The sequence below is a fragment of the Trachypithecus francoisi genome, unplaced genomic scaffold (genome assembly GCF_009764315.1).
Source record: "Trachypithecus francoisi isolate TF-2019V2 unplaced genomic scaffold, Tfra_2.0 Lachesis_group14, whole genome shotgun sequence".
Classification (NCBI taxonomy): domain Eukaryota; kingdom Metazoa; phylum Chordata; class Mammalia; order Primates; family Cercopithecidae; genus Trachypithecus; species Trachypithecus francoisi.
The window spans coordinates 39,434,370-39,540,565 of NW_022681459.1; the positions used below are offsets into that span (position 1 = coordinate 39,434,370).

Consider the following 106,196-nt stretch of genomic DNA (forward strand, 5'->3'; position numbering starts at 1 on the left):
TACTCAGGAGGCAGAGATAGGAGGATCGATTGAGCCTGGGAGGTAGAGGTGGCAGGGAGCAGTGATCATGCCACTGCACTCTAGCCTGGGCGACAGAGTGAGCCCGGCTCAAAAAAAAGAGTGAAGTGAGGGGCCATAGACTCACAGGATAATCAGGCCCACCTGATTATAATGAGGCCCTCCTCACGAAGTGAAATTGGTAAGGACCTGTTAGGGTGGTGACTTGTGGCCCACGGGGGTTGTGGGGGCAGCAACAGGGGTGTGTCTTAGCCAAGTGGTTCACTGTTACCCACTCACTCAGCATTCGTGTCTGGAGGGTCCACTCTGTGCCAGGCCCGGGCTGGAGCTGAAATGGCCTGGTCTGCAAGGAGCTCCCAGTCTGGTACACACAAGGACAGTCATCCAGCGACACAGGAAGATGTAGGAGAAACCCGCGGCAATGTGTGGAGCCACAGGGGGGTTTCTGAACCTGGCCAGCACAGGGTGGGGAATGCTCTCTGGAAGTGACTTCCTTCCCAGGGCCTCAGTTATGGCCTCTGCACGGTGGCCCTTTCCACTCTGATCCTCTGAGGCCTCCAGGGTTCCCTAGGAACCGTCAGTGAACAAGAACACATTCCAATAATCTGGGAAATGGCCACTTACCAGGCATGGCCTGGGCCAAGCACTGCACTGGGAGCAATGGTACCCTTAGCTCCCCTCTGTTCCGGGTTGGTGCCCTTCCCCCGTGCCATACCCAGGAAGCAGGGAGAGGACGAAGAGCTGGGCAGGACAGGGTGGGAAATGCTGAGAGCAGCTCTGGCTTCTTTCAGGGCTGGGTCAGATGGCACCAAATGAAAGGAGCAGCAGCAAGGGGCAGCAGGTGACAGAAGTCAGGCTGCGGCAGGTACAGGAGTGATGAAATGGATTATTTCAAGCTGAACAATTAATAGTGAACAAGGCCAAAACTGGTGGCTGGTGGCTGCAGGAAAGAAGTTTACAGAGGGACTTAAATGTCTCTGGCTTTGGGGAAGGGGGTAACTGTCTGTTTCTGGGCTCAGAGGGACCCTGTGGGAGGAAACGTGCCAAGTGGTGGAATACAACAGGCTCTGCAGTCAGAATGTGAACAAAAACAGGCCAGGGGTCTTGGTTGTCTTTAAAAGCAGGGATACGGATGCCACACGGCTCTCCTGAGACTTAGAGGGTAAAGTGCTAGGTATGTTAAAGGCTAGTAAAATGATACCCCAGGAAGCTTCCTTCCCCAAGACCTGCAGATCCAGCTGACAGTGCAGGCCTGGTCTCAGCAGGTGTCAAATTCCAGGCAGGGAAGGCCTGGCCAAAAAAGTCCCGGGCCTGGCTGAACCCTTGCTGAGTCAGCACCACTGCTGCAGCGCCCCAGCAGCGGGCTATACTGGGGGATTCAAATAGTGTTTCTGGCTGGCACCATTCATGGACATGGTCCAGCTCTACCCTCAGGCACACCTTTATTTATTCTGTGACCTCTTGGGACCCCAGGTTTGCCTCTTCAAAACACGGATCGTAACACTCCCAGGGGGCTCCAGGATGACTCCCACATGTAAGTGATACACCCACACTTTAGTCCCTGTCCCCTCACAAGACACCCAAGAGCGCCCTCTGCAGGCCCCGACTGTCTGGAGTCTGGCTTTCTCGTTGATTATACCTCATCTCCTTCCCTCTAGGGAGGCAGGAACACCTACCTCTATGTACCTCTTTTGGAGAGGCTGGGAATGGGGAGAGAGATCAGAAGCCCCAGGACCTGGGCCCCAGCCAGCCCTCCCATCTCCAAGAGCACAGGCCCCTTGCACTGCCCGCTCCCAGGAAGGAAGAAACTCACACGACTAACCAGTGTCTGAGAGCATTTTTATTAAGGGCAGCAGAACGGGATCGCAGCATCTTAGAAAGCCTATTCTCTGCCGTGGTGGGGAGTAGGGAGCAGAGGGAACGACCCGGCACACTTCAAGAAACCAGGCGGGTGTGAATTCCTGAGTGAGCTAGGGGCAGCAGTGGGTGGCTGCTCCACAGCTCGCCCCTCCTCCAGAGGACCCAGCTTTTTGGTTTTGGAGCAGCCAAGGCTGTTCACCAGCTTGCTCAGAGCCTACCCTGAGGGCATGGCTGGTAGGAGCAAGTCACCCAGGCCCGAAGGAGAGACACCCACTGGCTCGAAAGCCAGGCCTCTGCTGACGGGGCCAACCCTGGGGTGCCAGTGCCAGGGCTAAGAGTCCCTGAGGGGCTGCTGGCACACAGGTATCCTCCCGTGGTGAGCAGAGCGCAGTGAGGGGGTGACAGGCAGGCAGAGCTACGTTGGCAGAAATATGAAGCAATGGGACAGTTTCCAAGAATGGCAACATTTCTGGATCCAGAGAAGCAACAAGAACAAATGGTGGCTTGTTTGGATAGTTTCTGACAGAATTTGGCATTTTATTACAAATTGGAGTGTGAGTGAAATAAAAATCATCATCATTTTTCTGCTAATGAAGAGACAGATATGGAAACGCCAGCCCGGTGCCCTTGCCATCCTGGGCACATGAGTCTCCAGAAACCTGCCTTGGCGTACCTAGGACAAAAGAAGCTGAGTTCATGTACACACCACAGGGGCCACGCGCCTGAATGATGTTAGGCTGCCTAACCTGCCCATCACTCCCCACTTCTGCACAGATCAGACCCCGGAAAGATCTAGAATTAAAATTAAAACAAAAAGCAAAGTTTAAGTCATCTTCTCCACAGGATCTAGTCCCCCTAAGAGCCAAGAAGGGAAGCCGCCAGTGGCAGAAGCGGGGTTGGTGACACACGGCATTTGGATCGTTGGCTTCCTTGGGGTGTCAGAGCGACACGGATTCTCTACTAGTTCGGAGACAATCCCATTTGCCTTGAAAAGACATTAATATTCAAATCTTTACAAGTTTATCTGATGATAAATTCTAAGGTCAATTTTTATTTCTACAAAAAAAGGCAGTCAAAACAATATAAAACACATTGAAAGGATATTACTGAGTGAGCTTCAAGTGGAGCTTGACTCTGCAAAGGCTGTGAGTCCAAAGGGAGAGGAAGTCCGTCTTGTTCCCGGGCTGGGCCAGCTGCTCTGGAGGAAGGGGTCAGCAGGGGCCCAGGAGACCCCAGACTGGTGCTTTAAATAGCCGAGTCCTGCTACTTCCAATCCTACAAAGGGTCAAAGTGTGCCGAGGGAGGGCTGTGGCGGGGCTGCTGCACAGAGGAAGTGGAGAGCAAGCTCCGTGGCACATTCAGATGAAACTCGGTGACAGATGAGCTGGGAATTTCAAACGGACATTCTGGCTGTAGCTTTGCCTGCAAGGACCAGCAGATCTTCTACAATGGCTGCAGGAAGAAGTGCCAACCTGGGACATCAGAAGCCTTTCTGGCGAGATTCATCACACACAGTGTGCACAGCATCCTCCTGACTAGCAGGCCCCCCATTTCGGGGCCACCACAGACCTGTGATTATAGGGTTTGTCTGCGCAAGCCAGGCCAGAGGTCAGTTACACACACTGACATCAGGGCTTGCCCAATTAACTGATGTTACTGTGGTAACATCAGCTGGAGATTCGCACAAGAACTGAGGAGAAGGACTGGAGGAGGGGTGTGGCTGTTTGTTTTTAAATTTTTTAAAAGGATGTTATGAACTGGAGTCAGGAGAATTTAAACCAACTCCCACACTGGGCAACAGTCCCACACGTGCTAAGAAAAGCCACCAGGACCACCAGGGCAGTCTCTTCTCCTTTGCGTAGGCAGGCTCCGGGTCTGGGGAAGTAAGTGAAAAATAAACTCGGTGCCAGAAAGTGGGAGTGGCAAGGGTAGGGAAGAAAGGGAACCACAACCTTTTTTTTCCTTCTTTTTAAACATTATGGGCTAAATGCAACTTGAAGATTTTGGATAAAATTGGACAAGAAAAGAAACACCATTCTTTTGGAATAGATTGAAGCAGTGATTTTTAAAACAAAGAGAGCAGAACTAGAACATCTTAAATTTTTAATCCTTTCTTTACAGGTTACCTAGACCACTTTTGATTAAGAAAACTGTAGAAAGTTAGTAACTGCCACAAGCGAACGCCAGGCGGTGGCACGTGTCAATTTCCACAGAGTCCTGCTTTGCGGGGTGTCTGAATGCACTGCACGGGGCCTCTGCTCACACTTGCTGGAACCAATCGTGGCAGATTTTAGTCCACAGGTCGCTTTTCCCCATATTTCTTTGTAAACTCTTCAGCATTCTTACAGAATTTTTTACGGTCCTTAGAGTATTCTTCAGCTAGGTCAGCCCGAAGCGGGTGCTCGGGTTGGGGGTCATTCACCAGTGCTATGAGGGACTGGATTACTGCCAAGAGAAGGACAAGGCATGGGGGGTTAACACAGTCTCAGAAATGGCACAGGCAAGAGGCAGCTAATCCCGGGAACAAAACTCTGGCTTTACCACTGGTTTATCGCTAATGTGCTTTTAAGCCAAAGCAGCCTATCTATCCAAAATTCTGACCACCAGAAAACTCATCTTTCCTCTGTGATTAGGAGACATTAAAAAAAAAAAAAAAAAAAGATTAGGAGACATTGATGGACAACAAATAGCTAACACTACGGTGCATAATGTTCACAGTGATGTGCTTCCGCCTCCAAGAAGCCTTCCTGACCTGACACCTGGTGAGGTCTTAGCCCTCAGTCATTCCCAGTCCTTTTTTCTTGGCAGGGCGTTGGGGATGAGGGACAGGGTCTCATTCTGTCACCCAGGCTGGAGTGCAGTGGCACCATCTTGGCTCACTGCAGCGTCAACCTCCTGGGTTGACCTCAAGCAATCCTCCAGCCTCAGTCCCCCGAGTAGCTGGGACTACAGTCGCGCACTACCATGCCTGGCTAATCCAGTCCTCTTGTGTGCTCTGGAGATAGGAGGCCTAGCATTGAATTGCTCACTCTCACACATGCACACAGGGTCACTTTCTTCGGGGCAGGACCGAGTAGAACTTCCCTGCATCAGCCCAGCACACAGCACCATGCTCGGCTCAGGGAAGTTTTGGTTAAGGTGACTGAGTGGGCACTAGAAAGAAGGGTATGTGGCAGCACTGCACTTATCAATGCGCAACGACCCAACTCTGGAAGACCCTTAGGAGTTTCTGCACCCTCCAGAAAGGATAATTGGGGCCAGCCAATGGGAAGCTGACAACTGCCATCGCATCACACTGTCAAGACCACAGGCAGATGTCACACTGATGGCTCTGATGGGTGCCACAGTACTCCCCCTAGGTGCCATAGCCCAGATGTGCCCCAGGGTGGAAGGATAGTGGGGAATCAGAAGCAGCTGCTACCCACACCTCCTCACATACTTTGCCACAGCTGACCCCAACCCTGTCAGGATCAGCACCCTCAGAATGTTTCTTCCCATTGTAAAATGGTGCCCCTCTTCTCCGAACTGCTGATGCCACAATTCCCTTATTGAGGGCTCATATCGTTCACTCAGCATTACAAGAAATGGATTAAAATGCTGATGCTAGCCAGGCAGATCACCTGAGGTTAGGAGCTCAAGACCAGCCTGGCCAACTGAAACACTGTCTCTACTAAAAATACAAAAAATTAGCCAGGCATGGTGGCCCATGTCTATAGTCCCTGATACTCGGGAGGCTGAGGCAGGAGAATCGTCTGAACCCAGGAGATCGCGGTTGCAGTGAGCCGAGATCGTGCCACTGCACTCTAGCTTGGGTGACAGAGCAAGACTCTATCTCAAAAATAAATAAATAATAAATAAATAAATAAATAAAACAAAATGCTGATGCTGGCTGAGTTATATGCAAAGGCACAATCATTCAACAGCACACAGTGAGGGCCACAGCACAAAGTACTCCTGGCCTGGTGTCCAAAGCCCACCTGCCTAACCTCTGCTTCTTACCATGCAGAGAAGGGGAAAGAGAGGGCTCCCGTGACCACAGCGGGTAGAGATGAAGCAGTGGGGCAGAGGTGAGGAGGGCATGGCGCATGCAAGGCTGACAGGTTCCACATTTGTTGGGGCTAGGGGATGGTTGGGCAAGGAGGGTGGACTGTCAACAGCAAGTGGGGGCAAGGGGTTTGGAAAGCTCTCTGCAGGCCAGGGTGGCCTCTAATTCAGTCTCCAAGCCTCCTCAGGGGTAGATGGTATCACCTCCCGTACAAGCCACCTGTACCTCTAGAGGCAGCAGGCCCTGGAGGTATTTTTTTTTTTTTTTTTTTTTTTTTGAGACGGAGTCTCACTCTGTCGCCGGGGCTGGAGTGCAGTGGCCGGATCTCAGCTCACTGCAAGCTCCGCCTCCCGGGTTCACGCCATTCTCCTGCCTCAGCCTCCCGAGTAGCTGGGACTACAGGCGCCCGCCACCTCGCCCGGCTAGTTTTTTTTGTATTTTTTAGTAGAGACGGGGTTTCACAGTGTTAGCCAGGATGGTCTCGATCTCCTGACCTCGTGATCCACGCGTCTCGGCCTCCCAAAGTGCTGGGATTACAGGCTTGAGCCACCGCGCCCAGCCCCTGGAGGTATATTTTGATTTAATAAACATTTATTTAATTAATTAATAAACGAAGCCCACCCTTGGCTCACTGGCCACAGTGTATTCAGTGCACACCACCCTCGGTGTGAGACTGCTCCCTTTTCCTGGCTGTTCTTGACTTCAGGGTTGGAAACTGAACCACAGTCACCTAAGAGCACAAACAGGTGGCTCCCTTTCTTTTCCCATGATTAGAAATGGCTCTGTAACAGGAGAATTACCACTGTATTAGCATTTTAGAAACCCTGCTGGGCTAAGGACAGGGTGAGTACTTTGTTAGGGGCACGATCAGGAGTTTTCACCTCACTCTCTGATATGAACACTTGGGCTCTCTACTTCTCACTATCATCACCTTGGTAACTAATGCAGAGGTTGGTGGCTCATACCTGTATTCCCAGCACTTTGGGAGGCCAAGGAGGAAGGATCGTTTGAGACCAGCCTGGGCAACATAGCAAGACCTGGCCTCTACAAAATTAAAAAATAAAATTAGCTGGGCATGGTGGTACATGCCTGTACTCCCAGCTCCTTGGGAGGCTGAGGTGGGATGATTGCTTGAGCCCGCAATATTGAGGCTGTAGTGAGCTGTGATTGTGCAACTATACTCAGCCTGAGCAAGAGCGAGACCCTATAGCAAAAAAATAAATAAAAATTAAAAATAAAAGACCTATTTCTCAAAAGATGCCATTTGTCTATTTCATTATTTTCTAAAGTTTCACTTTCACTAATTTGATCAAGTCTTAATTTTTTTTTTTTTTTAATTGAGAAGCAGAGATGGAGTCTCCCTCTGTCGCCCAGGCTGGAGTGTAGACAATCTCAACTCATTGCTACCTCCCCCTCCCGGGTTCAAGTGATTCTCCTGCCTCAGCCTCCCGAGTAGCTGGGACTACAGGCATCCACCACCATACCTGGCTAATTTTTTGTATTTTTAGTAAAGATGGGGTTTCATTGTGTTACCCAGGATGGTCTTGATCTGCCTGCCTCGTCCTCCCAAAGCACTGGGTTTACAGGCATGAGCCACCATGCCCAGCCTCAAGTCTGAATATTTTTAAATTTACTTAGTAGTTCTGGTAAGTATTTCATTCTTTCTCTGTTCCTTTGGGTGCATTTCTGGTTCCTTAGCTAAACTATAATAAACTTCAGCTGAGCTGAACTTGTTTTGCTAGTAAGAACACTGACAGGTATGTCCGCTTTACAAACTACAACTGTGGCCCTATATCAACATTTTTCATATACAGCACAGCACATTAAATTATATTTTATAAACCATCCAGCCCTGGGTTCTTGGTCTCTTCCGTAACCCAAATGCTCCTCAGAAGTATTTTTTCTTCTGCAAAATGTAGGGGCTTAAAAACATACAACAGGCCGGGCGCAGCAGCTCACACTTGTAATCCTAACACTTTGGAAAGCCGAAATGTGATCCACCCACCTCGGCCTCCCAAAGTGCTGGGATTACAGGCGTGACCCACTGCGCCCAGCCTGGAACATTTTCAGCACCCCAAAAAGAAAACCCACTTTCAGTGGTCACTTCCTATTCTCCTCCTCCTAGACCCTGACAATCACTAATCTACTTTGTCTCAATGGATCCACCCTAGTCTGAGCATCCCATATACAGCTGAATTTTATCTGTAGTGTTTGTGTTCTATAAACTTGCCATGAACATTGAATTAATGACACTGAATCATTGCTCCTAAGGGAAACAGAGGTTTAGGTTCAAACAAGCTTCTGCTCACATTTTTGCCAACTGATTAATATATAACTTTGTTTTATGTGTGTTTAAAGACACCTTATTTAATAGGTAATATTGACTCAACAGCACTATAACTCATGCCCAAATGAAGCTTATCTCACACATGTAATTTCTCCAAAAGGCATATCATGACCTTCCTGTGCTCAGGAATGCCAGACAGCACTTCAGCACCACGTTTGAGGCCAAAGCAAAATCACCTACAAAAAGCACAAAATCCAAGAAGTGTGGCATTAGAGAGCCCACTTGCTTCAGTTGAGAACTGAAATAAGAAGGCAGGGCATTCCTATGCCAGCTGAGGTTGTGTGGCTGAACTACACAACCTCAGCTGGAACACGTGCACGGAGTACTTCAAATTTTTTGCTGCTCTACACATGCGCACGTCTGTGATAGACCAGAAGTGCTGAGAATATTGATTCTGGGGCCACAAAAAACTTTAGTGAGTAGGCAAATTCACAAACACAGACTCTACGAACAATGAGGCTCAACCACAAATGGAATCATACAATATGTGGCCTTCCATGGATGGTTCTTTCATTTAGCATATTTTCAAGGTTTATGTACCATAAGACAGTACTTCATTGCTTTTTATGGCTAAATAATATTTCATTGTAGAGATACACTACTTTTTTGTTGTTGTTTGGTTTTGTTTTGAGACGGAGTTTGGCTCTTGTTGCCCGGGCTGGAGTGCAGTGGCACAATCTTGGCTCACTGCAACCTCCGCCTCCCAGGTTCAAGCGATTCTCCTGTTTTAGCCTCCCAAGTAGCTAGGATTACAGGCGCTCACCACCACGCCCAGCTAATTTTTTGTATTTTTAGTAGAGACAGGGTTTCACCATGTTGGCCAGGCTGGTCTTGAACTCCTGACCTCAGGTGATCCGCCCACCTCAGCCTCCCAAAGTGCTGGGATTACAGGCCTGAGCCACCGCTCCCGGCTCACATTTTGTTTATTCACTCACCAACTGATGGACATTTGCGCTCTTTCCACTTCCTGTCCATTGTGAATAATGGTGCTACAAACATCTGTGTACAAGTTTTTACTGAGCATATGTTTTCACTTCTCTTGGGTAGATACAGCTAAGAGTGGAATTGCTGGGTCATATAAGCATCTTTTCATATTACTATTTCTTCCATTATGCTTACTTTTCTGTACTTGTAGATGGCTAAAGTTAGCTAGAGGCTGTGAATTGAGGATGTCAAAGAACTTCAAGGCTGGATCTGGGAGGATCTGGGAGAAGCCATAATTGGGAATGCCGAAGTTTCTAAGGACAAGGGCAGGAGACAAAAATCATGAGCAGGTGCTCTGGGGACAAAGGAAGAGCACTGGAAGATTACAGCAGGAGGGTGGCACAAGTGGCTTTCTCTTTCTTTCCTTTTTTTTTTTTTTTTTTTTTTTTTTTTTGGTACAGACAGGGTTTCACTGTGTTGCTCAGGCTGGTCTCAAACTCCTTGGCTCAAGCAATCTGCCTGCATCAGTCTCCCAAAATGCTGGAATTACAGGCATGAGGCACTGTGCCCAGCCTCAAGTGGCACTTTCACTTCTCATATTTAGGACGCAAATGAAGGAATGGTGAAGCATTTGAAAGGGCCAGGTTTGCAGGGCAGTGGCAGCTCAACAGCAGTCAGGAAACAGCACCAGAAAAACAGGGACACCCAACATATGAAGAATCAGGCAGGTGGGAGAAGGAATGGCATGTCCAGAAGAGCTGCCATTTGGGAAAAGCAGGCCCAAGTGGGTCTGAGGAGGCAGCAAGGGAACTCGGCATCCTTGCCTGCCTGTCCCACCTCTGCCATCATGTCTCCCATCCTGCATGCTCCTCCCATCAAGAGCTGAAGTCTATTTTCCCTCTCATTAAATCTGGACTTGCCTGACCAAAAGAATCTGCAGAAGCGACACTGTACCAGTTCTGTGCCTTCACCCTGGAACCCTGACACCACCATGCTATGAAGGGGTTCAATCTAACCTTGTGGAAAATAAGAGAACACAAAGAGAACCAAAGTGCCTTAGCTAATGCCATTTCCACACATGTGCAAGATGCCTACCAGCACTTCCCAGCTAAGTTGAGTTCTCAGCTGAATACAGCTGCATGAGTGACCCCAGGAACGAATGGTCAGCTGTAGAACCATGCAGCTGAGCCCAGCCAACCTCCAGAGTAAAAACTAATAAACTGGTGTTACTTTAAGCCACAGTTTTGATAGGGGTTATAATGCAGTAATAGATAACAAACATGGGAATGTGGCCATCAAGTGCCAGGAACATTCTTGATGCATGTGAGGATGAATCAAGGCCATGCCACAAACAATCTACATAATAATGTTCTAGGAAGGAATCCTCAACTGTCCCAAATTACAAAATAGCAATTCTGGCTCTGTCCATCGTGGCACACAGAAAAGCTCCTGTACCAAAATTTTTACCTTAAAAATCCCAAGTCAACAGTACTTTTCACAAAAAAATTAAAAGCTGCCCCTAAGTTATTTGGCTCTTTGGGGGGGGGGGGGGCGGGGAAAGCAGCCACAGTCTGAAAAAGCACAGCATTTTGGCAATGCACCTGGAGAGGAAGGTAAAAAGTGAATAATCCTGCCACGGCCTTCTACACAGCAGCCCCATGAGAGGCGGCAAAGCATGTGCATCCATCTCCTGAGAGCCTCCCTGGCCCTAGCCCCACCCTCTCAGTCTACAGGTAAGGGAGGAGTCCCAGAACTCTTTGTGGCCAGAACTTGAGGTGCAGGGCTTTCCTAGGCAGCCTGGCCTAGAAGGACTGCCACTCCCCAGGCATGGTGGTTTAACAGACATGACTCAGCAAGGACTCCAGGAATTATTGAACACTCTTGATCAAATGCAGCTAAAGGATTTCAATAGTGCTAGAAATCTGTATAGAAAAAAAACAGGTCGGCCGGACGTGGTGGCTCATGCCTGTAATCCCAGCACTTTGGGAGGCCGAGGCCGGATGATCACCTAAGGTCAGGAGTTCAAGACCAGCCTGGCCAACATGATGAAACCCTGTCTGTACTACAAATACAAAAATTAGCCGGGCATGGTGGCGGGCGCCTGTAATCCCAGCTACTTGGGAGCCTCAGGCAGGAGAATCACTTGAACCCAGGAGGCGGAGGTTGCAGTGAGCTGGGATAGCACCACTACACTCCAGCCTAGGTGACACTGTCTCAAAAAAAGACACAGGACACGACACGACATGACACGACAAGACCAGACCAGGCCATGTGCACTGAGAGGAACTGTGTCAAGCTTTTATAAACATCAACTTGTACACAAACAAGGACCGAGCCCACTAGAGACTGTTCTGCCCTGACTGTTTAGCACCCAATCCTTTCTTCTACTCAGTGTGGGAGTCTAATGGGCACCTTTCATGGTGATTATTTCCAACAAGTGAGGCTCGATTTTTCTTGTGAAAGGCTTTCCACGCCATCTTCTAGGGCTTTTCTCAGTCACTGAAACACAGGACCTCCTCAATCCCTGCGCAGGTCAAAAGTTCAGCTGAGTTATTCCCACGAGACTGGTGGGACCTCAGCCATACTTTGCATGCACCTGGCAAGGCAGGAGTTCTCTGCACTCTGTCGGAGCTGGCATCAGAAAGGACCCATGAGCCCCCACCCAAGAGCAGCACCCCTCAAAGAAACCTTTCACTTGCAGCCTCTCAGGTGCCAGCTTCACCCACTCTAATCTAAACAGACTTTAGACTAAAAGAAAGCTACCACAATATGAGATGAGGGCTTCCGAAGAAAGTCTGGAATTAAATGAAAACTAGACACAGTCCATAACAAACTCTAGTCACTTCTAGGGGACAAAAGTGAGGACAACCACAATACTGACTCGAATACTCTTCCCAGAAGAATGAGCATGTGTATGTTCACACACCACACACAGACACATGCACCACGCACAGCCACATCCAACTCCAGGGAATCCCAGGCCCACTAAAGCCAACCATGTGCCTTCATCTGGGAATACTGCCCTTACATCTGCCTCTGTCCCTCCGCTCACATCACCCCTTAAGCCACTAGGCTCTAGCTCACCCCCTTCCTATAGCCTGGAAGGCCCTCTCCAACCTCCTTTCCTCCTTGGAGTCTGAGTTCAGGCACTAACTACTGCGTGAGGCTACCTTAAATCCCACTCTCCCTTCCCCTTGTAGGCAGCCCCACAGTCCTTCATCCCTTCCAGAAACCAGGGCCTGAACCCCTCTGCACCGGCGGCAAGCCGAGGGGCTTGTCTGTCCATGTGTGTTCCCACTGTGGACAGCAGCCCAGGGTTGAGCACTGGAAGGGCCTCCTCAATCCCTGTACAGGTCAAAAGTTCAGCTGAGATGAGCCATTCCCACAAGGCCTGACAGGACTTCAGCTACATTTTGCGTGTACCTGGTAAGGTAGGAAAGATTCTCTGGATTCTGTCTGATCTGGTATCAGAAACCCCCACCCCAGAGCAGCACCCCCAAAGACCGCCTCCGAGGAAGACACAGGCACATGTCTTACCTTGGTCGGTTTTGGTTGCTGGCTTCCAGTTTTCAGCGCTAATTACTGGCAGACAGACCTGCCCCTTTTCGTCGATGTTCGGGTGATAGATCTTTGTTTTAAATGTGATCTTCGGTGGTTTGAATGGGTACTCTGCTGGAAAGTTGATTTCGATTCTGAAGGCCCCCTTATCATATGGAGGGTTGTCCTGGAAGGAATGAGAGATCAGAATGAACACACCATGGTTCATAAACCTATGGCCAAGACAGGAATGTTTCAATTGTTTATCTGAAAAATCAATTTATTTCAAGGGATTCAAGTATCAACTGAAACCCTGCCACCTTCAGGACAACCCAGCCACCCATTAGTATTTCTAGAGCAAGGTATCTGCTAAACTGAGAAAAGTCTTGAGATTGATGTCCTGGTCTCTTTAGATTTTTTTAAAAAACAGACTTTAGGCCGGGCGCGGTGGCTCAAGCCTGTAATCCCAGCACTTTGGGAGGCCGAGACGGGCGGATCACAAGGTCAGGAGATCGAGACCATCCTGGCTAACACGGTGAAACCCCGTCTCTACTAAAAAATACAAAAAATTAGCCGGGTGAGGTGGCGGGCGCCTGTAGTCCCAGCTACCCGGGAGGCTGAGGCAGGAGAATGGCGTGAACCGGGAGACGGAGCTTGCAGTGAGCCAGGATCCGGCCACTGCACTCCAGTCCGGGCGACAGAGCGAGACTCCGTCTCAAAAAGAAAAAACAGACTTTACTTTTTAGAACACCTTTAGGTATACAGCAAAACTGAGAGGAAAGGACAGAGTTCCTATATAACCCCTGCCCCTAAATACACACAGCCTTCCCCACTATCAGCATCTCTCGCCAGAGGGGCAAATTTGTTACCATCAGTGAACCTTTTACCTTAACACATCATGACCTCTCAGATTCCCTAGTTTATGTTAGGGCTCACACTTGGTGTTGCATATTCTATAGGTTTTATGTGGTTAACAGACAAGCTGGAATCATGCAATATGTAGCTGCTATGTCTGAATGTATCTCCCCAAAAATCTTATGTTGAAATCTAATCACCAATGTGATGGTATTAGGAGTTGGGGCCATTGGGAAGTGATTAGGTGATGATGGGATTGGTGTCCTTATCAAAGAGGACCCCGAGAACTGCCTTGCCCTTTCCATCATACAAAGACACAGTGAGAAGGCACCATCTATAAACCACAAAGCAGGCCCTCAGTTGCCACTGAATCTGCTGGAGCCTCGATCTTCAGACTTCCCAGCCTCAATAACTGAGAAATAAATTTGTTGTTAGAAGCTCTCTGTTCTTTTTATTTATTTATTTTGAGAGTCTGTTGCCCAGGCTGGAGTGCAGTGGCACAATCTCAGCTCACTACAACCTCCACCTCCTGGGTTCAAGCAATTCTCCTGCCTCAGCCTCCCAAGTCGCTGGGATTACAGGCACCCACCTCAATGCCCAGCTAATTTTTGTATCTTTAGTAGAGATGGGGTTTCACCATGTTGGCCAGGTTGGTCTTCAACTTCTGACCTCAAGTGATTTGCCAGCCTCGGACTCCCAAAGTGCAGGGTTTATAGGCATGAGCCACTGTGCCCAGCTGTTACTTGTTTTTCTCCCCTTCATACTTACTTACTTATTTATTTTTAACAGGGTCTTGCTCTGTTGCCCACTGTAGTGGCATGATCTTGGCTCATTGCAACCTTGACTTCACAGGCTCAAGCAATCCTCCCACCTCAACCTCCCAAGTAGCTGAGACTACAGATAGGCACCACCACGCCCAGCTAATTTTTTGTACTTTTGTAGAGACTGGGTTTTGCTATGTTGTTCAGGCTGGTCTCAAACTCCTGGGCTCAAGAGATCTGCCTGTCTCGGCCTCCCAAAGTGCTAGGATTACAGTTGTGAGCCACTGCACCCAGTCTCATTTCTTCTTAGTGTAATATCATTTGTCTAGATGTACTACAATTTATCCATTAACCCACTGAAGGACATCTGGGTTGCTTTCAAACCTTAGCAATTAATGAACAAAGCTGTTATAAGCATCTGTGTGCAGGTTCTATGTGGTTACAAGTTTTCTTTTTTCTTTTTTTTTTTTTTTGAGGCGGAGTCTCGCTCTGTCGCCCGGACTGGAGTGCAGTGGCCAGATCTCAGCTCACTGCAAGCTCCACCTCCCGGGTTTACGCCATTCTCCTGCCTCAGCCTCCCCAGTAGCTGGGACTACAGGCGCCCGCCACCTCGCCCGGCTAGTTTTTTGTATTTTTTTTTTTTTTTTTGAGACGGAGTCTTGCTCTGCCGCCCAGGCTGGAGTGCAGTGGCCGGCTCTCAGCTCACTGCAAGCTCCGCCTCCCGGGTTCACGCCATTCTCCTGTCTCAGCCTCCCGAGTAGCTGGGACTACAGGCGCCCGCCTCGTCGCCTGGCTAGTTTTTTGTATTTTTTAGTAGAGATGGGGTTTCACCATATTAGCCAGGATGGTCTCGATCTCCTGACCTCGTGATCCGCCCGTCTCGGCCTCCCAAAGTGCTGGGATTACAGGCTTGAGCCACCGCGCCCGGCCAGTTTTTGTAATTTTAGTAGAGACGGGGTTTCACCGTGTTAGCCAGGATGGTCTCAATCTCCTGACCTCGTGATCCGCCCATCTCGGCCTCCCAAAGTGCTGGAATTACAGGCTTGAGCCACCGCGCCCGGCCTGGATACAAGTTTTCAATTCATTTGGCTAAATACTAAGGAATGTAATTGCAAGACTGAATGGTAAGAGGTATGTTTAGTTTTTGTAAGAAACTGCCAAACTGGGCCAGGAGCAATGACTCGTGTCTGTAATCCAAGCACTTTGGGAGGCCAGGGAGGGAGGATCACTTGAGGTCGGGAGTTCAAGACCAGTTTGTGCAACATAACAAGACCCCATCTCTACAAAAAATAAAATAAAAATAAAACATATTAGCCTGGGCCAGGCTCAGTGGCTCACATCTGTAATCCCAGCACTTTGGGAGGCTAAGCTGGGTAGATCACTTGAGGTCAGGAGTTCAAGACCAGAATGGCCAACATGGTGAAACCCTGTCTCTACTAAAAATACAAAAAAATTAGCAGAGCGCAGTGGTGCCCGCCTGTAGTCCAGCTACTTAAGAGGCTGAGGTAGGAGAATCGCTGAAACCCTGGAGGCAGAGGTTGCAGTGAACTGAGATTGCGCCACTACACTCCAGCCTGGGTGACAGAGCGAGATTCCACCTCAAAAAAAAATAATAAAATAAATACATTAGCCTGGCATGGTGGCATGTGCCTGTAGTCTCAGCTACTTGAGAGGTTAAGAAGGGTGGACTTCTTAGGACCAGGAGTTTGAGAATGCAGTGAGCTGTGATCACGCTTCTGCACTCCATTTTGGGCAAGAGTGAGACTCAATTTCTTTGTTAAAAATATTTTATGAATAAATAAATGAAAGAAACTGCCTAACTTGTTTTCCAAAGTGGCTACACCATTTTGCATTCCCACCAGCAAAGAGCGAGAGTTCCTGTTGCTCTACATCCTCAGGAGCATTTGGCAGTGTTCTGGATTTTGGTCATTGTAAGAGGTGCACAGTATTATTTATTGTTTTCTTATTACAGATTTTTCAGTGTTCTTTGTCCTTTCGACAGTCCTTTATCAGATAATGTTTTTGCAAATATCTCTTGATCTTCTCTGAAGATACAAGTAGAGTTGTACCAGAGGTAAGTTACAACCCAACCAGAATATAATGTGAGTACTAGAAGTCCAAATAATGGCCTTGATGCCAAGTCCTGGCCAGTTCAATCTTCCCAGGGTGGAAGCAGTAGTCAGCTCAATGGCTGGACCCTGGGGACCTGAGCTGATCACTCCACAGGTGATCACCAGGCAGGGCCAGCACCATGCTCCTTGCCCCTGGAACCACCGGAAAACTACCTTTGGGGCCTGGACACTCTGATGTCCAGAAGCCTGAGAGATGACCCAGCAAAGAACCTTCTGGCCTCTCCCCAACCCTACCTATCTCCAGAGCTGAGGAAGCCCTTCCCATTGTACTCCCTTTTCCCTCCCCAGGTCTGCCATGGCACACCTAACCCAAAGAAAGCCAAGCTTCACAGAGGGCCCAAGAACAATCTTTTTTTTTTTTTTTTTTTAGACAGAGTCTTGCTCTGTCGCCCAGGCTGGAGTGCAGTGGCACGATCTCAGCTCACTGCAACCTCCACCTCCCTGGTTCATGCAATTCTCCCGCCTCAGCCTCCTAAGTAGCTGGGATTATAGGTACCCACTATCCTGCCCGACTAATTTTTTTTATTTTTATTTTTAGTAGAGATGGGATTTCACCATGCTGGCCAGCCTGGTCTTGAAATCCTGACCTCAGGTGATCTAACCGCCTTGGCCTCCCAAAGTGTTGGGATTACAGGAGTGAATTTACTGCACCTGGCCCCAAGAACAATCTTGACAGCCCTACACCCCAGCCCCATGTCTTCAAGCCCTCGCCTAAGTAGGCACTCCAGTAAACAGAGCTCCTCTGCTGGGGAGCAAGGCTGGCTGCACCAGTTCTCCACATTCTCCTACCTTCAAGCCCTACCCTGGGAGGGAAGGCATGGAGCAAGAGCCTTAAAGGATGGATAAGATGACGTAAGGCTGAGGAGCGGGACAGACCTCCCAAGCAGAGGGGACTAAAGCCTAGATGGCAGGGACTAGGAAGGAATAGCATAGAGTAAGACAGGAGGCTGCGGGCAGACAGTGGGGCCCCAGGGCTACTGAAGCCACGCATCCAAGTCTGAACCACCCCTGAGCAGCTGAAACCACTGTTAGCATATCCATCTGTGGGGAGTCACCCAGGCTGGAGTGCAGAGGTGCAATCAAAGTTCACTGCAGTCTTGACTTGCCAGGCTCTAGCAATCCTCCCACCTCGGCCTCCCAAGTAGCTGGGACTACAGGCATATGCCACCACACTCAGCTAATTTTTTATTTCTTGTAGTGATGGGGTCTCACTATGTTGTCCAGGCTGGCCTCAAACTCCTGAGCTCAAGTGATCCTCCCGCCTCAGCCTCCCAAAGTGCTGGAGTGCTGCGATTATAGGAATGATGCACCATGCCCAGCCAGTTTTTAGTTTTCAAGAGGAGAATTAAATGGTAGTGGTGGTGGGGGGTGGGGAATAAGTAAACATCATTGTCATTTACACTGCTTGAGCCATGTAAAAATAGCTTTCCCTAGCTGGGTGTGGTGGCACACCTGTAGCACAAACTACTTAGGAGGCTGAGCCAGGAGAATCACTTGAACCTGGGAGGCAGAGGTTGCAGTGAGCCAAGATTGTGCCACTGCACTCCAGCCTGGGCAACAGAGTAAGACCCTGAGACAGACAGACAAGCAGACACAGACACAGATACACACACACATGCTTTCCTGCATGAATTTTGGTTGGTGAAATCTGCTAAAGGTCTTCACTGATTGTCCAGGACTGACCAACCTCCCTTGTTCCCCACTGTGGGCCAGGTCCTGTCCAAGGAGCTGGGGTCAAGCATGAACGAGGCCATCTGGCCCCAAGTTAGCAGGTCTAGCCTCAGGCTCTGCCTCTTCCTAGCTTAAAGAGTCTGAGAATGTTCCTGTACATCTGTAAAATGGGAGTAGCAGCAGCCTGCACCCAGAGTTCATGATGAGAGATAAAGACTATAAAGTCCTACATGCCTCACACATGGGCAAAGCTCTAGAGAAGCAGATTTGGCTGGGTGCAGTGGCTCATGCCTGTAATCCCGACACTTTGGGAGGCTGAGGCAGGAGGATCACAAGAGCCCAGGAGGTTGAGGCTGCAGTGAGCCATGATCGCACCTCTACACTCTAGCCTGGGTGACACAATGAGACCCTGTCTCAAAAAAGCCAAAAACAGATTGGGCGAAGTGACTCAGGTCTGTAATCCTAGCACCCTGGGAGGCTGAGGTGGGCAGATTACTTGAGGCCAGAAGTTTGAGATAAGCCTGGCCAACATGTGACACCCCGTCTCTATTAAAAATACAAAAATTAGCTAGGCGTGGTGGTGCATGCCTGTAATCCCAGCTACTTGGGAGGCTGAGGCAGAAGAATCACTTGAACCTGGGAGGTGGAGGTTGTGGTGAGCTGAGATTGCGCCACTGCACTCCAGTCTGGGCAACAAAAGTGAAAATCCACTTCAAAAAAAAAAAAAAGAAAACAAGAAAAAAAAAAAAGAAACCCCATCTCTACTAAAAAAAAGGCTGAGGTGGGTGGATCCTGAGGTCAGGAGATTGAGACCATCCTGGCTAACACGGTGAAACCCCATCTCTACTAAAAATACAAAAAATTAGCCAGGAGTGGTGGCACGCACCTGTAATCCCATCTACTTGGGAGGCTGAGGCATGAGAACTGGTTGAACCCAGGAGGCACCAGCTGCAGTGAGCCAAGATTGCACCACTGCACTCCTGCCTAGGCGACACAGCAAGGCGTTGTCTCAAAAAAAAAAAAAAAAACGAAACAAAACAAAAACAAATCCTTTTGTAAAGACAGGATCTCACTTTGTTGCTAAATTTTTTTTTTTTTTTTGAGGCGGAGTCTCGCTGTCGCCCGGGCTGGAGTGCAGTGGCCGGATCTCAGCTCACTGCAAGCTCCGCCTCCCGGGTTCCCGCCATTCTCCTGCCTCAGCCTCCCGAGTACCTGGGACTACAGGCGCCGCCACCTCGCCCGGCTAGTTTTTTGTAGTTTTTAGTAGAGATGGGGTTTCACCGTGTGAGCCAGGATGGTCTCGATCTCCTGACCTCGTGATCCGCCCGTCTCGGCCTCCCAAAGTGCTAGGATTACAGGCTTGAGCCACCGCGCCTGGCCTTTTTTTTTTTTTGAGACGGAGTCTCGCTCTGTCCCAGGCTGGAGTGCAGTGGCTGGATCTCAGCTCACTGCAAGCTCCGCCTCCTGGGTTCACGCCATTCTCCTGCCTCAGCCTCCCAAGTAGCTGGGACTACAGGCGCCCGCCACCGCGCCCGGCTAATTTTTTTTTTTGTATTTTTAGTAGAGACGGGGTTTCACCGTGTTAGCCAGGATGGTCTCGATCTCCTGACCTCGTGATCCGCCCGTCTCGGCCTCCCAAAGTGCTGGGATTACAGACTTGAGCCACCGCGCCCGGCCTGTTGCTAAAAGTTTTTAAAAATTAGCTGTGCGTGCTGCTGGTGCACACCTGTAGCCCCAGCCACTCAGGAGGCTGAGGTAGAAAGACTGCTTGAGTCTGTAGTGTTGTTAGGTCCAGCCTAGGCAACAGAGTGAGATCCTACCTCTTTTTTGTTCCAAAAAGAGGAAGAAAAAAAAGAAGCAGTTCTGTTGCTACGTGAGGCAGGCCAGGCCTCTCACCACCCAGGGAACTTGGTCAAACTCATCTGAACTTCTCTGGGCCTCTTTCCTAGTCTGGGGCTCTGTGGATGGTCAAAGGAGTGGCTCAGGTGTGCACAAGTCACACAAATTATGTGCCTGTCCCAGAGATTTTTGGTGAAAGAGGCGTGCAAAAATTAAAACATAAGCTATACCTTCTGGGTAAAGGTCTAAAGCTCTACAAGTGAATTTCAACATTAGAGCTAAATTTGCCCTTTGGGAAGGCCGCTCAGAAATAATAAGGGATGTTAATGAAGAATCATGGTTTTGTTGTAAAAAATATAAATATCACACAACATTGCAGAAAATTTGCCTCCAACTTAAGCTGCAACATTTCAGTGTCAAATAAACCAAAAGATTTCAGCATTATCTATTTATTTATTTATTTACAGATGGAGTCTCACTCTTTGCCCAGGCTGGAGTGCAACGGTGGGATCTCGGCTCACTGCAACCTCCACCTCCCGGGTTCAAATGATTCTCCTGTCTCAGTCTCCCAAGTAGCTGGGATTATAGGGGCAGGCTGCCACACCCGGCTAATTTTTTTGTAGTTTAGTAGAGACGGGGTTTTACCGTATTGCCCAGGCTGGTCTCAAACTCCTGAGCTCAGAAAATCCACCCATGTCAGCCTCCCAATTTAACTCCTGCTAAAATTACAGGAGTGAGCCACCACGCCTGGCTAATTTCAGCATTATCTTCACTGAACATGGCTAGTGTTTTTCTGTTATGCCTGCCTTTATGTGAATATCTTGTGCTCCCTAAGCTCATACTGCTGTATTGAGGAAATCATTTGAGAAGTAAATTAATTCCTTATGATAATTTTACACACTCTGAACTAGTTCACAAACTGAAGCTCCAGCACTTTGGAAGGCCGGGGATCACCTGAGCCCAGGAGCTGGAGGCTGCAGTGAGCTATGATTGTACCACTGCACTCCAGCCTAGTCAAGAGTGAGACCCTGTCTCAAAAACCAAACAAACAAAAAGACACCTTTTCAATCCATGTCTAAATTCTAGGACAGACTTTGCAGACTTTTTATCCACTTGTCTTTTTTTTTTTTTTTTTTGGAGACAGAGTCTCCCTCTGTCACCTGGGCTGGAGTACAGTGGCCAGATCTCAGCTCACTGCAAGCTCCGCCTCCCGGGTTCACGCCATTCTCCTGCCTCAGCCTCCCAAGTAGCTGGGACTACAGGCACCCGCCACCTCCCCCGGCTAGTTTTTTTTATATTTTTAGTAGAGACGGGGTTTCACCGTGTTAGCCAGGATGGTCTTGATCTCCTGACCTCATGATCCGCCCGTCTCGGCCTCCCAAAGTGCTGGGATTACAGGCTTGAGCCACCGCGCCCGGCAACTTGTCTTTTTTTTTGAGACAGAGTCTTGCTCTGTCGCCCAGGCTAGAGTGCAGTTGTGCGATGTCAGCTCACCGCAAGCTCCGCCTCTCACGCCATTTTCCTGCCTCAGCCTCCCCAGTAGTTGGGACGACAGGCGCCCGCCACCACGCCCAGCTAATTTTTTGTATTTTTACTAGAGACGGGGGTTTCACTATGTTAGCCAGGATGGTCTTGATCTCCTGACCTCGTGATCCACCCGCCTCGGCCTCCCAAAGTGCTAGGATTATAGGTGTGAGCCACCGCAACGGGCCCACCTTTTTTTTTTTTTTTTTGAGATGGAGTCTCGCTCTGTCACCCAGGCTGGAGTGCAGTGGCACAATCTCAGCTCACTGCAGCCTCCACCTCCTGAGTTCAAGCGATTCTCCTGCCTCACTCTCCCAAACAGCTGGGACTACAGGCCCGCACCACAACTCCCTGCTAATTTTTTGTATTTTTACTAGAGACAGGGTTTCACCATGTTGGCCAGCCTGGTCTCGAACTCCTGACCTCAGGTGATCCGCCTGCCTCAGCCTCCCAAAGTGCTGGGATTACAGGTGTGAGCCACCGTGCCTGGCCCACTTGCTATTTATAAAGACAGAAAGATACTGGTTTTAAAGTGGATTTTCTTCTATATACAGCATGGCTAACAATTTCCTGTATTTGCTTCTAGTCATTATATGCATGCATGTAAATAAGAGTTGATCATTTCAACCTGGGAAAGCCAATTTTTAAAAATCTGACCAAAGTTTCTCAAGTACTTGGATGCCAGGTGCTTTTCCATCCCATCTCCAGTCCATATTCCACCCGTCCTGGTCCCCTAACACTAGCCCTGGGAAGCCAGTGCTGCCATCACTCACATTTGGAAATGGAGCAAGTGAAGTACAATTGAGTGATTGGCCTGAGACCTCTCCTAAACTCAGCCTTCCTGTTCCGGAACCCACCCCCCATATCTGCAGGTATCCATCTGGGCCCATCCTCACCACCTTTGTGGGACGCAGGGACGAGGGGAACTGGCCTTTTTCTCAAGTCTTCTACCAACATCCAATAAATTGGCAGGCCACCTTTTTAGGCTGCAAGTAAGGTAAAAATCACAGATCCTTCACAGCTCTTGACATCAACCTCCCATGGCACAAAGCCATTTTGTGGCAGCTAAGACTAAGAGGAAGCTCTTTGCCATATGGCACAGAACCATCTGGGGTCTTTCACCCACCTGTCCTAGCTCTAACCCTGTGGTCAAATCCAATCTTCTTTTCCTATGGCAACCCTTCAAGAATCCTAAACCCCATTCCACTTCATGTTTTCCCTTCCCAAGTAAAGACTCAGAGTCCTTCATCCCACAGAAGTTACAGTTTCATGTCACTGCTGTGAAGCAGTGAAGACAACTATATAGCTCTCTGGCAGCCACAGAGGAAGTCAAGGTGTCTTCTGGTTGTCTGACTTGGACTGCTGCTACATGGCACGTCCCTGTGATGTGTTCCTAGCTGGCTGTAGGACACCACAGACAGGACTCATGGCTGACTTGAAGAGCTGGATCTTAGTTTGGATCTAACTAGCATGTTCCCTCTTCATGCCAGGCTTCAGATGGACTGAAGGGTCCTGTGCACTGCTGTCACTTCTGTCTAGCTTGGTGGTGACTCCACAGCAGCGTCCTTTCCCTGTGACTAACCTTTTTCATCCAATGAACTAACAAAGCCCAAGCTTTCCCTGCCATAGGGATATCTACTCACACCAGCCCTGTGGGCTGCCTATCCCCACACAGTCCAGTCCACTGTTAAGAGAGAACGAGGGGACGTGGCCTGGCCTGCTCCGAGTGCCCCAGGCTGGTTTCTATGCTCTCAAGCTTTCGTGATCCACTCTGGAACCTTGTCAATAACTGAGTTAGGCCAGGCATGGTGGCTCACACCTATAATCCCAGCACTTTGGGATGCTGAGGTGAGTGGATCACTTGAAGTCAGGAGTTTGAGACCAGCCTGACCAACATGGTGAAACCCCATATCTACTAAAAATACAAAAAAATTAGCCAGGCATAGTGGTACACGCCTGTAGTCCCAGCTACTTAGGAGGCTGAGGCAGGAGAATCGCTTGAACATGGGAGACGGAGGTTGCAGTGAGCTGAGATCACACCACTGCACTCCAGCCTGGGGTACAAGAGAGACTCTGTCTCAAACAAACAAACAAAAACAATCCAAAGAGTTAAGTTTAGCAGGTTAAGTTCTTGTGACTTCTAAACATGGAATATGTCCTTACGCCACATTCGAAAGTCACAAGAACTTAACTTTGTAAATTGCCTTTAAGTATTTATTTATTTATTTTTCTTTGAAAGAGTCTCGCTCTGTCACCCAGGCTGGACTGCAATGACGCAATCTCGGCTCACTGCAACCTCCACCTCCTGGGTTCAAGCAATTCTCCTGCCTCAGCCTCCCAAGTAGCTGGGATTACAGGCACCTGCCACCACACCCAGCTAATTTTTTGTATTTTTAGTAGAGATGGGGTTTCGTCGTGTTGGCCAGGCTGGTCGCAAACTCCTGGCCTCAGGTCATCCACCGTCCTCGGCACCACAAAGTGTTGGGATTACAGGCCTGAGCCATCGCACTCCACCTTGTCTTTAAGTATTTATTGCCTCTTCTGAAAACAGGCTTTTTGGTTATTTGAATCACAAAATCTGCTACATAAGATTCCTCTTGTTCTAATATTGGTTTCTGAAGATGACTTCTTTGTACTGTTTTCAACAATTTGGTTTTGGGGATTTTCATAAAATAGTTCTTCGGCAACCAACGTTTCTTTTTTTTTTTTTTGAGACGGAGTCTCACTCTGTCGCCCAGGCTGGAGTGCAGTGGTGTGATCTCAGCCCAGTGCGGCCTCCGTCTCCCAGGTTCAAGAGATTCTCCTGCCTCAGCCTCTCTAGTAACTGGGATTACAGGTGCCTACCACCACATCCAGCTAATTTTTATATTTTTAGTAGAGATGGGGTTTTGCCATGTTGGCCAGGCTGGTCTTGAACTCCTGACCTCAAGTGATCTGCCTCCCCTGGCCTCCCAAAGTGCTGGGATTACAGGCATGAGCCACCACCGCACCCGGCCAGGAATAAGTATTTTAGAACTGGTTTTCCAATCTTTCATGACTTCATAATGTTCATAAACTACCTTCTGAATTATATCTAAAATTAAAATCACAATCTCCATTAACGGAATTTGACAAAGACCTTTCCTTCCTTTGAACTCAAATAGCCATGAGTACTTCTCATACATAATTCACTTGTCTTCCAAGAATGGAAAAAATACAGCCCTCACACCAAAAACAGAAGTGAAAAAACCAAACAAACGAACAAAAACCCACCAGACATCCCATTCCCCAGGATGCTGTCAGGCCCCTGCTGCCCAGCCCGAGAATGTTCTCTGTCCATACACAGTGCTCTCAAAGGCCTTAATTTCTGTACACCCATGCAAACTACTCATATGTCCTCACACTGACTATATTTTTCCATAGTTTTTGCTCACACTGCCTTCCACTATGCAGTCCAGATGTTGTCATCCTCCCACCCACCGCTGCCCCTCTTCTGTTCAGTCTTAAGTGCCTTGCAGGTGGTCCCACTCAGTGCTTAAGAGACCATGGATTCCAGGAGGGCAGCTTCTCTGCAGCCTCTGTCCACAGAGCCTTGTGTCTGGCTGTGATAGGAGCTCAACAGCCCATAAACCTAGGGGGATACTCTTCCTCCCAAAAACAACTCCAGTGTGTCCTGCAGTTGACGGCAAAATTATTTTTTATGTGTGACTCTTTGTCAGAAAACAGGGCTGCCCTCATTAGGTCTCAACCATTACAGCTACAGGGCCAGGCACAGTGGCTCACGCCTGTAATCCCAGCACTCTGGGAGGCCGAGGCGGGTGGATCACAAGGTCAGGAGATCAAGACCATCCTGGCTAACATGGTGAAACCCCATCTCTACTAAAAATACAAAAAAATTAGCTGGGCGTGGTGGCGGGCACCTGCAGTCCCAGCTACGGGGGGTCTGAGGCAGAATGGCATGAACCCAGGAGGCGGAGTTTGCAGTGAGCCGAGATCGCGCCACTGCACTCCAGCCTGGGTGACAGAGCGAGACTACATCTCAAAAAGAAACAAAAAACAAAAAAAACCCATTACAGCTACAGGAGATGGAAGTAGCGGAGGGAGAAGGCAGAGTAGCACAATTAGTAGGAAGCAGAAAAGAACTGACAATTACAGGCAAGAGGTGAGCCCAGGGAGACAGGATGCAGCTCCCAACAAAGGCCAGAGGGGCAGTGCAGAAAGGAGGAATGAGGCATCTGGAGGGCGTGGATTTTAGGAGCAATGTGCTATGCAAATAAGCCTGCAGAAAGAAGGTGAGAGGTGTAACTACAAATAAAACTGCAAAAAGGTGAAAGAAGCCAGGAGTTCAAGACCAGCCTGGGCAACATGGCAAAACCCCATCTCTACTAAAAATACAAAAAAATCAGCCGGGCATGGTTGTGCATGGTTGTGCATGCCTGTAGCCCCAGCTGCCAAGGAGGCTGAGGCACAAGATTGCTTAAACCCAGGAGGCAGAGGCTGTAGTGAGCCGAGATCACACCACTGCACTCCAGCCTGGGAGACAGAGTGATTCTGCCTCCAAAAAAAAAAAGGAAATGGAACTAGGCGGGGCACGGTGGCTCATGCCTGTAATCCCAGCACTTTGGGAGGCCGAGGTGGGAGGACTGCTTGAGCCCAGGAGTTTGAGACCAGCCTGGGTAACATAGGGAGAACCCATTTATTATTTTTTAATAAAATAGAGATGGGGTCCCGCTATATTGACCGAACTGGTTTTGAACTCCTAGGCTCAAGCGATCCTCTCACCCCAGCCTCCCAACATGCTGGGAATATAGGTGTGAGCCACTGCACCCAGTCCCCATCTCTATTTAAAAAAAAAAAGGAAAGGGAAAGGGAGAAAGAAAGGGAACTAGAAATCAATAACAGAACTGGAAAACTCACAATTATGGGGAAATTAAACGTACTCTCTAACAAGCAATGGGTCAAAGAATAAATCACAAGGGAAATTATAAAATATCCTGAGAAACAAAAATGACATACCAAAACTGAAGTTATGCAGCAAAAGTAGTGCTCAAAGGGAATCTACAGCTTTAAATACCTACATTGAAAAAGCAGGTCTGAAGTCAATAATCTAACTAGACACTTGAAGGAACAAAGAGGAAGAACACAATCCGAGGATACAGAAGTAAACAGTGAGCACAGAGGAGACAAATCAAAGTAGGACACACACAAACACACACACACATTAATGAAACCTTCCTTGAATAGATCAACAAAACTGAAAAAACTTTAGCCAGACTGATGAAAGGAAAAAGAGAAAAGACTCATATTATTACAATAAAAAATGAGGCCGGGCATGGTGGCTCATGCCTATAATCGCAGCACTTTGGGAGGCTGAGGCAGGCAGATCGCTTGAATCTATGAGTTCAAGACCAGCCTGTGCAATATGCCAAAACCCCATCTCTACAAAAAAATATAAAAATAAGCTGGGCGTGGTGGCTCATGCCTTCAGTCCCACCTACTCCGGAGGCTGAGGTGGGAGGATCGCTTGAGCCTGGGAGGTTGAGGCTGTGGTGAGCCGTGATCATGCCACTGTACTCCAGCCTGGGCAACAGAACGAGACCCTGTATCAAAAAAAAAAAAAAAAAAAATCTATATACAAATGGATCAAAGATCCAAATTTAAGAGCTAAAACTAGAAAACTCTTAGAAGAAAACTCAGGAAAATCTGCATGACCTTGGATTTGGCAAGTGTCTTAAAAATCAAACCAAAGCACGGGCAACAAAATTAAAAATAGGTAAGTTGGACTTCTTTATTAAAAATTTAAGGCCAGGTGTGACGGATCACATCTGTTAAGTCCCAGAGTTTTCAGAAGCCAACCCAGAAGGACCACCTGAGCCCAGGAGTTCAAGACTAGCCTGAGCAACACAGCAAGACTCTGTCTCTACAGAAAAAAAAAAAATTAAAATTAGCTGGGTGTTGCAGCATGTGCCTGTAGTGCCAGCAACTTGGGAACACTGCTTGAACTCAGGAGTTTGGGGCTGCAGTGAGCCATTACTGAGCCACTGCATTCCAGCCTGGATGACAGAGCAAGACCCCATCTCTAAAAATAAAAATTAAATTAAAAAATTTAAAACATTAGTGCATCAGGCCAGGCACGGTGGCTCACGCCTGTAATCCCAGCACTTTGGGAGGCTGAGGTGGGTGGATCACTTGAGGTCGGGAGTTCGAGACCAGCCTGGCCAATATGGTAAAACCCTGTCTCGGCCGGGCACGGTGGTTCAAGCCTGTAATCCCAGCACTTTGGGAGGCCGAGACGGGCAGATCACGAGGTCAGGAGTTCGAGACCATCCTGGCTAACATGGTGAAACCCCGTCTCTACTAAAAAATACAAAAAGCTAGCTGGGCGAGGTGGCGGGCACCTGTAGTCCCAGCTACTTGGGAGGCTGAGGCAGGAGAATGGCGTAAACCTGGGAGGCGGAGCTTGCAGTGAGCTGAGATCCGGCCACTGCACTCCAGCCCGGGCGACAGAGCGAGACTCCGTCTCAAAAAAAAAAAACAAAAAAAACCTGTCTCTACCAAAAAATACAAAAATTAGCCACCTCTGGTGGTACACACTTGTAGTCCCAGCTAATCGGGAGGCTGAGGTGGGAGAATCACTTGAACCCAGAAGGCAGAGGTTGCAGTGAGATGAGACCGTGCCACTGCACTCTGGCCTCGGCAACAAAGCGAGACCCTGTCTCAAAACAAACAAAAAACAAAAAACAAACAAAACCTACACATCCTTAGTATGAAGAAAATGGAAAGCAAAATCACAATGAGACAGCACTACATACCAACTAGAATGGCTGTAACGTAAAAAGAAAAAAGCAAAATAACAAATGTTAGGAAGGATGTGGACAAACTGGAACCTTTGCAGTGGGAATTTAAGATGTTATAGAATGGCGATGGCTTATGCCTGTAATCCCAGCACTTTTGGGAGGCTGAGGCAGGTGGATCACTTGAGGTCGGGAGTTCAAGCCCAGCCTGGCCAACATGGAGAAACCCAGTCACGAAAGTACAAAAATTAGCCAAAATTGCTTGAACCCAGAAGACGGAGGTGGCAGAGAACCGAGATCGTATCACTGCACTCCCCAGCCTGGGCAACAGAGCAAGACTCTGTCTCAAAAACAAAAATTAGCTGGGCATGGTGGTGCACACCTGCAATCCCAGTTACTCGGGAGGCTGATGTATAAGAATCACTTGAACCCAGGAGGCTGAGGTTGCAGTGAACCAAAATCATACCACTGCACTCCAGCCTGGGCGACAGAGTAAGACTGTCTCAAAAAATAAAATAAAACGGAATAAAATAAAAAGAAATTGGCGGCCAGGTGCAGTGGCTCACGCCTGTAATCCCAGCACTTTGGGAGGCCAAGGCGGACGGATCACGAGGTCAGGAGATCGAGACCATCCTGGCTAACACGGTGAAGCCCTGTCTCTACTAAAAAAATACAAAAAATTAGCCAGGCGTGGGTTGTGGCGGGCGCCTGTAGTCCCAGCTACTTGGGAGGGTGAGGCAGGAGAATGGCGTGAACCCGGGAGGGGGAGCTTGCAGTGAGCCCAGATCATGCCACTGCACTCCAGCCTGGGCAACAGAGCAAGACTCCGTCTCAAAAAACAAAAAAAGAAAAAAGAAAAGAAATTGGCTGGGTGTGGTGGCACACACCTGTATTCCTGGCTACTCAGGAGGATTTCTTGAGCCCAGAAATTCAAGGCTGCAATGGGCCATGATCGCACCACTGCACCCTAGCCTGGGTGATTAGCACAAAACTCTGCCTCAAAATAACAAAACATTATTATGAAGTTATGAAATGGTTTATTAAAAGCTGTATGAAGGCCAGGCGCGGTGGCTCATGCCTGTACAGATCCCAACACTTTGGGAGACCGAGGTGGATGGATCACAAGGTCAAGAGACCAAGACCATCCTGGACAACATGGTGAAACCCTGTCTTTACTAAAAATACAAAAATTAGCTGCGTGTGGTGGCATGCACCTGTGGTTCCAGCTACTTGGGAAGCTGAGGCAGGAGAATCGCTTCAATCCGGGAGGCAGAGGTCACAGTGAGCAGAGATCATGCCACTGCACTCCAGCCTGGCGACAGAGCGAGACTCCATCTCAATAAAAAAAAAAAAAAAACTGCATGAAAAAAGGATGAGAGGAAGTATGCTGAAGGTTAAGAATAAACACGTTCACTGGGCTAGAAGCTTCAAGAAGGTTCACCACCATATCTCTAGTTCCTAAAGGGCAATACCCAAAACGTAACTGAATTTCTTGATGATGTGATTATGGGTAATATTTTCTTCCTTAGACGTTACCTTAGAATATTCAATGAAAAAAATGTACAAAAAAACAAATGTTTAAAGGGAATAGACCTGAGTTGCATTGGCAACAATGAAGTCTCTAGGAAGTACCTCCCCAGCCTCCCTTCCCACCTGCCCTCCTCTGTGCACTACGACCAGGGCAATCACTAAGTGGCTACCCAAGGATAGCACCCTCCACTAAGGACCAGGGCTGGGCTGCCATGCCTTCATCGACGTGGTTCTGCTTTCACCCCAACTGGGCAGACCTCAGGTGAATGTGTATAGTAGATTCCCATGCTGGCCCAGTCCGTCCAATGCAGGAAGACCTAAGGCCCAGGTTGGGGTACAAGTGTGGACCTTGGGGATGTCAGATGTCAAGAATGCCTTAACTGCTCTGGAGAAAGAAGAAGACTTCGTTGAAACACTCCTCATACAAACCTAGGGGCCCTGGAAGACAGCAATGGAGAGGACCAAGAAGAAGTGGTATACACAGGGACAAGAGCAGCCCTGACTGTGACTTAATGTCTCCAAGGCGAAACTTTGGCCTGGATAGCTCCCCAGAGCCTCAGCCCAAGCGCACTGGGATTCTACCAGCCAGCCTCCACCTTTGGCCTAGTAAGATCTTAGCCCACTGCTCCACAGCCCCTGCCAGCATGAAACCAGAAGGAGGCCTTTGCATGAGTTGGGGCAGAACATGCCCAGCAGCAGTCTACCCTTGGAGCCAGCCAGCAGGCTCTCAGGCCACTAAACTCTCAGGGCCAGACTGCCCAAGCCTTAGCACTTAAAACCATTCCATTCATTTTTATTATTTTCCAAAGAGCCACAGATTAACTGTTCACTTCTTTGCTCGGTAGGCTACACAATCTCAATTAGAAAAGGGACAAGATGGCCGGGCGCGGTGGCTCAAGCCTGTAATCCCAGCACTTTGGGAGGCCGAGACGGGCGGATCACGAGGTCAGGAGATCGAGACCATCCTGGCTAACACGGTGAAACCCCGTCTCTACTAAAAAATACAAAAAACTAGCCGGGCGAGGTGGCGGGCACCTGTAGTCCCAGCTACTCGGGAGGCTGAGGCAGGAGAATGGCGTAAACCTGGGAGGCAGAGCTTGCAGTGAGCTGAGATCCGGCCACTGCACTCCAGCCTGGGCGACAGAGAGAGACTCCGTCTCAAAAAAATGAAAAGAAAGAAAGAAAGACAGAAAGAAAGAAAGAAAGAAAGAAAGAAGAAAGAAAGAAAGAAAGAAAGAAAAAAGAAAGAAAGAAAGAAAGAAAGAAAGAAAGAAAGAAAGAAAGAAAGAAAGAAAGAAAGAAAGAAAGAGAAAGAGAGAAAAAGAAAAGGGACAAGATGTCAGATGGTCCTGGCCATTTTCAGGTCCCTAGAGTAGGCAAGGGCTGTACTCACAGGCCAACCACTCCCATGCAGAGGTGTCTCTGCCACCCACACCCTTTGCCCTGAGCCCTAACACCATCAAGCCTAAAGAAATCTAAAGGACTCATCTTCAAAATCAGACTGGAAGCTCCCAGATTTAAACATTCTGAGCATACTAAATCATTACAAAGCATATCTTTCCTTAGTTATCTAAATGATTATGGAAACAAACTACAAATCCAATAACTGCTGATCAAATTCAGAGACTTTAAAAAAAAAAAAAGCATGACCTTATAACCAGCATCAAGAAGAAAGCATCTATAGGAGGAAGCATGTTCCATGCTCTGCTTTGGCCAAGTAGCCAATCCACCCATCAGAAAAAATTATATACAGGACAGGGTTAGGCACAGGGCAAGGGCCTGAGGCTCAGATGTGCAAAGTGGGAAAGAAAAGAAAGAGTGAAGGTGAGTGGATGAGGAAGAACAGGAAAGGAGGGCACTCACACAGGACAAGGCTGTGAGCTGGGGTAGCTGGAAGGCTACACAACGACCAAGTGAGGCTGCCTGGTGGAGAGATGGTGCAGCTTCCAGGGAGAAGGCAGGAATGGAGACAAGTGTGGGAATCCTTCAAGTCCAGCATAATCATCTATGATGCTAAAAGTAGTAGGGGTCCCCAGAGAAAAAACAGAACAGGAGAACAGCAGGAGACTAACAAGAGCCATGTTTAAGAGTGAGGAAGAAGGAGTGGCAAGACGAGAGAGTGGCAGGCTGGTCACAGGACTGGGGCCTGGAATGCTGCCCATGCTCCAAAAGCTCAGAAGGCAAGCAAAGGCCATGACGCCAGTGCTGCCGAGCTAGAGGTGTGACAACAGTGGGGGCAGCCCGTGGGCTGGGTGTGATGTGGTTTCAGGAGAGGAAGGGGGACTGCAAACTGGAGTTAATTATAAGACAAGCCTCTTAAAGGGGAGGGGATGAAAGGATGCAGAAAAGAGTAGACACTAAGAGGGTGCTAAGTTCCAGGGAAGGCCATTGTTAGGAGGGGCTTGAGCCCATCAGAAGGCAGAAGTCTGTAAGATGGGGGAACTGGGCTGTGGGGGCAGACTCTGGAGGCATAAGCCCTGGAAAAAGACATGGGGTGAGGGGAACATGTGGGCAATTAGGAAAAGGGACTTGAGACAAATGGAAGGCACAGGTTGGAGGGGACCAGGAATAAAGCCCAAAATACAGGTATCCAAAGGGTTAGAGACATGAATGCAAAACCAAGAGAGAAAGCAAAATATCTAGAGGGGAATACTTGTCCCCTCCCAAGGAGCTCAGAGAAGAAGGTCCTGCTGATCCATCAGGCCAGGCCAGGGAAGCCAGGAAAAGAGCAGGAGCACAGACACACTCCTTTTCTCTGTGTCCACAGATCTGCAAAGCTCAAGAGCCCCTGAATTTGACAAAACCAGTGCCAAGATGTGACTCTACTCAGGACCCAAGGCTACACTCCCTACCTTATCACCCTAGAGCGACAGCCACTTCTGTGTATCTGCTGGCTGCCTAGACTAAGAGCCTACTAAGGAGCAGAAAAACAAGCCCAACAGCACACACATCACCTTAAAGAATAATCTGGTAGGAAGTGGAAGTGTTCAATACTCACAGGAACAATAAGCCCTTGCCAAGTCAATAAATTAGCTTCATCAACCTGGATGTTACGGAAGTTTTTCATCCCACATTTGCGGATTTCTTCAAGCTCCTGTTGATTGACAAAGCATAAAGGGGTGTCAAATAGGGGAAAGCACCACATATCAAGATCCCTCCTGATGCCCTCAAATTAAACCAAGTGCCAACAATGCCAATGTCAAAATTGGAGAGTGAAGACTAAACTGTGCTTGGAGTGGTTAAGGAGGCATGGAGCTGCCATGGCGGTCCCCTCTGGAAAGTCGTTGCCTCTACCCATGCCCCAGACCAAGACAAATCCCCACCTCAGTGAACCCCCCTGAACACGACAGGGGGAACTGTGCTTCTGCGGATGTACCACCTCCTCTTTGGGTTGGTCATCATGCCTGTTTAAATCCCTCAGCACCCTGCATAGGGCAGACACGTGGCAGGAGCTATACCGAGGTGCTGTACACCTGATACCTTCCAATCAAGATTCATTAAGCACTGATTAGGCATCAGATGCTGAGAACCTAAAGATGAGTAAAACTGGGGACTGGGAACAAACCAGACAAAAACACATATCCAGTTTTCTACCCAATGCTGTAAGTGTGATTTCAGAAGGACTCCACCTCAACATGGGCACACAGCAAAGAGAACCATCCAGTCTGGGACTGGGGAGGGAGTGGGGGTGGGGTGGGGACGGGAAACCTTCACTGAGCCTCAGTTTTCTCAGCTGCAAAACAGACCCAGAATGCAGAAAAGGAAGGGCAACAGGACCCCTTGCAAATATGTGGGGTTATTGGTGTATGAACAGTCAATGCAGCAAGTGCCACTTCACCCAGAAAGCACAACTTTACGACTTCAGGGTTCTGCCTGAGATGTCTTCAGAACTGTCACCTGTTTTTCAACTGTGCACCAGCCTGACATTTCCCATTGCCTCCAACACCTCAATTAATGCCTGGCAGGTGCTATAACCCAAGCCACCCAGCATGCCCACCTGCCATCACACCAGCCTCGCCAACATTCCTCCACTCTGACACACGAGTGCCACTCAACCCGCCTCAGCCCAGCCTCCCATCCAGTGGCACAACAGCTGCCTCCACACGTGTCAGGCACCTTCTCTTCTGCAGCCCGAGCACCATCCAGCTAAGCCCTGCCTCCTTTGTCAGGCTGCTTCCTCTGGCCCAGCTCCAGCATCCTCCAGAACCTCCTTATATGGTGCTTCAACTCACAGTGGCATGGGGGCTCCCTATCAGCCCTCACATCAAGCCCAAAAAGCTCATACTTCTATCACACAGTGGTAGTTTAAAAGGCACCCTGAGGCTACACAGGCAGGGAAGAAAAACAATTTGCAAGGAAGGGGGAACCAGAGTTCAGGTTACTGGTTATGAGTAGGAAGATGTGCTGGGCACCCAGCCCAGAGCAGCAGAGAGGGAGTGCGCGCTGAATGAACACACGGAAGAGGTGGAACACACTGGTGCTTCATAGCAGGCAACAGGCACAAGTTTCTCCCCACAGGGTGCTCCTGCCTGTCACCCTAATCTGCCCACCACAATCACCTGGACTTGGGCCCAGCCCCAGAAATTCTGGTCCAGCAAGGGTGGGTGGATCTTGAACACAGGGATTTCTCACAGGCTGTGCCTGTGGTGAGAAGAGGCACTGCTGGGAGAGATGACGGATCCATTTCTCCCTGAGGTGTTAGCAGCATGGGCTGCAACCTCCTGCAGTGAGGAATGGGGTGGCCTGGCCCCTCTCCACCTGCATGAGGTCCCTCTTTCCCTGCATAAGGAGGTACGGAACCTGAGGGATCACTCCAACCTGCCAGCTGCTACCTGGTACTCATCAGAAATGCTCCCCTTGGGATCATGAAGCCTGGGCAGACTCAGGAAGGGGAAGACATCTCACACCCACACTGCCACCTCCTTCCACTCTCCAAATAGAATGTAAACTCAACGAGGGCAGGGATCAGGAAGCCCCGGTCCCTCCAGGGCCTAGCTCACAGTGGTGCTCAAATATGTGCTTAATGACCAGGTTGGTGGGTGGATGGGAAGCTGGGGCTTTGGCAGGAAAAAAGAATCTGGGGTGGGAAGGATTTTCTATAAATACAATTCCAATGTTTGGCTTTTTTGACCTTGGCTCAAGACACTAGAGTAAGATTCTTGGCTAAGGACAGAATATAACATGCATGTCCCTTAAGGCTGGAGTCCTAGCAAACAAAATGTTTTAAACCAAATACAGATAGGAAAAAAATATGCCAAATAGAACTTTGAAACTAGACAACTAACAAAAGAAGAAACAACAGTGAAGATATCTAACATTTATGGGAGAAAACAAATTTTAACATCTGTAAATATAGTTTATGGTTTCAAAAATCCACACTCCAACAGTATAAAGTATGGGTGATGGCCGGGAGCGCTGGCTCATGCCTGTAATCCCAGCACTTTGGGAGACCGAGGTGCGTGGATCACCCGAGGTCAGGAGTTTGAGACAAGCCTGGCCAACACGGTGAAACCCCATTTCTACTAAAAATACAAAAATTAGCCGGGCGTGGTGGCGGGCACTTGTAATCCCAGCTACTCGGGAGGCTGAGGTAGGAGAATCACTCGAACCCGGGAGGCAGAGGTTGCAGTGAACCAAGATCGTACCACTGCACTCCAGCTTGGGCGACAAGAGCGAAACTGTCTCCAAAAAAAAAAAAAAAAGTATGGGTGATAAACACAAAGTAAATTCCACAAGAATTACAAAAATATGGCAAGATGGAACTCAACTGTAACATGAGAGTGAAAAACTGTATCTTGCTCAAGAAAAAGGAGAGGAAGCAGTCAGTGAAGAGCACTATGGGCAGGGGTGCAGAAAGGACACTTACTGGTGCTTTGGGATCAAGGAAATCCATGGGATCCACAGACAAAGAGAAAAGCAATACTGCCATGGGAGTGAGCCACACACTTGGCCAGAAAGAAGAATGGGTAACCCTGAGGATGCTAATGAGAGCAGGGTTGGGAAGCTCAGAGAATCCAAAGCAGGGTTATCAGACAAACTCCTAACTTACCTTGCCGTCAAGTTAAGCTCTCCAAAGACAGAAGAGGCAATCTCCTTTACATAATTCTAACCAACAAGGAAGAACTGATTATAAGGTAGAAGTGAGAGAAACAGACAAACAAACAAACAAACAAACAGGCCCTGACATCTTCAGAGAAGGATGAGCATCCCATAAAGTTTCTTAACAGGGTGTTGCGGGAATCCAGATACGACTCTGCACTTGAGCCTCCCAGGCCCTTACCTTGAGACAGATGCCAGGCATTGTGACCAACCTACCCCAATTTCCCAACATCCTCTACAGCTTCCACTGAGAACCACAGGCACTATGAATGGCCAGGATGCTAAAAGATCTGCATTGCACAAGATCAGCCCTGTGGACAGAAACTATTTAGCCCAAAATGCCAATCATGCCTCCACTGAGGAAAACAACTTCAAGAAGATAAATTCAGGCCGGGCACAGTGGTTCATGCCTATAATCCCAGCATTTTGGGAGGTCAAGGCGGGTGGACTGCTTGAGCCCAGGAATTCGAGACCAGCCTGGCCAACATGGCAAAACACTGTCTCTAGTAAAAAAAATACAGCCCGGGCGCAGTGGCTCACGCCTGTAATCCCAACACTTAAGTAGGCCAAAGCAGGTAGATCACGAGGGCAGGAGTTCAAGACCAGCCTAGCCAAGATGGTGAAACCCCATCTCTACTAAAAATACAAAAGATTAGCCAGGCATGGTGGCAGGCACCTATAATCCCAGCTACTCGGTAGGCTGATGCAGAGAAATGCTTGAATCCGGGAGGTGGAGGTTGTAGTGAGCCAAGATTGCGCCACTGCACTCCAGCCTGAGTGACAGAGAAAGACTCTGTCTCAAAAATAAATAAATAAAAATAAAAAATAAAAAAAAGTAGCCAGGCATGGTGGTGCACGCCTGTGGTCCCAGCTACCTGGGAAGCTGAGAGGTGAAAAGTGGGAGAATCACCTGAGCCCTGGCAGTCAAGACTACGCAGTGAGCCAAGATTACAACCACTGCACTCCAGCCAAGGCAACTGGAGTGAGACCCTATCTCCAAAAAAAAAAGGAAGAAGAAAGAAGAAAAATTGGAAACATTGAGAGATCAGTTCCATCTGAATATCTGAGACTCCAAAGGCCAGATGACTCAAACCCTCAAGATGGTTGTAAACTCTCAAGCAAAACTGTGCCCCGATAACTGAGAATGGTCCTGATAGTGAAGAATTGGGGAAGGAATGAAGGAAACCAATGTAAACTCCAAGAAGTAGAATTCAAAAGGATGTTACAAATGACAGAAGAAAGGACCTGATAAAAACCACAAGAGCAGCCCAGCTCTAGAACAGAGTTATGAATACCAAAGCCAAGAATGACAGATGCTTACAAATAACACTCCCACAAAGGTTTGTTTCAGTTCTGCTCAGAGCAAGAAGCAGCCCAAATCAGCTGCTCAGGGCTAACGGTGCCGTGCTGATAAACGGAGAGAGAAGAGTTCAAGGGAAAGTGCCAGGCAGCTCACATGTTCCCTCTCTTGATGGGGACAGCAGGCTTCCCAACCAGGGCAGGTGGTGTAGGGCAGGTGGTGCAGGAGAAAGAGAGCAATGCTTCTCAGAATGAGGTCCACTTCTGAGCCCAAGTAGACTTCAGTGTATAGAGGGAAACTGAAAGAGCTCAGGGGGGCCACCCAGCTCCTGAAAATGGAAAACACCCATGCCCCAAACTCAAGTCCAGAGCTCGATGCCCACTCCAGGGCGAAATGTGGAGCATGGCAGAGAGGGATGGTTATTTAACAGCTCCGCAAGCATTAACAGGAGAGATGGGCCCTGGGCCCCAGCAGAAGGCCACCGACCTAAGTCCTGAGAGGAGATGGGAGACTAGGAGACTGCTGTGTACAGCCAGTGCTCAGTCACACGGCTCAGATGTACACATCTGCGTCTTGGCAAAGCAGTTAACAAAGTTTCTCTTTTGCTTCTTTTTGGGGTCTACAATGAATCCTAGAAAACTGTTCAAAATCTCCCCAGGTGATCCTCACACAAAGCCAGGTTTCAGAACCCATCAGGAGACATTCATTAAGAAATCTAGGCCAGGCGCGGGGGTTCACGCCTGTAATTCCAGTACTTTGGGAGGTCAAGGTGGGTGGATCATGAGGTCAGGAGATCAAGACCATCCTGGCCAACAGAGTAAAACCCCGTCTCTACTAAAAATACAAAAATTAGCTGGACATGGTGGCACGTGCCTGCAGTCCCAGCTACTCGGGAGGCTGAGGCAGGAGAAGAGCTTGAACCAGGGAGTCGGAGGTTGCAGTGAGCTGAGATAGCACCACTGCACTTCAGCCCGGTGACAGAGCGAGATTCTGTCTCAAAAAAAAAAAAAAAAAAGACATCTATGCCAGGGCTAGGCGTGGTGGTTCAAGCCTGTAACCCCAGCACTTTGGGAGGCCAAAGCAGGTGGATCACTTAAGGCCAGGAATTTGAGACCAGCCTGGCCAACATGGTGAAACCCCATCTCTACTACAAACACAAAAATTAGCTGGGCATAGGGGCGCATGCCTGTAGTTCCAGCTACTTGGGAGGCTGAGGCATGAGAACCGCTTGAACCAGTGGGGCAGAGGTTGCAGTGAGCCAAGATCGCACACTGTACTCCAACTCCAGCCTGGGCGACGGAGCGAGACCCTATCTAAAAAAAAAAAAAAAAAGGCCAGGCACGGTAGTTCACGCCTGTAACCCCAGCACTTTGGGAGGCTGAGGTGGGTGGATCACGAGGTCAGGAGATGCAGACAATCCTGGCTAACACAGTGAAACCCCATCTCCACTAAAAATACCAAAAATTAGCCAGGTGTGGTGGCAGGCACCTGTAGTCCCAGCTACTCAGGAAGCTGAGGCAGGAAAATCACTCGAACCCAGGAGGCGGCACTTGCAGTGAGCCGAGATGGCACCATTGCAGCCTGGGCGACAGAGTGAGACTCCATCTCAAAAAAAAAAAAAAAAAAAAAGAGGCCAGCGCAGTGGCTCACGCCTGTAATTCCAACACTTTGGGAGGTGAGGCAGGTGGATCACTTGTGGACAGAAGTTCGAGAGCAGCCTGGCCAACATGGTAAAACCCCGTCTCTATTAAAAATACAAAAATTAGCCGGGCATGGTGGCGGGTTCCTGTAGTCCCAGCTACTCAGGAGGCTGAGGCAGGAGAATCGCTTGAACCCAGGAGGTGGAGGTTGCAGTGAGCCGAGATCATGCCACTGCACTCCAGCCTGGGCAAAAGAGTGAGACTCTGTCTCAAAAAAATAAAATAAATAAAATAAATCTAGGCCAGGAGCCAGGGGCGGTAGCTCACATCTGTAATCCCAACACTGGGAGGTCAAGGCAGGAGGATCACTTAAGCTCAGAAGCTCAAGACAAGCCTGGGCAATATAGCAAGACCCTATCTCTACAAAAATTTAAAAATTAGCCAGGTGTGGTGATGTATGCCTGTGGTCCCAGCTACTCAGGAAGCTGACTTGGGATGACCAGTTGAGCCCAAAAGGTTGAGGCTACAATGAGCCATGATGGCACCACTATACTCCAGCCTAGTCAACAGAGCAAGACCCTGTCTCAAAAAAGAAAAAGAAACAAGAACAGAAAAGAAATCCAACAGCACCAGACGACTCTTCCCCCTGCAAAATATGTAGGAATCCTCCCATCCAATATTTCCAACTAAAGCTCTTTGGTGCAACCCAAATGAGCAATGTGCAGAATCCTACCAAGTCAGCCTGGTGATTTTCCCCTCTCTGTCTTTCCCCAGGATGTCTGCTGGAAGGATGTCCCCAACTGTCCTGCCTATCACCGGCCCCACATCCCCAACATGCTCATCACTGAAAGCCTCTCTCAAATGCCCGTTCCTCTAAGGAGCTCCCCAAGCCCTCGCTAAAAGTGATGCTCCTTTCTCTCAACAGCCACTACAATGTTTCTGTACAAAATAAAGAGAGGCTGGATCAAGAAGAGCTGAGGAGAATCGAATGGCTTTAGAACTGGTGGCCCGAAGTCACCCTGGTGGGAAGTGGGCTGAGAGAGATGTAGTCAGGTACCACATATCAGGGAAGGAACGAGTATAGGCTTAAAGACCAAACCTCTAAGGGTCGTTGATAGCAAAACAACACCCCAAGCCACAGAATGAAATATTTTAGAGATCTAGTAAAGACCTGGACTTGGTTCCAAACACTTAATTTTTCACCTAGTATAAGGCATGAACCTTAGCAGCAGTGTGAAAAACTGACTGGTTTAGCTAACCAATTGTTTGTGCTATGTTTAACGTCCAGGCTACCCTAAACTATTCAGAGCCAAATGCTGTGTCCAGTTCTGGACATCGTACTTTAGAAGACCACATCAAATAAGGGCTGCTCAGGATAAGAACAGCAAGGACCGTGTCCTACCAGGAACAATCAAAAAGAACCAGGAACCTATGGCCTAAAGAGATGTGAAGATGATACACATCTGTCTTCAAATGTTAAAAAGTTCACCTGCTGGCTAGATGAAGTGGCTTATGCCAGTTGTTCCACATTTTGTTGTTTTTTGTTTGTTTGAGATGGAGTCTCGCTCTCCAGGCGGGAGTGTAGAGGCGTGATCTCAGCTCACTCCAACCTCCGCCTCCCAGGCTCAAGCGATTCTTATGCCTCAGCCTCCTGAGTAGCTGGGCCTACAGGCATGCACCACCACGCCCAGCTCATTTTTGTACTTTTAGCAGAGATGGGGTTTTGCCATGTTGGCCAGGCTGGTTTCCAACTCCTAACCTCAAATGATCTGCCCACCTTGACCTCCCAAAGTGCTCCCATAATCCCAGCACTTTGGGATGCCGAAGCAGGAAAATCACTTGAGGTCAGGAGTTGAAAATCAGCCTGGGAAACACAGTAAGACCTCATCTCTACAAAAAAATAAAAAATGAAGCAGAAGGACTGCCTGAGCCCAGGATATCCAGGCTGCAGTAAGCCATGATCATGCCACTGCACTCCAGTATGGGTGACAGAGCAAGACCTTGCCTCAAAAAATAAAAATTAAAATTAAAATAAAATAAAATAAAACTTAAAATTTAGGCCAGGGCTGGGCACTGTGGCTCATGCCTGTAATCCCAGCACTTTGGGAGGCCGAGACGGGCGGATCACAAGGTCAGGAAATCAAGACCATCCTGGCTAACATGGTGAAACCCCGTCTCTACTAAAAATACAAAAAAAAAAAAATTAGCTGGGCGTAGTGGCAGGCGCCTGTAGTCCCAGCTATTCGGGAGGCTGAGGCAGGAGAATGGTGTGAACCCAGGAGGTGGAGCTTGCAGTGAGCCGAGATCGCACCACTGCACTCCAGCCTGGGCGACTGAACAAGACACTGTCTCAAAAATAAAATAAAATATTTAGGCCAGGGCCGGGCACTGTGGCTCATGCCTGTAATCCCAGCACTTTCGGAGGCCCAAGTGTGAGGATCACAAGGTCAGGAGTGCAACACCAGCCTGGCCAATACAGTGAAACCCCATCTCTACTAAAAATACAAAAATTAGCCAGGCGTGGTGGCACACGCCTGTAGTCCCAGCTACTCGGGAGGCTAAGGCAGAAGAATCGCTTGAACCCGGGAGGTGGAGGTTGCAGTGAGCTGAGATCACGCCACTGCACTCCAGCCTGGGTGACAGAGCAAGACTCTGTCTCAAAAAAAAAAAATTTAGGCCAGGCACGGTGGCTCATGCCTGTAATCCCAGCACTTTGGGAGGCCGAGGCGGGCGGATCACCTGAGGTCGGGAGTTTGAGACCAGTCTGACCAACATGGAGAAACCCCATCTCTACTAAAAATACAAAATTAGCCTGGCATGGTGGCCCACACTTGTAATTCCAGCTACTCAGGAGGCTGAGGCAGGAGAATCGCTTGAACCCAGTAGGCAGGAGGTTGCGGTGAGCCAAGATCTTACCATTGCACTCCAGCCTGGGCAACAAGAGTGAAACTCCACCTCAAAAGAAAAAAAAATTAATTGAAAAAGTTCCCCTATAAAGGATTCAACTTTCTATAGGAGTAAAAAAAGAAAGAATTGGGGCAAGTATTCACTATCACAGGCAGCTTTTGACTCAGTGCCAAACTCTTTAATGCCACCTCCGCGTGGTCCAACCCCCCTGACTTGGGGCAGCAGTCATCATGTCACCATACTCAAATGGGTGGGGCAGACAGGGCTGCCAGTGGCCGGGGATGTCAGAAAGGAGCCACCTGCACTGGGCAGGACTGTATTATATACCCTCTTGAGTCTCCTCTGAAGTCAGTGCCAGGAGCAGGTGAACAGACGTGCAGAGCAATAACCAGTGGGGCCAGTCAGGGATGCTTCAGATGTCACTGCAGTGCTATGGGCAAAAAGTCTCAATGCAAGGACACTGGTGCAATATAAACAAGCAAATTCCATAACACTGTGTCCTTTTATATCTGTTAAATGGCAAAAGGCCTGTAATATCCCTAAAGGAAAGTAAAGCTTAAGGCAACTTTTCTTGGCTGTTGAGGGTGGGTTAAAAGAACTGAGAAACGCTGCTCTATGAACCTTTAGGTCACAGTGAGGAAGTCTAGCAGACACCAGTGGAGGGAACAGCTTTGTGGAAGACAGGCTCTGAGATGGGCCTTGAAAGACGGGGGAAGACAGAACTGCTAGAGAACAGGTGTCCATGTGTGGGAAATGTGTATGCAGAGACATGGAGGGCAGAAACCAGCAGGGGCGTTAGGGAAGCAGAAAGGAAGCCAGCTTAGCTGGAGTGTTTACCAACTCAGGGCAGTCATCATCAGGGCCAGAACTTTCAGCCAGGGTGCCTGGCCAAGCCCCTGGGGGCTGTTTAAAATCCACATGCAGGCCGGGCGCGGTGGCTCAAGCCTGTAATCCCAGCACTTTGGGAGGCCGAGGCGGGTGGATCACAAGGTCAGGAGATACGAGACCCGCCTGGCTAACATGGTGAAACCCCGTCTCTACTAAAAATACAAAAAACTAGCCGGGTGAGGTGGCGGGCGCCTATAGTCCCAGCTACTCGGAGGCTGAGGCAGGAGAATGGCGGGAACCCAGGAGGCGGAGCTTGCAGTGAGCCGAGATCGCACCACTGCACTCCAGCCCGGGCGACACAGCGAGACTCTGTCTCAAAAAAAAAAAATAAAATAAAATAAAATCCACATGCAGAGAGGTAGCGGAAGGGGTTAGAGGGGTACAGCGGAGAAGGAAGGAGAGCTGACTGTGCCTAGGCACCATCTAGGATCTGCTTATTGCATCATCCCCCAGTATAAGTTGGGTACCTCTGTGTGGGGAGTGCGACTGTGATGTGTAACCCCTGCTCTGCTTAAGAATCACCATATTTAGGGTGGGGTGCAGTGGTTCACACCTGTAATCCCAGCACTTTGGGAGGCTGAGGCAGGTGGAACCCGAGGTCAGGAGTTGGACAGCAGCCTGGCCAACATGGTGAAACCTCGTCTACTAAAAATAAAATTAACTGGGCGTGGTGGCGCGTGCCTGTAATCCCAGCTACTCAGGTGGCTGAGGCAGGAGAATCACTTGAATCCGGGAGGCAGAGGCAGAGGTTGCGGTGAGCCAAGATGGCGCCATTGCACTCCAGGCTGGGCAACAAGAATGAAACTCTGTACAAAAAACCAAAAAACTACAAAAATTAGCCAGGAGTCCTGGTACATGCCTGTAATCCCAGCTACTTGGGAGGATGAGGTAGGAGAATAGCTTGAACCCAGGAAGCAGAGGTTGCAGTGAGCCGAGATCGTACCATTGCACTCCAGCCTGGGTGACACAGTGAGACTCCATCGCAAAAAAAAAAAAAAACCATCACATTCATATCACCCAGTCTCTTGGCAAGGAAAAAGTGGGGCCTTGATGAATGCAGTGTCATTTCTACAGCTAGAAACAAGCTCCTAAAAGGACTAAAACCTCCCACTGAGCTAAACACATGGAAAAAAACCCTCTGACTACAACAAGTCTACAAGCACCGAAACCCAGACATTGTTCTGAACATTTTTTTTTTTTTGAGATGAAGTCTCGCTCCGTCACCCAGGCTGGAGTGCAGTGGTGTGATCTCAGCTCACTGCAACCTCCACCTCCCAGGTTCAAGCGATTCTCCTGCCTCAGACTCCCGAGTAGCTGGGATTACAGGCATGCACCACCACACCCGGCTAATTTTGTACTTTTAGTAGAGTCGGGGTTTCTTCTTGTTGGTCAGGCTGGTCTCGAACTCCCGACCTCAGGTGATCCACCCACCTCGGCCTCCCAAAGTGCTGGGATTACAAGCGTGAGCCACTGCGCCCAGTCCGAATTTTTTTTCCTTTAAGTGAACACTGGCCAGCACGGTGGCTCACGCCTATAATCCCAGCATGTTGGGAAGTCAAGGTAGGAGGAGCGCTTGAGGCCAGGAGTTCAAGACCAGCCTAGGCAACATAGCAAGCTCCCATCTTGCTATGTTGAGAATAACAAAATGGCCAGGCGTGGTGGCTCACACCTATAATCCCAGCACCTTGGGAAGCCAAGGCAGGTGGACTGCTTGAGCCCAGAGGTTTGAGACTAGCCTGGAAAACATGGCAAAACCCCATCTCTACCAAAAAACACAAAAATTAGCTGTGTATGGTAGTGTTCACCTATAGTCTTCAGCTACTTGGGGGATGGAGGTGGGAGAATTGCTTGAATCCGGGAGGCAGAGGTTGCAGTAAGCCAAGATCACATCACTGCACTCCAGCCTGGGTGACAGGGAGACTCCAGCTCAAAAAAAAAAAAAAAAAAAAAAAATTAGCCGGGCATGGTAGCACACACCTGCAGTCCCAGCTACCTAAGAGGCTGAGGCAGGAGGATCCTTTGAGCCCAGGAATTCAAGGTTATAATGAGCTATGATCATGCCACTGCACTCCAGCCTGAGCAACAGTGCAAGACCTTGTCTCTTGAAGAAAAGAGGCCAGGCATGGTGGCTCATGTCTGCAATCCCAGCACTTTGGGAGGCTCAGGCAGGCAGATCATATGAGGTCAGGAGTTCAAGACCAGCCTGGCCAACATGGTGAAACCCCATCTCTACTAAAAATACAAAAACTAGGTCGGATACGATGGCTCACACCTGTAATCCCAGCATTTTGGGAGGCTCAGGTGGGCGGATCACAAGGTCAGGAGATTGAGACCAGCCTGAACAACATTGTGAAACCCGTCTCTACTAATAATACAAAAAAATTTGCCGGGCATGGTGGCGCATGCCTGTAGTCCCAGCCACTCAGGAGGCTGAGGCAGGAGAACTGCTTGAACCCAGGAGGTAGAGGATGCAGTAAGCCAAGATCGCGCCACTGCACTCCAGTCTGGGCAATAGAGAGAGAGTCTATCTCAAAGAAAAGAAAAAGAAAGAGAAGAAAAGAGTAATTCCAACAAAGAACAGAAAACAGAGAGATGCTGGGAAAGGGGCAGCCATGGCATGAGAGGAAGCGGTCAATTATGAGGCCATTCTGCACTGTTTACAGTTAACAGCCCTGAGATAGGCAAGCAGGGCACATTAGCCCCATTTCACAGACGGTAAAGCCAAGGCTCAGAGAGGTCCAAGTCAAAGAACTTGTACAGAGAAGGCCCAGGACTAGAGCCAGCACTGAAACTGCTCTTTTTTGACTATCTCAGCCACCCTAAGCAGTGAGTTAATGCTCCCATTGGAAACTGACAGAGCAGGTGCTCCTGTTTACTCTGTGGGATCCCAGGAGGGTTTAGCTTGCTCTGGAATAGTACTGACCAATATTTACATCAACAAAAACATGAACATATTCAGTATTTTCCCTAGTCTTGCACAGCTAGTCATTATGTGCCTGTGTTGTGCAAGGAATATTTCTAGGCTCCTACTGCCCAGGCAAAACAAAACCTGGCAGATGGAGCTGGACATCTGAGGAGAGTTACATAAACCTGCCTTAAATCTTCCAAATTCCAACATAACTGGTCTATCAAAGTAAATACTTATAACAGAAATGCAAACTTTCCAAGCTTGCATAAGGCAACTGTTGGCAATGACACTAAAATCATGACTTTTTTTTTTCCGAGACAGGGTCTCGCTTTGTTGCCGAGGCTGGAGTGCAGTGGCATGATCATGGCTCACTGCAGTTTCATCCTCCAGAGCGCAAGCGATCCTCCCACCTCAGCCTTCTGAGAAGCTGCGACTACAGGCATGTGTCAATGGGCCCAACTAATCTTTTTATTTTTTTGTAGAGACAGGGTCTCACTACGTTGGGCAGACTGGTCTCAAATTCCTAGGCTCAAGTGATCCTCCTGCCTCAGCCTTCCTAAGTGCTGAGATTATAGGTATGAGCCACCATGTCTGGCCACTAAATCATGACTTAAATGTAATCCAATATACTGAAAATCCAAACATAAGCCTCACGGCCTTCTAATGCAATTCTCTCATTTCAACTAATATTTAGCTAAAGGGGCAGGACCCATGCCAAGACATCATCACCTCCATAGGTCAGCAGTATGATAGCTACCTTACATTTAGTTATCATCATAACTAATTACATTTGGGGCTGGGCGCGGTGGCTCACACCTGTAATCCCAGCACTTTGGGAGGCCGAGGAAGGTGAATCACCTGAGGTCAGAAGTTCGAGACCATCTTGGCCAATATGGTGAAATCCCGTCTCTACTAAAAATACAAAAATAAGCCAGGTGTGGTGGTGGGCACCTGGAATCCCAGGTACTCAGGAGGTTGAGGCAGGAGAATTGCCTGAACCTGGGAGGCAGAAGTTGCAGTGAGCCAAGATCACACCATTGCACTCTAGCCTAGATTACAAGAGTGAAACTCCATCTCAAATAAATAAATAAACAAATAATACACTTGGCTATGATCACAACTTTATGAAGTCATCTCATCATCCGCTGTACAAATCAGGGCACTGAGGCTGAAAGGCACAACACTAAGGAGTCAAAGACAGAAATCTACATCTGAGCTCTGTTACTCTATCATAGCACAGTGCTTCTCAGAGGTTACAGCACACTCCTTCTCAGGTAGTCATTCTAAGAGGACATGACAAAGAAAACACTCAACAGAGGCTTGGAGGAAAGCACTGCCCACAACCTCCACAGTAAGCATGGGGGAAGCGTGGCCAAGGCTCCAACTCAGCAGGCCTTGACACCAGCTTCTGGCTGCCAGGCCTCATTCCTGGAAGGTGTTTCCGTGTCCATCTGTACATGGGTGTGCCTGGCATTCCTGACCTCCATTACATACTCCAGAGTCCAGCACCCCACTACCAGACTGATAGCTCCTTGAGGGCTGGGACACCGACCTCCTCAAGTCTGTCCACAACAGACTCAACCACACAAAGCCTGACACAGGACAAATGGGCACGACGGGAACTGCCTGTGTAAAACTTGAGGAGAATCCTTCAGGAAGCTTAGATTTTCTTATGCTGACTGCTCTTTTTTTTTTTTTTTTTTTTTTTTGAGACAGAGTCTTGCCCAGGCTGGAGTGCAGTGGCATGATCTTGGCTCACTACAAGCTCCACCTCCTGGGTTCACGCCATTCCCCTGCCTCAGCCTCCCAAGTAGCTGGGACTACAGGTGCTCATCACCACGCCTGGCTAATTTTTTTTGTATTTTTAGTAGAGATGGGGTTTCACCGTGTTATCCAGGATGGTCTCGATCTCTTGACCTTGTGATCCGCCCGCCTCAGCCTCCCAAAGTGCTGGGATTACAGGTATGAGCCACCGCGCCCGGCTGCTGACTGTTCTTAATGAGAGGCGTGCTGGTGTGAAACACTTTTTTTTTAAAGCCACCTCAGATGGGTTCAGAGGCTATTCACCATCTGAGTAACACCCTCTCCCTCACCATGAGCAGGTGGGTCCCCTCTTAGAAAGATGGAGCACCACATGAGCCCTGACATTAGCCCATGAGCCCTTTGACATTAGCACCTGCTTTGGTTGCAGATGTGCCTGTTCGGGTAGGGGCTGTCAAAAGAGAATGTTCCCCGCTCCGCCTACCTATGCTAGGAAAGTGGGGGCAAAATCTGACAAGAAAATGAAATAAAGAAAACTATCATCAACAAAGTCCTGGAAGTTTTAAAAACCAAAACAAACAAAACCCAAACAGCCACCAGATCTGAAATGAACCCTCTTCCTCTCCATCTTGTCCCTTCCTCAAAACCAAAAGCAACCATCTAAAAAGCTGGGGTAAGGCCCGCAGAGCAGGGGACCTTGACAGTGGGCCTGGCTCCACCACTCACTTCAGCCTCCTAATCTGTAGGCCACTAGTGTCTGCTTTCCAAGGTCCCTCAAACAGCTCTGGAATTCTAGAGTGTGTGTGCGGCAAGGGTCAGAAGGAGAAACTACACAACCACCAGAAGCAACTTTCTTAACTTTCTGCTTCAAGGTTGAAAGAAAAGACAAGGGCTGGGCACAGTAGCTCACACCTGTAATCCCAGCTATTTGGGAGGCTGAGGCAGGTGGATCACCTGAGGTTAGGAGTTCACGACCAGCTGGGCCAACACAGTGAAACCCACCTCTACTAAAAAATACAAAAATTAGGCTGGGCACGGTGGCTCACGCCTGTAATACCAGCATTTTGGGAGGCCAAGGCGGGAGGATCACAAGGTCAGGAGATCGAGAGCATCCTGGCTAACACGGTGAAACCCCATCTCTACTAAAAATACAAAAGATTAGCCGGGCATGGTGGCCTGTAGTTCCAGCCACTTGAGAGGATGAGGCACGAGAATGGCGTGAACCCAGGAGGTGGAGCTTGCAGTGGGCCAAGATCACGCCACTACACTCCAGCCTGGGCAACAGAGCAAGACTCCATCTCAAAAAAAAAAAAAAAAAATAGCCAGATGTGGTGACACATGCCTGTTAATTCCAGCTACTCTGGAGGCTGAGGCAGGGAGAATTGCTTGAACCCAGAGGTGAAGGTTGCAGTGAGCCAAGATCGTGCCACTGTACTCCAGCCTGGGTGACAGAGTGAAACTGTGTCTCAAAAAAACAAAACAAAAAAAAGGCCGGGCGCCGTGGCTCACGCCTGTAATCCCAGCACTTTGGGAGGCCAAGACGGGTGGATCACGAGGTCAGGAGATCGAGACTATCCTGGCTAACACGGTGAAACCCCATCTCTACTAAAAATACAAAAAAAAATTAGCTAGGCATGGTGGTAGGTGCCTGTGGTTGCAGCTACACGGGAGGCTGAGGCAGGAGAATGGCATGAACCCGGGTGACGGAGCTTGCAGTGAGCCAAGATCGTGCCACTGCACTCCAGCCTGGGTGACAGAGTGAGACTCCGTATCAAAAAAAAAAAAAAAAAAGGAAAAGAAGAGAAGACAAGAAACAACGATATGACATCTGAGACATCAACTTCTCAATCAAGAGTGGCTTTCGGCCAGACGCGGTGGCTCACACCTGTAATACTAGAACTTTAGGAGGCCGAGGTGAGTGGAACATGAGGTCAGGAGTTTGAGACCAGCCTAACCAACATGGTGAAACCCCGTCTCTACCAAAAATACAAAAATTAGCCAGGTGTGGTGGCACGCGCCTGTAATCCCAGCTACTCAGGAGGCTGAAGCAGGAGAATCGCTTGAACCCGGGAGGCGGAGGTTGCAGTGAACTGAGATTACGCATTGTACTCCAGTCTGGGTGAAAGAGCGAGACTCCACCTCAAAAAAAAAAAAAAAGAGTTGCTTTCAAACCTCCAACCCTGCCCCAATTCAGTGCCTGTGGGACCCTTCCATAGCATCTTTGTTCATCTTTGGACACAGTGACTGTCACACTACACTAGATGTATATAATACGCAAGGTAAATTTCTGAGATATTAGGAAGACAAATTTTGAGTTCAAGAGCTATTCAATTTTAAGCCGGGCACAGTGGCTCATGCCTGTAATTCCAGCACTTTGGGAGGCTGAGGTGGATCACCTGAGGGCAGGAGTTCGAGACCAGCCTGGGAAACGGCGAAACCCCGTCTCTACTAAAAATACAAAAATCAGCTGGGTATTGCGAAACCCCGTCTCTACTAAAAATACAAAAATCAGCTGGGTATGGTGGCACATGCTTATAGTTCCAGCTACTTGGGAGGCTGAGGCAAGAGAATTGCTTGAACCTGGGAGGCAGAGATTGCAGTGAGCCGAGATGGCGCCACTGTGCTCCAGTCTGGGTGATAGAGACTCCGTTTCCAAAAAAAAAAAAAAAAAAAATTTCCCAATTTTGTTGGGAAAAGTAAACTTTTCTTACTTTTTTTTTTTTTTTTTTTTTGAGAGTCTCGCTCTATCACCCAGGCTGGAGCGCAGCATCACTATCTCGGCTCACTGCAACCTCCGTCTCCCGGATTCAAGCGATTCTCCTGCCTCAGCCTCCTCAGTCTCTGGAGTAGCTAGGATTACAGGAAGGCACCACCACACTTGGCTGAGTTTTATTTTTTTTATTTTTTTGAGACGGAGTCTCGCTCTGTTGCCCAGGCTGGAGTGCAGTGACCAGATCTCAGCTCACTGCAAGCTCTGCCTCCCAGGTTTAAGCCATTCTCTTGCCTCAGCCTCCCGAGTAGCTGGGACTATAGGCGCCCGCCACCTCGCCCAGCTAGTTTTTTTGTATTTTTTAGTAGAGACCGGGTTTCACCGTGTTAGCCAGGATGCTCTCGATCTCCTGACCTCGTGATCCGCCTGTCTCGGCATCCCAAGAGTTTTATATTTCTTTTCAGCAGAGACGGGGTTTCGCCATGTTTCCCAGGCTGGTCTCCTCAAGTGATCCACCCGCCTTGACCTCCCAAAATGTTGGGATTCAGGTGTAAGCCACCATGCCCAGCCAAGTAAACTTATTTTATTTATTTTTTTAGACGGAGTCTCGCTCTGTTGCCCAGGCTGGAGTGCAGTGGCACAACCTCGGCTCACTGCAAGCTCCGCCTCCCGGGTTCACGCCATTCTCCTGCCTCAGCCTCCCGAGTAGCTGGGACTACAGGCGCCCGCCACAACGCCCGGCTTTTTTTTTGTATTTTAGTAGAGACGGGTTTCACCGTGTTAGCCAGGATGGTCTCGATCTCCTGACCTTGTGATCCGCCCATCTCGGCCTCCCAAAGTGCTGGGATTACAGGCGTGAGCCACCACGCCCGGCCTATTTTTTTTTTTTTTTTTTGATATGGAGTATCGCTCTGTTCCCCCGCCAGAGTGCAATGGCGTGATCTTGGCTCACTGCAACCTCTGCCTTGCAGGTTCAAGCAATTCTCCTGCCTCAGGCTCCCGAGCAGCTGGGATTACAGGCACATGCCACCACACCCAGCTAATTTTTTTGTGATTCTAGTAGAGACCGGGTTTCACCACGTTGACCAAGCTGGTTTCGAACTCCTGACCTCAAGTGATCCACCTGCCTCGGCCTCCCAAAGTGCTGGGATTACAAGTCTGAGCCACGGTAACCTCTGCCTCTCAGGTTCAAGCAATTCTTGTGCCTCCCCCTCCCTAGTAGCTGAGATTACAGGCATGTGCCACCAAACCCGGTTAATTTTTGTATTTTGGGTAGAGATGGGGTTTCACCATGTTGGCCAGGATGGTCTCAATCTCCTGACCTCATGATCCGCCCGCCTTGGCCTCCCAAAGTGCTGGGATTTCAGGCGCAAGCCACCGCGCCTGGCCCCCAGCCAACATTTTTAAACAAACATGCACACAGCTGTCTCAGTAACTCTTTCTCCAAACTACAGAATAAGAGAGTACCACAGGTAAGAGAATGGGCTCTCAGTGATGAGGGTATGTCCAGGCAGGCTGGCCCCAACCTGGCCCGAAACCACTTTTACCATCTCCTATCACTCCTCCAAATCCTCCCCTCCTGACAGGCTGGTCACCTCACTGCCCTGGAACACGTCTTGGTTATTTTCAATAATAATATCTGCAAGTAGCTCACACTTACTATATGCCAGGCACTCTTCTAAGCAGTCGGTATGTATTAACTCATTTAACCTTCACACACAGACGAAGTAACTAAGGCACAGAGAGGTAAAATAAGTAACTTGCCCAGGGTCACTCAGCTAAGATGTGGCAGGCCCAGGATTGAAACTCCAGAACCAGTGCTTTTACCTGCTATCCTATAGTCTTCCTCTAAACAGCTTTGCTCTGAGCAAAGGCCCCTTCCTCCCTTTCTTACATGGGTGGGGGGCTTGGGGAGGTTAGGTTTATCTATGTCCCCCAAGAACTGGCAGGATGAAGCTGGCCACAGGAGATACATGCAAAGCCCTTCTTGAGTGAGTGGCATGCCACTTCTCCTGGATAGCTGTAGCAACCAGGAGATATGTAGATCTGGTCCTTCAATCTAAAGGCTATGGCATCTCTGCCACCTGTCCTTAAATCCATCAGCACTGCCCTCAGTGACCCCTCTATAGAGAGGTAGCTCACCCTCCAAGGCTGGCCTGACAGAGGGAGGGCTCCTAGCTCTGGAGGAACCAGGAGCACTGGACATGCCAATCCGGGGTAAAATCAAGCCAATGCCTCAACACTTCTGGAAAGCATCTCAGGGGCTGGCCTGAGCGGGATGGCACAAGGTCAGAGGCAAGCAGCACTGAAGAGTAGGCAGATGGTCTCTGGGGGCTCCTCAAAGCATTTCCCATAGGCACTGCCCACAGCCCTCCTGAGGGATAAGAGAGATTCAACCTCACTGGTCACCTGGTCCCTCTTCTTCAACTGCTGAAACCCTACTCGTGCTTAAAGGGTCAGGCCAAGTTCGACCTCCTCCTCAGTGTCAGAAGGGGTGTTTCCCTCCCCTGCAAGCCATTATTAAGGTGGCAGGCATCCAACACACAGTGACCAGCCCAGGATTTCTTTGTTCCAGGTACACACCATTTTTCTCCTTTGCTGAGCTCCTCAAGGGCAGAGGAACTGCCCCTTGAGCTGAGTCTCAAAGGTCAAGAAGTTACCACAATACAGAGACAGGGATGCTGATCACGAGATCCAGGGTGTGCAAAGCATGCTGTGTTTAGGGGACTCAACGGGCAAGTGGGGAGAGACAAGGCTGGTGAGACAAGACCTTGAAGGAACAAGGAATGTGCACTTGTAATCCAGAGTCCCAGCCTCATCCTCACCCTACTAAATTCTGCTCTGACCAGGTGGCAGGGCCTGGTCATGTGTATTCTACTGCACAACACACCACACACTACTCTGACGCACTGCTGGTTAGGAATAGTGTGGGACAGAGGGTGTGCTGACCAGTAAAGAGTTCAGACGAACCATTAAGGAACTCGATGCAGGTGTCTACCATAAACAGGGATGGCCTGAACTGCGGCAGTGGCAGTGGGAGTAGGAGTGGGGATGGAGAGAAGACAGGGAGAGAACAGAGACTGAAGGCATAGTTCACCAGAATCTGCCAGGTGACTAGACAAGGGAGGAAGAGCTGAGAAGGGGTCAGCTGGCATTTTTTCCTTGAGCAATTGAGTAGACAAATGAACCATTAACTAAGTAAGGTGGGACAAGAGGAGACGCATGGGGCCAGAGGGAGAGTCACAGGAGGAGCTAAGACTTAAGATGCCTAAAGATCTATGCGCGGTTCCCAGGAAAACTCTGGAAGTGGTTGGAGTCTGGGCTCAGGAGGAACATCTCTGTGGCTCTCTAATGGGCACAGTGTGTGCAATGTGAAGTGTGTGCAGTGTGAAGCTGAAAAGAAATGTGGCTCTCACATTTACTGCTGTAGCAAAGAATATAGAAATATCTTAAACGTAATAAATGTTCCAATAAAATGAGAATACTTTCAAGTGTCCTCTTATAATAAAAATTTAAAGCAAAAAAATTTTAAAGTCTCCTAATTTAGAGTTTTAACAGGATCAGAAAAGGCCCCAGTACCCTGAGACAAGAGTTTCTGTCTCAGGGTGTTTTTTTGTTTTGTTTTTTTCTTTTTGAGACAGAGTCTCGCACTGGAGTGCAATGGCACAATCTTGGCTCACTGCAACCTCCACCTCCTGGGTTCAAGCAATTCTCCTGCCTCAGCCTCCAGAGTAGCTGGGATTACAGGCACCCGCCACCACGCCCAGCTAATTTTTTGTATTTTTTTTTTTTTTTTTTTTTTTTGAGACGGAGTCTTGCTCTGTCGCCCGGGCTGGAGTGCAGTGGCCGGATCTCAGGTCACTGCAAGCTCCGCCTCCCGGGTTTAAGCCATTCTCCTGCCTCAGCCTCCCGAGTAGCTGGGACTACAGGCGCCAGCCACCTCGCCCGGCTAGCTTTTTGTATTTTTTAGTAGAGACGGGGTTTCACCGTGTTAGCCAGGATGGTCTCGAACTCCTGACCTCGTGATCCGCCCGTCTCAGCCTCCCAAAGTGCTGGGATTACAGGCTTGAGCCACCACGCCCGGCCTAATTTTTTGTATTTTTAGTAGAGACGGGGTTTCACTATGTTGGCCAGGCTGGTCTGGAACGCCTGACCTCATGATCCGCCCGCCTGGGCCTCCCAAAAATTGCTGGGATTACAGGCGTGAGCCACCACGCCCGGCCTGTCTCAGAGTTTTCTAGTAAATACCTTAAAAGGCCCCAAATGTTGCAACAATTGAGTATACTCCTTCCCATCACCTGTCCCAAACATTTACAAAGAATATCATTAAGGGAGGCTGAAACAGTCCCAACTTACTGGAATGCATGAATTTAGAGTAAAAGACGCAACTTTTTTCTCAATTCACAAAGCCTCAGTGGATTCAGGACATTTACACTGGCATAACATCACATATAAAACTCCCCTCACATACTGACACGTGACACAACTACTAGACACACTCATTGCTCTATCTTCTTAATTACCCAACCTCAGAATCTAAACCTATACTCAAAAGCAAACTACCTCACTGCCTAACACAAGGAAACCCAAGGAATGAACTTTTTTTTTTTTTTTTTTTTTGAGACAGAGTCTCGCTCTGTCGCCCAGGCTGGAGTGCAGTGGCCGGATCTCAGCTCACTACAAGCTCCGCCTCCCGGGTTTACGCCATTCTCTCGCCTCAACCTCCCGAGTAGCTGGGACTACAGGTGCCCACCATCTCGCCCGGCTAATTTTTTGTATTTTTTTTAGTAGAGACGGGGTTTCACCATGTTAGCCAGGATGGTCTCGATCTCCTGACCTCGTGATCCGCCCGTCTCGGCCTCCCAAAGTGCTGGGATTAAAGGCTTGAGCCACCGTGCCCGGCCAGGAATGAACTTTTAGAGGCTCCTCCTACTATGACTATGGACTGGGAGAAAGAGTAACAATATGAAGTTCTGAGTGAACATTTTTAAATAGCATTAGGCGGGGCACAGTGGCTCACACCTATAATCCCAGCACTTCGGGAGGCCTCGGCAGGCAGATCACCTGAGGTTAGGAGTTCGAGACCAGTCTGGCCAACATGGTGAAACCGCCTCTCTAATACAAAATTAGCAGGAAGTGTTGGTGCACACCTATAGTCCCAGCTACTTGGGAGGCTGAGGCAGGAGAATCGCTTGAACCTGAGAGGCAGAGGTTGTAGTGCACAGAGATCATGCCATTGTACTCCAGCCTGGGTAACAAGAGCGAAACTCCTTAACTCAACAGTTATGTCATGATAAGTAATAAGATGTTACACACACACCCCTCTAAATCCACAGATTTCCCCTCTGAGAAAAGCCCTTCTGGGAAGCTACTCAATGGGCCCTTGGGGGAAGTGTGTGCAGTGTGAAGCTGCAAAGAAATGATCAGATGGCAATCAGTTGCCTAAGCCACACATAAAGGTTTCATTTTTGGCTTTTGTAGCAATTTCCCCATCCTGATTGAAGCAATGGTTACAATCTGGTTGTGGCTAACAATGCTAAATTAGCTGCTTGCAAAATAAAATGTACTTAATGTTTTATTAACACTGTAATTCCTAAAAAAGGGTTCTAAAAGAGGTTAATCCTCTTGGCAAATGTTTTTGAAATAAAAGACTTTATCACACTCACTTTGCCTAAAATAACTTCTCAGTGTAGTATATGTAAATCACTCTACTTTTAATAATGTGTTTTACACTATCTGTAGTCCACTGTTACAAAGAAATCTTTGCTGTGGAGCCGGGCGCGGTGGCTCAAGCCTGTAATCCCAGCACTTTGGGAGGCCGAGACGGGCGGATCACGAGGTCAGGAGATCGAGACCATCCTGGCCAACACGGTGAAACCCCGTCTCTACTAAAAATACAAAAACTAGCCGGGCGAGGTGGTGGGCGCCTGTAGTCCCAGCTACTCGGGAGGCTGAGGCAGGAGAATGGTGTGAACCCGGGAGGCGGAGCTTGCAGTGAGCTGAGATCCGGCCACTGCACTCCAGTCCCGGGCGACAGAGCAAGACTCTGCCTCAAAAAAAAATTAAAAAAAAAAAAAAAAAAAAAGAATCTTTGCTGTGGAATGTCCTAGAAAACATTTTTATTTGTTTTTTGTTTTGTTTTTTGAGACAGTCTCGCTCTGTCGCCAGAGCTGGAATGCAGTGGCCGGATCTCAGCTCACTGCAAGCTCCGCCTCCCGGGTTCACGCCATTCTCCTGCCTCAGCCTCCCGAGTAGCTGGGACTACAGGCGCCCGCCACCTCGCCCGGCTAGTTTTTTGTATTTTTTAGTAGAGACGGGGTTTCACCGTGTTAGCCGGGATGGTCTCCATCCCCTGACCTTGTGATCCACCCGTCTCGGCCTCCCAAAGTGCTGGGATTACAGGCTTGAGCCACCACGCCCGGCCAATTAATTACATCTTAAAGAACTTTAGATTTCTGCTAAAAATGTTTTCTAGGGCCGGGTGCGGTGGCTCAAGCCTGTAATCCCAGCACTTTGGGAGCCCGAGACGGGTGGATCACCAGGTCAGGAGACCGAGACCATCCCGGCTAACACGGTGAAACCCCGTCTCTACTAAAAAATACAAAAATATTAGCCGGGCGAGGTGGCGGCGCCTGTAGTCCCAGCTACTGGGGAGGCTGAGGCAGGAGAATGGCGTGAACCCGGGAGGCGGAGCTTGCAGTGAGCTGAGATCCGGCCACTGCACTCCAGCCCGGGCCACAGAGCCAGACTCCGTCTCAAAAAAAAAAGATGTAATTAATTTGATCATTCAACATTTGCTAGATTGCTATGCCTAAGGCACTGTTCTATGCACTAAGTCCCAATTTTTCACCAACGAAAATCACTTTATTTCCACCCCATGTACTGAAAAGACTCTGTTGATCAACTTGTATCAGTAATTTTTCTTCTTTAAAAAAAAAAAAAAACTAACCAGTCTTAAACATTGACTTTCACAGCCAATGATCAGCATTACATAACTGGTGTTCCCCTAGTGAACTGAAAGCCTTTCCATCCTCAACTTAAGAAACAACACATCGCTCCATGCAGCCTTTGAGTAAGAAAGACAGCCTGACAAGAGGCATGGAATTTGGGTCCTGGAGACAGGAAGAGTCAGTGTCTTCTCTCTCCCCACCATGCTCTACGATTCTACCTTAGGTAACTCCCTTAACCTAGTTAACCTCACAATGTCCTCATTTGTAAAAAAATAAAAATGACAATACACTAACTTTGAGTGTTGAAAAGATAACTTATGTAAATAACCTAATATTTAATAAATACTCAGTTAATGTTACAAATTCTTTTCCAAGGTCTATTTTTTTAGAAACAGAGTAATAATTTTAAACCCGTAATAAGTCCCCTCTTAGACCCCTGAGAGCCTGGGGATTCCAAACTGGGTCAACTGGGATAGGCCAGGGGGCTTCCAGGATGAATTAGGTCAAGATCCCTGCCCTTCGGGATCTCAGAACCCAGTATAGGAAAGACAAGTCTGTAACACAGAGATTGTGACAAGTGCTCAAAGAGAAACATAAAGAAAGTGCTGTGGTCACACAGAGGAGGAAACAACTCATTCTGAAGGGGGATGTGGGAGCGGGGGCTCACAGAGTAGTTGGCACTGGGAGTTGAACCTGGGACTTCTCTGGAAGGGAGAAGTGAGGAGAAGGTAACTTTTCTTGGGTAGAGCAAACGACACGTGCCAAGGGACACCAGACAGCAAGTAAGAGCAGGAGACTGCTTTGGAGAAAGAACCCAGTTCCATCACAGCTCACTCTCCCTAGCTAGGTAACCCAGGGCAAGCCAAAGAATCTTTTCTCATCAACAAAATGGAAATCACAATGTCTACTTCACAGGAAGGATTAAACATGATCGTGCATATAAAGCACGAAGTAAAAGCTGGAAAAATAGGAGCTACTGCGATTTGGTGCAAGAATGGTGGGAAACCAAAGGGCAGGAGGTGGGGCTCAACTGATTGCTTTCAGCCAGTCTCAGAAAGGTCTTGCATGCCAAATAAGAGGTTAGGATTAACTGCTAAGGACAATAAGACCACAGACATTTTTAACAGGAGTGAAAAGAATTGAGTTATCTGCCTTAAAAGAACTCTGGTGTCCGTGAGGGGTAGTCTGGGGAGGAGAGCACTCGGGAGGGCACCTGAGAGATAAGGATACAGATTCAGAGTAATTTCAGTAACATTAGAAAGCAAGGCATGCACTTCAGAAATCTTTTTGTTTGTTTGTTTTTGAGACGGAGTCTCACTCTGTCGTCCTGGCTGGAGTGCAGTGGCGCAAACTTGGCTCACTGCAACCTCCACCTGCCGGGTTCAAACGATCTCCCACTTCAGCCTCCCGGGTAGCTGAGATTACAGGCGAATACGACCACGCCCAGCTAATTTTTTTTATTTTTAGTAGAGGCAGGGTTTCACCATGTTGGCCAGGCTGGTCTTGAACTCCTGACCTCAAGCGATCAGGCCCGCCTGGGCCTCCCAGAGTGCTGGGATTACAGGCGTGAGCCACACTTCCAGAAAACTTTCTAAATTTAAATCCACAAGGGTTGAAGGACGACTGCACCTGGGAGTAGGGTAGGAAAGAAAGCCATTAACCGACCCCTTATCTGGTGAATGGTGGTGTCACTAGCTTAAGAGATGAAGAACGGTCTGAAGTCCTCTGAGTTTTCTTTTGTGCCCTCTTCCACTCCAGTTTTATAAAGTTAATGTCCTCTCTAGCCCTTAGGGAACAAAAGAAAGGAAACGTTCCCAGGGAGGGAGGGAGGGCTCAGAGACTGTGGCTCCAAGTTCAATGTCTAGCTCTACCAAGCACTGCTCTGCCCAGAACGAACCCCAGCTCTTTATCTCCCCTCAGGAAACAGGCTCCGGGGCCTTTTTTTAATTTCCGGCCCGTTGCAGGCCGGCAGCACTAGCCAGCCGCCGACTCACAGATGCTGGCGGAGGGGACTCCGGAGGACGTTGGCAAATCCACTGGCAAAAGAACTAAGCCAATTTAGCTAATGTGCTCCTCACTAAAAGGTGCCAAGTAGCCAGAAAGCACCCTGCTGCATTCAAGATCCAAAGTATCAAGTTGTTATTATAAACTTTGGCCCGTTTTGATTCGAACGACTGAAACCAACCGTTACCCCCCAAAAAATGGCACTTTGCTTTATCAGGGAAGGGAGATCGGGATGACCGAGTGGAGGAGAGGGAAGGAGAACCGCGCCGCGATGGGGGCCGACCTCAGGCCTTTCTGGAGTTGGAACTTGCCCGCTATGTGACTCTGCAGTCACAAGGCGACAGTTTGCTAGGACCCAGCGCAATTCCAAACGACCCACCAACAAACTGACCTAACTTTGGCCGCCTGGCCGCCTCCCCTCTTTCCTAGCCCGAGCCTTCCAGAGTCCCGAGCTGCGGCTGGGCCAAGCGGAGCTGCAAGCCCGGCTCGCTGCGGCCCAGGGCGGGGCGGTTCCGCGGCGCGGGCTCCGGGCAGGGGCTCCGGCGCTCGGGCCTTCCCCGAAGGCGCTTAGTTTGGAGCCTCCCAACTGGGCTCTCACATTAACGACGCCCTCGCGTCGGACCGCGGCCTCTGCGACAGGGGAACGCGGCCACGCTCCGGGCGGAGGGTGGCGTGAACGCCCCGGGCCGGGTTGAGGGGCCAACAGCGGCTCCCAGCGCGGCCTGGCGCTCCCGCCCAGGCTGCGGCCTAGGCCAGCCCCGTTAGCTCCTTGAGCCTGCGCGCGGCCCAGGGAACCGACGAGGCCGTGTAGGGCAGGAGGCCAGACGGCAGCGCCCTCAGAGGCCGCTGCCTGCCTCGGGGGTCCGGAGCCTGGGACGCCGCCCCACGCCCGACCGAGGCCAGAGAATGGCTTTTACCTTCATCAGCCTCCTGCTGGCCGCCATCTTGGATTTGGTGCTGCTCCTTCCCCAAAATGCATCGCGGCCGGCCGGGCGGCTGGAGCCCCCGCACTTCCTGGAGCGGGGGAGGGGCCGCGGGGCGGGGCACAGGAGCAGAGCAGAGCACCTACTGTATGCTTCTCACCGTGCTCGGAGGCGCGTGGAGGAACGCAAGGGAACTGCACAGGCTGGGCCGCAGCGTTTACGGATCGTCCAATCAGATGACAGTTACAACCACTGCCTGGCACGTAGTAGGCAAATAATAAATATTGATTGCATAAAATAGTTGGCCGGGCGCGGTGGCTCACGCCTGTAATCCCAGCACTTTGGGAGACCTGAGGCGGGTGGATCACGAGGTCAGGAGTTCGAGACCAGCCTAGCCAATGTGGTGAAAGCCTGTCTCTACTAAAAATACAAAAAATTAGCCAGGCGTGGTGGCGGGCGTCTGTAATCTCAGCTACTCGGGAGGCTGAGGCAGGAGAATTGCTTGAACCTGGGAGGCAGAGGTTGCAGTGTGCGGAGACCATGCCACTGCACTCCAGCCTGGGCAACGGAGACTCCGTCTTAAAAAAAAAAAAAAAAAAAAAACAGTACTCTGATTGGAGAATGGGGAATGGAGGTGGGTAAGAGGATAAGAAGGGGAGCAGGGGCCACTTGGAAACCTGTTGCAATCATTCAGGCAAAGAGGTGACACTGGTTTGGACCTCAGGTAGCAAAGAAGAGAGAAGAACATAGCTTCAGAATATACTCAGACCTTCTTAAGGAGTTCTTCTTTTTTTTTTTTTTTTTTTTCCGAGACACAGTTTCACTCTGTCACCCCAGGGTGGAGTGCAATGACATGATCTCAGCTCACTGCAACCTCCGCCTCCCGGGTTCAAGTGATTTTACTGCCTCAGCTTCTTGACTAGCATAGATTACAGGCACCTGCCACCATGCCCAGCTAATTTTTGTATTTTCAGTAGAGACAGGGTTTTAGCATTTTTGGCCAGGCTGGTCTCGAACTGCTGACCTCAAGCAATCCACCCACCTTGGCCTCCCAAAGTGCTGGGATTATAGGTGTGAGTCACTGGGCTTGGACATTGTTCTCCATTTCTAAGAACAGTGGGTTTCTCCTGAAAGGAGAGAAGGAAAGGGAACTGGAAATAATGTATCCTGGAATAAGGCTGGCCTCACACTCATCTTGGGAGCCCAGGCTTGACACCGGAAAGGAGGGAGAAACTAGATGACAAGCCTCATGTGATCAGCCATTCTGCCTGCCTTTTACCTCCCCCAAGCCAGTACACTGGAAGTTCAATACACATTCAGCGTATGTATGAGGGACCCCATCAGCTCCCTAGGGTCATAGTGGACTTAAAAGCCTGGGACTGACTCTGGAGTCTACTGTGAGCACCGGGCCTGCCCTTACTGGGCCCAGGACAAAGAAAAAACATAGCTTTATTGAGAACTGCTTTCCTCTGTGGAGAATTACAGGGGAAAGGGACCCTTACTCTGAGAAATTCCAAGCCAGATGAGGAAGCACAATTCATACCTTGGACCCGATGTGCTAAGCTGAGAATAGAGAGTGGGATCATCAGAGGCTCAATGTCAAGGACTAGCCTTTACCATGGCATCTTCTTGCATCCTCACCACTGCCTGCAAGATGACTCCCTTGCACTTTGCAGGTGGGGAGCCAAGCCGCTGAGCTGCAAAGTGCTTTTGCTAAACAAGCACTCAGAAAATGTACCCAGTCCCAGTGGAAGGGCTGCCTGGCCTTTGGGGCCCCTCTCTCGTTCTAAAACCTTCATCGCTCCCTCTAGTAGGCCTGACTTCTAGTCATACTCGATCCCCTCCATTCAGCCAAACCCTGTTCATACAGATCTATCCTTTCTGTGCCATCTCCCCAAGCCTCCCATCAGAAGTAACCTCATGGTGACTCATGCCTCTAACCCTAGCACTTGGGAAAGCCAAGGCAGGAGGATTGCTTGAGCCCAAGAGTTTGAGACCAGCCTGGGCAACACAGGGAGACCCCAGCTCTACAAAAAATTAAAAAAAAAAAAACAAATTAGCCAGGTGTGATGGCCAAGTAATCAAGTAATTCTAGCTACTTGGGAGGCTGGGGTGAGAGGATCACTTGAGCCTGTGAGATTGATGCCGCGGTGGTCCATGATTGTGCCATTGCACTCGAGCCTGAGTGAAAGAGTAAGACCATGTCTCAAAAAAAAAAAAAAAAAAGAAAGAAAGAAAAGAAAAGAAAAAAATAAGTGGACTCTTTTGGCTGGGCACAGTCTCACACCTATAATCTCAGCAATTTAGGAGACTGAGGCGGGAGGATTACTTGAGGCCAGGAATTCAAGACTGGCCTGGGCAACATAGCAAGACCACCATATCTACAAAAATAAATAGGCCGGGCTCAGTGGCTCACGCCTGTAATCCCAGCATTTTGGGAAGCCGAGGCAGGCAGATCACGAGGTCAGGAGTTCAAGACCAGCCTGGCCAACATAGTGAAACCCCGTCTCTACTAAAAATACAAAAATTAGCTGGGTGTGGTGGCACGTGCCTAAAGTCCCAGCTACTTGGGAGACTGAGGCGGGAGAATCGCTCGAACCCAGGAGGTGGAGGTTGCAGTGAGCCACCAAGATCATGCCATTGCACTTCAACCTGGGTGACAAAGTGAGACTCCATCTCAAAATTTAAAAAAAGTAATAAATTTTTTAAAAAGAAGTGACTGCTTCCTCCTCCTGGACTACCAGGCCCTTCTGCTCACATTGACCACATGCTGTTCCTTCCTCCAGTCAGCATGGAGTCCTGGGCACTCACCTATTAGGCCTTGGGCCCAGGTCCAGAAAAAGAGATACGCAGGACCGGGCGCGGTGGCTCACGCCTGTAACCCCAGCACTTTGGGAGGCCGAGGCGGGCGGATCACGAGGTCAGGAGATCGAGACCATGGTAAACCCCATCTCTACTAAAAATACAAAAAAAAAAAAAAATTAGCCGGGGGCAGTGGCGGGCCTCTGTAGTACCAGCTACTCCTGAGGCTGAGGCAGGAGAATGGCATGAACCCAGGAGGCGGAGCTTGCAATGAGCTGAGATTGTGCCACTGCACTCCAGCCTGGGCAACAGGGCGAGACTCCATCTCAAAAAAAAAAAAAAAAAAGAGAGATACACAGGCACCACCTGCCCACAAGGAGCGCTCAGCATCCTGAGGAGGCACCAAGGAAAACACCACGGGTGTTGAGGGTTTGGTGAGGTGTGGGGGCTCATAGGAGGGGCCTCACAGAAGCTGGTGGAGGAACCAGGGATGGAAGGAGTTCCCAGTAGGCAAGAGGACAAGGAAAAGCAAATGCCTCTGCTGGGGCAGGAAATGGCCAGCTGGGCACTGGACACTTATACCCTTCATTGGCACCACAGAGCAGTGCTGAGATGTTCTATTTGATAGGAGAGAAAACTGTGGCCCTGAGAGAAGTGGCCCATTACTGGGCTAGGAAGCTGGATACCAGGAGTTAGACCCTGTCTAGAGTATGCAGGTGAGGCTCTGCCTCAACCTCCCGCTGACAACCTGAAGCCTCATCTCCCACATCCCTCGCTTCCCACAATCAGTGCTATGCCACATCACGCCCCCCACCATGCCCAGGCTGCTCCCTCTGCCTGTGGTGCCTTTTCCATTCCCTCCCCCTATACTCCCCATGTCCACATGGCAGGGACTCAATTTATCATGCTCCCTTAGGTAAGCTGACAGTAAGATGCATACTGGACCCCTGTGACTTTTTTTTTTTTTTTTTGAGATAGGATCTGGCTCTGTCACCCAGGCTGGAGTACAGTGGTGTGATCATGGCTCAGTGCAGCCTCAACCTCCTGTACTCAAGTTAGCCTCCCACTTCAGACTCCCAGAACTACAGGTGCACACCTCCATGCCTGGCTAATTTTTGGAAGAAAAAAAAATTGTAGAGACAGATTGTCTCTATATTGCCCAGGCTGGTCTCTAACTCATGGACTCAAGAGATTCTCCCACCTCAGCCTCCCAAAGTACTGGGATTACAGGTGTGAGCCACCACAGCTAGCCTGGACGCTTTTGAGTGCAAAGGCAACACCCAGCGTCTCTGTGACTCCCCCAACAGCCCTCTGTTGGGGGGCTCTCTGGGTCAGAACTGCTATAACCCTCTGGGTCAGAACTGCTATCAACCCCATTTACAGAGGAAAAAACTGAGGCTCAAGCTGTTCCTCAACTTCTCAGTCATCTGACTGGTCAGAGGCTGAAGCCCAAGTCTGTTCTTGGACTGTGAGGACCAGACCAAGTCCTGAGGGGGCTTAGATAACCTAAAGGACTCCCTCTTTCTTTCCTTTCTCCCTCCCACCTTCCTTCCTTTCTATCCTCCTTCCTCTCTCTTTTCCTTCCTTCTCCTTTCCACCTTCCTTCTACTTCATTCTCTGCGCTTGGTGAATGAAGAAATTAGCACATTACTTGGCCCTTGTCATCCCCTGGCCAGATTGGATGCTCAACAAACATTTGATGAAGGACTGTCCTCTGACCTAGAGCTATGGCCAAATGACAGAACAAATGGTCATTGCTACTGGTGCCTTTGGGAAGTGGGCAAAGCCTCAAGCTTCAGACTGCAGAGGAAGGAGGGTGATTGAAATAGATCCAGGCTGGGATTAGTGGCTCATGCCTGTAATCTCAGCACTTTGGGAGGCCGAGGTGGGCGGATCACCTGAGGTCAGGAGTTTGAGACCAGCCTGGCCAATGTGGTGAAACCCCGTCGCTGCCAAAAATACAAAAATTAGCCAGGCGTGGTGTCACATGCCTGTAATCCCAGCTACTTGGGAGGCTTAGGCAGAAGAATCGCTTGAATCCAGGAGACAGAGGTTACAGTAAGCCAAGATCGCTCCACCGCACTCCAGCCTGGATGACAGAATGAGACTCCATCTCAAAAAAAAAAAAAAAAGATCCAAAGGGAAGAGAAATGGAGATGATAGAAGACAGAAGATACGTCTGTCCTGGTAGCAATGTGGAATTGGGAAACAGAGACGCTGCCAGCAGCAATGGGGATCTCAGGAAGCAGTGCCTGCTTGTCCAAAGGCTCAGGGATTACAGTAACACTCAGGCTGCCAGAGCCAGCGGGTAAGACCCTGCAAGCACCAGTTCAGAGCCCAGACTCAGGTCACACAGACCTGCACATAAGTCCCTGTGTGACCCTGGGCAGTTTCCTTCTCTGGAGAGGATAGTGCTAGGCTCCTTGGCTATGGGGGGGATTCAGGGATGAGGCTTGTAAACTGCAGATGGGAAGGGGCTGACCACTTGCTGCAGAGGCACATGAGCTGGGGAGCTGAGCCAGGGCCACCAGGGCAGTAGGCCAGCCCAGCAGGCCAGGGGGCCCCAGTCAGAGAGCTAGAAGCTGGCACAATGCTGCCCTCCTGGCCCAGGAAGATGTGGACCAGCCGGGCAGGCTGCAGAGCCCAGGAAGAGCAGCACAATACCTCTCCAGGTATCCAGCCCCATCCAGTGCTGGGGGATGGAAGGAACTCCACTGGAACTCAGCTGGTTAGATTCCGGCCAGGTGACCCTCCCTCTCTGAGCTCCAGTCCTCCCTGCACCCTCAAATGAGGGTCATAATAGGACGGGCAAATATCAGTGCAAGAAGGGATGTGCCTGCCCTGAGGGTGGTGGGCATGAGTGAGGGCCGGTACAGACAGCCAGACTGCAGGAGGCTGGGGGTTTGCAGCTCCAGTTCTCGCTGCCTGAAATCGCCTCTCAGCCCTTCTGGCAGCCCTCACTCCCTCTCCTTCAGCTCTCAGCTTCTGTGTTTCCTCTTTGCCTCATCCAGGAATCCTGCTCTGATGCGGCTCTTCTCCCCCTCAGCGCTTCATTCCTCACCCAGAGCACTTGCCCAAACACCAATGTTACTACATTCCATTGTTATTTGTATTTGACCTTTGCATCCTCCCCTAGACTGAGCCCTGAGGATCCCAGTTTGAAAACCATTGAGGTAATCCATCACTTTCATTTATTGTTTGTTTGTTTGTTTATTTTGAGACAGAGTCTTGCTCTGTCACCCAAGCAGCAGTGCAGTGGCACAACCTCAGCTCACTGTAACCTCCACTTCCCAGGTTAAAGCAATTATCCTGCCTCAGCCTCTGGAGTAGCTGGGATTACAGGCACCTGCCACCACGCCCAGCTAAGTTTTGTATTTTTTAGTAGAGATTTCACCATGTTAGCCAGGCTGGTCTCAATCTCCTGATCTCAAGTGATCCACTCACCTCAGCCTCCCAAAGTGCTGAGACTGCAGACTCCCCATCCACTTCCTGCATGTCTCCTCCCAACAGGCCTATGGTATTTCTGTGTTGTATTTATTTTTATTTATTATTATTATTGTTTTTATTTTGGGGGGTTGGATTTTTTGTTTTTTTTGGTTGTTTGAAACAGAGTCTGGCTCTTTCGTCCAGCTTCTCTTTCATTTAACATGTGAGAAAGCTGGACCAGGAGAGGGCAGGAGCATGGTGAGCTCTTGCTGGGACACCTGCCTCCCAGTCTGCAGCTCATTCTCATAGATCATGGACTGTCAATTCCCTGAGGGCAGCAGCCACATCTGGCCTGTCTGCCTCTGTCTTCTTCAGTCATGTATTTACTGAGCACCTATCATGTGCCAGGCACTGTTCTAGACATGGAGGAGACAGCAAAGAACAGACAGAAAACACATAGAAACAAAAATAAAAAATATGCCTCTGGGTGTGGTGGCTCATGCCTGTAATTCCAGCACTTTGGGAGACTGAGGTGGGAGGATCACTCGAGATTAAGAGTTTGAGACCCACCTAGGCAACATAGCGAGACCCTGTCTCTACAAAAAAAAAAAAAAAAATTTTAAGTTTTTAATAATAAAAGTAAAGGATATGAATGAAAAGCTGGGGGAGCTACTGTAGCAATGGGGGATGGGAAGCTTAAACACTCCTGCATGCTCTCAGGATGGAGCCCATTCGCCTCCTCAAGGCCAGGCAGGCTCTACAAAGCTTGGGGCTTTGGTAACCGAACAGAAATGGAGCCAGACCAGGCCGGTAGGAGAAGGATGTGTCATAGACTGGGGCTGTAGAGAGAGGGAAAGTGGAATACAGGGCTGGCGATGTGGGGCCAACTGAAATGTAAAGGGGACATAACACCTTCTCTCCAGGTCAGAAAACTCATGACGTATTGGGATGGAGGGGTGTGTGTGTCGTATGTGTGTGTGTGTGTGTGTGTGTGTGTGTGTGCACATAATAGGCAAGAGGTCCTCTAACTCAGGGGTTCTCAAATGTATTTCAAGGAGCATAACCTTTTATTAAACCAAAGTGCTTCTTCGAATCTGATAATGACACTTAAAAGTAGATCTACCCACTGAAGCAAGTAGGGTCAGTGTCTCCCCATCCACTTCTGCATGTCTCCTCCCAACAGGCCTATGGTATTTCTGTGTTGTATTATTTTTATTTATTATTATTGTTTTTATTTTGGGGGGTTGGATTTTTTGGTTTTTTTGGTTGTTTGAAACAGAGTCTGGCTCTTTCGTCCAGGTGGGAGTGCAGTGGCACAATCTCAGTCCCCTGTAACGTCTGCTTCCCAGGCTCAAGCTATCCTTCCATCTCAGCCTCCCAAATAGCTGGGACTACAGGCATGCACCACCATGTCTGGCTAAATTTATAGATAGATAGATAGATAGATAGATAGATAGATAGATAGATATAGATATAGATATAATTTTTTTTTTTTTTAAAGAGATGCAGTCTTGCCATGTTGCCCAGGCTGGTCTTGAACTCTTGAGCTCAAGGGATTTGCCTGTCTCAGCCTCCCAAAGTGCTGTGATTACAGGCATAAGCCATCACACCCGGCCTGTCGTTAATTATTTTTCTTTTTTTTGAGTCGGACTCTTGCTCTGTTGCCCAGGCTACAGTGCAATGGCATGATCTCGGCTCACTGCAACCTCCGCCTCCCGGGTTCAAGCAATTCTGCCTCAGCCTCCTGAGTAGCTGGGATTACAAGCGCCTGCCAGCATGCCCAGCTAATTTTTGTATTTTTGGTAGAGACAGGGTTTCACCATATTGGCCAGGCTGGTCTCGAACTCCTGATCTTGTGATCTGCCCACCTCGGCCTCCCTGCTGGGATTACAGGTGTGAGCCACTGTGCCTGGCCTGTTAATTTTTTTTTTTATTGGCCAGGTGTGGTGGCTTTTGCCTATAATCTCAGTACTTTGGGAGGCCGAGGCAGGTGGATTGTTTGAGGTCAGGAGTTTAAGACCAGCCTGAGCAACATGGTAAGACCCTATCTCTACAAAAAAAATACAAAGAAAAGAAAGGAGGCCGGGCGCGGTGGCTCAAGCCTGTAATCCCAGCACTTTGGGAGGCCGAGACGGGCGGATCACGAGGTCAGGAGATCGAGACCATCCTGGCTAACATGGTGAAACCCCGTCTCTACTAAAAATACAAAAAACTAGCCGGGCGAGGTGGCGGGCGCCTGTAGTCCCAGCTACTCGGGAGGCTGAGGCAGGAGAATGGCGTGAACCCGGGAGGCGGAGCTTGCAGTGAGCCGAGATTGCGCCACTGCACTCCAGTCTGGGCGACAGAGCGAGACTCTGCCTCAAAAAAAAAAAAAAAAAGAAAAAAAAAAAGAAAAGAAAGGAAAGGAAAGGAAAGGAAAAGAAAGGAAAAGAAAACAAAAGAAGATAAAAGAGAAATTAGCCGGGCATGGTGGTGTTAGCCTGTAGTCACAGCTACGTGGGAGGCTAAAGTGGGAGGATTGCTTGAGTCTGGGAGGCAAACGTTGCAGTATGCCGAGATCACAGCACTGCACTCCAGCCTGGATGACAGAGCAAGACCCTGTCTCCAAAAAATAAATATTAAAACGATTTTAAAATTTATTTTATTTTACTTTTTTTTTTAGAGATGGAGTCTCTCTCTCTGTAGCCCAGGCTGGATGCAGTGGCATGATCATTGCTCACTGCAGCTTTGAATTCTTGAGCTGAAACTATCCTCCACTTCAGCCTCCCAAGTAGCTGGGGCTACAGGCACATGCCACCATGCCTGACTTTTTTTGCTTATTTTAGAAACAGGGTGTCACTATGTCTTCCAGGCAGGACTGTGGTGGCTTACTCATGGCTCACTTCAGTCTTGACGTCCCAGGCTCAAGCAATCTTCCCACCTCAGCCTCCCAAGTATCTAGGACTACAGGCATGTACTACCATGCCCAGTTGATTTTTGTGTTTTTTGTAGAGGGATGTCATGTTGCCCAGGTTGGTCTCAAACTTTGGAGCTCAAGCAATCCACCCATCTTCGCCTCCCAAAGTGCTGGGAATACAGGCTTAAGCCACCATGCTGGGCCACATTTTTTTAAATTTCTCTTTGAGATGGAGTCTCTCTCTGTCACCCAGGCTGGAGTGCAATGACGTCATCTCAGCCCACTGTAACCTCCGCCTCTGCCTCCTGGGTTCAAGCGATTCTACTGCTTCAGCCTCCTGAGTAGCTGGGATTACAGGCTCACGCTACCATGCCCGGCTAATTTTTGTATTTTGAATAGAGACACGGTTTTACCATGTTGGCTAGGCTGGTCTTGAACTCCTGATCTTAAGTGATCCACCCGCCTTGGCCTCCTAAAGTGCTGGGATTACAGGCATGAGTCACTGCGCCCAGCCTACAAAAAATTTTTTTGTATTTTTGGTAGAGATGGGGTTTTACTGTGTTAGCCAGGATGGCCTTGATCTCCTGACCTCGTGATCCGCCTGCCTCAGCCTCCCAAAGTGCTGGGATTACAGGCGTGAGCCACCGCGCCGGGCCCAAAAATGTTTTAAAATTGTCAGCCGGGGCCAGGCACAGTCCGTCTCAAAAAAAAAAAAAAAAAACTGTCAGCCGAGTCCGGTGGCTCATGCCTGTAATCCTAGCACTTTGGGAGGCCGAGTCAGGCAGATTACTTTACTTGAGGTCAGGAGTTCAAAACCAGCCTGGTCAACATGGTGAAATCTATCTCTACTAAAAATACAAAAATTAGCCTGGCGTTGTGGCACACGCCTGTAATCCCAGCTACTATGGAGGCTGAGGCAGGAGAATCACTTGAACCCGGAAGGCGGAGGTTACAGTGAGCTGAGATCATGCCACTGCACTCCAGGCTGCAGAATAGAGCAGACATCATCTCAAAAAAAAAAAAAAAAAATTTGTAGAGATGAGGGTCTCTCTTTGTTGCCCAGGCTGGTCTCAATCTCCTGGTTTCACATAAGCTTCCTGCCTTGACTTCTCAAAATGCTGGGATTACAAGTGTGAGCCACTGCACCCAGCTTATGTGTGTTTTTTTTAGGGATGGCATCTCATCACTATGTTGCCCAGGCTGGAGTGCAGTGGCTATTCATACAAGCACAATCCTACTACTGATTAGCACAGGAGTTTTGACCGGCTCCTTTTCTTTCTTTCTTTCTTTCATTCTTTCTCTTTCTTTCCTTCTTTCTTTCTTTCTCTCTCTTTTTTTTTTTTTTTTTTGAGATGGGGTCTCACTCTGTTGCCTAGGCTGGAGTGCAGTGGCACAATCTCGACTTGCTGCAACCTCCACCTCCCAGATTCAAATAATTCTCCTGCCTCAGCCTCCCAAGTAGCTGGGATTACAGGCATGCATGTGTCACAATGCCTAGCTAATTTTTGCATTTTCAGTAGAGACAGGTTTTCACCATGTTGGCCAGGCGGGTCTCGAACTCCTGACCTCTGGTGACCTGCCCGCCTTGGCCTCCCAAAGTTCTCGGATTACAGGCATGAGCCACCAAGCCTGGCCAACCTGCTCCTTTTCTTTCTTCCCTTCTTTCCGTCTTTTTTTTTTTCTTCTTCTTCCCTTCTTTCCTTTCTTTCTTTTTTTTTTTTTTTTTTTTGAGACGGAGTCTCGCTGTGTCACCCAGGCTGGAGTACAGTGGTGGATCTCGGCTCACTGCAAGCTCCGCCTCCCGGGTTCACGCCATTCTCCTGCCTCAGCCTCCCGAGTAGCTGGGACTACAGGCGCCTGTGACCTCGCCCAGCTAGTATTTTGCATTTTTTAGTAGAGACGGGGTTTCACTGTGTTAGCCAGGATGGTCTCGATCTCCTGACCTCGTGATCCGCCCGTCTCGGCCTCCCAAAGTGCTGGGATTACAGGCTTGAGCCACTGCGCCCGGCCTTTTATTTTTTTTTTTTTTGACGGAGTCTCGCTCTGTCACCCAGGCTGGAGTGCAGTGGTGGGATCTCAGCTCACTGCATGCCCCGCCTCCCGGGTTCGCGCCATTCTCCTGCCTCAGCCTCCTGAGTAGCTGGGACTACAGGCACCGGCCACCTCGCCTGGCTAGCTTTTTGTATTTTTTAGTAGAGACAGGGTTTCACCGTGTTAGCCAGGATGCTCTCGATCTCCTGACCTCGTGATCTGCTCGTCTCGGCCTCCCAAAGAGCTGGGATTACAGGCTTGAGCCACCGCGCCTGGCCATATTTTTGTATTTTTTAGTGGAGACGGAGTTTCACCATGTTAGCCAGGATGGTCTCAATCTCCTGACCTTGTGATCTGCCCACCTTGGCCTCCCAAAGTGTTGGGATTACAGAAGTGAGCCATCGCGCCCAGCATTTTTTTTTGTTTGGAGACAGTCTTGCTCTGTTGCCCAGGCTGGAGTGCAGCGGTGCCATCACGGCTCATTGCAGCCTTGACCTCACCTTGCAGGCTCAAACAATCATTTTATCTCAGCTGGAACTATAGACTGGGTCTCGCTCACTCTGTTGCCCAGGCTAGTCTCAAACTCCCAGGCTCAAGTGACCCTCCCATCTCAGCCTCCTGGGTAGCTGGCACTACAGGCATGCACCAGCACGCCCAGCTAATTATTTTTTTGTAGAGACGGGTTCTCTCTATGATGCTCAGGTAGGTCTTGAGCTCCTGGGCTCAAGTGGTCCTCCCACCCTGGTCACCCAAAGGGCTGGGATTACAGGCCTGTTCCACCATGCCCGGCCCAGCCTGCCCTCCTGACCTGACAGTTAAGGTCCTACCGGAGACTGCAGCAGGGCATCCAGGCTGTGGAGCCCCACCCACCAGCTCTGCCTCAGTTGCCCATGTGCCCTGGCAAGCCAGTGGCTCCCACTGAGCCTCAGGTTCTCTTCCGTAAAACAGAGCTGTGATGAGGATTCTCTGAAGATAGTCCTCCCTGTGGCTACCATGTCCAGGAGCCCAGCACCAATTCAAGGCTAAGGGCATCCCTGCATCTCACCTCCTCTCCTTCTCATACACACACTACATCTGCTTCACCTCTCAAAAAGAACATCTGAGCTGGGCATGGTGGCTTATGCCCGTAATCCCAGCATTTTGGGAGGCCAAGGCAGGACGATCACAAGGTCAGGAAATCGAGACCATCCTGGCCAACATAATGAAACCCTGTCTCTATTAAAAATACAAAAATTACCTGGGCGTGGTGGCGCATGCCTGTAATCCCAGCTACTCAGGAGGCTGAGGCAGGAGAATCACTTGAACCAGGGAGTCGGAGGTGGATCGTGCCACTGCATGCCAGCCTGGTAACAGAGCGAGACTCTGTCTCAAAGAAAAAGAAAAAAGAACATTTGGAGCCATAATTCCTGATGTTCTCGTTACTTGACATTGCCTAAAGGCATTTTCTGTGGGTTCAGGGGAACTTGATTTGAAAAACTTGAGTGTTGTGAAGGAGTGGAACCAGAGAGTCATAAGCTGAGTGAACACAGCAGTTGCGAGAGGTCCCAGGTACTTCCTGGGGACAGGGAGACACAACAGACCAAGAAGTAAAGGGGCCTCTGATGTGACTTCAATATCAAGGTCTCATTGGGCTCAGTGGCTCACGCCTGTAATCCCAGCACTTTTAGAGGCCAAGGCAGGTGGATCACTTGAGGTCAGAATTTCAAGACCATCCTGGCCAACATGCTGAAACCCTGTCTCTACTAAAAAGTACAAAAAATTATCTGGACATGGTGGCACGAGCCTGTAATCCCAGCTACTTGGGAGGCTGAGGCAGGAGAATCACTTGAACCTGGAAGGCAGAAGTTGCAGTGAGCTGAGATTGCACCACTGTACTCCAGCCTGGGTGACAGAGTGAGGATCTGTCTCAAAAAATAATAATAATAATAATTTAAAAATCAATGTCTCAATGCAGATGGCCAGATATCAGGTGTCCATCCATGTTTCCCAAAAGCCACTTGGCACCAGGAACAAGCAGGAAGGGCAAAGAGGAGCCAGACTGAAGCAGGGCTCCTTAGCTCTCAAGCCACACAGGTGGCCACCAGTCAGAGACAGGCTGTGTGTGTGTGTGTGTGTGTTTGTGTGTGTGTATGTATGTTTCTTCTGCAGCTCACTGTGTGTGTGTGTCTGTATGTTTCTTCTGCAGCTCATTGTGTGTGTGTGTGTGTGTGTGTGTGTGTGTGTTTCTTCTGCAGCTCAGGATGCCTCCAACATTTCTGCTGAAGCCTCACCCTTACTCCTGGCCCATCCTGAGGCCTCTACCTAAAGTGCCAATGAGTAGCCCAGACACTGGGGCTCCAGCGTTTGTCACCAGGTGGTACCTGGATGTGGGAGGTAGGCAGGCCAGATGGCCAGTTTGGGCAGTGCCCCTCATGCCTATCTGGCCCTGGGTCCCTATGCCACCTTGCTGGGGAGGGTCTTTTCGCTTATACCTCCTCTGAGCTGACTCTGCACAGTAACACAAATGTGTATCAGGCACGTCCTTTCCCCAAAAGGTGGATGACCAGTTGGGTGATCAGGGCTGTTATGGGGGCTGAAGCGTCCTGAGGAGTCCAGGTCTAGCCAAGTTGAGGCATATCCTACTGCATTTTCCAGCCACCTGACCCAAATACGCCACCTGAACCCACGACCAGGTATGCCCACACCCCATGGGTGGCCTTGACACACACACCCTGCCCCTTTCTCCAAGTCCAGGAGCAGCAGCCCAGACTTCCCTCAGGGCACCTCATCCTGCTTGGGACTGCACAGTGCCTGGGAGGGTGCCTAGGGAGGGTCACAAGGGACATGGTGCTAGAAGCAGGAAAAGTGTAGGGACCAGAAAACCCCTCGTGCATCCTGGAAGGGACATGGGCCAGTTTGAGCAGGGGTGTGGGAGTGCAGCCCTGGCCTTGCCAGGTGGAGAGGCGCTGGGGCCAGACATCCGCGGCAGGAGGCGGGGGAACATGCCAAGAGACGGAAGGGGCGCGCGGAGACCCCCAGGGAGCGCCGGAAGAGGCACGCCGGGCGGTTGGCCGCTGCCAGGGCGGCGGCCGTTGGCGAGCTGCGGTCGGCCAGGCGAAGTCAGGACTCCAGCCGGGCCGCGGCCGCAATGGCCAAGGACTCGCCCAGCCCCTTGGGCGCCTCGCCCAAGAAGCTGGGCTGCTCCAGCCCGGCGGCGGCAGTGTTGGAGAACCAGAGGCGGGAGCTGGAAAAGCTACGGACCGAGCTGGAGGCGGAGCGGGCGGGCTGGCGGGCGGAACGGCGGCGCTTCGCTGCCCAGGCGCGCCAGATGCGAGAGGAGGCCGAGCGGGAGCGGCGGCAGCTGTCTGACCATCTGCGCTCCAAGTGGGAGGCACAGCGCGGCCGGGAGCTGCGGCAGCTGCAAGAGGAGATGCAGCGGGAACGCGAGGCCGAGATCCGGCAGCTGCTGCGCTGGAAAGAGGCCGAGCAGCGGCAGCTGCAGCAGCTGTTGCACCGAGAGCGCGATGGCGTGTTGCGCCAAGCCCGGGAACTGCAGCGCCAGCTGGCCGAGGAGCTGGTGAACCGCGGCCACTGTAGCCGCCCGGGGGCGTCCGAGGTTTCCGCGGGGCAGTGCCGCTGTCGCCTGCAGGAAGTGTTGGCGCAGCTTCGCTGGCAGACTGACGGCGAGCAGGCGGCGCGCATCCGCTATCTGCAGACGGCGCTGGAGGTGGAGCGCCAGCTCTTCCTCAAGTACATCCTGGAGCACTTCCGCAGGAACCCCGCTTTGTCGGAACCCGCGAACCCCCAAGCTGTGCATTCCTTGGAAGAGCCACTGCCCCAGACCTCGAGCGGCTCTTGCCACGCCCCCAAACCTGCCTGTCAACTCGGATCTCTAGACAGCCTGAGTGTCGACGTCGGTGTCCACTCCCGCCCGCTTGACCTGGTGTCCTCTGCGTGCTCCAACTCCCTAGACGGACTGCTCTCCACGCGCGCCAGCTCCCTTGATTGCTTCGCACCAGCACGTTCCCGCTCGCTTGACAGCACCCGGAGTCTCCCCAAGGCCTCCAAATCCGAGGAGCGGCCCTCCTCACCAGACACCTCCATCCCTGGCTCCCAGAGTCTCCCGCCGCCACCATCGCCACTCCGGCCGCCACCATCGCCACTCCTGCCACCACTACCACCATCAGACCACAGGAAACTCAGCAACCAGCAGGGAGGAGAAGGCTCTGAGTGCCAGTCCTGCAAAGTCCTGACGCCCTCACTCCCGGGCCTGGGCCACCAAGAGCTGATAAAGCTGAACTGGCTGCTGGCCAAGGCGTTGCGGGTGCTGGCGCGCCGCTGTTCTACCCTGCAAGAGGAGAACCAGCAGCTGCGGCGTGCAGGCTGCCCCTACCAGGCAGACGAGAAGGTGAAGCGGCTCAAGGTAAAGCGCGCGGAGCTGACGGGGCTCGCGCGGCGCCTAGCTGACCGCGCCCGCAAGCTGCAGGAGACCAACCTTCGGGCGGTGAGCGCGCCTGTGCCCGGCGAGAGTTGCGTGGACCTGGAGCTATGCCAAGCCTTTGCCCGCCAGCGCGCCCGGGACCTGTCGGAGCAGGCGAGCGCGCTGCTGGCCAAGGACAAGCAGATCGAAGACCTGCGGCAGGAGTGCCACCTCCTGCAGGCGCGTGTCGCCTCGGGCCCCTGCAGCGACCCGCATACTGGAAGGGGAGGCCCCTGCACCCAGTGGCTCAACGTCAGAGACTTAGACCGCTTGCAGCGCGAGTCCCAGCGGGAAGTGCTGCGCCTGCAGAGGCAGTTGACGCTTCAGCAGGGCAACGGTGGCGCCCGGCCCGAGGCGGGTGGTCAGAGCGCAACCTGCGAGGAGGTGCGACGGCAGATGCTGGCGCTGGAGAGCGAGCTGGTCCAGCGGCGGCGCGAGTGCGAGGAGCTGGGCGCGCAGGCGGCAGCGGCGCGGCGGCGCGGCGAGGACGCCGAGACACAGCTGCAGGCGGCGCTGCTCAAAAACGCCTGGCTGGCGGAGGAGAATGGGCGGCTGCAGGCCAAGACAGACTGGGTGCGGAAGGTGGAGGCTGAGAATAGCGAAGTGCGCGGCCACGTGGGCCGCGCGTGTCAAGAGCGCGATGCCGCCGGCTTGATGGCGGAACAGCCGCTGCAGCAGGCGGCGCGCAGGCAGGACAGGCAGCAGCAGCTGCAATGCGACCCGCAGAAGGCCCTGTATGACCTTCATGCTTCCCAGAAGGAGATACAGGCGCTCCAGTGTCAGCCTGTTCACCCTCCCGAACAGCCCTGGGAGACCAGTCAAATGCCGGAGTCCCAAGTTAAGGGTAGCAGAAGGCCCAAGTTCCAGGCACGGCCTGAAGACTACACAGTGTCACAGCCCAACAGAGACATACATGAGAAAAGGGAAGTCTCCCTCGAGGAGAGCCCAGTTGCCCTTGGGGAGCCAGCCAGTGTCCCCCAAGTTTCAGAGACAGTCCCTGCCAGCCAACCTCTGTCCAAGAAAACCAGCTCCCAGTCAAACTCCTCCTCTGAGGGGTCGATGTGGGCCACAGTGCCATCCTGCCCTACTACGGATAGGGACACAGCCAGTGAGGTGGATGACCTGGAGCCTGACAGCGTGTCCCTGGCCCTGGAAGTGGGGGGCTTGGCGGCTCCTGCTGCCCCCAAGCTCAAGATCTTCATGGCTCAGTATAACTACAACCCATTCGAGGGGCCCAATGATCACCCCGAGGGTGAGCTGCCCCTCACAGCTGGGGACTACATATATATCTTTGGGGACATGGATGAAGATGGATTCTATGAGGGGGAGCTTGAGGATGGCCGGCGGGGGCTGGTGCCCTCCAACTTGGTGGAGCAGATTCCAGACAGCTACATCTCAGGCTGCCTGCCTGCAAAATCCCCTGACCTAGGCCCCCATCAACTCCCAGCTGGGCAGGATGAAGCTCTGGAGGAAGACAGCTTATTACCTGGGGAAGCCCAGGGAGTGGTGGACAGAGAGCTATACCAGATGGTAAAGGTGGGCTCCAAGACAGAAGTAGCAACAGAGATCCTATATACCAAGATGGAAGCCTGCCAGCTGGGCTTGCTGCAGAGCACGGGGAAGCAGGGCCTCTCCAGATCCCTTCTGGGGACCAAAGGGGTGCTCCATATGGCTCCCATGCAGCTACACCTGCAGAATGTCACAGCCACATCGGCCAAGATCACCTGGGTCTACAGCAGCCACCGCCACCCCCACGTGGTGTATCTTGATGACCGAAAGCATGCCCTGACCCTAGCGGGCGTGAGCTGCTACACCTTCCAGGGCCTGTGCCCTGGCATGCACTACCGGGCGCGGGTGGAGGTGCAGCTGCCATGGGACTTGCTGCAGGTGTATTGGGGAACTATGTCCTCCACCATCACCTTTGACACACTCTTGGCAGGACCTCCCCACCCACCGCTGGATGTGCTGGTGGAGCGCCATGCCTCTCCAGGTGTCCTAGTGGTGAGCTGGCTCCCTGTGACCATTGACTCAGCTGGGTCCTCCAATGGAGTCCAGGTCACCGGTTATGCTGTGTATGCAGATGGGCTTAAGGTTTGTGAGGTCGCCGATGCCACTGCTGGGAGGACCCTGTTGGAATTCTCCCAGCTACAGGTGCCCCTAACATGGCAGAAGGTCTCAGTGAGAACCATGTCACTCTGTGGCGAGTCCCTGGATTCAGTGCCAGCTCAGATCCCCCAGGACTGCTTCATGTGTCACCGATGGCCAGAGACTCCACCCTTCAGCTACACTTGTGGCGACCCATCCACCTACAGAGTCACCTTCCCCGTCTGCCCCCAGAAGCTGGCACTGGCTCCTCTGAATGCCAAAGCCAGCCCCCACAACACTGGAAGCTGTGGGGAGCCCCAGGACAAGTTCCTAGAAGCATTCTTTGAAGAACCCCCAAGGAGACAATCCCCAGTGTCCAACCTGGGCTCAGAAGGAGAATGTCTGAGTTCAGGGGCCGGCAGCCAAGCCCAGGAGCTTGCAGAGGCCTGGGAGGGCTGTAGAAAGGATCTGTTCTTTCAGAAGAGTCCCCAGCATCACAGACGACCTTTGCTCAGTGATCAGCCTGGGGAGAAGGAAAATTGCTACCAGCACATGGGCACCAGCAAAAGCCCTGCTCCAGGATTCATCCAACTACACACCAAGTGTGGGTCCAGGAAAGAACCATGTCAGGAAAAGGCTGCCCTTGAGAGGATACTTCAGCAAAAGCAAGATGCCCAAGGGTTCACACCACCCCAGCTGGGCGCCAGCCAACAGTATGCATCTGACTTCCATAACATTTTGGAAGAGGAGCAGGAGGCACTGTGCTTGGATCTGTGGGGCACAGAGAGGCAAGAGGATAGGAGGGAGCCCAAGCCCCAGAGCAGGCAAGGACAGGTTCTGGGGGCCAAGAGAGAGTGCCAGCTCCACGAGCCCAGCTCAGCACCATGTCCAGCTCCATCTGCCAAAGGCATCAAGATGCCCAGGGGTGGCCCCCAACAGCTGGGTACAGGGGCCAACACTCCAGCCAGGGTCTTTGTGGCCCTCTCTGATTACAGCCCCCTGGTGATGTCTGCCAACCCCAAGGCTGCAGAGGAGGAGCTGGTCTTCCAGAAAAGGCAGTTACTAAGCGTGTGGGGCTCTCAGGACACCCATGGCTTCTGTCTCAGCGAGTGCAACAGGCAAGTGGGCAATATCCCTGGGCACCCAGTGGCTGAGATGGAGGTGGGCACAGAGCAAACTGACAGGACGCGGCGTTTGCCGGCCCAAGGGCACCTGCCTTCTGTGGCCCACCTTGAGGACTTTCAGGGGCTCACCATCCCCCAGGGTTCCTCCCTGGTGCTCCAAGGGAACTCCAAGAGGCCCCCACTGTGGACTCCAAAGACCATGATAGCAGCTCTGGACTATGATCCCAGGGACGGGCAAACAGGGGGCCAGGCGAAGGGCAGGCTGGCGCTGAGAGCAGGAGACGTGGTCATGGTTTATGGGCCTGTGGATGATCAAGGATTCTATTATGGAGAGTTGGGTGGCCACAGGGGCCTGGTCCCTGCCCACTTGCTGGATCACATGTCCCTCCATGGACACTGAACAAGCATCCTTGCCCAGGTAGTGGCCTCTGGCTGCTCACACCCTGCCAGAGGAGAAGCAACCTTGCAAACCCTCACACCAGCACCCCTCCTCACCACCATAAGTAGCATGTGCTCCAAGTGCCACCATGTTAAACTGATGGTAGTCCTTAAGTGTACCCTAGGCTCTGAAAGTAGCAGGACTTAAGCCTGAGTTATTTGCAAAAGCAAGCAAAACAAGCCAACCCCTGAGAGTTTGAGAGACCATTTCAAAAGTTGCTGATAACTATGGTAGGTATATGGAGAAGTGCCTTTTTCTGTGGCCAATGTGTGTTTTCTGTAGGAGGTTAAGGTTGTCTATCCATTGCCTTGTATGAAAGTCTCAAAAAAAGTCTATATCTTAAAAAAAAAAAATGCAATCTGAATGTTATTTTTGGGATGTGAGGGTGATCTGGCTGCGACATCTGTCATCCCATTGATCACCAGGGTTGATTCGGCTGGTCTGGCTGACTGGGCGGGTATCCCCTTCCACCCTCACCGCTCCGTGTGTGTCCTTCCAGAAGCTGTGTGCTTAGTGGAAGAGGATGACCATCCCCGATAGAGGAGGATCGGTCTTCAGTCAAAGGTATAAGACTAGCTGTGCTCCCCTGCTAGGACCTCCAAACAAGCTATCAGAATGTTATTTTTCTGTCTTATGTCCAACCCCTCATTAAAGTGTTCATAGTAAAAACATATTTTAGAAGTGGAAGCACAACCAAGAAAAACATGAGCCTGGCTTTCCTCCCTCTCACTTCTTTTTTTTTTTTTTTTTTTTGGAGGCGGAGTCTTGCTCTGTCGCCCAGGCTGGAGTGCAGTGGCCGGATCTCAGCTCACTGCAAGCTCCGCCTCCCGGGTTCCGCCATTCTCCTGCCTCAGCCTCCCAAGTAGCTGGGACTACAGGCGCCCGCCACCTCGCCCGGCTAGTTTTTTTGTATTTTTAGTAGAGACGGGGTTTCACTGTGTTCGCCAGGATGGTCTCGATCTCCTGACCTTGTGATCCGCCCGTCTCGGCCTCCCAAAGTGCTGGGATTACAGGCTTGAGCCACCGCGCCCGGCCCTTCCTCCCTCTCACTTCTATGCAGTGGGTCTGCAAGGGCTACAGAAATGTTTTCCTGGCCAGGGAAGGGAGGGTGCACCCTTTTGCTTTTTTTTTTCCTTGCTTCAGTCTATTCCCAGAACACACTCCACCACGTGGTTCCCAGAACTCAGATTGTGCAGTGGCCACATCATCATTGGCTGGGGCTCACAGTTACAGCAGCAGAGGCCTCCCTAAACTCCCTGTCCTCTAGCCTCACCCACTATCCCCTGCTCCTCACGCCCCCATGCTGGGTCCCCTGGCCTCACTTCTCTTGCCATGTTTTCATAATCCTCTCAGGCTCTGGGCATGCAGCGCTGCCCACAGTGGGACCAGATCATATAAGGAAAATACTGCGGGCTTATCTGGGGGCTGCACTGGGGACCTGAGAACACCTTATTTTACCATACCTGCTGCACCTCATCTGACGCCAACTTCTCTGCTTTGCCCAAGTTCCCTAGGCCCTGAATGCTCACTTTTTAAGGTCAACCTGGCTCGGGCTGTGCTAGTTTGACTGCAGAGGGTCCTACTAAGAGCCAGGACTGAAGAGCAGGGCCCAAGAGACTACTCTGGGCCACATCTTCCCTGAGGACATCCCCACAGGGAGGCTGTGTGCTGCTGAGCCCTTTGCGAAGAGTGAGTAGTCAGTGTCACTACTGACTAGTGAGTAGACAGCTATTGTAGCTCACTGCTTTTCTTTTCTTTTCTTTCTTTTTTTTTTTTTTTTGGAGACGGAATCTCGCTCTGTTGCCCAGGCTGGAGTGCAGTGGTGCGATCTCCGCTCACTGTGAGCTCCACTGCCTCCCGGGTACACGCCATTCTCCTGACTCAGCCTCCCAAGAAGCTGGGACTACAGGCGCCCGCCACCACGCCCAGCTAATTTTTTTTGTATTTTTAGCAGAGACAGGGTTTCACCGTGTTTGCCAAGATGGTCTCGACCTCCTGACCTCATGATCCACCCTCCTTGGCCTCCCAAAGTGCTGGGATTACAGGCATGAGCCACCGCATTTGGCCTTCTTTTCCTTTTTTTTTTTTTGTTTGAGATGGAGTCTCGCTCTGTCACCCAGGCTGGAGTGCAGTGGCACAATCTCGGTTCACTGCAAGCTCAGCCTCCTGGCTTCATGCCATTCTCCTGCCTCAGCCTCCCGAACAGCTGGGACTACAGGTGCCCGCCACCATGTCTGGCTAATTTTTTGTATTTTTAGTAGAGATGGGGTTTCACCATGTTAGCCAGGATGGTCTCAGTCTCCTGACCTCGTGATCTGTCCGCCTCAGCCTCCCAAAGTGCTGGGATTATAGATGTGAGCCACCACACCCGGCCCTTTTCCTTTTTTTGAGGCAGAGTCTTGGTCTGTTGCCTAGGCTGGAGGGCAGTGGCACAATCACAGCTCACTTGCAGTCTTGAGCTTCAAGACTCAAATGATTCTCTCACCTCAGCCTCTCAAGTAGCTGGGACCACAGATGTGCACTACCACGCCTGGCAAATTTGGTGTGTGTATAGAGACAGGGGTCTTACTATGTTGCCCAGGCTGGTCTGAAACTCCTGGGCTCAAGAATCCACCTGCCTCAGCCTCCCAAAGTGCTGGGATTACAGGCCTGAGCCACCACACCTGGTGCCTGGCTAATTTTTAAATTTTTTGGTAGAGATGGGGTCCCGCTATGTTGCCCAGGCTGATCTGGAACTCCTGCGCTCAAGTGGTTCTCCTGCCTTGGCCTCCCGAAGTGCTGGAATTACAGGCCTGAGCCACTGCACACAGTGGACATTTCTTTTTTTCTTTTTGAGACGGAGATTCACTCTTGTTGCCCAGGCTAGAGTGCAATGGCACGATCTTGGCTCACTGAAACCTCTGCCTCCCAGGTTCAAGCAATTCTCCTGCCTCAGCCTCCGTAGTAGCTGGGATTATAGGCATGTGCCACCACACTCGGCTAATTTTGTATTTTTAGTAGAGACGGGGTTTCTCCATGTTGGTCAGGCTGGTCTCAAACTCCTGACCTCAGGTGATTCACCTGCCTCGGCCTCCCAAAGTGCTGGGATTACAGGCGTGAGTCACCGTGTCCGGTGACATTTCTTTATTTGTCCCATTTTGCAGAAGAGCCTCCTGAGGCTCAGAGGGGCCCCTCATCTAAGGTCACATCATGGCTCAAAGTCACCTCCTCCATAGACTTCCCCGGCTGCCCCTCTGGAAGGGCAGGAATGAGGGGTGGTCTTTATCCTTCTCTCCTTCTCTTTCATACCCTTTCGTTTCCCCATGTCCAGCAACACTGTCAGAGGAAAGACACTTCCAGAATACCCAAGTAAAAAAAAAAAAGAGAGAAAATAAGGAAAGGACACTGACTTCTCCGGTGTCATCAGAAGTGACCAGAAGCACCCTGGGGCAGAAGGACCAGAGCCACCAACTGGTTCCATGGCAAGTTCATGAACTGGCGCCACTGGGTTCTACCACGCTGTCCCTGTGGTTAAAGGTGGGGATAGGGAAGGAACAGGCCCGAGGGCTGTCTCAACCCAACACACTTACTGCTGCCTTATCCTCAAAGAACACACCAGATGGCTGGGTGCGGTGGCTTATGCCTGTAATCCCAGCACTTTGGGAGGCCGAGGCGGGTGGATCACCTGAGGTTGGGAGTTTGAGACCAGCCTGGGAAACATGGTGAAACCCCATCTCTACTAAAAACACAAAAATTAGCCGGACATGGTGGTGCATCCCTATAGTCCCAGCTACTCAGAAGGCTGAGGCAGGAGAATCACTTAAACCCAGGAAGCAGAGGTTGCAGTGAGCCAAGATAGCACTACAGCACTCCAGTCTAGGCAACATAGTGAGACCCCATCTCTTTAACAATAAATAAATAGGCTGGGCCTGGTGCGGTGGCTCATGCCTGTAATCTCAGCACTTTGGGAGGCCGAGGCGGGTGGATCACGAGGTCAGGAGATCAAGGCCATCCTGGCTAACACAGTGAAACCCCATCTCCACTAAAAAAATACAAAAAAATTAACTGGGCTTGGTGGTGGGCACCTGTAGTCCCAGCTACTCAGGAGGCTGAGACAGGAGAATGGCGTGAACCCAGGAGGCAGAGCTTGCAGTGAGCTGAGATCCAGCCGCTGCACTCCAGCCTGGACGACAGAGCGAGACTCTGTCTCAAAATAAATAAATAAATAAATAAATAAATAAATAAATAAATAAGGCCGGGTGCCATGGCTCACACCTATAATCCCAGCACTCTGGGAGGCTGAGGCGGGCGGATCACAAGGTCAGGAGTTGAAGACCAGCCTGACCAATACAGTGAAACCCTCTCTCTACTAAAAATACAAAAAAATTGGCCGGGTGCAGTGGCTCACGCCTGTAATCCCAGCACTTTGGGAGGCCAAGGTGGGCGGATCACGAGGTCAGGAGATCGAGACCATCCTGGCTAACACAGTGAAACCCCATCTCTACTAAAAATACAAAAAATTAGGTGGGCATGGTGGCGGGTGCCTGTAGTCCCAGCTACTCGGGAGGCTAAGGCAGGCGAATGGTGTGAACCCGGGAGGCGGAGCTTGCAGTGAGCCAAAATGCAGCCACTGCACTCCAGCCTGGGAGATAGTGAGACTCTGTCTCAAAAAAAAAAAAAAAAAAAAAAAAAAAATCCAAAAAATTAGCCGGGCGTGGTGGCACGCACCTGTAGCCCCAGCTACTCGGGAGGCTGAGGCAGGAGACTCACTTGAACCCTGGAGGCAGAGGTTGCAGTGAGCCAAGATAGTACCACTGCACTCCAGCCTGGGCGACAGAGCAAGATTCCATCTCAAAAATAAATAAAAAATAACATTAAAAATAAACTTAATTTTTAAAATTTAATTTAAAAAAGTAGGCCAGGCATGGTGGCTCACGCCTGTAATGCCAGCACTTTGGGAGGCTGAAGCGGGTGGATCACGAGGTCAGGAGTCCGAGACCAGCCTGACCAACATGGTGAAACCTCATCTCTACTAAAAATACAAAAATTACCTGGGTGTGGTGGCAGGTGCCTGTAATCCCAGCTACTTGGGAGGCTGAGGCAGAGAATTGCTTGAACCCTGGAGGTGGAGGTTGCAGTGAGCCAAGACTGCGCCACTGTACTCCAGCCTGGTGACAGAGCAAGACACTGTCTCAAAAAAAAAAAAAAAAATTAGTTGGGCATGGTGGTACGCGCCTATAGTCCCAGCTACTTGGGAGGCTGAGGCAGGAGAAACGCTTGAACCTGGGAGGCGAAGCTTGCAGTGAGCCGAGATCGCGCCAATGCACTCCAGCCTGGGCAACAGAGTGAGACCCTGTCTCAAACAAAAAAGAAAAGAAAGAATAAATATCAGTGCCTCATAGTTGTAATCTCAGCACTTTGGGAGTCGAGGCAAATGGATCGCTTGAGCACAGGAATTCAAGACCAGCTTGGGCAACATGGCGAAACCCCATATCTACTAAAAATACAAAAATTGGCCTGGCATGGTGGTTCACACCTGTAGTCCCAACTACTTGGGAAGCGGAGATGCAAGAATTGCTTCAGCGTGGGAAGCAGTAGTTTCAGTGAGTCAAGATCGAGCCACTGCACTCCAGCCTGGGTGACAGAGTAAGACCCTGTCTCAAAAGAAAAATAAAACAAAATAAACGACAATGTAAAGGCAAATTTTGTCTATAGCATTATCATAATAGGACATTGAATTATTACAGTGCAGTTGTCATAATTAAGTTTACAATAGAATATTCTTGGCTGAAACCCAGACAAACTAAAATTACCAACTGCTTACAAACCATAAAGATCAGTACTAGCAGTTGTTAGCTTACTAGTGAAAACTTAAATAGGTAAGGCTTTTTTTAGCAATGAGTCTCTGCTCAGTGAGGACCTGGGCACCCTCATTTTGAGTCTTGGTGTTTCTTTCCATCTGAAAGGGTGGAGTGGATCCCCAACTTTTTCAGGTCTTCCACCTGGTCCCTATTCTGTCATGGCGTGATCATAGCTCACTGCAGCCTCAACCTCCAGGGCTCAAACCATCCTCCCACGTCAGCCTCCTGAGTATCTGGAAGCACACACCACCACACCCAGCTAATTTGTGTGTGTGTGTGTGTGTATGTATGTAGAGATGAGGAGTTCTCGCTGTGTTGCCTAGTTTGGCTCTAACTCCTGGCCTGAAACCATCCTGCCTTTGCCTCCCATGGAATAGTCGATTTTTCTTTTTTTTTTTTTTTTTTGAGATGGAGTCTCACTCTGTCACTCAGGCTGGGGTGCAGTGGTTTGATCTTGGCTCACTGCAACCTCCTGGATTCAAGCAATTCTCCTTCCTCAGCCTCCCGAGTAGCTGGGATTACAGATGCATGCCACCATGCCCGGCTAATTTTTTTTTTTTTTTGAGATGGAGTCTCACTCTGTTGCCTAGGCTAGAGTGCAGTGGCACCATCTCGGCTCACTGCAAGCTCCGCCTCCCAGGTTCACACCATTCTCCTTCCTCAGTCTCCCGAGTAGCTGGGACTACAGGCACCCGCCACCATGCCTGGCTAATTTTTTGTATTTTTAGTACAGGCGGGGTTTCACCATATTAGCCAGGATAGTTTCGATCTCCTGACCTCGTGATCCACTTGCCTCAGCCTTCCAAAGTGCTGGGATTACAGATGTGATCCACTGCACATGGCCATGCCTGGCTAAATTTTTTGAGACAGAGTCTCACTCTGTCACCCAGGCTGGAGTGCAGTAGTGTGATTTCGGCTCATTGCAACCTCCGCCTCCTGGTGCAAGTGATTCTCATGTCTCAGTCTCCTGAGTAGCTGGGATTACAGGCATGCACCACCACACTCAGCTAATTTTTTGTATTTTAGTAGAGACAGGGTTTCGCTATGTTGGCCAGACTGGTCTTGAACTCCTGACCTCAGATGATCTACCCACCTCGCCTTGCTCCCAGATTTCTGGGATTACAGGTTGGAGCTACTGCACCCGGCCTATGGAATAGTTCTGAATGCCTTGCCTAGCTAGGGATTATTGAACATGTTGTATGCAAGGTAAACTGCAGCTGCAGGATCTGTACCAGGGTGTTGGTGAAGACGCAATGGGGTTGCCCCAGCATCCTTGAGAAAGACCACCACCTTGTGGCTGGGCACAGTGGCTCACACCTGTAATCCCAGCACTTTCGGAGGTCGAGGTCGGTGGATCATGACGTCAGGAGTTCGAGACCAGCCTGGCCAAGATGGTAAAACCCTATCTCTACCAAAAATACAAAAAAAATTTAGCTGGGCATGGTGGCTCGTGCCTGTAATCCCAGCTACTCAGGAGGCTGAGACAGAGAATTGCTTGAACCTGGGAGGCAGAGGTTGCAGTGAGTCAAGATCATGCCACTGCACTCCAGCCTGGGAGACAGAATGAGACTCCGTCTCAGGAAAAAAAAAAGCAAAAACCTGCCACCTTGTACTTCGTTCAACAGTTGCTCCACGGCGCCTGCACTCCACAGGCTGCCGCCACCCGTGCCACACTCTCAGCAAAGCAGAGCCCCCGCTGCTCAGCCCAGGGACCCACTCAATCCTGCTCGTTCACTGGAGCCCTTGATGGCCTGCAACCTTGATTGGCAGGTCCTTGGCTTCCTTCCCTTGGCATAATGTCCTTTAGTTTCATCCATATTGTAATATGTGTCAGAATTTTCTTCCTTTCATGAGTAATTGTTTAAGGCCAGGGTGGTGGCGCAAGCCTGTAGTTCTAGCACTTTGGAAGGCCAAGGTGGACGGATCGCTGGAGCCGAGGAGTTGGAGACCAGCCTGGGTAACATGGCGAAACTTCATCTCTATTACTATTATTTTGAGACAGAGTCTTGCTCTGTCACCCAGGCTGGAGTGCAGTGGCACCATCTTGGCTCACTGCAACACCCATCTCCCAGGTTCAAGTGATTCTCCTGCCTCAGCCTCCTGAGTAGCCAGGATTATCGGCTGCCCGCCATAACGCCCGGCTAATTTTTTTGTATTTTTAGTACAGACAGGGATTCACCATGTTGGCCAGGATGCTCTCTAACTCCTGACCTCAGGTAATCTACCTGCCTCGGCCTCCCAAAGTGTTGGGATTACAGGCATGAGCCAGTGAACCTGGCCTTCATCTATTTTATTTTATTCTATTTTATTTTATTTTATTTATTTTATTTTATTCTATTTATTTATTTTTTTGAGACAGGGTCTTGTTTTGTCTCCCAGGCTGGAGTGCAGTGGCACAATCTTGGCTCACTGCAGTCTCCGCCTCCTGGGTTCAAGAGATTCTCTTGCCTCAGCCTCTCGAGTAGCTGGGACTAGAGGCATGTGTCACCATGCCCAGCTAAGTTTTGTATTTTCAGTAGAGATGGTGTTTCACCATATTGCCCAGACTGGTCTCGAACTCCTGACCTCAAGTGATCCGCCCACCTCAGACTCCCAAAGTGCTGAGATTACAGGTGTGAGCCACCTAAAATAACAGAGATGGCCTCATCTCTATTATTTTAAAAAACATATTTTTTGGCCGGGTGCGGTGGCTCACGCTTGTTGTCCCAGCACTTTGGGAGGCCAAGGCGGGTGGATCACAAGGTCAGGAGTTCGAGACCAGCCTAGCCAATATGGTGAAACCCCATCTCTACTAAAAATACAAAAATTAGCCAGGCATGGTGGTGTCTGCCTGTAGTCCCAGCTACTTAGGAGGCTGAGGCAGAAGAATCACTTGAACCCGGGAGGCAGAGGTTGCAGTGAGCCGAGATCATGTCACTGCACTCCAGCCTGGGCAACAGAGCGAGACTCTGTCTCAAAAAAAAAAAAAAAAAGCATATTTTTTAATTGTTTAAAATTATTATTATTATTATTATTTTTTTTTTTTTTGAGACGGAGTCTCGCTCTGTCGCCCAGGCTGGAGTGCAGTGGCCGGATCTCAGCTCACTGCAAGCTCCGCCTCCCGGGTTTACGGCATTCTCCTGCCTCAGCCTCCCGAGTAGCTGGGACTACAGGCGCCCGCCACCTCGCCCGGCTAATTTTTTGTATTTTTTAGTAGAGACGGGGTTTCACCGTGTTAGCCAGGATGGTCTCGATCTTCTGACCTCGTGATCCGCCCGTCTCGGCCTCCCAAAGTGCTGGGATTACAGGCTTGAGCCACCGCGCCCGGCCAAAATTATTATTAATATTTATTTTATTTTATTTTTTATTGGAGTCTTGCACTGTCACCTGGGCTGGAAAATGGTATGATCTTGACTCACTGCAACCTCTGTCTCATGGGTTCAAGTGATTCTCCTGGCCGGGCGCGGTGGCTCAAGCCTGTAATCCCAGCACTTTGGGAGGCCGAGACGGGTGGATCACGAGGTCAGGAGATCGAGACCATCCTGGCTAACACGGTGAAACCCCGTCTCTACTAAAAAAAATACAAAAATTAGCCGGCGATGTGGCGGGCGCCTGTAGTCCCAGCTACTCGGGAGGCTGAGGCGAGAGAATGGCATAAACCCGGGAGGCGGAGCTTGCAGTGAGCTGAGATCCGGCCACTGCACTCCAGCCTGGGCGACAGAGCGAGACTCCGTCTCAAAAAAAAAAAAAAAAAGTGATTCTCCTGCCTCAGCCTCCTGAGTAGCTGGGATTACTGGTGCCTGCCACCACTCCTGGCTAATTTTTTTCTATTTTTAGTAGAGACGGGGTTTCACTATGTTGGCCAGGTTGGTCTCGAACTCCTGACATCATGATCTGCCCACCTTGGCCTCTCAAAGTGCTGGGATTATAGGCATGAGCCACCGTGCCTGGCCTATTATTTTTTTCTTGTTTTTTTTTTTTATTTTCATATTTTTTCTTCTTCTTGTTACTTTTTACAAGTTTTATTCATTCATTTATTTATTTTTTGAGACAGAGTTTCACTCTGTTGCCCAGGCTGGAGTATAGTGGGGCAATCTCGGCTCACTGCAACCTCTGCCTCCCAGGTTCAAGCCATTTTCCTGCCTCAGCCTCCCGAGTAGCTGGGATTACAGGTGCCTGCCACCGTGCTCGGCTAATTTTTTTTTTTTTTTTTGAGAGACGGAGTCTTGCTCTGTCACCCAGGCTGGAGTGCAGTGGCCGGATCTCAGCTAACTGCAAGCTCCGCCTCCCGGGTTTATGCCATTCTCCTGCCTCAGCCTCCCGAGTAGCTGGGACTACAGGCACCCGCCTCGTCGCCCGGCTAGTTTTTTATATTTTTTAGTAGAGACGGGGTTTCACCGTGTTAGCCAGGATGGTCTTGATCTCCTGACCTCGTGATCCGCCCGTCTCGGCCTCCCAAAGTGCTGGGATTACAGGCTTGAGCCACCGCGCCCGGCCTAATATTTTAAGTGGAGATGGGATTTCACCATGTTGGCCACGCTGGTCTCGAACCTCTGACCTCAAGTGATCCACCCGCCTTGGCCTCCCAAAGTGCTGGGATTACAGGCATGAGCCACTGCACCCGGCCTATTCCTTTTTTATTTTTATTTTTCTTGAGACGGAGTTTCACTCTTGCTGCCCAGATTGGAGTGCAATGGCACAATCTCAGCTCACTGCAACCTCACCTTCCAGGTTCAAGCAATTCTCCTGCCTCAGCCTCCTGAGTAGCTGGGATTACAGGCATGCACCACCACGCCCAGCTAATTTTGTATTTTTAGTAGAGATGGGGGTTTCTCCATGTTGGCCAGACTGGTATCGAACTCCTGACCTCAGGTGATCTGCTGGCCTCAGCCTCCCAAAATGCTGGCATTACAGGTGTGAGCCACTGCACCCAGCCAATTATTATTTTTTAGGAGACTGGGGTCTCACCATATTTACCAGGCTGGTCTCAAACTCCTGGCCCCAAGAGTTCCTTCTGCCTCAGCCTCCCAAAGTACTGGGATTACAGGCATGAGCTATTGCACCACGTCTTTATCTAGGTTTTTCTATTGTCTGTCTGTCTTCATCTAACCATCCCCTACCAGAGTGTGCCTGGCCAATTTTCTTCCCTGCCTCCACCCCACCTTTTTTTTTTTTTTTTTGGAGACAGTGTCTCACTCTGTCACCCAGGCTGGAGTGCAGTGGCATGATCTTGGCTCAATGAACCTCCATCTCCTGGGTTCAAGCAATTCTCATGCCTTGGCCTCCAGAGTAGCTGGGATTATAGGCATGTGCTACCACACCTGGCTAATTTTTGTATTTTTAGTAGAGAAGGGGTTTCCCCATGCTGTCTATGCTGGTTTCCAACTCCTAGCTTCAAGTGATTCACCTGCCTCAGCCTCCCAAAGTGTTGGGATTATAGGGGTGAGCCACCACACCTGGCCTCTGTCCTTTTTAAGGCTGAATAATAGTCCATTGTGTGTTACGTAACACATTTTGTTTATCCATTCATCTGTCAATGGATACTTCAGTTGTTTCTACCTTTTAGCTATTGTGAATAATACTGCTGCTCTTTACGTTTTTTCAAAGCACTAGATCCCTGTGAGCCCACAGCCTAGAAATGGAGTCTGAGCACAGTAAGCCACGAGACAGCTGCTTCTGCAGAGAGGACAGCCCGGGACCTCTCGGGTCAGGGGCAACAGGCTTAGAGGTTGGCAGGCTGCTCTCTGATAGAGAAGCAGAGAAGCGGGGACAAGCATGGTTCCCACACACCAGGGGAGCAATGACAGACTAGCAAGAGAATAGAAACTTTAATTCACGCACTGTCAGGCCAGGCATGGTGGTGCAGACCTGTAATAGAAGGCTGAGGTGAGCCACTGTGCCCTGTATGTTTTGTTCTTTGAGACAGAATCTGGCTGTCACCCAGGCTGGAATGCAGTAGCACGATCATAGCCTCAACTTCCTGGGCTCAAGTGATCCTCCTACCTCAGCCTCCTGAGTAGCTGGGACTACAGGTGCATGTCACCAGTCTAGCAATTTTTTTTTTTTTGAGACAGCGTCTTGCTCTGTCAGACAGGCTGGAGTGCAGTAGCACGATCTAGGCTCACTGCAACCTCTGTCTCCTGGGCTCAAGCAATTTTCCTGCCTCAACCTCCCAAGTAGCGGGATTACAGACATGCACCACCACGCCCAGCTAATTTTTGTATTTTTAGTAGAGATGGGGTTTCACCATGTTGGCCAGGGTGGTCTCAAACTCCTGACCTCAGGTAATCCACCCATCTCAGCCACCCCAAGTGCTAGGATTATAGGCGTGAGCCACCACAGCCGGCAATGTTTTTGCATTTTTTTGTTTGTAGAGATGGAATTTTGTCATGTTGCCCAAGCTGGTCTCAAATTCCTGGGCTCAAGCAATCCACCTACCTTGGCCCCCCTACAGGCATGAGCCACTGCGCCTAGCCCCCAGCTAACTTTTACATTTTTTGTAAAGACAAGGTCTTGGTATGTTGCCCAGGCTGATCTCAAACACCTGGCCTCAAGTGATCCTCCTGCTTGGCCTTTCACAGCACTAGGATTATAGGTATTAGCCACCACTTCCCACCTAGCCTGTTCCATCACTTTTTACTTAATCTCACAACTTTCCCTGACCATTGCCTCAAATCAGCTTTTTTTCTGACAGCTGCATTGTAGTCTTTGTCAGAGTTTTGAAGGGGCACCCCCATTCTTCGCTCCAGCTCCCACCTATTTTATTTTCCTCCACAACCCTCATCACCCCCAAGCATGTTACCTAGGTTTTAATTAATTTATTTATTTATTTATTTTTGAGACGGAGTCTCGCTCTTTCGCCCAGGCTGGAGTGCAGTGGCCAGATCTTAGCTCACTGCAAGCCCCGCCTCCCAGGTTTACGCCATTCTCCTGCCTCAGCCTCCCGTGTAGTTGGGACTACAGGCGCCCGCCACCTTGCCCGGCTAGTTTTTTGTATTTTTTTTTTAGTAGAGACGGGGTTTCACTGTGTTAGCCAGGATGCTCTCGATCTCCTGACCTCGTGATCCGCCCATCTCGGCCTCCCAAAGTGCTAGGATTACAGGCTTGAGCCACCGCGCCCGGCCTATTTATTTTTTTAAGATGAAGTCTCGCTCTGTCACCGAGGCTGGAGTATGGAGTACAGTGGCGCAACCACAGCTCACTGCAGCCTTGACTTCCTGGGCTGTTGATCCTCCCACCTCAACCTCCCAAGTAGCTGGGACTGTAGGCATGAGCCACCATGCCTGGCTAATTTTTGTATTTTCCGTAGAGACAGAGTTTTGTGCAAGTCACTGCACCTGGTCGATCGTGTGTTTTGGGCAACTTTGGGAGCAGTGGCACAGGAAAGAAGAAAGGGAGTGGGGACAGGTGCCAACCTATCAGCTGGTGTGGATCTCCTCCTCCTCTGGGAGGGTTACAGGTCCTGGGAGGAGGACCTCATGCCGCCGCCAGGGGGCAGCCTAGATGCGCTTAAGGGTCATTCCCCCAGGGACTGCACAGCTGGCAGAGCTGCCTGGGCCACACCTGCCTGCCCAGTGTAAGGGGGAACAGGAAATACTGTATCTTTTTGACTGAGCAGGCCTGGAATCCACACCCTACCCGACCAGTCCCATTCTCTCCCTCCCTTCTCCCCAGAGCACCCTAGGCAGCCCACTCCCCACATACGGAGAGGGGCTGTCCTTCCAGGGGAGCAGCGACTAGTGTCAGGCCCGGTCATTCTGATGCCCACCCACAGAAAGGTCTCCTTCTTCACCCCTCTGGCAGCCCTGCTCCCCTAAATCCTCAACTTCAGAGGCCATGGGCAGTTTTAAAGAAGCATAAACCTGGAGAGGCAGGGCCACAGAGTCACTGGGCTCCAGAACCCAGTCACTAGATCCAAATGCCAGCCTGCTCATGGACAGCTGCAAGGCCTCTCTGAGCCTCATTTTCCCAGACTGTGGCAGAACTGGTTTTGTTTTGAACAGGTCAGGTGTGCAGAACACTTGGCCTGGTGTCAGAACCCAGAGAAAGACCCAGACAGCTGATGAGAAGCTGGGTGTCTTGACTTGTGCCTGCAATTCCAGCTATGGGGAGGCAGAGGGAGGAGGATTACTTGAGACCAGGAGTTCGAGACAAGCCTAGGCAACATAGCAAGACTCTGTCTCTACAAAAAAATTTAAAAGAGGTCGGGCGCAGTGGCTCACGCCTGTAATCCCAGCATTTGGGGAGGCCGAGGTGGGTGGATCACAAGGTCAGGAGATTGAGATCATCCTGGCCAACATGGTGAAACCCCGTCTCTACTAAAAATACAAAAAAATTAGCTGGGCGTGGTGGCACGAGCCTATAGTCCCAGCTACTCAGGAGGCTGAAGCAGGAGAATTGTTTGAACCCTGGAGGTGGAGGTTGCAGTGAGCTGAGATCACACCACTGCACTCCAGCCTGGGTGACAGAGCGATACTCTGTCTCAAAAAGAGAAAAAAAGAAAAAAAAAAAGGAAAGCGGATGAGGGCATAGGTCGCGGGTGGGGGCAAGGGAGCATGGTTCTAAGCCCCGGCTTGGCTCCCCCTACAGAGCCCTGAGAATCTGGAGACTTTCATCAGAAGGGAAGGCCACACAGGTCTAGCAAGGTTGGCAGGCTGCTGGGGGATAGGGGTGGGCTGGGAAGGAGGTGGATGCCTGGCTGTGGCCTGCACCAGGCCCCTTTCCTGACTGACTGCAGGACCTGGAGGCCCAAAACCTGTCCAGTCCAGACCTGCCCAGGAGGGGACCAAGGGGGGATGGGCAGCCCAGCTAGCCTGAAGGCAGAGGAGCCTAACGAGTGGGCGAAGGGGCGGCGTCCGGAGCGTTCTGGTGCAAGGGTCACTAAGCCTGTCCTGGCCCCATCCACCCCTGCCCAGGCGCCTCTGGCCCATCTGCCCCCTCCACCTCTCGCTGACCTGCCCCCTCTCGCTCGCTGCTGCTGTAGATTTTGAAAGCGTGAGGCTAACTGATCAATTTCAGAGTCATCGTAAAAAATCTGGAGAAGATTTCACAAGAACATGATATGAAAGATATGATTTTTTTAAAAGCTCAGAGCTATCTCTGCAGCCTATTTTAAGCCCAGTCCACCTTCTGGTCACACCCTCCTCTCCCTGTCTCACTCCTGGGGTGGTTGAATTTGGAGGCTGGGTGGGGTGTGCAGGAGGTCAGGTGTTCCATCTGAGGTGGAACACGATGGGCCAACTCTCGTCTTGTGAAACCAAGCACATTGCCAGGTGGAGCCGGCTCCAGGAACCTAGGCACAGAGGGTTCCACACACGGTGGCACTGCTGACACCCCAGCCGGCCCCACAGGTCCTGCCAGCCTCCAGGCTCAGCCCCACCTGTCCCTGTTTTAGATGGTGGGTGGGGTCTATAATGGTTCTGTTCCCCCAGGCTGGAATGCTCTGTTTGGAAGATCTCCTAAACATCCCTGGCCCACAGGGCCCATCCACCCTCTCCATACAGCCCTAGCCCTCACTATCTATATCTGATATCTACAGGCTTATGTGCCCTCTTTTTGCCCTCTCACAGGGTCCCCAGAAGCCCCAGTAAATCCTCTTGTCACTGCCTGGCTGGCTGTACCTACCTTGGTGGAACTCCAGGACCTGGGCCTCAGTCTTAGGGTCGCGACGGTGCACAGCCTCTTGGTCAGGGTGCTTTAGGTCGAAGGTGCCCTCCTGAGGGTGAGGTACCTTCCTGCCCAGCCTGAGAATGGAGTGGGGGCTGAATCTGAACCCTGGCCCACTCACTTCTCAGTTGAGAGACCTCAGGCAGTTCCTTTGTTTTTTGACTTTCAGCCTCAATTTCCTCTTCCCTAAAATTGGCCTTCTAGCTGCCCTGTGCCTACAGCCAGCTCACTCCCCCAGGTGTCCTTCCAAAGCACCCTCTACCACTTCTTGCAGGCAGCGTTCCCCATTCTCCCCTCCCTTACAGGATTTAGCTTCCCCTCCCACGTGGTTGGACAGCCCTTAGGCATAATCCCAAAACGCACCCAGAAATTACTCGTTCATCCTGCTACCTTTCCCTTCAGACTGTCTTACTCCACCCTGCACCCTGAATGCAGGTACGTGGACCTGGCGTGGACCAGGCATCGGGATTTGTGGACCAACCCATTTCCAACTTAGGAAAGGCACCAACCAGCTCGTGAATGAGAAGCATTGGACTGGGGCTCTCAGCAGCCATACTTCCCCTGGAAAACTGACCTTTCCTGAGCTCACATATTGCTCAGCACAATGTACCCAGATGGTTTCATTATTTCCCCCTTTTACATAGGGAATAACTCAGATTTGGAGAGGGGTGTGGTCATTTGTCATGGTCATTTAGCAGGTTGGGGGCAGAGCTGAGGGCCTGAACCCAGGTGTGTCCCTTTGACCAATGCCCTTATCTGTAGGATTCCTTCCCCCACCCTGGGGCAGGGCCTGGGTCTAGGGAGGAGGCCAGAGAGAGAGATAGGAATTCAAATTGGTGGTGCTGGTGGTGGGGGAGGGTGAGGCCCTGGGAGTGGCTAGCACTCAGGGCTTGGGCAACAGGGTGCTCTGCAGAACCACTGGGTGGGGGGAACAGCAGGGGCAGGCACAGACCTGCTGAGTCAGAGATGCCGCAGGGACTCCAGGGTGAGGCATTTGGCAGATGGCTGTGGGCTGGGGCCTGGCAAAAGCACCCCAGGGTGGTGGGTCAAGGAGTAGAATTGGGTGCTGAGGCCCCAACCAGGACCAGGGGATGTAAGAAGGAGGAGGCCGTGGAGGGGGCAGGGGGCAACATTTTCCAGAAGGAGGGAGTGGCCAGTCTCCACAAGGTCAGGCGAGATAAGCGCTGCTGCACCCAACCTCCCTCGTGACTGTGACCAGAGGCTGTTGCCCCAACTCAGGGGCTTCCTAGCATCTTGGCCATGAGGAATATGTGTTGCCCCCTACCCCCTGCCATCTGAGGCCCTGTTGGGCCCTGGTGATGGAGGAAGGCTCCCCAAAGAAAACTAGGGAGCTAGAATTTGGAAATTCCATGCCATTAGGCCTTGGTCCACTCCCACCCTCTTTTTATTTTATTATTATTTTATTTATTTATCTTGAGATGGAGTTTCGCTCTTATTGCCCAGGCTGGAATGCAATGGTGTGATTTCAGCTCACTGCAACCTCCACCTCCCGTGTTTAAGCAATTCTACCACCTCAGCCTCCCGAGTAGCTGGGATTACAGGCACCCAACACCATGCCCCGACTAATTTTTGCACTTTTGTAGAGACAGTGTTTCACCATATTGGCCAGGCTGGTCTTGAACTCCCGACCTTGAGTGATCTGCCTGTCTCAGCCTCCTAAAGTGCTGGGATTACAGGTGTGAACCACCACACCAGGCCCTCTTATTTTAGACACAGGGTCTCACTCTGTTGCCCACGCTGGAGTACAGTGGTGCCATCATAACTCACTTCAGCCTCAACCTCTCCAGGCTCAAGCAATCATCCCACCTCAGCCTCCCAAGTAGCTGGGATTGCAGGTGTCACCACTGTGCCTGGCTAATTTTTTTAAAAAGTTTTTTGCAGAGACGGGGTCTTGCTATGTTGCCTAGGCTGGTCTGGACCTCCTGACCCTGTCTCCCGAAGTGTTGGGATTACAGGTGTGAGTCATTGCACACAGCCCATCCCTTTGACTACAGGAGACAAGCCAGAGCCCCAAAGAGGTTTTTGGTGCCTCAAGAACCCTGTTTCTCAGCCCACATTGAGGAGGGGATATGTTTTCTCCACTCCTGCCCCACCTCCAAGCTGCTAGAGGGGAACCTCAGCAGGGAAATGAAGCATTGCTTCACCTTGCCTCTACGTCTGGCCCTCGGGTACCGTCTCTGTCCTCTTGACCCCTACTCCTTCAACCACTGAGGCTGTGCTGACCTTCTGCCTGCTCCATCCTGTAACTACCTCACATTTACACAACCCAGTGAAGCAGATATGGCTCTGAGTTCCATTCCACAGGTATGAAACTGAGGTCCATAGAAGTCAGTTCTAGGGCATCTGGCCGGTTAGTGGCACAGCCAGGATTTTTTTATTTTTATTATTATTTTTTATTTTTATTTATTTATTTATTTTGAGACCAAGTCTCACTCTGTTGCCACACTGGAGTGTAGTGGCACAGTCTCGGCTCACCGCAACCTCTGCCTCCCGGGTTCCAGTGATTTTTCTGCCTCAGCCTCCCAAGTAGCTGGGACTACAGGTGTGTACCACCATGCCTAGCTAATTTTTTAGTAGAGACAGTGTTTCACCATGTTGTCCAGGATGGTCTCCACCTCTTGATCTCGTGATCTGCCCCCCTCAGCCTCCCAAAGTGGTAGGATTACAGGCATAAGCCACCACGCTCAGCTTTTTTTTTTTATTTTGAGACTGAGTCTCGCTCTGTCACCCAGGCTGGAGTGCAATGGAGCGATATCGGCTCACTGTAACCTCCGCCTCCTGGTTTCAAGCACTTATCCTGCCTCAGCCTCCCGAGTAGCTGGGATTACAGGCATGTGCCACCACGCCAGGTTAATTTTTTTTGTTTGTTTTTTGTTTTTTTTAGTAGAAACAGAGTTTCATCATATTGGTCAGGCTGGCCTCCAACTCCCGAACTCAGGTGATCTGCCCACCTTGGCCTCCCAAAGTGTTGGGATTACAGGCTTGAGCTACCACGCCTGGCTGGATTTGGTTCCCCGTTTGACTGTCTCCCCGTGGGCTTCACTGAGAAACAAGCCTGCTGGCCCTTTTCTCCACTCATCACAGAAGAACAACTGTGTCCCCTCCTTTACCCATCCTGGGGCCATTGTATCCTACACACAGACCCCAGAAAACAGACCCTGCCAGTCTAATGGTGGAGACAACTCCGAGATCAAATGGCACGTGACAGGTTGATCACCAGCAGGAGACCCAGGACCTGGGGCAGACAGAGCAGTTAATTCACAAACTACCCCAAGCAGAGGGCAAGCAAAGCTCCCTAAGAAAGTGGAGCCAGGCCAGGCACGGTGGCTTACGCCTGTAATTCCAACACTTTGGGAGGCTGAGGCTGGTGGATCATGAGGTCAAGAGTTCAAGACCAGCCTGGCCAAGATGGTGAAACCCTGTCTCTACTAAAAATACAAAAATGAGCCAGGCATTGTGGTGGGCACCTGTAATCCCAGCTACTCAGGAGGCTGAGGCAGAGAATGGCTTGAACCCAGGAGGTGGAGTTTGCAGTGAGCCGAGATTGCACCACTGCACTCCAGCCTGGGGGCGACAGAGTAAGACTCTGTCTCAAAAAAAAAAAAAAAAAAAGAGGCCGGGCGCGGTGGCTCAAGCCTTTAATCCCAGCACTTTGGGAGGCCGAGGCGGGCGGATCACGAGGCCAGGAGATCGAGACCATCCTGGCTAACACGGTGAAACTCCATCTCTAAGAAAAATACAAGAAATCAGCCAGGCGTGGTGGCGGGCACCTGTAGTCCCAGCTACTCGGGAGGCTGAGGCAGAAGAATGGCATGAACCTGGGAGGCGGAGCTGGCAGTGAGCTGAGGTAGTGCCACTGCACTCCAGCGTGGGGGACAGAACGAGATTCTCTCTCCATTTAAAAAAATAATAAAAAATTAAAAAGCCAGGCGCGGTGGCTCGCACCTGTAATCCCAGCACTTTGGGAGGCCGAGGCGGGCAGATCACGAGGTCAGGAGATTGAGACCACAGTGAAACCCCGTCTCTACTAAAAATACTAAAAAATTAGTTAGCTGGGCGTCGTGGCAGGCGCCTGTAGTCCCAGCTACTCAGGAGGCTGAGGAGGAGAATGGCGCGAACCTGGGAGGCAGAGCTTGCAGTGAGCAGAGATTGCGCCACTGCACTCCAGCCTGGGCGACAGAGCGAGACTCTATCTCAAAAAAAAAAAAAATAAATAAATAAAAAACAGTAAAAAAATTAAAAAAGGGCCAGGTGCAGTGGCTTACGCCTGTAATCCCAGCACTTTGGGAGGCTGAGGGGGGTGGATCCTGAGGTCAAGAGATGGAGACCATCGTGGCCAACCAACATGGTGAAACCCCATCTCTACTAAAAATGCAAAAATTAGCTGGGCGTAGTGGTGGATACCTGTAGTCCCAGCTATTCGGGAGGCTGAGGCAGGAGAATCGTTTGAACCCAGGAGGTGGAGGTGGCTGTGAGCCGAGATGGTGTCACTGCACTCCAGCCTAGGTGACAGAGTTTCTCTCTCTCTCAAAAAAAAAAAAAAGGCAGCCAGAGAAAACCACACTAGGAGTGACCTTAGAGCAGGCACTGAAGAACAGCACGGCATGGCAGGCAGAGGGCATGGCAAGGGCACGGCCCCTTGCTTGGTTCCTCAGACCAGAGAAGTCAGTTCCCCTTTTATGACCTGGCAAAGCAGCCTGCACCTTTTTGCCCAGCCCCAGCAACCTTGTGAGTATTCCATCATCTTCTCCTGAGTCTGTGGGCTTCTGAGGCCAGGGAACACATCTGTGCTGTTCACTAGCCCAGTGTCCACCTCATCAATGCTGTCAGCATCTGTTGGTTGAATGACAGTCCCATGAGGGGCCTCTCTTGGGCTCAAGGTGAATGACTCTGCTAGGGGTGGAGGAGTGGTGGCTTGACAGGAAGGAGTGTGGTGAAGAGGGGGGCACCCATCACAGGCCTGGCCTTTGCTATAGGGAATATGCTTGCTGGGGATGCATTAGTCACATGGTGTTCCTAAGAAGGTGAACTGAGCTCATGTCAGTCTGAGGGGCTGGAGTCTGAGCTTAGCTAGGGACCTTGGGCAGGTGACTTAACTTCTCTAACCTTGGTTTTCTCATCTGTGAAGTGGGGTAGTATGAACACCCCCCCAGGTGGTGTTGAGAAACAGCTGGTGCATGTGAGAAAAGTGCTTTGCCCACACAGAGTGAAAACTCAGTGTTGGGAGCCAAAATCAGCAATCAGAATTTGAGTGGGATTGTTGCTCTTATATAAGAGAGATTCTACCTCCTGGTTACGGGACCTGTGTATGCTGCCTGCATGGCATTCCCTGTGACATGAATGAATCTAAAAATGAATGAATGAGTTTATATGGCTCTGAAGCACCAGCAGGATGCATTGTGACAGGAAGGAAGGGGGAATTGGGAGGAAATTCATTCATTGGACTTTTTTTCTTTCTTTTTTTAAGACTGGGTCTTGCCCTGTCATCATGGCTAGGCTGCGGTGATGCAATCTCAACTCACTGCAGCCTTGACCTCCTGGGCTCAAGCTATTCTCCCACCTCAGCCTCCTGAGTAGCTGGGACTTCAAGCACGCACCACAACGCCTGGTTTTTTTCTTTTTCGTATTTTTAGAGATAGGGTTTCGCCATGTTGCCCAGGCTGGTCCGCAACGCCAGGGCTCAGCTGACTCACCCACCTCAGCCTTCCAAAGTTCTAGGATTACAGGCATGAGCCACCACCCCGGCCTCATTCATTTGACTTTCATTTTCATTATTATTATTTCTTTTTTAGAGTCAGGGTCTCACGCAGTCTCCCAGGCTGGAGTGCAGTGATGTGACCTTGGCTTAGTGCAGCATCAAATTCCTGGGCTAAAATGGTCCTCCTGCCTCAGCCTCCTGAGTAGCTGGGACTATAGGTGCATGCCACCATGCCTGGCTAATTTTTTTTTTTTTTGAAACAGCGTCTGGCTGTTGCCCAGCTATGGTACAATGGCTCAAGTATAGCTCACTGCAACCTCGAATTCTTGGGCTCAAGCAATCCTCTTACCTCAGCCTCCCAAGTAGTTAAGACTATAGATGAGTGCCACCACGCCGGGCTAATTTTTAAAATTTTTTGTAGAGATGAGATGTCACTATGTTGCCCAGGCTGGTATCAAACTCCTGGACTCAAGCAATCCTCCTGCCTTGACTTCCCAGAGTGCTGGGATTATAGGCGCCAGCTACCATGAGTAGCCGCATTTGACTTTTTTTTTTTTTTGAGATGGAGTCTTGCTCTGTAGCCCAGGCTGGAGTGCAGTGGCATGATCTCACCTCACTGCTACCTCTGCCTCCCGGGCTCAAGTGATTCTCCTGCCTTGGCTTCCCAAATAGCTGGGATTACAGGCATGCGTCACCATACCCGGCTAATATTTTGTATTTTTAGTAGAAACCGGATTTCACATGTTGGCCAGACTGGTCTTGAACTCCTGACATCAGGTGATCCTCCTGCCTCAGTCTCCCAAAGTGCTGGGATTACAGGCATGAACCACTGTGCTCGACCTCATTTGACTTTTTTTTTTTTTTTTTTTTTGAGATGGAGTCTTGCTGTGTTGCCTAGGCTGGAATGCAACGACACAATCTTGGCTCACTACAACCTCTCCCTCCCGGGTTCAAGTGATTCTCCTGCCTCAGCTTCCCCAGTAGCTGGAATTACAGGCGCCTACCACCACGACTGGCTAATTTTTACACTTTTAGTAGAGACGGAGTGTCACCATGCTGGCCAGGCTGGTCTCGAACTCCCAACCTCAGGTGATCTACCCGCCTTGGCCTCTCAAAGTTCTGGGATTACAGGCGTGAGCCACCGAGCCTGGCCCCTCATTTGACTTTTAATTGAGTACCTACTTGGTGCCATCTATAAGCTGGGTACAAGAGTGAACAAGACCAAGGCTTCCTGCCCTCATGTCAACTGCTCAGCAGTATTTCAGCACTGTATCAGGGTGATTAGCCTGGGATCACAGGAGACTTCCGATAAGAGATGATGTCGGCCGGGCGCGGTGGCTCAAGCCTGTAATCCCAGCACTTTGGGAGGCCGAGACGGGCGGATCACGAGGTCAGGAGATCGAGACCCTCCTGGCTAACACAGTGAAACCCCGTCTCTACTAAAAATACAAAAAAAAAAAAAAAAAAAAAAAAACTAGCCGGGCGAGGTGGCGGGTGCCTGTAGTCCCAGCTACTCGGGAGGCTGAGGCAGGAGAATGGCGTAAACCCGGGAGGCGGAGCTTGCAGTGAGCTGAGATCCGGCCACTGCACTCCAGCCCCGGCGACAGAGCAAGACTCTGTCTCAAAAAAAAAAGAATTACTGGTTGTTTATCTGAAATTCAAATTTGGGAATACTGTTAAATGCTAAACCTAGCTGTCATGATAAAAAGCTGAAATGTACTGTTTGGGGATATTTTTTATATTTGTTTTCTTTCTGTTTTTATTGAAAACAGATAATGATAAAATAACAAATCAGCTCTACTTGATCCTTCCTGTATGACCAAGAATCATAGTCACCACACCAGGGCTCACCAGGGCCTGAGTTCCGTGCTCTGCCTGCTTAACCTCATGTCATTCAAGCCTCCCAAGGCGGTGGTGTCCTGATTCCCAAATGGATGAGGAAAGCAGATCATAGTGGTTAGATCCTGGACTAGACACACAGAGAATCCGGAGGGAGTCAGGACACAAAATGAACCCATTTCTGGCGGGTCCTCCCATCCCTGTTAATCTGTAGTTTTTATATTTCCATATTACCTTCCGCCCAGATGTAGCTTTACTGGGTGGCTGCCAGGGAGAGCAACTTTTTGAAATCTGCTATTTATTTATTTTTTCTTTCTTTCTTTCATTCGTTCGTTCTTTCTTTCTATTTCTTCTCTTTTTTTTTTTTTTGAGACGGAGTCTCGCTCTGTCGCCCAGGCTGGAGTGCGGTGGTGTAATCTCGGCTCACTGCAATCTCCGCCTCCCGGGTTTATGGCATTCTCCTGCCTCAGCCTCCCGAGTAGCTGGGACTACAGGCAGCCGCCACCTCGCCCGGCTAGTTTTTTTTGTATTTTTTTTAGTAGAGACAGGGTTTCACCGTGTTAGCCAGGATGGTCTCGAGCTCCTGACCTCGTGATCCGCCCGTCTCGGCCTCCCAAAGTGCTGGGATTACAGGCTTGAGCCACCGTGCCCGGCCAAAAATATTTTTTAATAGCACCACACTGTAGGCTGGGTGCAGTGGCTCACACCTGTAATCCCAGCACTTAGGGAGGCTGAGGCGGGTGGATCACTTGAGGTCAGGAGTTCGAGGTTTTGGTCTCAAAACTTGAGGTTTTGGTCTCAAAAAAAAAAAAAAAAGAAAATGTTACTTTCATAAAATAAAAATAACACACTAAAGTATACATGTATAGAAAAAAATTCCCAACTTCTAGGGAGAAGGTCTGTAAATATATATATTTTTTGAGACAGAGTCTCGCTCTGTCGCCCAGGCTGGAGTGCAGTGGCCGGATCTCAGCTCACTGCAAGCTCCGCCTCCCGGGTTTACGCCATTCTCCCGCCTCAGCCTCCCGAGTAGCTGGGACTACAGGCGCTCACCACCTCGCCCGGCTAGTTTTTTGTATTTTTCAGTAGAGACGGGGTTTCACCGGGTTAGCCAGGATGGTCTTGATCTCCTGACCTTGTGATCCGCCCGTCTCGGCCTCCCAAAGTGCTGGGATTACAGGCTTGAGCCACCGCGTCCGGCCTATATTTTTGATTTATTTTCTTCAGTTACTTTTCCATATATCAATATTTTTGCATGCATTTAAAAACTACAATTTTTTTTTTTTTTGTGACAGAGTCTTACTCTGTCGCCCAGGCTGGAATGCAGTGGCAGGATCTTGGCTCACTGCAAGCTCTGCCTTCCAGGTTCATGCCCTTCTCCTGCCTCAGCCTCCCAAGTAGCTGGGACTACAGGCGCCCACCACCACACCCGGCTAATATTTTTGTATAAAAAATACAATTTTTTTTAAGACAGGGTCTAGCTCTGTTGCCCAGGCTGCAGTGTGCAGTGGTGCGATTTTGGCTCACTGAAACTTCCACCTCCTGGGTTCAAGTGATCCTGCTGCGTCAGTCCCCCGAGTAGCTGGGACTACAGGGGCGTGCCACCATGACTGGCTAATATTTTTATGTGTATTTTTAGTAGAGATGGGGTTTCACCATGTTGGCCGGGCTGGTATCGAAATCCTGACCTCAAGTGATCCTCCTGCCTCAGTCTTCCAAAGTGTCGGGATTATAGGTGTGAGTCACTGCACTTGGCCTTTTTTTTTTTTTTTTGAGACGGAGTCTCACTCTGTCGCCCAGGCTGGAGTGCAGTGGCCGGATCTCAGCTCACTGCAAGCTCCGCCTCCCGGGTTTACACCATTCTCCTGCCTCAGCCTCCCGAGTAGCTGGGACTACAGGCGCCAGCCACCTCGCCTGGCTAGTTTTTTGTATTTTTTAGTAGAGACGGGGTTTCACTGTGTTAGCCAGGAGGGTCTCGATCTCCTGACCTCGTGATCCGCCTGTCTCGGCCTCCCAAAGTGCTGGGATTACAGGCTTGAGCCACCGCGCCCGGCCCTCTTTTTTTTTTTTTTAATTATTTTTGGCTGGTCGCGGTGGCTCACACCTGTAATCCCAGCACTTTGGGAGGCCAAGGCTGGTGGATCATGAGGTCAGGAGTTCCAGACCAGCCTTGCCAAGATGGTGAAACCCCATCTCCACTAAAAATACAAAAATTAGCCGGGCGTGGTGGTGGGTGCCTGTAATCCCAGCTACTCAGGAGACTGAGGCAGAGAATTGCTTGAACCTAGGAGGCAGAGGTTTCAGTGAGCCGAGATGATGCCACTGCACTCCAGCCTGGATGGCAGAGTAAGACTCTGTCTCAAAAAAAAAAGTAATAAAGATTTTATTTTTTAATTAAAAAATGTACGGATTTATTTATTATTATCATTATTATTTTTGGAGACAGAGTTTTACTCTTGTCACCCAGGCTGAAGTGCAATGGCAGGATCTCAGCTCATTGCAACGTCTGCCTCTGGAGTTCAAGCAATTCTCCTGCCTCAGCCTCCCAAGTAGCTGGGATTACAGGCCTGCGCCACCGTGCCCAGCTAATTTTGAATTTTTAGTAGAGACAGGGTTTTACCATGTTGGCCAGGCTGGTCTCAAACTCCTGACCTTGGGTGATCCACCCGCCTCAGCCTCCCAAAGTGCTGGAATTACAGGAGTGAGCCACCGTGCCCATCCTATTTATTAAATTTAATTAATTAATTAATTAATTTCTGAAACTGAGTCTCTGTCGCCCAGGTTGGAGTACAGTGGTGTGATCTGGGCTCACTGCAACCTCCACCTCCTGGGTTCAAGCAATTCTCTGCCTCAGCCTCCCAAGTAGCTGGGATTACAGGTGCCTGTCACCACGCCTGGCTAATTTTTTGTATTTTTAGTAGAAATGGGGTTTCACCATCTTGGCCAGACTGGTGTTGAACTCCTGACCTCGTGATCCGCCCACCTGGGCCTCCCAAAGTGCTGGGATTACAGGCCTAAGCCACTGCTCCCCGCCTTATTTATTTACTTTTAATGGAGTCCCACTCTGTCGCCCAGGCTGGAGTGCAGCGGTGCCACCTCGGCTCACTGCAACCTCTGCCTCCCGTGTTCAAGCAATTCTCATGCTGTGCCTTAGCCTGCTGAGTGGCTGGGACTACAGGCATGTGACACCATGCCTGGCTAATTTTTTTTTTTTTTTTTTTTGAGGTGGAGTTTTGCTTTTGTTGCCCAGGCTGGAGTGCAATGGTGTGATCTTGGCTTACTGCAACCTCCGCCTCCCGAGTTCAAGCGATTCTCCTTCCTCAGTCTCCTGAGTAGCTGGGATTACAGGCATGCTCAATCACACCCAGCTAACTTTTTGTATTTTTAGTAGCGATGGGATTTCTCCATATTGGTCAGGCTGGTCTCGGAACTCCCAGCCTCAGGTAATCCGCCCGCCTCAGCCTCCCAAAATGCTGGGATTATAGGCATGAGACATTACTCCTGGCCTAATCCACATTCCATTATGTGGACTATTTAACCCCATTATGAGAAATTTGTTTATGCTTTCTTTCATTATTATACATGACACTTAAAAAATATTATTGTATATTAGTTATCTTTTGCATTGTTTTTTGAGACCAAGTCTCCCTCTGTTGCCCAGGCTGGAGTGTCATGGCATGATCTCAGCTCACTGCAACCTCAGCCTCCCAGATTCAAGTGATTCTCGTGTCTTGTGTAGTAGTTGGGACTACACGCATGCACCATGCACCATGACATCCGGCTAATTTTTGTATTTTTAGTAGAGACCGGGTTTCACCATGTTGGCCAGGGTGGTCTCAAAGTCTGGCCTTGGCCTCCGAAAGTGCTACAATTACAGGCATGAGGCAGTCACATTAGTTTTCAAATGCAGACGAAACAAGGGACCGTTGAATGCCTGTTGTCTCATGTATGCTCCTAGGCACGGGTTCCAAACTTACAGGTACAA

At 50.3% G+C, this 106,196-nt stretch overlaps 2 protein-coding genes and 2 non-coding genes across 5 annotated transcripts; 1 reads left to right on the forward strand and 3 right to left on the reverse strand.

Moving 5' to 3' along the window:
• Positions 1-1,843: 1,843 nt before the first annotated feature.
• Positions 1,844-60,125, reverse strand: UBE2L3 (ubiquitin conjugating enzyme E2 L3). 2 transcript variants are annotated; one of them, XM_033234102.1, is made up of 4 exons: positions 59,901-60,125; positions 32,815-32,910; positions 12,732-12,918; positions 1,844-4,323 (listed from the first exon to the last, which is right to left on the reverse strand). In XM_033234102.1, the coding sequence occupies exons 1-4, from the start codon at positions 59,925-59,927 to the stop codon at positions 4,169-4,171; spliced, it is 465 nt and encodes a 154-aa protein (XP_033089993.1). In that variant the 5' UTR covers positions 59,928-60,125; the 3' UTR covers positions 1,844-4,168. The 2 variants fall into 2 exon arrangements, with proteins under 2 accessions (XP_033089993.1, XP_033089994.1); XM_033234103.1 differs by lacking the exon at positions 32,815-32,910.
• Positions 60,126-74,065: 13,940 nt separating this feature from the next.
• Positions 74,066-79,515, forward strand: LOC117096611 (RIMS-binding protein 3A). The gene has a single exon (XM_033234041.1). It carries the CDS (start codon positions 74,189-74,191, stop codon positions 79,127-79,129), a length of 4,941 nt encoding a protein of 1,646 aa, XP_033089932.1. The 5' UTR covers positions 74,066-74,188; the 3' UTR covers positions 79,130-79,515.
• A 787-nt stretch (positions 79,516-80,302) lies between these two features.
• On the reverse strand, positions 80,303-80,385 carry LOC117096767. The gene has a single exon (XR_004442618.1).
• An 84-nt stretch (positions 80,386-80,469) lies between these two features.
• On the reverse strand, positions 80,470-80,613 carry LOC117096772. Its single transcript, XR_004442623.1, has one exon.
• Positions 80,614-106,196: the final 25,583 nt, after the last annotated feature.

What these genes read in the sequence shown, in the direction of transcription:
- UBE2L3 (XM_033234102.1), bottom strand. Translation starts at nt 59,927, where the DNA reads ATGGCGGCCAGCAGGAGGCTGATGAAG. An exon ending in CCAGCAGGAGGCTGATGAAG is followed by an intron (nt 32,911 to 59,900) that starts GTAAAAGCCATT and finishes GTCAATCAACAG; the next exon opens with GAGCTTGAAGAAATCCGCAA. An exon ending in AGCAACCAAAACCGACCAAG is followed by an intron (nt 4,324 to 12,731) that starts GTAAGACATGTG and finishes TTCTCTTGGCAG; the next exon opens with TAATCCAGTCCCTCATAGCA.
- LOC117096611 (XM_033234041.1), top strand. Translation starts at nt 74,189, where the DNA reads ATGGCCAAGGACTCGCCCAGCCCCTTGGGCGCCTCGCCCAAGAAGCTG.